This window comes from Melanaphis sacchari, unplaced genomic scaffold, assembly GCF_002803265.2.
Source record: "Melanaphis sacchari strain LSU unplaced genomic scaffold, SCAv2.0 Contig12_pilon_pilon, whole genome shotgun sequence".
NCBI classification, from domain to species: domain Eukaryota; kingdom Metazoa; phylum Arthropoda; class Insecta; order Hemiptera; family Aphididae; genus Melanaphis; species Melanaphis sacchari.
In genome coordinates, this window is record NW_020270527.1 from 639611 (window position 1) to 783789 (window position 144179).

Here is a 144179-nt window from a genome sequence, read left to right on the forward strand (position 1 = left end):
AAATTTTTAAAGTTTTAATGAAACAAAGCAGTATTATAATAATTTAAAAAGATTAATATTTTTAAATTTAAATATAATTTGTAGTAATAATAATGTAAGTCTTAAGTAAAAACAAGTTAAAATGAAATATAATACTCGTACATTTATTATATATTATAAACTATCAATAATAACAACTACAGTGTCCTCAAGAGTATTTGTTTTCTTAACTCGTTATTACAATATACATTTTTATTAATTTTACAACATATATTGTATTTATATTTTACAACTCATAAATATAAAGTTTATACTGTTTTGGATTTAAACTGTAAATTTAATTAATTTAAAATATGTATTTTTTAAATGTAAAAATTATTATAATCCAGTTAATTTTATAAAATATTTTATAATACCCGTAATCTTGTATAAACTATTGTAATATTATTTTATCAATTCATAATTTTTTGCATATTATTAAAACATAATTTGGCAACTTAAATTAATGTCAAATTATGGGCAAATTGAAAGTGTAATTTTTATAAAGTATAAAAATATTATCATTCCTAGTCTCGTGTGATAGATATAAAAAAAATGTACATATTATATAATAAATATTTATTCACAAACTAATTGATAATTTTAGTCGTTTTAGATATAACTTTCTTGCAACCATTCTCCGAAATGTTGTTAATTATCTATTAATTTCAATATATATGTTTTTTTTTTTTGTACCGTCAATGGCTGTGTTCCTATATACAATATACCTATTTCAATTCCAAATTAAATATTGGATTATGTAATATAATAATGCATGTGATCAAAATATATAGCAAATAAAGAAATTAAAATTTTGTACAAAAATTATTTATTTTTTTTATATTTAAGGACTAAACTATTATTTTTTTAAGTTATAATGACTTAATGATGTTTTCTTTTCAACATTATTTTTTGTACGTACTTGTTTAAAAATATTCAATCAAAACTAAATAGCTCTAAAATTATACTAGCACAAAAAACTTGTGGATCCGAAAATAAATTCTTTATATAACTATAAAGTAATTAAATTAAAAAGAAAAATTTGAATCAAAACAATATCCCTTTTATCCATATAGAAAAAATTTGAAACTGTAGGTACGTAAGGTTGTGATATTGTACGCGATTTACTCGAAAATAGTATTGGATTGCCGTATTTATTTATATTATATTTATATTTATTTTTATAATCACTAATAAAATTGATAAATTCTCATATTTTTATTTCCTTAAGCTAAAAATATCGTATTCATATCTATAAGGAATTTATCAAATATTGTAGTCATGGATAAATGAAGTAGTCGCCACCACTCTTTTTTCAAGTAAAATCGAAGTTCCGCTTACTTTAATATTGTATCTTTTTTTACAACACACTAAAGAAGATCGATGAATTGAATATGTGCTTCTGCACTTGAATCAATGCAATTTTGGCTATGATTCACTGTAATATGTGTAAACCCGTGTTCATTTAATATGACGTCTACTTCGCTATATATACCCAGTTGTCTATATAATTATTTTTATCTAATCGTATTAATTGAGTTATAAAAATAAAAATAAAATAATCAAAAATGATTTGTATATATTTATCGATTGACTATGAAAGTATATGAATAGATCTAACTAAATGTTTTCGATTTTATGATTATCGATAAAGTTAGATCGCCTATTTTGAAATATCGTGTTCATCACAATAGTACATATCTAGCATTTAAGGTCAGCTAATAATTTATTTATAAGAAGACACAAGATTGGAATAACTTTATTGATTTGTAGTAAGATAATGGTTTTTTATATTAATTCTAATCGGATTGAGAAATAAACACAACTCAATTTAAGAAGTTGCGTGTAAGGAATTTGTTTATGATTTTGTAATGTAACATTGACTCTTTATGTATAATAAATATATAATAACCATAAAAGTCTATCATCTATCATTTAACCGAAAAAAATGTTAGAATACATTTTAGACTTCTACTAATACCACGTACAAAATTAAATAAAAATAGCAAAATAATATCAACTTAGAGCAAATGTAGCTATGAGCCTATGACAATAAAAATAATATGATTGATTGTTTACTATTTTAATGCTATCTATAATAGGTTTCTACAGTTTCTTAATTAAAAAAAGCTTAAAAAATACAAGGTTCGGTAATCAATTAAAAAATATTAATAATAAATAGTCACATCATTTTTTTTTATTAGCATTTAAAGTAACTAAATAAAATGTTAAAAATTGCTATAAAATTTTTACGAAATTCGTCAAGATTGACAAAATATTAACTATTTTATAATGTTAAAATTTATAAAATTTTCAAAATTCACATCTGAACTTTCAATAGGTATGTAATACAAAATTCTATTATAGTTTTTCTTAGAAAAACTATAGAAAAAAAGTTGAGAGCATAATTCTACAAATATTTTTTATAAGAGTAACCTAGCGCTATCCAATTTACTTATTTACACCATTCTACGATAAACTGAAATTGACTGAAAAATTATAACAATAATGTATGGTGTAAATACATACTATTTTAATTAATATTAATTATGATATAATAAATGCAATGTTTCGATAAAAATTAATTTAAAAATAAACTTAGTAATTTCAGCTAATAGACTACATCTTCGTCATAATTAAAGTTAAAAATTTGGTTTAAGAAAAGGTTAAACGCATAAAATAGTAAACTCTTAACACTGCACAACGACAATAATTGTATTTGCTTACATACCAACTCACAAGAAATTATCAAATTTTAAACATAATCATATCATAATTTTACCTTTAAACATTTTAGATATCACAGGTAATTTAGACCCAATTCAGACGTGCTTAAAAAAAACTCTGGTATTGGTAATTAGAATTATACTTGTATACCTTTTTACGGAACGCAATTCGTAAGCAGGGCGACTTAATTGATACCTATCGTACAGCAGAGTATTTTACCTATACTTACCTACTTATTCACTTATTTTAATATTTACATATAAAAATGAATTAATCAAGTCTCAAAGAAGAAAACACTCAAATCTGTCACATTAATCATCAACACCACCATTGTATATAATATTTTAAAGTAGTTAAGAGAATTTTATGTATATAATATCTACGTTATTAAATGCTAAATGCATTTATAATAATGAATACATTTTACATTAGATTAGTAACAATATTAATTTTTAAAAATTGTTTAATAAATTATTTTTTATATTCTTATATTTCTGTATAAAATTCTCTTCTTAACTTGCACTTTATATAGTTTAATATTTTACTGATTAATATTTTTTTCCAAATACACTTCCCGATTAAAAAATATTTTGCCGGTACATTTATTATTTCAAAGTCTAAACTTTATATTGTCCAGTGTTATACCTTATGTACATCCATGCAAATCAAACCATAAGAGATATTAATATAAAAAAACGTTTTAACTCAATTACAGAATTTGATTCATTTTAATAAATAAAACGTGATTAATCGGTTAAAAATTAACATTTTTAATATAGCTTTACCATTATTATTTATTTACGACGTATCTAATTTATTGAGTTATTTATTTTAATGTGTTTATAATACTGTATATTATATATTATTATTCGGAAGAATAGTCAATATTAGTTTCTACATTTGGTAAAATTAAAGAATTAGTATAGTTAAAAATAGGTGAGAACGTTTAAGTTTAATAGTGTTTATGATGTCATCAAAAATGTATTGTTTGAAAAAATAACACATTGACAAACAAAATTAAACATTTTAGTTGTAACCTAATACTCACAACTGGCACCTTCAGTTGTAGGCATAATAAACTAAAACTAAACATATAAATTATGGACCATTAATACTTAGTAGGTAATAAATTAACTCGTAGTATCCATCTAAATGTAAATAATACTAAACCTTGACGTTTTTCGAATTAAATAATCGTATATTCCTATGAACTTAAATCAGATTAAATGTTTTTAATAATTTACAAAAAAATAAAAACATAGGTACTTGATTTACATTTACTTATATGATAATTTTAAAAATTAAAATTTAATATTATTTAAACATATTTTAGTCCGCATTGATACTAACGCTGACGGGACTCCTCCCCTTCCACCAATTATTTTGTTTTGCAACCCACGTAAACTACAGAAAAAAAATTGTCAAAAAGATAGATACATCATTATTAAATTTTGCAAAAGATATCTTTTATGTTATTTTCACTACGATTTTAATCACAAATCGGCCATTGATTTTACTATCCTAAATCTAAAAATGATAGAACAAAATTTGTTTAACCATATGTAATAAAACATTAAATTTCAGCACAAAAACTGTCTTTTGGTTTATCTCTGGTAATCAAAAAATCGATTATATTTTAAAAATTGTAGGAGGAAGCTAATACATATACATATAACACATTTTTATCATACTAGCATTACCGTATGTTTACAATATTTATAATATGTGCTACTTATTTTAAATATTAGTATATTATTTTTTTATTTATTTCAACAGTTAAAATTATTTTTGTTTTTCTAATTTTTATAATAAACATGATTCCTTATAACAAATTTGATATAATCTTATCTATGTATATAGGAAATAGGTATGTCGGTAAGCGTATGACTTAGTGTTGTTTTATTTTACTACACATAATATATACAATTTTACTTCATAGTTAATTAATTATCTAGCTATATTTCTTAACAAATACTTACTACAAAGATCACTTATAGATATAAAAGGTTCTTAATGTAGATATATGTCTGGTATAAAACGTACCTTACCTTTTTGGCGAGTAGCAATTTATCGATTAAGTTGCAATGTTGTGAGTAGTGCTATGTGACACATTGTATACTGAGTACCAGTTTATTACACTAAAAGTTACAAAATTACATTCTATTTACATAGAATACATTGTTATAATAATTACTTCAATATAATTAGTAAACACGTTCTCGTAACGATAAAAAAAAACTTGGCCCAATAATGACATTTACCTTAGAAGAAAAAAACGATATGTATAAAAATACATAATATGCAAATAAACAAATCGTATATTATTAATAATTGTCATGGAACAAAATATACGACACAATTATTTTCTTCGTGAAATCACATATATTTTGTAAAATCAACTTTAATTATTTTATTTAAAAAGTAATAATAAATATGTACACAAACAAGTTAGATAAGCACATTCCACGAGTGTGCTAAATTTCCAATTTTTAAATGCAATTTAGTACAACGCAATAAACTATACATATTTTCATGTATTTACAGTTTAAAATGAATTTAATGAACTTATTTTTTAATACCAGTTAAAATAAATTTAATTTGAATAAAATCGTTATTAAATTATTATTTACTCAAGTTAAACAAACTTTTTACTAAAGTTTTTAAAAATCGGAACATTTTTAACTTTAAGTACTAGCTAATACTCGTAAATTACGAACGGACAGACTGATACATCGATTCAGTGGCGTACATAGGTTTTTATTTCGGAGGGGGCCGATTATATGTTTGGATTTCTTTAGGGAAAGGAGGGAGGAGACACACTATTTAGACAAAAATTGCTTGAATACTACAAGATCTTTTAACTCTCTTTAGACCATCAGAGTAATAAGAAAGTCAATCATTTTTTTAATGAATTGTAACATAAAAAAAAAGTAATAACTACATTTTTATAAACAATTTTTTATTAGAGACACTCAAAATTAAACTAGAATACAATCAATACTAATATAATGCATATAATTAATAGTTAATACCTAACCTACGCCACTGTCTACCTATATTATTACTATCTCACCACTACAGTTATTAATTTAATTCTAGAAGTCGTGAGCTAAAATTACATATACTAATAGTTTCCGCCAAAATCGTAAACAACTAACATCCAATATTTGTTTTATTTATATAACTAAAATAATAAATTGTGTTACATAATCATTAATAATCGTCAAAATACTAACCGCATTCAACACGCTATACTTTTATTCTAAATTATCGCTTAAGCGACAGTTTCATTCATGACGTCATGATATCGGTGTCGTGTCAATTTTTTGGAATTGTCCCCATTCCCCAACCATAAGACATATTCCATGTCAAAAATAACAATTTTTAATAATTGCGTTTTTCATTTCGGGAGGGGCCTGAGCCCCCTCGCCCCCTCCACCATAAATACGCCACTGCATCGATTTAAGGTGTTTTAAACTTATATTTTAAAAACCTAAAAGCAGGAAATAGGTACCGCTCTAGCTCTACTGTGCAGTATATGTCAAGTATGACATAAAATACCTAAAAACCAATAATTTTGGATGATCATTTCAGTATTTAATCTAGTCTCAAGTCGTGAGAGTGCTTATAGGTTCGTTTTAATAAAGTCAATTTATCCACATTTTTACGAATTCTAGGTTTACATCTACTTATTATTTTTTTACATCACAAACAATTTTTTCCAGTTCCTAATAGACGTATTGACTATGTATATAAAACCATTATCTACTAAATTACTAAAACATTACGCCAACTCTGTTCTTCTGTTCTTGCTATTTTAGTATTTTGGTACTAGCGTACATAAAAAATAGATAGCATAAATGCATGATATACAGCAAACTTTAGATTAAAAAACTCAGTTATTATAATATCAACTATCTAAAGTAGGTACCAGTGTGCGTTTATTATCAACTACGGTATAAGTCATAATAAACCTTACAAACACACAAACCCACACACTCATTATTGTATAACAGATGTCAGAACATTTTTTAAAACAATACTGAACGTACATTTATAAAAAAAAAAAACGCTTTCAGTAGTACCTACCTAATTAAACTTATTAGTATATAAATAAAATAAAATTTATTTCTATAGCTCTATTTAATCTATAAACACGTTACTCATCATAAATCGAATAATTTTTAATAGCAAAAAAAGTGTAGGTATTTAAATCGAAATGCCGCAGGTGAAATTATTTAACGGCACCACATCAATAGCATTTTATCAAAAATCGAAACTTAGAACTGTAATGTCTGTCGGTTGTCACTTTCATGAAAAAAAAAATAAATATTTTTATAATTTTTTTTTTGGATTTTAATGTATTTTATGTTGGGCATGATGATTTAAATGTATTACCAGTAGTTATTTAAATTTAACTGATATAAGTTGGGGTGTTGTTGTGAAAAAAAAGTTGAGAACCACTGCAAGTTAAGTATATATAAAACTCAATAATGACTCATAGTCATTAATTACCTAAAATATTCCGATCAGCACTTGGCATCCTGGCGACCTGTCTATGTTAAGATAAATAATAATTATTTAAATATAAACATAATTATAATTAAAAGTAACAACTTCAGTCAGTCTTCAGGGCAAATTTATAATATTCTATACCTATAACTATTAAACTATTTACAATTCATTCACTACAAATGAATGACACGCTGTCATAATAGCATATGCCTTAGAATATTTATCTGAAATGTGAATATTTTAATTAACTAAATGTAATTTGATAGTATTATGAGCAGTTATCATGTCACGCATTTTTGTTATGGATAAAGATAATATAGAGAAGGAACTTTTAAAAGAATTTTAATTCAATTGAACTAGTTGCGCTGTTGCGCAGCTTTATACGTGCAGCTTAATGAATTTAGGATTTTAGATTCTGAGTGAAGCGATAAATGTATTGATTTTACCATGATGCGTTTTTTTTTTTTTTTTTGATAAGTGCACAACAATTGTTAATAAAATATTTCAATTTTCAACTTTTAAGGTGCTTTAAATAATAAATTGGATCTATAGTTTGTACTTTAGAGAGGTTAAATTTAAAAATTCCCAATATTTTTTTTTTATAATCGGGGAAAAAAACAAAGAATTAAAAAAAACGAGATTTTTTATGCTATAACAAATTTAGACTAATTTGATTTCTTTATTTCATTATAATTTAAGAATAAGTAACCACAGTACCTTGAAATTTTCGATTTTTCTATTATTTTTTTTTTTCTATTAATGTTAATAAAAAAATTATAAATAGGTTAAAATTCTTGAAAATGTAATTCAATATCTTACATCAGTCATTATATTTGTTTGAAAATATTAAAAATACATTGACACAATATTTTTTTTTATGAAATAAGTAATTGATCAGCTTTCCCCAAAAAATTTCTAAATACTCCACTGCCTGTATAAGTATAATGTATAAATACATACATAAACTGAAGAATGAAGAAAACTCAGAGCTGTAATTTTACACATTTAGCTTTATAGCTAATATAATTACTATGTATTGTATAACATTGTATTCTATAACAATAAACGAGAGTTATAGTAGGTACATAAATAATACACAAGATCACGCTAGAAGTTTTGAATCAGATTGAAGTCAGTTTTTTAGTTACCTGCAGTTACCCTATCACAAGTTTATTACTAAGACTCGGATTTTGTAGGAAATGCTTCTTTTGAGGGGCATGTAATAGAAAGATAATTATTGTATAAATACGTTTTAGATCATTCTGATTTTAATGAAGTAAACTTTTTTTTTGCTTTTTTCGACAAAACTTGATTTTTATTGCTTTTTCCCTATTTGCTTCTTTTTTCTTAATTTTTACTTATTTTTCTTGAAAATTTAACTTATTTTTAACTTATAGACTAAAAATACTATATTATTATTAGCAAAAAATTATAAAACCGGTGAAAAAAACAGTAATAAATGAATAACTGATAAAATAACTATCATTCTTGTGCCGAAATTTTATAGTTTTGAAATTATCCAAATTATATCTGCGTATTTTTATAGCACATTCTAATACTTAAGTTGACTGGTATATATAAATTAGTGAGATATAGTGTTCTAAATAATTTTTTTATAATCGTTATTACCACTCAATATAGGACGAGTTTTAATGAAAGTAGCTTGACCAAATATCTGGTTGTAAATTCCTTTTTTAATATTTAATTTTATGCGTAATTTAAATTTGTTTTTTAGAATTAAATTTAATAAATGCTTTATTTTGCTTTTTTTAGCTACTTAAAATGCTTTTTTAAAGATTTATTTTGCTATAAAATCCGAGCCCTATTTATTTCATATACATGGCCAAAGCTAATAAATTTAATTTTTATAATTTATTTTATACGTTTTATTATCTATATCTGTGGCGATCCCTAGTTTTATTACTTTAAGTACGTACACAAATACTTTAAACTAAGAATACCGGATGGCGGGCATGTAACCCATTTGGTGGACAAATAATTTGATATTTTCCTCTTATAACAGTGCTGCCAGAAGTCAAATAAATTTACAACTAATAATTTTATGATTTTTGTTATTAGAAAAATTGTTAAGGAATTAGGAATATTTAAAAACGATGGCTTTTAATTTATAAAACTTTAAAGCATCATAATTTTCATCAATTACTTTAAAAGTTAATCAAGCCTAGTTTCAAGTGTCAATATTGCGCTATAGGTACCTACTAATTGTGAAACTTTTGAAAAACACTGATTTTGGAAGGACTAACTTTTTGCACTAAATAATACATTAACCCTTCAATGCGCGATAAAAAAAAAATAAAAAAATAAATATTTTTAAACTAATTTATAGGTCAGGAATTCAGGAAAAATATTAAAAAAATTCTCAAATCATTTTTTAATATTCAAATTGAGCAATTTGTATTTGTTGCTACTAAGCAACATTGCGCATAAGGACTTACGAAAAAATAAAATAAATAATTTAAAAAAAAAACATTTATTTTAGTAAAAACACGTTGTAACTAACTTTCTCTTAAATTGATCCTTTTCAAAATAATTATTCACAAATTAAATTATAAAACATAATGTAATAAAAACAAGTGTATTAAAAATCAATTTAAAAATATAATAATATTCGATTTATTTAAATTGTATTATTATATATTTAACCAGTGGCGGCTCGTGGTATGGTGCACAGGAGCACGTGAACCACCCAAAAAAATTATATAAAAAATTATTATATGCCATAATAACATAATATAATTGATGATTATACAAATGGACTGTAATTAAAAAAAATATTAATAAAAACAAGTTTTTGCAGCTTTTATGTTAAGAAATATATTTATAAACGATTAAATAATATCGCGGAGCACAAGTTGTTTGTGCTCCGGGCGGCCGTATAAAAATTAGCTACATGCCTCAACACGCCGGTTAGTAATACATGGCAATTTGGAGCACATTTAATGTGTGCACCGATCCTATTTTATTGTCGCGCTATCGCGATATCGTGTCATTCGTCGAAACGATAACGCATCAATGTATCATTGTACAGTATCCATCAACTGCTGCCAGTGTGCAGCTGTCAAATCAACTAATAACTACTATAATATCCATTGACTTATTATTATTATTATAATACGTCTATGATAACATCAACGTTCATAATATAAAAACAGATTAAAATCATATTGTTATGATTAGCTATTATTTGCCATTAGTTTCGTCAAACAGCGTGTCGTGTACGGTTTGCGTTTAATAGTTTCTTTGTACGAATATTAATATTATTAATTTTATACTTTTATTAATTATTTTTCGTGGGTACCTGTAGTTTTAATTTTGTGTTTGTAACTACCAATCAAACAATCAAACATGGTTACTATTGAATATTTATTAAATAACAGTTTTTCTCGAAAATCTGGTGATAATAATTGGGTACAAAAAGGTATAAACGATTTGGCTCATTTAAATTTGAAAATCAAAATGCATGAAAAATAAACTTCTCACATTAGTTCACATTTTAATGGGGTAAAATGCTTAAAAAAATTTAATTTAGATAAGATAAGTAAGTACGTTATTTTGGTATTATTCGTGGTATGTACCTATACCAAAATAAATTTTTTTACCATCTAACATAGATATCTCATAAATTTTTTGTGCACCACTTAACGTGAACCTCACGAGTCGCCACTGTATTTAACTAAAATATAACATTCAAAGAATTAAAATTATCAATTTTTAAAAACTTAACATGTATTAACCTTTTTATTTATTTATCATTTAAAATATATAAATATAAAATAACTTTAATAACATAAGATGAATGAAGTTATAAGGTATTTATTTATGCTACATGGCACACTGAAGCATATAAACATATACCTACATACCTTTTTAGTTCAATAAGTTCAATAATAGATACATTATATGGTTTATTTGGATTTTTTTGCGTTGAGAATAATTCTGTTTCGTTTTTTATTTTTTCAAATAATTCATCAGTGAAAAAATGTGAAAAAAACTGCAGTGGTGAATTAAAATTCAAAATATTAGTTGGTAAAGTCACTGGATTGTGTACTAAACTGACATCATTAGTTATTAGGTTACCTTTCTTCCATTTTAAGTTTACTGGTTTCTGAGGTTGTTGAACTTTAGATATACATAATATGTTAGCAGGAATAGGAGGATTAATATTAGGAGATGGCGCTTGTCCCTGGGAACTGGTTTGAGATTGCGAAATAGTAGGAATAAAATGACTAGTAACATTGTTATGAGATCTCAAAGCCCTACTATTAGATGACAAAATATTTTTATTGATAGCAATATTAGCAATATTATTTATATTTTCATCAGATGTAGCAATAGATAAACAAGGTTCAGCAATATCATTACTAAAAGGAATACTAACAAACTCGCCGTTTATATTAGCTATTTCAATAGGCAAATTATTGATATCAATAAATTCTACATTACTAACGTTTTCAAATGTATTTTGTACCTTATTACTATCTAAATCATTTTCATCTTCACTTTTTTCCCATTCAGTTAATAATGCAGTTATTTCAAAATCATTTAAAGCCATTAAAAAAAACTAACTCAACACTTATATAAAAACAAAAAGTAAGTTTGTATAAAAATAAAATGAATGACAATATTGAAGATAAAACTAATATATTATTAGCGCACAGTTGCTTTCAAGCAACAAATATTATTAGTCTTATAAAAATAAAACTGGCCATTATAATGTTATACAAATTACATTTAATAATTATTGATAACATAAACAAATAAATAATAATTTTTATTTAGTTTATTTTAACATTTAGATCGGCTAAATGATAGTAGGGAAAAGTGCACATGGAGCATGGCAATATCTTACAGGCACCTCACTTTAAAATAGCTGTACGCAATATTATTAATTATTATTAATAAAATAAATATTAAAATGTGATAACTGGCTATTATAGTATATTAATATTCCCATAGATGAGGTTGGTATCACTGTATACGAAATTATTAACAGTTGTTTAAATTGTTGCCTAGAAGCAACACGGCGCATTGAAGGGTTAACACTGGCCTTCTGATATTATCATTTTAAAGTACCTACTATTTTATAGATATCTGCTGAGAAAATTGATAATGTCAAAACTCTAAAGCTAAATATTTGTTATTTGTTGCACTTATTTCTTTGGAATTTTATTCAATATGCTTGCAAATTAAAACCACCAATATCTCAAAAATAATTCATTTCGAAAATTAAAAACCACAGTACTGAAATTAAATCTGTGACAATCATTGCTTAAAGGGCATATATTCAGATCTAAACACGCCTCATCAAAACCAAAGGTAAGCAATGTCCTTCAATACTTATTACTTTTAGCGTTACAGTACCTAGATAGTATAACAATTTAAGCTGTAACAATCAATAATATTAATGTATATAATGTTTAGTCAAATCATGAGGAATAAAAAAGATCTTTACATTGCAAAGGATATCAACGAATTAAATATGAAGACAGAAATACCAGAAGCATTAAAGAGTTTGAATGTACTATCGTAAGTATAAGCTAATAATTGAAAACAAATATTTAAATGCAACTTACTATAATTAATATTTTTTACAGACTAAAAGCAAAAGCTGAATTATTATTTGAAAAAGCCATGAATGCAAATAATGAAAATGATGAAGAAGTTGTATATATTTATTTAATGAAATATTGTCAAATTCTACAATTTATGAAAAAAACTTTTATTGATGATGAAATATATATTGATTGTATGTACAAAAAAAATTTAAAAAAAGCTGTAAACATGTTGACCTACATTAAAGAAAGTTTAGTAAAAAGGTAAGATTTTTCTATTGTTAATCTTAATTATAACATTGTAAAAATGCAGTTTTAAAACCAAACAAACAACTTTCTCTAAGCATAAAAAAAATATTTTATGAATCATTTATAATGTATGTATGTTTATATTTTATAACAAAATATTAGTATATATACCATACATTAGATTGTTCACAATTTTTCTGTCTTTGTATAACATAATGTACTCCAATTGAATTTTCTGGTATATTTATTTTTATTTTTTTATTGTTAAAAATTTTGAATTCTAAAATCTAATGAATATTGAATCAATAACAATGACACCTAATTAATATTAATTATTTATAAATTAAAATTATTATTTAGTGTTATTAAAAAAATTGTAATACTTTGATAGTTTGATCATGTTTTATGTCAATACATAAAAATATCATTAATATAAAGTGTATTAACCATTATGGATGCATTTATAGTAGGGCAGCACACATTTGGTATTAAATTGTTATTCAAACTATATGGAAAAATATCCTAGTCCTTTATAAACAATATTTTATAAATATCTACTATTGGATATCTTAGTATAATTATAGAGTCTAAATAGTTATGTTGATAATTATTCATTAGGTAACTAATATATAAAAATATATTTTAAATCTTATACTATTTATTAACTAATTATTGTATGATTTTAGATATAATGAAAAAACAAATGAAGAAAATAATAACAAATTGCTTAAACATTCTAACCAAAAAGGGATACATTCTGAAGAAAAATTACATTTTGAATTTGAAAGTACAATAACTAATGAAAATTTATTATATCTGTTAGAAAATACAGATAGAAAAAAAATTTGTTTGCTTGATACAAGACCATCAGATATCTTTTATAAAAATAAAATCATTTCTTGTGATGTAATTAACATACCAAAAGAGAACTTAGTTCTAGGGTAATTTTTACATCATATTTTAATATAAACTTATTATATTAATTAAAAACAATTATAATTTTTAGTTTAACACCTGCCATATTAATAACCAAATTAGAAGAACCATTTAAAAAGATATGGATAAATAGACACAATTATAATTATATTGTAATATTAGATCAAGGGACAGAAGATATAGATGATGATCAAAGATTACTTAATCTCAGAAGTGCTTTACTTAAATGGGATCCATCTTGTGATAATAGCAAAAAATTAAAGTTTCTCAAAGGCGGTTATGAAGATTTTAATCATTTATGTCCTTGGGAAACTTCTCAAAATAATATAATACAATCAAATAAAGATATTAAACCTTTTTCGGATATAGAATTAGATCCAGAACCTAAATATGAAGAACCTGAAAGTAATAAATAAGTAATATTTATTTTAACTAAACTTAATTTTTTTTTTCGTCTCATTAGATAAGCAAATTCAATATCCATCTTTGGGTACTGTACAAAATGATTTGGCTAAATTTAAATTTAAATCAACTGTTTATAATGGTTTAACAACAGATATTCAATCAAAGTTAGATCATAAAGACAATCATTCCAGTGAAGAAGATATAAATTCTCAAGAATTAACTCATATCTCAAATGACAGACCTCAATTGCCTGTTTTTGATAGATCTACAAAGGTATTAACTATTAAGATGATTAAATAACATCAAAATAGTTATATTAAATAAGAAATATAAATGTGTATTTTATACTTTGCAGCCACCTACTAGAATTAATCAATTTAAGAACCCAGAGATCATTAAACCATTATATAAAAATAATGATGAATTGGATGATGAAAATAATGAAGTATTGTGATCTTTAAAATATATTTAAGAAACAGATTAATAAATTATTATAACTACTATTTGTTTCTATAGTTACCAAACAATATTGAACAACTAGAAAATAGAAGATTATCACTGGAAAATAGTTTTTTGGAAGATGTTGATTCTGATGTACACGAATACAAAAATCAAGTATTATATTTAATATTGTATTTTTAGCATAAATGTTTAACAATAAATAATTTATTTCTAGGACATAGATTTAAATTCAACTCCTCGTGTAGACCGTTCCACCAAGCCATCCGATGATTTACTAGTAGTTTCTAGAACAAAAATCATTGTAAGACATTTTTTATATTTTTAAACTAACATATTTAAAATAATTTAGTCTCTTGAATATTATGTAAGGTAATTCTGTTAATATATAACACTCATTATTGTAATCCAAATGTTCTCAAACTATGGTTGAACTAGAGAAGTAAATACAATTTATATTATCATTATTAAATACATTTTTTTGAAACATAATTACTGAGAGGTATTCATTACTAACCAATGGAATAATGATAATATGTCTTGGGACAGCTATAAAACAGATATATTAAATTTGTTTTTGTTTAGTACCTAACTTAGATATTTTGTTTTTCTAAGTATTAAAAATATAAATTAAAGTTTTTGATTTTTAATTACACAGATTTAAAGTTACAATAAGATATATTCTAATTCAAAATATTTTTTAAAAAAATTCTAGGTTCACAAAAAAAGGTTTAAAAAAATCTAATTTTTATAATGAATAATTTGTTTAAAAAAAACCACCCATCATAACAATATTTATATTATGATGTTCAAGATTTTTAATTAATTTAGTTATACTATAACGTTGACAGCACAGCAATAACTTTATGAAGTATTATGTATTTAATTAAAATTTTGGGTTGGTGGTAAACTAAACTTTCTTACTCCTACTTAGAAATCAGAAAAGAAATTTAACTACTAGATTTTAAAAATCAGTTTGAAGTAAATGTGTAAGTGGGTCAATCTAAGTTTGTTATCTCACAAATAAAACAAGTTTTTGCTACTACTAGTTCATACCATTAAAGTTTATATTTCCAATAATTATAATTGTATCATATTAATTTTTAATTTTTTGTTTTTTGACATCTTAGGGAGGTGACGGGTTACGAGGATTACAAAATTTAGGAAACACATGTTATATGAATTCAATACTGCAATGTTTAAGTAGCACTGAAGATCTTGTAAAATATTTCATGAACATTTATAGTCAATTCGTGAATTATAAAAGTAGAACAAAAGGTTTAGTAGCCAAAGAATTTAGTAATGTTATTAAAAACTTATGGTCACTATCTGGCAGGACTTTTCAGTGTCAACAATTTAAGGTTAAAAAAATTATTTGATTTCACAACATATAATTTAATTATATTAATTTAAAATTATATTTGTATTATATAAATTGTTTTATTAATAATATAAATGTAATATTAAGTTGACATAAATTAAAATACAAAATGTAATTTAACTAATTTATTTATATAAATATCAAAATAATTATTTCAAAAATAAATATAGGATACTATTGGAGAATATAAAGATATGTTCAAACACTATGATCAACAAGACTCTCATGAGTTTTTAACTATTCTCTTAGATTGGCTTCATGATGATTTAAATCAAGTAAAATATTATTATATAAACTATTATTATTGATTTTTTATTTATATTATTTATATTTTAGCCAGAGGACAATAGGATTATTTTAGGTGCTTCAAAAGAAACAGGTGAAGAAGATTGGGGTCATTGGACGAAAGCAAACAATTCTATTATTCAACAACTTTTTTATGGTCAACAAAAATCAACAGTATCTTGTGACACATGTTTTGAAAAGTCCATTACTTTCGAACCATTTTCAAGTCTTAGTTTACCATTGCCATCAGAGGGTAACAAATGCACTCTTTCAGTAAGTGACTTGATTTTTTTTAAATTAATATTTACTATTTATACAGTGTTGCAAAAATATTTATTTATTTTATTGGTATAATAAGATATCTGAATAAAATTAATATATCTATCTATCTATTTGATTTTAGTATCATATAAAAATTATTTAACCTTACTCTGCACTAGCGTGTAGCATTTCTTCGTAGCAGGCATACTAATAATTGATTTTTTGGGAGTCAAATGGCAGTTGCTTAACTACTGCCTAACAAATACTTGATACCATTGAGCACAGCTCTTAACTTAAAATATAGTTTATAAATTAAAATTATTAATAAAACTTATTTTATGAACATTGAATAAATAGTTATTATTTTTACTTTTATTACATCAGAAGAACACTACTAATAATTTAGATAGTGTAAGTAATAACTAAAACATGTACAAAAAATGTAAATTTTAGCTAAAAATAATTCAGTGGTAAAATATCATAGAAGACAATGAAACAATGTCCTCCCACTAGTACTTATTAATACAAACAATTTATTTGGTTTTATTTATTTGAATAAAATATTTTTTGTGAATTTTAAATGTTATACTATATTATATGTCAAAATCTTTTTTTTTTTATTATTATAATATTCTTAGGATGTCTGTATACTTTGTTTTCTTTCAATTACCCAATATAAATTAAATACCTTTACATCAAATCATAATTTTTGGGATTTCAAAACATTTTTTTCATATAAATGTGTATATCTATGTTGTAAATTAATCTTAAAGAGAAAACAAATATTTCGCTGACATTCTCCTAAGTAATTATAATTTAATTTAATTATCAAATACTGCAAACTCATTATCGTGGTTGATTTTTAATTTATAGTTTATTTATTTATAATGTGAAGTTGTCTAAAAAAGTGTACCAATGATATGACCAAAGACTCACGTCTCTTCACTGTAACTTATGGTCATTGTTTAATAAAAAAAAAAAATTATATATCTTTTATTTAACCAAATTGATTTATGTGATTTTTACATAATTATTTTTAATATTTATAATTGTATTTTTTATTTTATCTACTATAAGTTATAAAATATCTGAACAATGTGCAGTATTTTGTAACATAACATATTTATTTTGATAAAAATGCAACTGTAAATTAATCGTTACAATGTAATTTTAGTGAAATATTTAAAAAATTCAATTTATTTTTCAAATAATGTTTTAAAATTAAAATTATTTTCTTTGTATTAATTTTAATTAAAAAATTTAATATTTTAAAATATGTGCTTTAATATGAGTTTTAGTTATGAACAATTTTTTTAACTATTTAAAATGTTATTATGATGCTATTATGTTTTTATAAAAACATTGAACTGCAATTGTAATACAAACATTATTGTAGAAACTCTGAACATAATTATTTGATTTAACTGAAAACAAATTACAAATCTTCAAAGAAAAAAAATTATTTTTTTTTTAAATAACTAACTTCCATATAAATAAGAAAAATATGAAATGCCACTTTAAAACTAAAGCAAAAAACTGAGCAATTATTTATCTTGACTATTTTGTACAGTTTTTTTTTTTTTTTTACTAAAATTTTTCCAAAAAATTTCAAAAATATGCAAATGGTCCTAATCTCTGTATTGGTGTATATAAATAATTAATTTAAATCTGTATTTAAAATAAATTATAATACTTATAAACGCTATTAAGATAAGATATAAAAATGTACAACCATTTAAATATTTAAAGTAATATTATATTTATTATTAATGAAATTAATACATATTTAATGTTTTTAGGATTGCCTACAGTTATACTTGAATGGTGAATCAATATGTGGTTGGCATTGTCCAAGATGTAAGCGCAGCAGAGATGCTACAAAAAAATTAGACATAATGAGGCTTCCTCCATATTTAATAATACATTTAAAAAGGTATTACATTGATTTTTCATTTTTTTATACAAATAAAATTATACTGATTATTTAATTGTTTAGATTTTCAAGCAATGGGTACAAAAAGAATTCAAATGTTGAATTCTCTAAAACAGATTTAGATATGTCAAATTTTATTAATGGATTAGAACACCGTAATTGGAAATACTGTTTATATGGTGTATCTAATCATTCTGGATCACTTGATGGTGGACATTATACAGCTAGTTGTCTTAAAAAGTCAATAAACAAGTAATGATATAATTATATAAATTTTAAATATTTTGTATATACTTAAGTACACAATCTGTATTTTTTTTACAGGTGGTATAAATTTGATGATGTCCGAGTGTATGAAATTGATTCTTCAACAATTTGTTCTTCAGAAGCTTATATTTTATTTTATTGTCGGAAAAATTAATTTTTTTAAGTTACTAAAACTAATATGTATCATGTATGTATAGTTTTATTTGTGTTTTGTACACAAATAAGTGTTTTAATACAACTTATATTTATTTTTGTTATTAGACGTTGATTTGTTGATATTTCACACTACCTATGCTAAATTATTTGTTTATAAATAACTTATTTTTTTACAATTTGTATACAATTTTAGTGAAATAACCTATGTCCTATGCTTTTTTGACAATTATTTATTAAAAAATAATTGAATTCTAAATAATAAATTAGTCTAGTAGCAGTTATAACAAATATTATCTTTGCTCCTTAGTCCTTCCTAAAATCCTGAAATAACCAAATTCAAAGTTTTTTTTATATTTAATAATATATGTGGTATTCACTATTTATTTTTCTATAAAATTATATTAATTCTAATTATATACAACACGCTCCACTATTATTAACAGTAATACCTATCTACTAAAATTCAAATTGAGTTTATTAATTTATTATACTTCGTTACATAAATAAGCAATGTCTCCATTAGAAATGTAAACAAAATCAAATAGTTAGCCAAAAATTGTACGTCCTTGATATAAAAATAATTTATTTTTAATAATAGTTGTAACTTGTAGTGGTAATAGTGATAACAATAGCAATACACCAATACAAGTTGTAGAAAACGAATATAGATTATGACGTATCTACTGGTAGTAGTCAAATGAAAACAAAAGAAAGCATCATACTTATAATATAAATTACACAATTAGTAATTGTTTTCGATATCAAAAATGCCAAGTCAATTTAAATATTTGAAAGTATGCTGAAAAGTACAATATCAAACAGTATATTGTATTGTTTTCACTAGGCAGTAGGTAGTACTGTTGACACAGTTAAAGGAACGAAATGGCTGAATAGACAATAGATATACATTATACAATATGTCGTAATGTCAAATGTGACTACAGTGTTGATGGTAATGTAAAGTGTACTATTGTATTCTTTACTGCGTCTTTAGATAATTATTATGTATGTCATAAAATATATATTATTAATGAATGTTGTATAAATCAATAAATCTATCTTAACAGCAAAAAATTTCAATCATTTTTTATTGTATTCATTTTTTTTTTTTTTTTTTGTTATCGTGATAGCCATAGTAGTAGGAAATTTAATAAATAAATAAATTGCGTAATACTTAATGGCTTATGCACATTTTACCGATGAAGTGTATTGTTTATTAGTTATTACTAATATTATTTTTATTTTATTCCATTATAATTATATTGTTGTGTGATAGTAATTGGATTAAATGATTAATTAATCATCTCTACCACCTTCAACCTGTATTTTTAATTGAAGCAAACATTTTTTTTTTAGTTGATCATTTAAAACATGAAACAGCTAAAGACTAAAGTAGACTATTACCTATCGTGCAATATGACGTATATTGACGAGTATTAATTAGTATCTTCTACAGCTCTACCCTATTTTGATGGAAAAAATAGATGATTTCACGAATTTATGTATTGGCCAAACTATTACAGAATTACCTTGGAAAATGTAAACTACAATAGCTTTATGCCTTATTCAATACTTGTTTTAATTAAATATAGTATATATATTTATTAAACACAATTTTTAATTTTTTTTTATTGTTTTTCTATATTGATATAATTTTTAAACTACACAAATAATACTAAATTAAAATACTAACTACAAATTAATAATAATATTACTTCTATCTAGGTATCTATCATAGCCCAAAAGCACAAGTTGAAGGGGGCTTAGGACTTAGCTCTACTCTTAACTCAGCAGTAGATTTATTCCAACCTCCCCCACGGCCAATACCTACCAATAAAAAAAATTAAGAACATATGATTTTAAAATAAATTATAAGAAAATTGTTATTTATTATATGTAATATTAACATATATTATGCAGGGCTAGATTTAGGGAGCTTCACAAAATGAGGGCCTTCACTTAATGGGACTTGTTTGCATCCAAGTGTAATACGTAATAATATAATATTTGAAAAATAGATAACTATATTATAAAAATATATTTAATTGAAAATTAATATCTATTTCTAAGGGCGGGCCCATGACTCCACATTTCTAAATCTGGCCCCGAATGGCCTGTATATAAGTATAGTTAATGACTAAATTACTTACTTAGGTAATTTGAGACATCAGGTGTGGGATGCTATAGTCAGTACTCACTATAGCATGAGGCATAGAAAAGATTAAAAAAATCAATTTAAAGAATGTATAAAGATATAATAGGTAGTTTAATAATAATATTAAAGATAATGAAACAATTATTTATTTTATGTTCCCATTCCCGTAATGTTGTGTAACTATTAACATAATTTACCTACTTATAGTTTTACTTCTAAATATTTATTTAAAAAAACTCATAATTATCATTAGCATTTGTTGTTTTAAAATCATTACTAATATAACGCAATTAGGTAAGTACTCAAATTAACTGTATATTTTTTAATTTTTCTATTCGTAAAATTATATTCTGGATTATTATAGCCCTCCGCCAAACCTACATATAATGTAGATATTAGTTTTTTTTATAAGTAGGTAGGTACATAATAGTCTATAATATTCTTTTATTGTATACTAAACAGTATACAATATATAGATTATAGGTAATAATATATCGTACATTTTGTAACTATGAGATTTAAGTCTAGTAAGTTAGTGTTTACATCTAAATTATAACCTTGACGTTGAGGCCTTACAATGATACTTAAATAAAAGTAGCATATTATTCATGTGATTAATTTAAACTGCTAACATACGAGACATCAGTGTGTATATTTTTTTTCTGTCTTACACATGAAAATATGTACTATAGACAGATATTTAATTTAAAAATTCACTCTTTGACTATGATTTTTATTAAATTGTTAAAACTGTATTATAACTACAGAATATTCTGTGTTTCGTCAATATTTTTATTTTTCGAAAATCATCTATAAATAATAATTATAAGTTAAACTAAAAATTAATAACTACTTAAAAATCAAAATTTTATTAAAAACTACAAAATCAATACATAGAAAAAACGATTTTGAGCAAGGACGATCTATCAGCATCTAACCAATTATTAATACAACTTATATTATTAAGACCTAACTTTAGAACAGCTTCACAGTTTTATGTTTTAATCATTTTATAATTACCAATAAGTAATAACTATATAATATACTGTATTACTGTATAGGGTATTTAAATAAAGTCTATACGTGAGTTTCGGAGTCATTAATTCAAATAAGTTCTTCATTAACATTGACACCCTTGTTCTAAAATATATTCTTATTTATCACGCACGGCCCAAATGGCCTAAATCATGAGATGTTTGATAAAATCATTAACATATTATGTATGTATATAAAGAGCACGGTTAAGATATTTTTGGACTTGATATTCTGTAACTAATTTTTTTTATATCTAAAATCTGGATATCAATTATAGATCGACTATAGTTTACTGTGAGCTGCAATATCGGCTTAAGCTACAAATCGTTGTCATAGAATTACTAGAACTTCGAGAAGTGCTTATCTGACCTTTATACCGGCGTATTTAAACGTTATAGCATTTTATCCTCTTACACATTACTACATTAGTGAATTGGAATGGAACACGTATATTAATTATTATATCGTCGGTAAGCAACGTATAACGTGTACGTGTTCATGTAAAGGTGGAAGAAGGGAAAAATAAATAATAATAACATATAAAACAAAATTAAAAACAAGTGAGTTGCAAGCTGACAAGTGACGAAGCATAATACGTGATTCCCATCGAATGACCGTCAGGCGTCAACCATCAACCGACGACGAGGCCACGACGTCAGGAATCACGATATTTTCACCAATTCTGGCAATAGGCGAGATACGAGTGGTGGTACACTGGTACGACATTATGACGGTACAATAAATACCGCGAGCACTACCCTGGGTTTCCGAGCGTGTTCCGAACACAGTCAGGCAGGTGCGGCAACCATCACAATACGTGGACACACTGTGCGTGAAAATTTTTTTTTAAAAAATTTTCGGACACACGGCCGAAAAAGCCATGGTCCACAGCACGGGATTGCTGACTGACGATGATTTCTCAAAGAAAAGGGATTTACAATTAATTAGTTCGGCGGTTTTCGGACTGGAAGCACCGTTTCCCGCGCGGCCTAGACACCGTCCACCCTTAAACGGCTGCACGGGGACTTCCGCCACCCCGCCCCGCGGTACCGTGACCACTGAGATGTGTAGCCAACCAACGACGACCAGGAACGAACGAAAAACAGTACGACGCATAGGATATTACGCACGATCATTACTAGTCCGGTCGTTGTCCTGTTGTCTGTTTAGCGTCCGTTTTCGATCGTTTCACGCCGTTTCAACTACATCCGTGCGTCGACAACAGGTTAATCTGTAAGTACTATGTAGAGATTGTTTTGTAAACATTGAAACGGTTTGATCGACACGGCCGGCCGACCGACCGACCAATTCAGCATCGTCATGGGTTCGTCGCGTCGACCGAACGAACGGCCATTTCGATGTTGCGGTGGTCCCCCCCCTGATGCGGCGGTTGTCACGTTGTCGGTAGCGTCTGTTTTTGTGGTCGCACGACACCAATGGCGGCTATCAAACGCACTTCGTGTTTTTTCAGCACTCGTCGTTCGTGTTTACATGTTGAGTGAATATGCTAATACACGTACTTACTTTTGCGCGTGCGTGCATGATGAACCGTTGAGCAATGACTACGGAAATTCGTCGTTTCTTGCCATCGAGTTGGTTCACTAAATTAGTTCTACTACGGCCTTGACATCGTTTTCAGTTTCTTTTAACTTCTTTCTTTATTCCACATCTGCAGGAATGGTGTCTGTGGCGGTTAAAATGTATCAGTCACATGGCCATGTGCATGTAACGTTACCCTTCGACAACCCCGTTTAAGCTTAATTTTACCCTCGTTGGTTATAACGTGTAACCTACTTCGTTGTACTCTCCATTTTTCGGCGGATTAAATTAGAGGGATTCACTGTTCAGTGTTCTTACTGTATCTTGAGAGCCAATTGCTCGATGGCAACATAATTTTGATCTCCAGACATAACGTGTGTTTACTAATAATGGGTACCACTTGTCCACTTCGGTTCGCTGGTACGTGGCATGTGCCTACAATAACTTAATTACATTCCGTTGCTTTGTTTGCTTACTTGACGTGTAGGTGTTTTTTATCCTTAATTATATCATCCTACCTGTTGACTGTCTAATCCTATTCGTTCTCTTTAGTTTTTTCATTATTTGATCTTAAAAGACTATTCTAATACCTAGATTCAATTTGTAATTACAATCATGTATGAACAATAAACCAACATTTTCGTATTATTGAGTTCAAAATTGGGTTAGTTTTTAGTCGTTTACTTAGCATAACATAAATTGTTTCATCCTTAAGTTTTAAGTATTTTTACAAAATTACGTGCCTACCTACTTTTAATTAGAGCATGTTAGTGAATGACAATATATATTTTTGTATTCAAATGCTGCTATGAATAATGATTTTGTTAGAAGTATCTTAAACTAATCTCTCAATTAAGTGAAGTATATGTTGGCTTGTAAAAATAAGTTTTTTCAGTGTACATTGATACATTTCTATGAATTATAAACAAATAAATTATACCTAGCTTATTACAATTTCAAAGATAAATGTTATAAAATATATTTTTACTTATTATAATTTATTTACAAAACTGAAAGTATTGTAGGTATTCCATTTCTTATATTTGTACTTAATTTAATCAAGTATATAATTTTAGTACTTTTGAGTTCTTTATTAATAATATGAACTAGAATTGATAAATGTATTATCTAGGTTGTAGATTTGTATTCATACAGAAAAATTAAGTATTTTTTGATAGTATTATTTTATTTATATCAGAGGTATGTGTTTCCCAATTTATCTAGATAGGAATATCTTAAACATGAATCATTAGATTTTTTTAAATTTTAGCTATTAAAATTAAGTACAAATAATTCAAAATTTAATTTAACCTTATACATTTGATGCATATTATATTTGCTTATAATTATTAATGTGTTGAAAAATTGTAGATTTTAAAAAATTAATTATAAATATTGATGTTCCTTTAACTAACATAATATACATGAAGAATATTTATATTTTAAAAGTACTGAACAAATTTTTATGCATTTATATGCCTTTGATTTGTATTTAAAAAAATTTAAATTATTGAGTACTTATGTAATACAAATTCATTTTTCAATGAAATTGCTTTACGCGATAATAAAAAAAAACAATATTTATGTTGTCAAATTTATACATTCAATTTTTCTATTAGACAAAATATTTTACATCTATATTGGATTTTTATAATAGATGTAAACGAGGTATATTAACATGCTCTATATCTTAATTAAAACGTGATTAATCAGAATTGAATCTTATTTTTTTTTCTGATAACCAACCATCAACACATTTTTCTAATGTCCTTGTAAATTAATACTTGTATTAACTAATTTTTAATACCTAGGTAATAAAACATAAATAAACTATCATAAAGTATTCTAAACATTGAATTCAATACTTTTTTAACGTATATATATTTTTTATTAATCTTTTAAATGTTCAGTTATTTTTATTTGTGTTTATACTTTTATACTCTATAGTTGAAATACATATCTCCTTTTCAAGTGAAATTTCTTTGTTATCTTCCTCTATAGTAGCTATTATAGGTATACAACATAATTGACAAGCAAAACAATAATACACTATTTACAAAATTATAAGTTAAAGATTTCATTAGCAGTTTGTTTCATAATAACAAATATTTTTCAGCGAGTTGTTGTATGAGTCAAAAAACAGAAAAACCGGTACTGTCAGGTCAACGCATCAAGACCAGAAAAAGAGGTAATTATATTTTTCTAGAGTAATTTTTAGTTATAACTTCACTTTTAATTAATTAGCATATAGTTTTTGATTAAATTAATTTAATAATTATTGAGATTATTGGTTACAAGAAATGAACATTTCTGTTAGGTACTAAATTTAAGTAATAATTTAATTTATTTTTAAGATGAAAAAGAAAAATACGATCCTTTCGGCTTCCGGGACTACATCCTTGGGGGCCTCAACGGTGCCGGCACTGACCTAGAAGCAATTTGGAAGTTCCTTGATCAAGCTGGTTCTAAAGTTGATTATCGCCGTTACGGTGAAGTCCTCTTTGATATACTGATTGCCGGAGGTCTTTTAGGTGAGATTTTTTTTAATATTTTCTGTTTCAAGTTTTCATTGACTTTTAATATTTCTATCAATGTCTATTTAGTTCCGGGAGGATCCATATCACAAGATGGATCAATATCTCAGGATGGAGACAAACTGTGGAAGACAAATGCATGTGTTTTTGAAGCGCCCGAAGACATGGTATCTATGCGAAACTATGAACAGGTGTTTATCAAACTCATGCGTCGATATAAATATTTGGAGAAAATGTTTGAGGAGGAGATGAAAAAAATTTTGCTGTTCATTAAAGGTTTTAGTGACATTGAACGTATTAAACTTGCGCGTATGACAACATTGTGGATTTCTAATGGTTCAATTCCACCTACTGTTCTTCAAGTACTTACTAATGTATGTTTCCAATATAATATGTCAAGTTATTTATTTTATTTACTGTTTTAAATATTTATACTAAGAACATATTTTTTAGGAGCATTTGATTAAAGATGGGTTGGCATTAGAGTTTCTCATTGAACTATTTGTGACATATAAACAAGAAGTAGGTAATGCCCATCTACTGACTGTGTTGAAAAAAGGAGGTCTTGAAGGTCGGTTGATGGATTTCTTGCCTCCCAACAAGCGTACTGAAGAAAATCTTCGTGCACAGTTTGAAGAAAAGGGATTGAGTGATGTGGTCAAGTTACATTTAGCTCAGGCCAGTCAGGAAGCTAAACGCAACTTGGAAATTCAGTTAAATGATGACTTTAATGACAACAAAAATATGAAAGAAATAATTTCAAATATCAAAGAATTGTCTTCTAAGCATGACATTCCTGAACATGAAATTATTGTTTTGGTAATTATTAATTTACTTAATAATCTATATATATGTATAAATACAATTTATAATTTGTCATTATTTTAATCAAAAAAAAATCTTAAGTGTAATTATTTGTTTTATAGGTATGGACAGTTGTAATGACACAAGTTGAGTGGAACAAAAAAGAAGAACTTCTAGCAGATCAGGCACTTAAACATTTAAAGCAATATTCACCATTGTTTTCTGCTTTTTCAACTACTGCGCGTTCTGAATTGGCACTAATGCTCAAGGTTCAAGAATATTGCTACGAAAATATGAATTTCATGAGAGTCTTCCAAAAAATTATTTTACTCTTCTATAAAAGTGATAATTGTTTTTGAAATGTATAAATCTATAAATTAATTACTTTATTTTTAAATAATATTTACAGCTGATGTGTTGACTGAAGAAGTAATTTTGAAATGGTACAAGGAAGGACACTCTAAGGGTAAAACAACATTTTTGGAGCAAATGAAAAAATTTATTGAATGGCTACAAAATGCCGAAGAAGGTAAATATCAAATATAACTAATTTCATATTATATATTACAGTTACTTTTCCCCGCCCTTATCATTAGTGATGCCTACCTATCTGTTCAATTAAAATAAATGATATAAAGGCAAATTGTGTTATTAAGCCATAGTTAACTCTCATCTCTTGCTAGATTCAATCATTTAAATGTTATTATAAAACTACATATTTTATTAACCTCTGTCTTGGTGATGCCAATGTTTAATATTGCAATGGATCAAATGCTTAACAGAGGAATATTATAAAATAGATGAACAGTTGCCTTCGGTGCTCACACATTTTCGTCTGAGTTCCACCCTCTAGTGTTCATACAATCTCTATTACCTAACTATATTTGTCTGTTTAATTACTGTCCATTTACCATTAAATTTAGTTAGTTATTAATTATCCTTTGTCTTGGTGATGCCTATGTTAATATTGTGAAATGGATCAAATACTTAATGGAAGAATATTACATTTAAAATGTACTGTTGCCTTTGAAGCTTGTATATTTTCACCTTAACTTCCACCTTATAGTATTTGTATAGTTTCATTATTTCACTTATAATTTATATTTATATGAGTAATAAATTATTCTTCAATGTAGAAAAATTACGTTTTAATTATTATAGAATGCACATGAACTAACATACATAATTATTATCAAAATCTAGGTTAATAACTTTCAACGACACAATAATCTTTTTCTTCTAGAAAAATGGTGGATATTGTTTAAAGTACTTAGTAATTACAAGTTAATAATTTCTGTTTTAGAATCTGAGTCTGGTGAAGATGAAGATTAATTTAAGATCCAAAACAACCTGAAAATAAATAAGGAAAAAAACAATTAAAATAAGAAGCATAACACACAAGATGTCAGCCAACGACCAAAATCATAACTTACCAAGGAATCTACTATTAACTTGTTTCATTACTTTTTTTAATAAATAAAAACACCAAGGTATATAATTATATTAAATTTTTTATAGGTGAAAAACAAAGGTTTGTTATAATTATTTTATTTTAATTTTTTTTTTGAGCATAATATAGTAATGAACAAACAAAAAAATAGTTTTAATCAGTTTAGTCATTCAAAGATTATATTATAATAATTGTCGTGCCTACACAAGATGGCCACATAGAAAACAAAAAATGTATCCAGTTTATGTCTCTATATATATTTATGTAATAATTGCAGTGGTGTATGGCTGTATAAGTGTTGTTTTTTTTTTAATAAACAAAATTATTTTTTAATAATCTTTTTTTTTTTCTGTCATATTGTATGTATTTGACATTATACACTAGACAAGGTGTATAAATTAATTTCATTGTGCATATGTCAAATTAAGTTTTGATCATTAAAAAAAAAAACTGTCACACATGAGTAGGCGACTTTAAAACTAATTGATCTTCCATTTTCTTAAATAAATATAACAATATAGTTATACAAAATAAATGCATACAAATATCTAATAAAAAAAAAATATGTATAATAATAATAAAGCAACATAATTTACATGGAAACTGGAAGAGGTAATAATTATAATAATGTTACATAATAATAAGAAAAAAAAAACATACAAATTTCTTTAAAAAGTTTTCAATTATTATCACAATACACTTGGCAAAAAAAAACAATATTAGTAAATTCTGGGGAGGGAGAAAAATTTGGTTTTATTGACAATTATTGTGATTTTGCACTGCAAGTTTTTTTATTTTTAAAAAATATATAATCCAAATGTGCTTAAAAACTAAAGAGATCAATTAAAAAAAAGATGAGAAATAGCAGTAGTATAGTTGACGACAATTAAGTTACTCTGGATAGAAAATAGTATTTCTTAATGCAAAATGGCTAAACATTTAGCTGTAATTTATTACGCAAACAGATATTCTCTAAACATAGCGTTATAAATTAAATATTAACGAGCACATATGGTAGTGGTAGGAATATTTAATTAACATGAATATTTCAATAATTTTATAGGTAAGTTAATTAAAAGAAAATGCACTATACATATTAATATTATGCACATTATAAATATTTTTTGATAAAAATCTATGATTAAGAAATTATTCACGATAATCTGTTATTAATGACAAAAAATATATGTATATATTAAATATATTCAAAGATTATTTATAATAAGCGACCGATTCTAAATAGTTAAACTTGATATTCAATATTTATTTATTTTAAATAATTTGTATTGCAGGTACTTAGGGTATAGGTAAATTCGATAAGTGTGACACAATTAATTAAAAATACAAAATAATAAAATAATAATAGTAAAAATAATATCTAAACTATAATATTATGTAATAATAATTATTATATATATATATATATGTCACTACGTATAACATAATAACTACTCACGACCACAACATATTTATTCTGATAACAATAATTATCAAGTTAAAACAATGAATTTAAAAAAACTCGGGATATGTTTTTTGCACATTATTTCCATACTCGATACGTGCAGTTGCTTCAGAAAATAAGGGGGCCCGTGGATAAAAAATAAATTTTAAATGCTTATTATCATTATATGTAATATGTATATAATGATACCTAAGACTACAAGATACAGTAATAATAATGAGCGATTAAGTTAAAAATAGTTAAAAGTTTAACACTGCCAACAAGTCACAAAATTAAAATGATTTCTTGATTCAAATGTAAAAAATAAATGATAAATATTGTCAAAGTTGAAAAGAAAAGCAAACTTAGATAACATTAAGAGATTAAATTTAAAAAAAAGAAATTTTATAACCATCAATTTTCTCATAGTAAAGTCAACAAAAAATGTTAGATATTTGTTGTATGTAAATGTTTAAAAAATAAAAAATTTATTTTGTGGATAATCTATAATACAAGGTATAAGACACATATTTTTAAAATCTTCAACATTTAAAAAAATACCCATACTATTAAAGGTAGGGCAAGGACAACTAATTGCACAACGGATAAAACACAAAAGTTAAAGTTCTACTAAAACGAAAACATGCAAAATTGCTAAAAAAAAAGTTATCACATATGAATGGAAAAGCTCGCGCACACTAGTGTGACTGGTTTTTTTCTTTTAAATTTTATCACACGCAAGACCCTATAGTATATGGTGAGGGTAACAAATTTTATTAAATGGTTACAATAAAACCTTTAGAAGTATAATATTTAGCAGTGGAATACTATTACAGCAAAACAATGATGCATTCTCCTCAAACTTCTCTTACACATAATTCAACGGGAAGAGGTTGAACACGAATTAGCTGGTGGTAAAACCACCAGTTCTCCGTGTCATGTTGGAACAATAAATGGAGTTTCAGATGGCAAAGGTGAGCCAGAAGCAGCGTCCTTAGTTTCTTTGGTCTCGATGTCCACACGACATATAGGACATCGTTTGTTAGATGATAACCATTGGTCAATGCACTCAATGTGAAATAAATGCATGCATGGTAAACGCCTAGATAATGATGATCACATATTTTTATTATTAAAAATTATGTTTCTTATTATATGTATTTTAAATTCATACCTAACATCCTCAGTATCCTCAAAGTCTGAAAGACAAATGGTACACTTTTCTGTGTTATCTTCCATTTCATCTGATGATCTCTTAATCTATCATACCAACACATAATTTATGAATATTTAATTATATTTAGTAATATCATATTATATAACAATAATAATAATTAAAATACTTACACGTTTGTATTTATGGGGGAAAGTATTCTTTTCTATTGTGTCTTTTGAAGCCCCACGATTCATCATGTGAATACGACGTTGTTCCATTAATCGCAAGTAATCTTCTAGTCGATATGACAAATGACGTGTTAACATGGGTAATGTACCTAGTTGAGGAAACTGAGGTATATCAGTACCTGGCTGTGATGGAATTGTTGAGCCTGGAGTTGTCTGTAATAAAAATATTTTTATTTAAATAATTATAAATGATATAGTTCAAAAGTACTATCATTCCAAATTACATTAACAATAGTTCCTGATGGTGCACCAATACTAATCCGTACATGATGCATTCGACCTGGTGGTCCAGGGGGATGATAATTATAATAATGATGAATATGAGGATGACCACTATCACTGGAAAAAATAAATTAAGTATGTTATATTATGCATTTAAATGTAAGAAAAAGTTAAATAAATACCTCGTAGACCCACTTTGAACCACAATCTCTGTTTGTAATGAAGATGAAGGTACTTGCTCTATTCCATCAGTAGGAGGAGATAAGGTCTATAAATGTAAATAAAATATTATTATAAACCAGTAACTGAAATTAGTGATACATTAATAATGTTAACAAGTAACTTTAAACAATAATTTAAATCTAATACAAAATGTTAAATGCAGATAAAATTTATTTTAGATAAATAACAAAATTCCTCCAATAAGTCTTAACATAAATAAAAAAAATGTTTTATTGCATTTTTAATATTAATTTATTTGAAAATTGTAATATAAATATTATGTTGTGTTCAAAATAAAAAATTATACATACCAAATAATCATAAAATAAACCATAGGCAGATTTGGTTATAATATAGCATACTTTTTTTTGGATATTGTAAGCTTTTACAATAAACATTATTTGACATAAAGAGATACAGATAATCAATAGTGAGCATGGTAACCAGTTTAATGTTGTATAAGTACTTGCATTTTTGAAAATTTTATTTTGAATAAAAATATTTATTAATAATTTGGTACTTTTCTGTTATCCATATTACCTTGCCGATGCCGCGACTATCGGACTATAATTCGCTCGATTACCTGTTGCTGTCGTTGCCAACAGTTGTATTATTTTAAAATAATCCGTTGTTGTATTTATTAATTTAAAAATAATTATGAATCTGTGGAATTTACTAATAATTTTTATGACTTTGTTTTATATTATAATAACTTTTAGACTTTTGCAACTGTAACTGTGATAATTTATTTATATTTATTTAATATCGTAATTTGATGTTTTGTGATAATTTTGATGATTTTATATTTTATACTATAACTCTCCACTACTGTGATAATTAATGTGATTACTGATAATAAACATTAAAATATAAATAGCAATTCATGACGTGTATTATGTATTAAAATACGGAATATCTGGATAGTACTATAGTAGTCGAGATAACAAAATTGAGAGTCGGGATAGTAGGGATAACAGAAAAGTACCAATAATTTTAATTCTTTTGATTGTGATACTGTTGGAAAAATTTTATCAAGTAATCACTTTCTTTATTTACTTAATACTTTTCTATTCTGGAATATCCTTAAATATTTATCTAACTAACTAACCAGAATTGATACAAAAGCTTTACAAACCAGAACCTTAACTTAATTCCAATATATTTAGAGCACTATATATATATATAAAAAGGATGTAGTAACTTTTACTTACAATGACAGCAGTAGGACCAATTCTACGTGAAGTGATTACTTCTGGCCGGCTGAACACATTTGGTTGCTGAGGTGGAGGTAACACCGTATGAATTGCTTGAATAGATGGATGGACTGGTGTTGGTTGAGGTGGTTGTTGATATCCCTGCATGCATGAAACTGGCGGTATACTTCTTAATGATCGTACAGAACTGCTAAAAAATGAAAAATGTAATTATACCTTATCTATATAAAATAATCTGCTTAAGTCAATAAAAAATATTAAGCCAATTTTTGTACATGATAGTTTAATAAAAATAAACAATTGATATTTTATTTTTATGCATAATTTTTTATTTTTATAATCTAAACAAGACTAATGTTGAAATAGATTTAGTAACTAATTCTAATAAAATGTTAACTAATAACAAATATACATTTTACTTTAAAGAAAAATTAAACTTTCTCACCCATTCATCATATCCATTCTTCTTCTTTGCATTTCTTGTATTCTATGTTGATTATACCACAATCTTTGATGGTATAAAGGTACATTTGAAGGTACACATGGAGTCATTGGATGTGTAGCCATCATACCATGATGATGGTGATGTGCCGGATGTATGTGACTACCCATTCCAAATACAACCCTAGATGTATTATGACACTGACTACATGGAGGAGCCCAACCAGGAGTACCAGGAGGTGGATGAGCTGTATGTATACAAGGAGCTTGAGGAGGTTGATCCATGAAAATTACATCATTTCGATACAGAGGGGACGGATTAGGAGGAAATTGTTGAGTGTATCCAGGCATAGAACGCATAGCAGAATGACTGACATACTGTCGTTGTGGTTGTATAATTGGAAAACGACTACTAAACATTGTATGTCCCATAGATATGTCAGCTTGTGGAGTTCTTCCTGAATGATTCAATAAAGGATCATTGACTTCTTCAGACTCTAGAGTTAAATCTACTACGGGTGGTCCAGTTGGCTGTTGAAATATTAATACTTTTAGGTTCTCATAATATTTGAAAAGTATAATATTATTCTCAATAGTTAAACTATAATCCATATTAATTTAAAAATTTAAAAATTTACTGTTAAAATAAAGTGAAAGTACAATTTTTTTTTTAAGAACATTATATAATTTAACTATCTAAAAAAAAAAATGATATAAATTGAGATAAAGATAACTTACTAGTTGATTTATATTTCGTTGTTGAAAATTGTTGACTGTGACTAACTCTATTCCACTATCTTCATCATCATCAGCATCCATCACATTTGTCCATTCTGCTCTACGAGGATCATTATTAAAACGGCCTCCTGGTTGTGGGGCTCCCATATTATTCATACCGTAGACTGTATATTCTTCAGCTAAAACAAAAAAAACTAATAAGAACAGCAAAACATCTTCATTATGCTGATATTTGTGTAAGTTAGGAATATATTAAAAAAAATTATTACTCATTATTTAATTTTGTTAAAATCAAGAATACTAAAATTACATGAATAATAATAAATAAATTTTAGGAACACTAATATTTTTTATAAACTTCTTCATAACAGGTATAATTAAATACTTCTTCATAAGAATACTTCTATCATCTTAACTTTCGAGGTATTACTATGTGCACTATAAGCTATTTATCAAATTATAAGGTATGAGCTATAGATAATCTTATTATAATAAGCAAATAATAAAGCTATTCTATTATTAGTGCAATTAATTAAAATGTATATTTTACTTGATGATGATTGAGGGTTAATCATTCTATTTTGATTTGAAGAGCTAGGTATTGAATGATCACTTGGAGCTGTAGTAGTGTGAACCTGAGGATTTGGTCGCTGGGTATATTTATAATTTCCTCCATGATTACTCATGGATGTATATGCTGATGAAGACATTTGTTCTTGACCATAACGATGTGGTCTATACATTCGACTAGACATTTGATGTCGGGGATAAGTCAAAGGACGATTTGTATCAGGTTTACCAGTTTTCATCCGCAAGTTGTTATCACCAGACAGCAATGATCTAACAAAATTATAGAAAAAAAAAAATAACATAACAAATTAAACAAATAGGTTTATTTATTTTGTTATGAAGTACCTCTTTCTTCCCATCTCAGATGATGTAGGAGTAGACGGAACTGGATGGTTAACAGTTCGACTGGATGATTCATCAGTGCGTGGTACAGACCAAGGTGTTTCTATAAGCGTATTTCCATACCGCCATATATCAGAGTTTAATGGAGAGAATTCTTGTGGCGTATCTTCAGTCTCTAAATCACTTCCATCTGCAAATAATGGATCATAATCCATTTCATTTCCTAATAAACATAGTTAAACAATTTTTAATAAATTTTAATAACTTTATAACAATTTTATTATTTTAAAATAATAACTGAGAATTTTTATCAAAGTATACTTAACAAATTTGTCATTTATTTATAATGTATATAGTAAGTGTTGGCACAGTTTTAGGCAGAGTTTATATAACAATATGTCAAAACATCAACTAATATTATCAGTAATATACTATTATGAGTAATAAGTAATAACTAATATACAAAAATATTATATAGAATGCTTATTTAATATTTTGAATAATAAACATGGGACAAAATACAAAGACATTTTTCTCTGCCCACCCACCACTGATTTTAGAAATAATACTTTGTTTATACATTTTGTAGCTAAATTGTCTAAATGACAATATTTATTAAGAATGTAGTAATTTAATATCTGTAAAAACTTAATAAATAATTCAAAGAACTATAAATATTTAATTTGATTTTAAAATGAACACTAAGGATTGTATAAACCATAGTTTAGAATTTCATTAACAAAAAAAAAAAAAACTATAATATTAAAATATTATTAAATATAAATTTAATTTAAACAAGCTATGGATATTTGATAAATTAAGATAGTTAACAAAAAATAATTAATACTAATTATTGTGAAAATGTATAACTATGCAAGTATCCATAATTTTAGTTTTTTTTTTTATTATCATAAATTAAACATATTCATACATTTTATACTTCAGTATTACTTTTTATGAAACAAAAAACCATTGAATATCTGTACTGACTTAGGTTAAGATATTTTTCTTAAACTATATTTAAGTAGATTTTGATTATAATTTAAACAATAGAATATATAACTGCAAGATAATAAAAAAATTTATGAACAATTATTAATATTATAAATATTTTTGATAAACTTGGGTAGTCCACAAATAACCATAATCACATAAAACATATACAATAAGAAATTATCTAGTAAGTTGAAAATTCTAAAGGAGGATACTATGTCCTTTGACCATATTGAGTTAATGATAATTTGGAACTTTTTTTTCTAAAACATGTTTTTGTATGCTTAATATAATAGTGTTTATAAAGTCTCTCATACTTACTTTTTAAGTTGTAGTCAAAAACCTTCAAAATGCTTAATTTTTCCAAAAATTGTGCTAATTTAAAATATCAAAAATTAACATTTTAGGATATTTTATTTTTTGTAAATAATTGTTTTTTATGTTTATCATTTTGGTGAAATCAAAAATTGTTTATAGACCTATTTTTTTATTTTTTTTTTTTGTCATTGTTAATAAATCATGTAAAAATGAATTATGAAACATAAATATTAACATAAAATAATAACAAATATTAACATATAGTAGCTTAATATAGACTTTTATTTTATTCTATGCGTAACATAAGACATTTTTGATAAAATGTTTAAATTAATGGAGTAAATTTTTTTTTTTCAAAGCTATTATTTAAAAAATTAATATTGTTTCAAATTTGCAGTTGTGTAGTAGTAATTTTACATTAAATGTATATAACTTTTCTGTGAACTACATTAAAGATAGTGTAATTGAAATTTCGATTTAATGACCTAACCTAAAAGAGGAACATTAAAATATTATTAGTAGTCACTCCCTATATCTGCCTGCTCTGGTCACAAAATTTGAGTTTGAAAAAGCAGAAAGTAAAAATAATCTAACTAGGGAGGAAGAAATATCTTCAGGATCGGCAGAAGGAAAATCGGATGAGGTTAAACCAAAACTTATTTAACATAGAACCTAACTTACAGAAAATAAATTGAAATATAACAAATATAGTCACTTCCTTTGTATCCTAGCATAATTTCCGACTTCACTAAAATGTTAAAATGTGATAATTTCCAAAAATATCAATTCTTAAGTATTTAAAATTTAAAAAACAATTTTTGAAAAAATCAAGCATTTTAAATGTTTTTGATCATAACTTCTTCAGTTTAAGCAACTTTTTTTAAAAATATGATCAAATAAATTTTTCAACCATAAAAAAAAATTTAAAAAAATTGCTTAGGAATTTAATTGCATTTATGCCGATGTTTTTACATAGAACAATTAAATTAACATTGTACTTACCTAATTGCATATTTGACTCGGTATCTGCTGGTGGGCTTGGCACAGGTCCAGTGGCCGTGAATGCAGTGCTTAATATATCAGCAAAACTATGAGTTTCTTGGCCGTTAGAAACATCATCAGGAACATCACCATCTGCTGGTAGTTTTGTGTTTGGCCAATTATTCCTGTGATCAGTGGTTGTAGTGCTTGTTTCATTCAACTGATCCGCCATTGATAAAAATTAATTGAGCAGACTGGATAAGGATAACTTAATTGATTAAATGAAAATTAAAAACAAACAGGACTTTTAGGATTTAAAATTGAGTCTTAATGACAAAAAAAAAATAAAGAACTTCAGAAATTATCACCAAATTTAAAAACCAGTTTAGGAAATCCGTTAACAACTCATTTTATCCTAAAAACAAAACAACAATAATTAAAATTAAGCTCAGTGAAAATGACAGAAATCAGTGTTATAAAGGATTAAAAAAATATTCTTAATAGTTCAATAAAATTTTATAGACCAATCGAAGGTCTCAAAATGATGTTTAGGAGACTATTAGTTTAATATTGGTTTATTAGATGTTTACTGATTGTTCATGTAACTTAGCAAATGTATAGTAAACATTTAATAATTATTATTAACTTTTATATCTAAAACAAATATAATTTCATTGACAAAATTCTTAAGTTTTATATATGCTTAACTCTAAATCTTTGTTAAAACCTATGGGAGAATATATTTTTAGGTATAATAGAGATTATTTTGTATATTAAATAAGACATTTTTAAGAGAACAATTAGTACTAATTTAATGAAAAGAACCTTGATAATAATACCTAAATATTTTTAAATACATTACCTCATGGACAACTGTCGTATCACCTGTTGATAGCTAATTAATTACTATAAAATAAATAAACAATATAGTATTCTATATGTTGATAGGATATTATATAGGTACATATCTTAATTTTAACTAAAACAATTGATAAACTATAGATTTAAAGAACAAATGAATAACTGTACCTATTATCCTAAAAGAATTAAACATACCTTGATATTAATTTTAAGTATTTTAATATAGCTTATAATAACAGTACCTATATTTTCATTAAATAATCAATATCATGAATAATTTTAAATTTGTTCTATAAAAGCTAATTGAAAATGTATTCATATTAGCACCTATATATTTGATTAATATTTAGTAGTTACCTATTTTGTTTATTATTATAAATATGATTCAAAAATAAGAAATTTTAGTGCATATCACATGATTTTTTTTTTTAATAATGGGCTGTATTTTTGATTATGTTTTAGGAAAAATATATTTTACAAATTAAGTTATTTACTAAAAAATAACAAATTTCAGACACAATACAATTTTAGAAATTTGACCAATAGGTAAGCACTATTAATTACAAACATGATCAAAACAGAAAATATAAAGATAAAATAGAATTTATCTCACAATATTAATCTTGGTAAGCTATTATTGAAATTCCAGACACATAAAAACACGCCTAAATAAAACAATGTAGACACTGTGTTCTGTGTGGTTAATACACTAATATGCAAAAATTCCATTTGATAAGAATATTTTATATATGTTTGGTAGTATGCTTTAAGTACCACTAACATCATACTACAAATAGGTCTTAGTTATAAATATTTACCAAAAAAAAAACTTGTAGACAAGTGGATAAAATGTGAGTAGGCATATAAACTGTAGTTACCTATATTTATAAGACATTAACATACTTTGACTTTAAGTTGTCGTAATTAAGCAATTCATATGGAACACAGGATGAGTGTATAAAAAATAACAAAATCAAGACTTCCGATTAACAAACAAGTGATAGTTATTATGAAGAGAAAATGTGATAAATAATAGCAAAGCGTTGATCGAGAAATAACGAGTAGAACAATCAAAAACAATAAACATGTCAAAAATTTAAAATTGCAAGTGGCCCATCAGTCAGAACGAAGACGGATCGCGATTATTGTCATTGTTGTTACGCTTCCGTATCGGGAAACGATAAATTACTTTCAGTTTGGTTGATTACGAAATTTTAGAAGAAATATGTAGCGTAACTGGAACATAAAGGGGAACGCGCGTATTCGTATGTTTTTTCGATTCGGTATAGTTTGACTGACAAGTCAACGTTAAGGTATTATCAATTTTACCTTTTCGATACGTCGGCGTCCATCCTGTAGAGTACGGCAGCCCGATCGCTTCCGTGTGTGTACTATGTGTTGTTGATGGTGAAAAACAAAAGAAAGATAATGACAGTGAGTGAGATAGAGGAAGAGAGAGGGTGAAAGAGCGGCGCAGATAGGACGACCGAATTCAAGAAGAGATAAATTTAAACTTATTGGTACGACTCATTTTTTTTTTTTTTTTTGTTTTTGTCAAGAAAAACAAAATGACATTTCACGCACGTAGAAAAAAACACCAAAAGCCAGAAACACGACTGATGATGTGTGGCCGTGGTAGCGATCAAGCGTAAGGTTACCACTTGCCACCGAAGTACCGAACGCGAACGTAGTACATTCGGTGTAAAGAGTGTACTATGCAGTATGCGTATGGCCTATAGCAGTATGGCGTATCGTGGAAACGCCATTTTGCGTAATACCATATGGATGTATGAACCCAGTGCTGCCAACAACTACTGGGGCAACCATGTTGATAACGACAATCTCTACCCGTTATCAATATATCAACCGTTTACCGCCAAACTTTCTTTTATCAAATATCTTTATAGTTCCTTTTTTACTTCACAATTCACATTCACTCACTATTTTTTATAGTCGCTCTTGCTCTTTTGATTAAGATTTTTTATTCGTTGTTAGTTGTTCGTCGATTTTTGTTGAGTAGCATAACAAATAAACAATAAACATTTATCTTTTATGATGTTGAATTAAAAATACAATACAATGTATATTTTATAATTTACTAAATCTCTCATAAGAATCATACTTTTCAGTACATTCGTATTCTTTTGTTCTTTATAAAAATAGAAAACTAAGGTTCAGACAAAAAATCAATTGTAAGTCTATAATATTATTATGTGGTTGCAGGTTGCATTCATGGTTATTTTTGTTATTTAAAAGATTTATTCAAAACTTTGTTCAGAATATTTTTTTATTATTTTCTATTTGTAATTTTGGTTCAATGTTTAACATGGAAATTTATTTTTAAGCATCTACTAAAGTAATTAATTTTTATATTTGCAATACCTCGTGTAGATACTCAAATCCAATTCAATAAATTATTTCTGAAATTATCAATATTCTTAGGAAGATATTTTGTTTATATTAATTATTTGTTAATTTTCTATATTATGCTAAATTGTAATAATTGTGTTCACACAAACTTTAAATTATTTATTTATTTAGATCATGGGATTTGATTTTGGTATTTGTATTCAAAATATAAAAAAAAAACTTATTTTGAATGACCAACTTTATGGATTTGACAAAGAACAAAATGAACTTTTAAATATTATTAAAAAAACTACCGATTTTGGAGAAAGTGACTCAGTCATTATACTTGGAACCCGTGGATGTGGAAAGTCAATGGTGTGTATTTTATATAAAATTTAGATATTATTATTAAATTACAATTTTATAACATGTTCATGTACATTTATGTGTTCAAACCTTAACTTGCAGCTAATGGAATCAGTAATAAAGTCTCTTTCACCTGAATCTCATACACTAGTATTATTAAATGGTCTCATTCATACTGATGATAATTTAGCTCTTAAAAGTATAATACAACAACTCCAGATGGAAAATTTGGATGGATCTTTTGCTCGGGGATCTTATGCTGGTTTGTATATTTTGTTAAAAATATTCTTTAGTACTTCCTTCACAGAATCCAATATTTGTTATCTTTCTTGCACCTTTTAGTACTGAATAAAATAGTAAAATCAAAACTTATCAGTCAGACATTGTTTTCAAGTTATGAGTTTATTAACCCTTCTCACCGTACAAACTGCAACTCCAACCATCCTATTCATAGAATGCTTCGACTCCTTAATACGACCCAGAACTACATTTCTTTATACAATTTCTATAAGCATTATATGTTTTATCTTGGTTTTATTGCTATATTTACTATATGTTATATAATTATTACTATTTTATTATTATTATCTATGTTACCAATAATTTTTACATTTATGTTAAAATTTCTAATAACTTGTATGTCATCTGTGTAATTACCAAATGGCATTAAAAAAATTAATATTTAATTTAACATCTGTATAAATAATAAAAAGATCAATATTTAAACAGTCAATATCTTTCATTATCTTAAAAGAATTCTGTCTTACATTAAGAAATCCTAAGAAAACAACAGCCACTATGTAAACAAAATTGAAAGTTAAAAGAAAATAATATGTTTAAAAACTTATTGATTTTGTTATATATAATATAATAATACTTAAATATTTTTTTGTTAACTACTTTAAAATTATTTAAATCATGTTTGTTATATTGGTGTTAATGGCCAAAAAATCTTAAAGAAAAAAAAATAAGAAAAAATTATTTAAATCATAGAATTAAATAAAACTTAAGTAATGTCATTATATTAATATTAATGAATAATTATTTTTGTAGATAATATAAGTTTTTTATTGGAGAGCTTTCAAACAGGAAACAAAAATGCTTCAAAATCAATTATTATGGTATTAGATAAATTTGATATGTTTTGTTCTCATCCTAATCAAACATTGTTGTATAATTTGTTTGATTCTGTTCAATCTCAACAAGTAAAATAATAAATTATATTGTGATAACTATATAGTATTTAATATATTATTTTGTATTTTAGAACCCATTGTGTATTATTGGTTTAACATCGCGAATTGATGTTATCGAATTACTTGAAAAACGAGTTAAATCTAGATTTTCACATAATTTAATGATGTTGAAACCTCCATCAGAAGCTAGTCAACTATTAGAAAGGTTTAAACATTTTCTTAAAATTAGTAAACACTGCAAACTAAAGGCTGATGTTTTGAAAACTTGGAATAATAATATTGATTTATTAATATCAGATATAAGAATAGAAAATTTAATCAAGGATCTATTTAAATCAGACAACAATAATACAAAATTAAATTTGCTCATTGTAAGTATTCAAATTATTTTATGTTTATTTTTTATTTATTAAAAATGTTTTCCTTGAAATATACATAAAATTAATAAAGAAGAATATTTAATTTGTTTCAGTTTATGGCAATTTCAAATTTATCAAAAGACGAAATGTTAACTGTTGAAAATTTCACAAATAGCTACTCTACATTATTTAAAAAAGATATAACTCTTGTAAATTTGTTAGGTAAAAATGTCCATGCCATTAATATTTTAAATTTTAAAAAATGGGTTATACATTTTTAGAATCTTTTTTTTTTTTTTACAGGACTATCAAATCTTGAATTTTGTTTAATGATTTCAATTTGCCATCACTCAAAAATCTATGATCAAGAACCATTTAATTTTGAAATGATTTATGATCGATACAATAAATTTGCATTACGAAATTCAACATTACTTGTTACAAAAAGACAAGTTGTTATAAAAGCTTTTGAAAGAATATCAGTTAGTTTTATAAATAGTTTATATTTTTTATAATTACATTTTTAACTATGTTTATAAATTTAGGTAATGCAATTAATACTACCTGTAGCAGCTACAGAGAATAAAAATGTTTTAAAAGAATATCGTCTATACAAGTGTTCTGTCAACCTGGATAAAGTGAAGACAGCTTCTAATATGTTTTACAGACTACCTCCAGTCATATTACAATGGATAGATAGTAATATAATTTAAATTGCTGTATAATTTTCATTTTATTTATAATATTTAATCACTAATATGTGTACTATGCTGCTCAGTATGTGTGTTTTTACAATAAAATATGATATTTTATTTATTATAATTTTGTATATTCTTACTACTTTTAGACTTTAATGGCTAAAATATTAGGTATTGTTAGAAAACAAATATATGATAAATTTTTAAATACACACTTTTTTTTTCATTATAAAATATATAAAAGGGTTCTATCATTGGATGGCCTCCCTTATTCTGCCATTCTGTTATTATATTATATTGTTTTGTTGTACATATTATCACATTTACTTATTGTGTTTTATTAATACAGATAGTACATTTTTCTAAATAAAAAAAAGACTATATAAATTTAATCTAGAAATTAATGAAATAAATGATATTTCAGGTATTTGTAATACAGATGGAACAATTAAAGATATGATAAACTTTTTTCGAAAAAGTCTGTTGAGAAAACAATATATTCTGATTATACCTCTATTTTATATAAAACACGATAATACTTATCTGTGCTTACCTTTATCATAACATTCAATGACAGAACATGGGATAGATGTGTACAAAGCTATTCAATGTTTGTTATCGCTGTGAAATATTGAGACCTGCTGTAATAGTAACCGCCCAAAGCATGCTCATTTTGCTACACTTCTTTAATATTATTAATTATATAATTTACGTCTATGAGTACTTGAAATTTTTCTTTGTTTTATTTTATCGTGCTATTTTTTTATGTTGTTTAGTGTAATAGCGGTTAGTATTTAAGTACTATACAAAGAATATTATTTTAAATAATATGGCTATCGTATAAACTGAATGTGTTATAAGTGACTTGATTTCTAAACCTTTTTCAAAGAGAACTTTTTCTAAAAAAAAAAAGAAATTATTTAAATAGGTACCTTATTCTTACAAGGTGTTCATAAAGATAAAAAAAAAAGAGTATATATTTGACCATTTTAAAAAGTATTAGAAGATTTAACAATGATCCCTGAATTTTGCAATAAAGTAATAAATAAGTTCATTGAAAAAAAAAGTAAAATTTATTTATTTATAAATAAAAAAAATGTGAAGGTAACTTGTTTTAATTAAAAGAGTATTATTTAAGTAAGTGCTATTACTACTATTGTATAAAGTTATAAATTTAAGTCTTATTTATAAATGAATACAAATTTGTGTATTATTTATTAATTATAAATTAGATAGAACATAGAACTATAATACCTTATGACAAATGAGCATGCCCATACATCAGAGTCAACATTCTCTACTGACTTTATGCCTTTAAAATATGATCACTGAAGAACGAAAAAGAAACAATATTAAATGTACCAATTTGAAAGGAGAATTCTATGGAAAATTTATGAACTCGAACTTTCTTAAATACCAAATATTGTAAATGAAATTTAAAAAGGATGTTTAGGTAGTTAGGACATATGATGTGACAGACAATAAAGTCTATAATCAGAACAATATTGAAGATAACATGAGTAGTAAGAAACCATTGAAAAGATTATGATTATGTTAAGAAGACAGTGTGAAAACGGACACGGTGAGAATACAGCCTGCAAGGTACCATGAGCAATGGAGAATAGCAGAAGATAGAGATGGATAGAGATTTGTTTGATGGTACACTCTCAATGACCAAGAGAAACCAAGAGAAAAAAAATTAAAAATATGTTGATAGTAGATAACTTATTTTTAATCATCATAAAAATTATACTGAATACCTAAAGTTTTTGTAAATTATATCAAATATTTTGTGCCATTTAATATACTTATTACTTCATGATACATTTAGCCTTATTTGATGACACACTGTTTGAGAATATTCCATAAAACATAACACTAATAACCCAGTGGTGTTGTAGTTAGAGATCATATAGAGTTTAAACAGTTTTGAGGATTTATTCAATAATCACTGTTGGTCATAGTATAATGAGACTACATGAGCTAGTAGTTGGGTATTAAATTTAAAAAAAAATCGTGTTGTAATTATGAAAACATCTGAATATATTTTAATATTTGACAAACTTGAAACTAGTGAAATGTAACTACTAACTTATATAAGAGTTTAAAATATCAACTTGGGCTTCACCAGATAAGCACCAAGCGGAGTTCGTTATCTACTATGATATAGAAATTTGTGTCCCCTCCACGGATCACAGCTTTAGATAATATTATCTAATGCTGTGCCACGGAATAAGATACCTTAATCTGTAATTATTATCCATTTCAGTGGTTTGTAATGATTAGAAGTCTGATAAGTGATAAATTTTTATTAGACTAAAAAATATTAAATATTTACAAAATGTTAAGTACATAGTTGAAATTTGAATTAAAAATTCGAAAATGCTTTAATAAATCGTGTATTAAATTTTTCAAGTATGAATGAAGAAATGGAAAAATGTGTACTTCAAAATATTCCTTGGGCAAATTTACCTCCAGCCATAAAACAAGTAAATTTTAAATATTATAACATACACATAATTTTAATTTACTAAAATATATTGCTTAAAACCAGACTCTTAAAATCAATATTACATATAATTTACTTAACTACTTGTTATTATAAAATCATGAATAATAATGATTAATAAACTATCTAAATGTTATTACAATAATTTTGTAATATTATTATAGTAAGTGATATTTATGTATATATTTATTTTTTTTTTACAAATATTCTGTCAAAATTTTAAATGATCATAACTATATTTATATTTTTTAGGGAGTTGGAAATTCTCTAAAAGAGTACAAAAAATGTATTTCTGTGTATAGCATAAGGAATCAAGTTCGATACAAAACAAATTTAGGTAACATAAGTTTTACTTTTAAACTATCAGTAATGGTTTTTTTATGTCTTAACTATTATTTTATTGTAGTGAGAACAGTTGTTAAAAACGAACAAAATTACTATGAAGATTTGATGACATATAGTAGAGAAAATTTGATGCTCTATCCGTACCATCTGTCAGATGTAATTGTTAAAGGATTAAGAATAACACCATTTCAATTTTATATATCAACTATTATACATGTTATGGAGTCAGATAAAAGCTATGATTCAATTCCAAATTTCACAGCAGTTGATTGTATTTATACTTAATAAAATAGTTTTATTTACTAAAAAAAGTTTATTAATCAAATCAGTGGTATATTTATTTTTTTGTTTCATGATTGTTGGTTGCAGTAAAGAAGAGTGTAAAAAATAATTGTATAATCCCCTATAATCTAATATAAATAAAAAATAATTATAAATATAGTAGAGCCTTTATTATCCAGTCAAATTCAGACTGAGCATTGTCTAGATTACAGGAGGGTTTTCAAAATTACCTACTCAAATGACTTAAATTTTTATTTTTAATTCCACCACCTTTATATTTATTACACCTTAAATTACAAAAATAATAAATAACTAGCATAATGAATTTAAAAAAAAATGTGTATAATAGTAGAACTTAAATATAGTTATTACTAATTTTTTTCTGAATAATATTTTTAATTCTGAACAAACTACAACTGTGTTTACAAAAAAATGAACTTATGTCGTTCAGATTACTACATTCACTAAATTATTGAGAGTTCAGACTATCAAGGTTCAACTGTATACAGATAATCACGAAATTACTCATTTTTTTTTTTATATTAGTTCAAGGAAATATATGAAAATACTCAAGCTCATCTTTGCTATAAATATGCCACTAAACTTAACTATTTACATTTTGTCATTGATTTATTTATTTTTTTATTTAAACTTCTATTTTTAGGCCTTAGAATACTAGGAATTGGACGTAATGAATATATTGAATTAATGAATCAATGCCGAACAAAAAATAAACTTTTTAGAAGGAAAAATGAGATACGACCAATGTTACCATCTCAACCAATAGATCTAAATCCAGATCCTTGGTGGACTGTTGATGTTGGATGTTTGTTCGAAGATGATATTAAAGTATATTTTAATTTAAATCACTATTGGACTAAACATAATTTTATTTTAATTAAATATTATTGTAATTTATTGTAAAGACCATCAATGAAGACGAAAAAATATTTATTGACCACATAATTGATAATGGACAACAAATGGCTGGAAACTTAGATTACAATATACTCCACAGTCTTTACAAGTAACTAATTACTAATAATTTTACTGTATATTAAAACTAATACATTTTATATGATATGGTTTTAATTAATTTGTAGAAAAGGCTTAATTTACTATGATGTTCCAATATATGATGATGACCATATAATAGTATCAACACTTGGTGGTTTTGTTATGAACAGAGTGCTTGGTGATAATTTTGAAAATCTTCTTTACAAAATTTTTGTTTCTATTGATGAACACACTTCAGTTAGTGAGGTAATTATTTTTGTAATGTAAAACATTTTTTATATACTTAAAATATCTTTTTGTTTTTTTTTTAAGTTGGCTACAGTATTAGAAATTGACTTGGAATCTGTTAAAAATGCAGTTTCCTTATTTTGTCGATTGAAAATCGCCCAAAAGAAAAATCCTAAAACTTTTTCTACTCATTTATCCTGGTCTAGTTCTAAAAATATTCCAAAATTAGAAATAGCAAATGAAGAAAATGTATCTGATTTATCTTCTTCAATAGTATTATCTACTGAAATACCAGATAATCTTGATTCATCGCCAGATAAATGTAACACTGAAAAAAGAATGGCTTTTTTGTTTGATTCGACTCTTACAGCATTTTTGATGATGGGTAATCTCTCTCCTGTAAGTATACAGTTTTATTTTCAACATTTTTTATTCAATGATATTTTCATTAAAACAAATATTTAAATTTAGAGTCTAAAAGATCATGCAGTTACATTATTTGAAGCTGGTAAATTAACTGATGAAGCATTAAATGTGTTTTTGGATGAACTTGACAAAGTTGCTGATGGTTACAGTTCTGGTAGTTGTGTTTTTGGAAGTGAAACTCCTAGTGCAGGTGAGAGTGAAGGTGAAGCTAGAAGATATTTTGAACATGCATTAACACTCAGAAGCACTGTGAAAGCATTAAGGTCAGAAAATTACTCTGGTAAACTGGATCTTATTCGATGGGAAAGTCTTAAGTCTTTAACAGCAGATACATGCGTTAGATTTTTGAAAAAAAATTATAAGTGAGTTTTTTATAGTTTAGTAAATTTGTTTAGTAAATATACTTTAAATGTTTTTAGTTTATTAATGTCAATGGCTCCATTAAATAAGGAAACACCTCTTTTATCATCACCAAAATTACCACATATTGGTCCTCCTATACCTGAAGTGAATTCAGTTTGGTTTAAACTATATTTATATCATAAAACATGTTATGGACCTCCATCATTACTTTTGATTAGAGGTAAATAATAAATATACAAAATATATATTGTTATTTGATATTATTATTTAATAAATTGTTATGATAGGTGTACGCTTATGGAATGTTCCTAAAATGTTTAGACATTGTTCTAAAGTAATGATAACTACTTGGGGACATGATCCACATTTTATTTCAATTGAGAACTTATTAACCATTATTAATGACACATTAAAAGAATCACCAGTTCTTATACAAGTAATTGAAAAAAAATAAAATATTTATCCCAAGTCAGTACTAGTTTTATGTTTTTAGGCTTGTAATCCAAATACTTGTGTATTGCCATTCCCAAAAATGTACCATTCACAAAATGGTAAGTAATATTGACATGTAAGCATTAAATTAATTACATTTAATAATATAAATAATAATTGTTCAGAACATTCATTTTTATATGAAGAAAATTGTTTAAAAAGTTTATCAAATGTTTTAAACATAGAAAATACGTGTGGATACATAACTTGTGTCACAACACCAAATAAATATGAAAAGAAATTTATTTCAGAACAGCCTAGTGGTTAGCAAATTTTACAATTTATCATTTTATTAATAAATTAATCAATTTCTTGATAATTATTTTTTATTTTTAACAGATGTTTCACCTATTTTTCAAAAAAATGGAGTCTCTCTCTTAAAAGAAGAATTAGATAAATTAAATGATGCTACATGTTTAAAAAAATCATTGCTATTAGAACCTGTTTATGATATGTCAGAGTGGACTTTGTTAGACTGTTGTTTTGGTGTGCCACTTTTTAATTCAGATGTCAACCAAAACATTTGTAAACATATTGTAGAAAATCAAATGTGGAATGAAGAAAAGTAAATTTTTTATTTTACTCTTAAATTAATATAGTCTAAATTAACTAAATTAAATTATATAATTTATGTATAAATATACCATACATCAAAAATAACAACACATTTTTTTTACATTATCAATACATACAAATTTAAAAGAATATCATATTTGTTTATAAATCAGATAACAAGATAACATCATATTTGCGTTCAGCAGTTTTAATTCTATGTTTTCATACTTAATATTAGAATAAATTGACCTATTATCAAACTTATAGATAATCATATTTTACATGTTTTTCATTGAATTTATACTATATTTTAATTTTTTAATCTCAACATTATATTATATTCTTATAAGTTTCTAAAGTTGCTTATAAATTAAAATATTTAAAAAAAAAAACCAATGAAATAATATACACAGATTATATTTTTACTTTTATGTTTGATAATATTTATGCTAATAATATAAAATGGGAATATTTTAATATAAATTTTGGTATAATAGATAAAATCTTCAATAATCAATTTTGACATGATAAAAATCTTTTAAATTAGTTGACTATTTTATATATTTCTTGCTTATGTAAAAAAAAAAAAAAAATACCTATACAATTTGGCATAAATTATACTAATAAGTAATGTCATGAATAATTAATATAAATCAGTATATGTAAATTCAATTTTATACATTTGTTGTACTTATTAATAGTGTTATGAAACTTGTGGAATCAAATGAGTTATTATCAAAAGACTTATTGAATTTTATAGAGTTATATAAGGTAAGATATATTTTTATACTATTTTATAAATAATACATTGGTCCTTTTAAATTTAAACTGTTAATATCAAAGAGTAATCGCTTTTTATTCATATACTATCAGTATTTTGTGTATTTAATTTATATTTTTCTGTCTTACATTAAGTCATAAACTTTTCAACTTAAAATACCTTGTGATTTCATTTCATAGTAACTTTTCTTAGTGCACTCTTTACTAGTTTCCTCTGTTAATATCATGTATTATTACTTATTTTCCAATTCTTCTCTTTTCATAAGTAAAATATATTTACTATCTCTCTTGATTACAGTTGTCTCAATTTTCATCTCCCTTTAATTTATTTTATATCCATATAATTATCTTCTTTATAAAAAAATCTCTTTGCTTTGTATATTATTTAATTATTTTGACATATTTTAAAAATAATAGCAATAAAGAATAACATATATATTAACATAAGTTCTTTAAAATTTGTCTTACTATAATATTAATATAAATTATATTTTTTTAGGACTCTGATAAAGATTTTGAAAATTTATTACCATTTGATAAATCATCAATAGCATGGCCTGTTGATTGTTTGATATTTGAAAATGGAAAATTGACAGTATGGAAGTAAATTAAGTATATTAAAAATAATTATTTTAATCACATTTATTATTAATTTATTACTATAATTCCAATAATATGAGTTATATACTATTTTGTTAAATTCATTTCAAATTTAATTAAAATAACCTAAGTTAAAACACTAAAACAATATAAAATGTACAATGTAAACAATTCATTAAGATACAACAATTATATATATTATTTATATAATTACACCATAATTAATTTTAAGTATTCTATGTTTATCAATACTCAAAATAATAAATACATTAGAACACGTTTGAAATGACAATATGAATTATAAATACAACATTTTAGTACATACTATATAAAAAAAGTACTTAAGTCATAGGTTTAAATACTGTATTTTCAATAAGCTTCAGCAAATCGACTACATTAGGTCTGGCTTTCACATCTTTAATCAAACATAACTTCATTGTTTGCATTAGTACAGGTGGTATACCTTGAGTAAATGTTTTACTGTGACTCGAAAAACTAATATTTTGAGTAGATTCTGCAATGGCTTGTAACTTTTGCCAAGTGTTTGTCAAATGTGAATAAGGAGTCTTGCCATAAATTAAACTATACAATATGCATCCCAGTGACCATACATCTGATTTTTGGTTTATCTAGGTATAATGTAAAGAAATATTAGTATTTTTATTTAATATAAACATCCAATTCAACCAACTCACTTTATGTCCTTGAAAATTTGAACCACCACTTCTTATACATTCTGGACTCATATAATTCCAAGTTCCAGTAGTCACATCTTTCAATACACTTGTCATGTCTCCATGAATTTTTGAAGCTATACCAAAATCTATCAATTTCAAACGACCACTGACCAAGAGAAAATTTGCAGGTTTGAGATCTGAATGTATAACTCCTATTGGAAAAATGAATTTTTTAACTGTACGTTGAATATTTTTTTTTTTCATCAATAAATAAATAATACCTATGAAGTATATTACATTTAAATATATTAAAGTAAAATACCAAATTTAATTACTATTAATATTAACTATATATATTTAACGTTTTTATATATTATATGCCAATTAAAATTCAAAACACACAACTTTCAATCAAGTAATAATATAGCAACATAAGTGTCATAGCTCTTAATTGAAAACAAAATACATTAAGCTTCTAGAATTTTGTTTGTAAATAATAAAAACTATAGAAGTTGTCTAGAATATAATTTACTAATAATATATATTTTGTTATTAATTCAATAACTTAATTTGTGGCTTATGTATTTTTATTGATTATTTTATTCATTATATCAATAAAATTAGTAATACAGGAAAATACCAAAAAAATATATTAAATTTGTAATGAAATATGAAAATTAAGATTCATAAACTCATGTTTACAAATTTTTTTTTTTGTTTCATATTTAATGATAAAATATGTCGTATTATATTTTTAATCTACAGTAAACACATTAATTATAACTTATTCCAAAAGTCCTGAGAATATAATTTTGATAAAAAAATATAAGTTGTCAACCTTGGCTTGGATATCAAATTATATAGTAATATATTTGTTTTATAACAAATAATAAAATAAATTATTATTTACCTTTGTCATGTATTTCATTAACTATAATCAACATTTCTGACCAATAGTACATTATCATATGAACAGACATATGTTTCGTATTACGAATGAGTTTTGAAAGATCTGTATCCCCTTTTTCCATTACCATGTAAAGTATTTTTTCTTTAGTAGTATATTGACTGAAATAATTAAATATTTGTGTATACTTAGATTTTAACAATGAATAAACTATGAAATAACATTGTGAAAGAAAAAAGGGAATTTAAACGGATACATCAAATTTACCTGTCAAAAAGGTGTATCACACTGTCACACGATTGCAGGTTTTGTAACAAGTTAACTTCATTTAAGTATCCTTTTGCTATAATATCTTCTACTTCAGATAAATCTACCTTTTTTATTGCAACCACTTGGTTAGTATCCGGATGTAAGACCTTGTTAAATTTTAAAAATTTATTAGAAATATTAGCAAAAATATCTCATTACAAACATATTTACCTCATACACAACACTGGAACCACCATGACCCAGTGTATTAAGTATACTATAATTAATTCCTTTAACAGATATATAGTTTTCATTGGCGCATTTAACACACACACTACTTGATGAATTAATTGGTCGTTTAAATTCTCCATCTTGAATAAATCCAACTGGAATATGACGAATAGGTGATCTTGCTTTTATTACAAAATTATTACGATTTGCTGCAGGAGACAGTTCAAGTGTAGTATGTCTAGGTTCATTTTCTAGGAATTGACATTCTAATTGCTTAGTTGTTAAAGAATTATTGAAAAATGAATCAGAATTCTTGATTGATGAATGTGATGCTTCTGGTATAACAGTTGTTTCTCTGATACTATGATACAAACTGGTATCATAGTTGTATTTTGAAGTTTCAGGTGACACATAATATGTTTCATCTTTTACACTCTCTGATGATTTATTTGCAATTTCTTTTATAGTGAGTGATGGTGTACTAATATTACTTTTGTTTAATTTTTGAGATTCAGGTGTTCGCAATTCTTTTATTTGATCAGGTAAATTTTCCTTATTACTGTATAATGACCGTTTTGTGCTTAATTCAACATTAGGTCTTACATTTTTTATATTAGTTAGTGTGTCACTTGGAGTTTCCGAATTACTATCATTTTGAGTTTTAATAGCTGGTCGGACAAATGGAGTATCATGAACTAAGTCAAGTTTTTCAAAACCACCAGCTAAATTTTCAGGGGTGCGTATTTGAAAAGAACCTCCTAAATCAGCTTCTGCTGTTTTATTTTCAAATAATGGTCGATTCTCATTGATATGTTTTAAAGATCTGCCCTTTTGTCCTAAACGACTAAAAAAAAAATATATCATTAATCTAAAATATTTATAGTAAAATATATAACTATTCATTATAAGAGCCTTATATCAGAATAATGATTAAGTATATATTTATAAAAAACAGCTATCCATTTATTTTATTTTATTTTTATAAATATATATATAGTAATAACCTACCTAGTAATTGGTTTTCTTGATCTTGAATATTTTAGTTGCAATAATGGACATGTAACATAATTATCAGTTTCTCCATCATTTTCTTCGACATTGTAGAAATTGGATTCTATACTATGGTTCATCATAACCTATTTAAAATCAAATTAAGTTTAATAATGCTCAGAGACACAATATTTATATTAAATTTATAATATAATTAATATACGAGTTAAATTGTATATAAAACAGTCCACCATATACAGTATCATTATCTATTTTTAATCTTTATCTACACATTATTATTCTTTAAATGATATATAGAACTACTTATATAATAAGTAAACCTAATCTAATTACTATCCTAATAAAGTACTTAATATTAGATTAAGTCACAGCAAAAGCCCAAGCATTGGTAAGAATTAGGTTTTATGTTATAAATTCTGGCAGAAATAAAAAGCTCGTTTTGGTTTTATATTATAAGATTATAACGAGAAAAATTTGATGACTAAATAATAAAAAAACAAATTAAAATAAATAAATGATTTTTAAACAAAAAATTAGAGTATCAATACATGTGGTGTATAACTGCTGCAACGAAACAAATTTATATTGCATTCAGACTTAAATATTAGTCGATAAGTAATTATATTCCATATTGATAAGTATTGAATTCATCTCCTAGAAAATATTGATATTCTTACTTAAAACAGCTATTATATTATAACTATTAAATATATTTACTTCATATATTATCATGTATTAACTATTATAATTTCAACATAAAAACAATTTTAATAAACTACCTACTTATTAAAAAAAAAAATTAAAGCATTATTAAATTGTAAGTTAGTTTTTAATAAATAATTTTCAACTACTAACCATTAATAAACTTTGACAACTATCATAATTATAAAAAGTAAATTTTAATCAATGCAGAAGATACAGGTATGTTTTTAATATATTTGTTAATAACAAAACAAGAAACCTTGTTTCATATAAATTAATCAAAATGTTCATGATTTGTAATCAAAAAGGTTGTAACTTCTACACAATTATTATTTAGATATGTTCATACAATAGTTTTAAAGAATTATTGTAACTACAATTATATTATACAAGTACCAAAAATAAATAATAATAAGCTTACCTTAAAAAAATATAATTTTAATCCACAACAAAATAATTTGACAAATTTAATACTTAAATTATATTTAGCTTAAACACAATATCATGATTCATGATTTGTATAGTTGTACCAAAAAAAAAAAATTTATATTGGTACGGTTTTGAAAGTAAATAAAACATTTGACTTGGTTATTTTCTTAAACAGTAGAACACAAAGTAAATACTAAATAGTTGATTACACAGGTAAAATCACAGAGTATATTATTTTATACTTTATTAATTTATTCTATACAGAGAATTGTTTTTTTGGGAAATTTCTTTAATTTTTAGTGCTTAATTATTATTTATTATTTATTACTATTTGAAATTTACTATTCAGTATTCACTATTTAATATTTACTTTGGTTTTATTTTGCTTAGAAATTAGAATGTTGTTTTTTTTTTTCAGTTATCGTTATCAACTATTTCTCAATTCGTCCATTTTGAAAATTCAAAAATTAACGTTCGATGTACAGTGTAGCCAAGTTGCATAACACTCATTTAATTAAAAAATTAAATAATAATAGGTGCTGTTTTTAATTACGTGTATCAGTAACATTTATATTTTATAAATATAATGAGTAATGATATGATTATTAATTATTCATAGGTTGATAGATACAAAATATCATTGTTCTGTGATTATATATTTTTATTATTTTTATTACAATTAAATTATCGAATTTATTATTTTTATTTATTGAATGTACCCAGTTGTCCCAATGGTGGTAACTTGTGAAGCACTGTAATGGAGATAGGTCAGTAGAAACTAAAAACTAGAAATAGGTAATAGGTCAATACTTCAATACTTCAATAGTCAATACTCATTATATTAAATAGGCGCACGGTGCAACCATGATTTTTCACTGGGTATATGCTAATCTGCCAGTGGCGTAAGTAAAGTTTACGCTATACCAGTGATGGTTGTCATGGAATGAAATGTTCATAAATACAGTTCAAAAGAGGTGTTTAAACCACACAGACTTCTATATAATATATTATAATATAGAAGTCTGTGGTTTAGATGGTTTAGAGTTTAGACATCCTAAATATCCTTTGTTGCACCAGTGTGGCAGTGTATATAGAAGGAATTTACCACAGGCCTCAAAACCCAAATTGTTGATTGTTGAAAGTTCGAAACTAATAACTATCCTTTATTATTTTTTGCATAGCACTTTTACATACATAAAATGAGTTCATTCTGATTGACACGCCTTTTTTAAATTTTATTTTTCTTATATAAACTGATCATTTCAGTAGGTTAAAATTTAAAATGATGATACAAAAAAGATCTACGGAAATCACTAATTTTTAGTTATAGTTTTTCGAAGTTCGCGATTTTTCGTTTGTTATAAAACGCTTTGGTTGATAGTGTAATGAATTTTCATTTTTTTATTTTTATCAAATTATCTATTAATTACCTATATTTATACTACAGTAACTTCTATGTTTTTCCAATTATATCCGGGTATAAAACAGTCTGACAATTAACCAAACATGTGTATCAATATAAGTTATAACATATAATCTTGCAAGATTGGGTTAGTAAATATGTATCTATGTATTTGTATTAGGTACATTTCTTATTTTAATTATTTGGAACTTTCGTGTAATTATAGTCAAATATTTCTCAATCTTATTCACAGAGATTAATGCTTCTGTGTATATTCTAAGGAGTAAGGACAGTTGTTAAATTTCGATACCTAATGCTTTTGATAGTCCTACACTCCTACATTTTTTACCTACTTATCTAACTTACGTCATATAGATTGACCCAAATGAAACAAACAGTCTTTTATTTTAGATTGGTAGGTATCCAAATAATTGTGTGATATGTTTAACAATAAGATAACTAATAAATAAAATATAATAGTATTGTAGGTACCTGTAAATTTCTATGCCAGATGTAAGCATGTATCCAATATTATCATGGTTATAATTCAATTAAGCTTTTTTTTTTTTTAAACCATTTAAAACTGGTTTTTTAGTCAAAAAACTGAGTATTGGTAAATTAGGAGTCAGACGTCAGTGAACTGTGAATAAACCGTATATGATCACAAGTTAATTATAAATGTATAGGTAAGAATTAAATCAAATTTATTATTTAATTTTTGTCAAAAATTGATAGGTACACGATATCAAGAGAAAATACATATATTCATTACTTCATTAGTCGATTAGTCCATTCAGAATTTAAAATTGTATTAAACTATTATTAATATAATATAATTTAAAACACATAGTCGTTATTTATATTTTTTTAATCCCGAGTGGTAACACTTGAAAACATTATATCGTGGATAATACTTAAAAATTACACGCGACGTCAATCATCTGAAAAGTTCGATTTATATCGCACAAATTGTATTACGTCATCGTCATGTCTTCAGAATTATCTACAAAGAACTCGTAAAATCATAATCTTTTACAAAATAATAATATAATTACCATTATAATGATAACAATTATATTGTTAGTTTTTTTCCTGATCTTCTCGAATCGAGCACTGACAAACAAAAATTGATGTTTATTAAAATAAGAAATTATCTAAACATGATTTAATATTTTTTACTTTATATTATAATTTAAAGATTATTTATTAGCTTAATAGCTTACCAGGTTTGGTCAGATAATTTTTTTTTCAATGTTTTCGTTTCTATTTAATTTTTTTGCCTGTTTATAATTTTTTGGAAATATGAGAGTCTCTGTTCCACTATAGATATATCTTTCCACGTGTTGCGGGGTCCAACCAGTTCTTCCGGGTTTCCCCGGAGACACTCGACCCTTTTATTTAATTGCGTGGTTATCTCTTCCGGGCGGGTGGCCCGGTTGTTTATCCGGGGAATCCTCCGGGGGCATCACCTCACCTTAGGCATCATAATGAGTCGCCGCCGCGACCAGGGCCTGACGGATACCGCCTGCCACTATAGGTAATAGGTACAGTCGTATTTTATTTGCTCAATCTATTGAGATTCTTTGGTGTTTTGTGAAAAAAAATATTATGTTGTAACTTTTACACAATATTTATTTTTACTTTAAAGGCGGTTGAAAGAAGATTTGAGACAATTGGTGAAGATAAACTATATGAATTCAATACTTGACGATTTTCTCACAGATCTTAATAAGGAATTTTTATAGTTTATGAGATAAATATTAATAATATATCAAATCATAAATTATATTAGCGATTAAAAAAATAAATATAAATATTATATAGGTAGGTACATGCAATATATACATGTATAAATACAGCAATTCACTACTATTTCGGATAAATCACGTACAATATTACAACTAAAATTAGTATATTGTATCATTGGTATCCGCTACACGCTGATGAAACATGGTATTAAATGATATAGAATCATTAGAATCTATAACTTTATGTAGTTAGAAATTATCATTAACTTGTTCCATTTTGGTCATACCGAATAACAACATTATCTAATACAGCTATACTGTATAGTCGTATAGATACACATATGCAATATAAGTAGTCGTGTAAAAGAATAATGATTTAAAAAAAAATTCCAGTAGCTAATTAGTAATAATTACTTACAGGCCTTATAAAATAAGTAAGTCAATATCAATGGCTTTTTACTTGTACACTGATATCATTGGTTAAGTACACTTAGTCAGTTATCTTTTTATGTAAAATTAAATCAATTAAAATGTATTTATATTACGATTTATATAATTGTAACTTCTGCATACTGCATACAGGCTGCTGTTAACATTATTATATTATAGGTACATAATAAATTAGTGATATATTATTATATTAATAAATTACTGGAAATGGTCTTAATGATAAATTGATAGGTGTCAATCCTAAAGTATTTAAATTTAAATAATTTATAGTTACTTTATGTTTAATATGTAACATATTATATTAATAACTGGTACAACTCGTTTGTTTGTGCAACATTCAATTTTTTTATCAAAATATTGATGAATCGTTTACGCACAACGTAAACACTGCGCAAACATATATTTTGTATTTTTAAATTTGGACTTACCTAAGGTAATAGAATTATCGATACAAATAATCAGTACAAATTATCAGCAATATAATATTACTTAATAATACATATATATCATTAGTAGAGTACTATATAATATAGTAGTCTATATTCATATCAAAAATAATCGTTGGATATTAAACATATTATAGATAGCTAAGGTAAGTAGGTAGTTTCAAACTTTTAAGTGTTGTTCTCCAGCAAACGATACTATAATTACACTACTGACTATGATGGATATTAAAGTTTGTAATATTTTTGAAAGAATGGAGGTTAAAAGTGTATAAATGTGTATAGTTATAATTTAAAAATTTAGAGAATATTGAATTTTAAAATCTGGTGATATAAATTAAAGGTGTACAAATAAAAAATGTTCCCAAATGCTGTGGTCAGTATATTAATTCAAATTTAAAGAAATAATAAATAAACATAATCATTGAGAATAAGACAACTGTTCAATTTTATTAATCGAGCAGTAATCCTAGTAGAAGGAAGTAATTAAAAAAATAGAGCTAAAAATGATTTACACATAAAGCAAAATTAAACTTATAAGTCATTAATTTAGTCAGTATAAAAATACTGATAGTTGATACTATGAAAATTTTCAATCTAACGATATGAAATTAATTCAAAAATCCATACACGAAACCCGAAAAAAAATCCTTTCCAAACTTACCTTAATCTCTAGAAAATCCTTAAAAACATTTAATTATTGATGTTCAGTATAATCTTACTTATAAGGCATTCATTTTTATTTTGTTATAAAATGGATTATGAAAATCTATTTATATTTACATATAAAAAAATTAGAATTGCTGCAAAGCGCATATCACGATTTTGAGGATATAGGATATATTGATATTCTCAGAAATGTTTTGTTTAACTTTTTGCTATTAACTTATATATAAACAATTTTTATGTTTCTGTGAAATTTTGTATTTTAAGAAACAATCATACTGACATTTACATCAGTATATGTGGAAAACGTTACAAAATATGTGTATTAATATTACTAGTAAAATAATAAATTTAAGCAATTTTTATGTTGATTTTGAAAAAACTGTGCATAATGCTGTATTGCAATTTTTCCCTAACTGCGAAATTACATGTTGTAATTTTCATCTAGGACAAAATTAGTTTGGATAGGTATATAAAACAACACAACATATTATTGAATGCGTAGACTTAAATAGTATTTCTGAAATAAGCATACAGATAAAATACTTCTTTGGATTAGATTATTAAATTTAATCCTTAAAAGAAGTTTTAGATGGATTTGGCGATTTATATTGATAACACGTCTAGTATAAAGTTCAGTATTATTTATATATTTTCTGATTATATTTAAAAAACTTACATTTTATCGGATAGAAATTTTCCTCCGACATTATGGGCTGTGAACCTATTAATAGTCTTAACTCTTAAGATAATCAAGGTATATATATAAAAAGTATCATAAAAATTGTAAAAGTTTGTTTTACATTCTTCATACATACATCAGTAATCGACATAATCGTTGAAATTATAAAATAAAAAAGACAATTAATAAAGAGATACAATAGAAAAATATCTTAAATGAATATAAAAATAAAACTTTTGATCGTTTAACATACATAAATATAAGAAAATAGGACTTTAATATTACCATTCAAAATTAGGATTGTAAAATTTATTAATTTAATTAGCAGTATATAATATTAGAACTAATGACTACTATTACTAATTATTAATAGTATAATTACATATTTATTTAAAACAAACACATACATAATATTATACATTTTTAATCACGCTTGTGTATAACAGATAGTCCTAGCGGTAAGCCTATTTAAGTGATAAGAGAAATGTGGAGTTGTGCTCAAACGAATTATAAAAAAGTAGATATGCGAAAATGAGTTGAATCTTTATTATTTAAACCTAAAATATATATTTATACAAACGTGTTAAAAGGTTAATGTGTGCAAACTAATACTAATTAATAACACAGGTCATTAAAATAAACCAAATAATATGTATTTATATAGGAAAAACTTTTACAAATCACAACTTAGAATAATTAGAATTTGATAAATTATTTTTTATTATTAATATGAAAAACACAAATTCCATCGGACTTTAATTTTAGAAACTTTATTATCAGAAGTCATAATAAACAATAATAAAAAATTATAAATTGTTGAACGTTTTGAAGTGCATTTTCATGACGTTTAAAAATTGACTCAATAGTCAATCTGATTAAATTTTTTTAGTTCTTTAAAAAAAAAAAAGATTAAAATTCTGGCTTACTAGACGAAAGCGTAATATTTTTTAATCGTTGAAATGATTTGATTTGATTTTTTGTTAGTTCTTGGTAACTACAGCCTATTTTAAGGCCACTTTGTAATATTATTAAAAAATTGTCTTAATTTTTTTAAAAAATAGTTAATTTTAACATCATTTAAACTTTAAAGAATTATAAGTAATTATTTTCTGTCTCTGTTGAATAAGTTCATAATAGGTATTTATAACTTAGAATTGTTCCATTTCCAACATACCAATTAAAATTAATGAAGGGATAAGAACTAAAAATAGATTTGAATTGATTAAAGTTTTTCAAAGATCGATTCTCCTATTTTTTTTTTTTTTAAACTTTTTCTAAAATAGAAATATGACAGATTTTCAATTTCCATCTTTTAAGAATTTAGGGAATTAAAATCTAAAATGAAGGGAAAAGTGATCAAGCAGACTTACAGTTAAACAGGTAAATTTAATTTCGTTTTCAAAAATTCTATTGCTCATCAGAATAACACTAAATAGATAAATTCGTAATATGTTTAAAATAGAACACGTTAAAATTACTTTATTGTGTGAATGATAATGATAGTTCGATAATGAAAGAAAATCACCGATATCAGTCCCCATGTACCTCTTGGCTCATTGACATTGTAGATATGGTTTATAGGCCACACCCGCATACAGTTGTCTCCGTCTGACATACAATCATTAATAATTATCTATAAATATAATTTATAAATACATTTATAAGTTGTCAACTTTAATATTAGAGAGAATTGACCTACCTATTATCTAATTAAAGGGTATGATCATAAATTATAATAATTAGATAAATCTATTATTGAAAATATTTCGTACTTGATAGAATTTTATAGATGTTTTAGTTTTAAAGTGAATTATAACTATCATTAAAGCATTACCTACTTAGTTTTTCTTTAATCATGGGCGATGTTAACAACTTATAATTATTATGTTATATAGTACATTTCAAAATGTAAATATAAATAATCTAATGAGATTCTTTGAATAATCTTACGTTTCAATTTAATAATTGGTTTAATTACTCAAATAGCTATTAGTGCTATTATAATACTCTAATACAACAATAAATTAGTCCAACTGAACGTTAATTTGCTGTATTAATCGTCATGGAATGACAGGTCACAATTTTTTAATCTATGTTTATAAGTCACGAGTCAATGTTCATAGGTTAATGTTTCACAATTCATATAATACTAAAAAAAAAAATTCCTCGCCGAAGTGCTGTTGCTGGACAGTTTCTTCAATTCAAGATTTCATGTAAAATTATAATAGGGTTACATATAAGTATTCGTTTGTATTGATTTGTATTAATTCTATTATTATTATAATTCAAATATCTTATAAGATTATTGTACCATGAGTACAGATTGTTAATAGTTCTAATTAAAAAAAAAAAAAAATATATATATATATAATACTAGTTATAGGCATGATTGTACGAACAGGACTACAGACCTGGGACTTGAAGTCTAAAAAATAACATGTATCAAAATCAATAAGGTTAAGTAATCAATAACTAATTAGTTAATACTGTGAATTTGTGAGCATTGAGCATGAAACGTTTCTAGACTTGGAAGTTGGAATAAACGCTTAAACATTGAATGATAAATTAATATTATTATTGCTCTACATTAATCAATTGGAATTGTCTTTTCGATGTCTGGATCTGGAGAATTCGTATAGTGATAGCTCAATTACAAATTTAATAATATTGTATGTTCATAGCCTGGTTAATGTAGTGGTATTTTTAATTTATTTAGTCACGGAAACATGGAACGAACAATGAAGTAAAAAACAATATAATGTTACCAGGGCTATAGATAAAATGGAAGATTCTTTTTAAAATCTTTATTTTAAAACAAGTTGTATATAGTTGAAAAATACACTTGAAAAATTTGAATCAATTAAGTCATTTCTTATTTCTTCTAATCTTCTTTTAAGTGATATAACTCATTTTAAAATTAAATCATTAAAAATTACTACTGGTAAGAATTCGGCAAGTAAATTTGTTATACTTAAGTGCACGTGTGTTTGAAGGAGATAACAAATACGGGTATGACGTTCCCTTTAAAAATATTTATCCCACTGAGTAAATTCAAAATGTCCCAAACATGAATAATTCAATAACGGCTATAATATAAATCAATATTTACAGAGCAGATTATAACATATTATCATGAATACTTATTTCAGTAACAAAAATTAACTAACCAAGCGACAAACAATTAACACATTTGAAATTTTGAAATTTGAATAGAATTGTCATGATATTTTGAATTTACTATTAAGTATTAATATTGTCATGCGTATTATATGTAGACGTGTAGTATCTGATTAATGATTGTGTCGACGAATCACGATTGTCAATGATAGGAAAAATACGTTAAATATCGGGGTCACGCTGTTGGCGGCACTGGTGGGTCAAAACAATGGGACCACTGTTGACATTTCGCGTTTACTCCATGAACGGGTTCCGTCGTTGAGCGGACGGACGGGGCAAAAACGAGCGTCGGTGCCCTCTCTCCCCTTTAATCGCTTCACCATTTCAATAGAACGGTTGTCGCCGCAAAATACAGACACTACCCGTACGCAGAAAAACGCTCTGGGCTTGGTACGCAAATGGTCAAAAGCGACGGCTGAGCATCTAAGCCTAAGAAAGATCGGTGGAATCGAAGAGATTTAGCTCTCGGAAAATCGATCGGAATCGTAATGATGCGCGTCACGTGACCCGACCCGGCCAATGGGGACGTTGCATCCTAATACACCACCCCGTCCCGCCCGCTAGTCGGTAGTTTTCGGGCATTAATGGTCGTATATGCGAGTTTCTCCGTTTTTGGTACGGAAATTAATTTATTGCCGATGAGCCGGGATCGCAGTGGGCATTCGAGAAATGACCGCGTAGTGCCGAATTAGTGGGAATAGGTGTTTTCACCCGTGCGCGCGTGCCGTCAACCACACGAGAAATACGTCGACGTGCAACCGACGAGTACGCGCCGTGTTACCGCCGCCGCCGCCACCGCAGCCGCAGCCGTAGCCGTCGCAGATCGCAGTTATAATAACAATAACAATAACAATAATAGTAATAGTAACGGTGACGACGTTGACGGCGTAAATATATTAAACGATAATAATGGTGGTCGCGCCGTCGGGTTACCACCTCGACGCCGCCGGGAAGTCGTTTGTCGCGCGATACGCCACCATCACGTCCTGTCGCCGCCGTCGTTCACGTTATTAGCCCCAGCGTACCGTTTATGTATGTTTCAGCCACAGTCGAAAGGTACGTTTATCTGTTAGGTGCTAGGCGCCAGTTAAAACGTGCGCGCTAGAGACCTGGAGTTCTCCTTAAAATACACGCCATAGTTACATAGGTCTAGTCGTAGAGGTAGGTAGGTGGATGTCTCGCGGTTTTTTACGTTCGCCAAAAAAATCGTGTCCGGTACCCCCCCGGGGAACCGCGTTGTCTTTTGTCGGGGGGCGGGCGCGGGGTACCCGCCATGTTGATGTCGGCGTAAGCGCCAAAACCGTAAAATAACGCTAACTGTATTGGCGGCTTACGCACACACACACACGCGCATACACGTAGTACCCGTAAAAGCGCGCGTACACGCACACACACACACATACATCTCACGCACACTACGCATTCACAAGCGCGGCAACGCGCGTACACACACAAGCGGCGCGCACCACGTACATGTCGCGGCCGCCGTCCAGTTACTGGTCGCGGCGGTTATTAATAAATAACAAAACAAATAATAGTAATAATTTTATAAAAAACTATATTATAACGTTATTGTTGTATTATATTAATATATTATAATATTATATTATTATTTCGTAACGGATACACATGGGTGTAAGTGTTTCTTACGCGCGTGTTTTGTTCGCGTTAAACGCCGCCATCGCGCCGTTCCAGTGTTTTCTGATCAATTTTCGCGCCCAAGTCCGGTGCGCGCCCGTCAACGTCACATCAATGCTTTGACTCGCCTCTACCATCGCCGCACCAGCAACGTCGCAGACGCACCGCTCAGTTTGCCCCATCAAACAGGTATCCCCCGTGTTGGTTTTTGTCCCCGTCGTGCGTTGTGTTAGGATAACCGTACTGACGACGATGTCTCGTTCCCCGGTGTATCCGACGTGATTCTGATGGCCTAATCACTCGTGTCGTAATTGATAGTTACCATAGTTTTGGTTTTGTATCCTATTTATTTTTTTTCATTCCCAAATTTCTATCCGTTTTGGGTTTACGTTGACCCTCACGTACCGTCCGTCTTCAGGATCCGTCATGAATCTAGGCAAGCACGGTGAATATTAACATGACTGGACACTGATCGTTTCGGTCGGTACGTGTGGTGTTATTCGGTAGTTTTGTTATTCATTATGTATAGTGTTAGTACCTAGTTTTTGTCATAGTTTATCGAGCATCTTTGTTCTTCCATTAAGATCATCAGTAAATTATTGTTTTTATTTGTCGTCAACAAATTTATATTATCCATTTTGTCGTAATTTATGTGTATAAGTTAATATATTAAGTATAGCTGTTAGTTTTTTAAATATAATTTTGAATGATTTATAAAAAAAATCCTAAGTTTGTATTTCTCTTGAAAGAAAAATAAATATTTGCAATTAAAACTTATAATATACAATTTTTAGTTGTATTTTTAATTATTTTTAGATAGCTGAACTCTATATTTGAAGGGTAACCTATATCAATATAATTTACTAGCGTGTTGTCTGTTTTAAAATTAGGTACTGATATTGAATCTAATGTTTATGATTGAATTTTTTTCTTTTTGAGATAATGTCTAGAATTACAGGAGGTATTCAGATGTATACTCTGTTAAAATTTTTGTACAGACATATTATTTTAAATGGAGGATTTTGTTCTTGGTTGTTTAGATGAATAAAGTATAGTAATTTTAAAATATAGAAAAATATTCTTATGAATTTGGAAGAAATGCTATTATACCTATTCTACAGTTGCTTAAGTTTTAGTAAGAATACTATTGTCTATTTGGTAAATAGCTTTTTATATTTATGTATTATGCTTGATTCGATTAGGTAGGTACCAAATTTATATGCATTTTAACATTGAAATAAATCTTGTTTTGATGCTGGTAGGAACAATTTGAAATATGCTACCTAGTTAGTATTAGGCTAATTGAACTAATAATAAATGAAAGTCTATGTTGTAATTATGTATTATTCAAATGTATTAGTCTAAATCGGAATAGTATTATCTTATTTAATTTATTAAAAAATTGATATGTATAATGTATATTTTCAAGCACTTCATATATGTAATATTAAATAATCCTTATTAATTTATTAAATTATAAATTATTTCAGTGGGTTCAATATGCAGCAGGTGCCAGTTTCAACTCAAAATAGTGGTGTGCCGACAGTAAGTATACTTACCTTAAAGACGCTGTATTTACATTTGTTGTTTCTGTCTTACAAGCGCATATCATGGAAAATCTATAATGAGTAGTTCATATTTAGTTTTGATAGCTAGTATTAAAGCAAATTAATTTGTTATGAAACTTGGTAAGAAATGTTTGTATGATCGTGTGTAAGTTTTTAGGATAATACTGTATATTAAGCTAGTCATAAACATTTATATAAGCTTACATTATATTAAGTTAATCCATTCTATCATTAAAAATAATGAAGCTAAACATAGATTTGCTATGTCATGCGCTTGTATTTGTAATTAATCTTATATCAAGTTGTTTAAATACAATTATTAGGTGATTTATTACATACATTTAATGAATAAAAATAATCAAAATTCAAAATGTTTGTTCATACTAAGTACTAATAAAACAAACAGTTATATTTATAACATTTTCTTCATTTAAAATGTTTCAATTATTGCTATTTTAATTGTTAAGATTTTTATTCAAAATAGTGAAGAAAAGTTTTAGAGATAGAAAAAAAATAATCTGTATATCTGTATTTAACTTATAGAAAATTGATAAAAACTTTAAAATTATAGATTTAAAAATATTAAGGGTTTGGTTTTTTATTGAGTTAAATTTATAAGTAGGTGAATTTAAAAAAATAATATTAAGTACATACATTTTACTGTTATACTTTTTATGTGCATAAAAATACTTTTGTTATAGAAGTAAATAATATTGTTTATTTGTTTTCTTAAAATTTCATTTTTTTAATTTAAATATAGGATACTGCAAATGCAAAACCTGACGGTGGAGAGGTTGCGCCACCACGAATTGAGCCATATATTGAGCCGGTGAATGGTATTGTTCAACCACCAGTTGTACCTCCACCAAATCGGCCTGGCCGACTCACTAACAAACTTAATTTCCTTCAAAAGACTGTAATGAAGGCTCTTTGGAAACATCAACATGCATGGCCATTCTATCAGCCAGTTGATACCACCAAACTCAATTTACCTGTATGTTTTATTTTTTATTATTATCTATAATGTAATACACTTAGTAGTATTTCTTAAGTTTGAAACTATTAAGAGGATACAGGCTTATGTGTTTTCTTAATTTTACAAACATACTATGTAGTTAATTTGTGTTCAGAAATATACATTTTCTGTTATTAACTTTATTATTAAATAACTTATTGAACTTAAAGGTAAGAATAATATTTAAAAATTAATTTTATTGATTTAAGTTAGTTGCTTTGTGAAATATTATAGCTTTATAATGCTCATAATTCGATTAAAATTTGACTATCAATAAAAACCTCGGAAGTTCATAGATAATATTATTAATTTTTAAATTTGATTGTTATACCTACTAAAGATAACAACACAATTTTGGGTGTACTTAATCTCATATTTTACTTACTAAGATGGAATTATTACAAGTGGATTCAGTGTTATTTTTAAATACTTTTGAATGCATATAATATAATTAGCATTGTTTACATCTTAGTTTTTAAACAAAATTAAAAATTTAATTTGTGTATTATATTTTAGGTGTACACAAACTTGTTACTAGAAATATACTTAGATAGATATTGTATGTATATATATTGAATTTGTAAAATAATGTTCTTCATTAATTTTAGTTATATTATGAACATCGGAAAGTTTATAAATTTTCAATTTTTGTTTTAAAAATAATCTTAGTTTAAAATGCTGATAATATCATGTTTCTATTTTCATTGCCTGTTAAAAAGCATGACTGGAAGGTATGATTTAGTATTTATCATATACATCCAGCTTCTAATTGTTTTTTTTTAAACTACTGTCTACTACATATTATGGGCAAGTAGCATGATAGAGGAAGTTTGTTTTTTCTATTCGACTAGTTGTGTTTTTAATATGCATCCATACTCAAATGTAATCAATTTATATTAAAAAATATCAGGTTAAGTGAAATTTAGGAATGTCATCAGAAAATAAATAGTTGATTTATATGTGATATAATATGGTTAGGTTAAAATTTAGTATCTTTATAAATTATGATGTAACTTAATAAACATAATAAGTATAGGTATTATGATTTCAGTTAAATTCCATTTAGGTGTACACCTTTATTTGTTTAAGCTTAAATATTTATATAGTTCTGTAATGAATCTTGTTTATGTTTTATGCAATTATTGTTACCTTTAATTGTATTGTTTATTTTTGTAGGACTACCATAAAGTAATCAAAACACCAATGGATTTGGGTACTATAAAAAAGCGTTTAGAAAATAATTACTATTGGTGTGCTGATGAATGCATACAAGATATTAATGCAATGTTTTCCAATTGTTATACATACAATAAACCTGGAGAAGATGTAGTTCTCATGGCTCAAACATTGGAAAAAATATTTCTTGCCAAAGTGAGGATAAATTTTATAATTGTTCATTTTAATAAATTATATAAATGCATTTTAATTTATTTGTATAGATGGGTCAGATGGTAAAAGAAGAAACTGTATTGCCCCAACATAAACCAGCTGTCAAAAATCATTCAATTACTCAGAAACCTCCTCCCAGTCACAATCAACCAATAGCTGTAGCTCCCGGTTCAACTGCTATGGGTACCACTCCTCATTCCCAACATAATTCTCTACCATCTCAAGTATGTTAAATATATAGTATTCAGCTATGAATTTTTAATTATATATTGTAAAGAAAACAAAATACATTTTTAATTAATTATTTGGATTTTAATTTATGTATGTTAACTTAGAAGTTTAATAAAAAATTATTGTAAATTTTGTATAATTATTAATTTTAATATTTAGCAACCATTATTATTATTATTATTATTACTCATAAAAATTTATCGCCAAACTATTAAAAAAATAAAAGACCTAATATATTTTTTTTAGGTATTTATAGAATTTTTTAAATATAAATGTATTCAAGTTTAATTAAATTAAAATGCTTATATCAATATTATATGTTAAATACTAAAAATATTAAGTACTAAGTTTATGTTCTAATTTACATCAAAATATTTTAAGTGTTTTTTTTTTTTTTTTAATTTTAAGGTTATAGCTCCTACGACGAGTGATTATGTAGCGCAACCAGCAAACATACCTTTAGGAGCAGCGAATTCACTAACTGGTGGCAAACTAAAAAAAGGAGTTAAAAGAAAAGCAGATCCTAGTCCCATCAATTCAATTGATTCTACCGTTTATCCTGGCCCAATGGCTACAGCAACAACTCCTGTTCAACCTTTACAATCATCTATTCGAAGGGAATCTGGTCGACAAATAAAAAAACCGAGAGTGCCCGATGAAGGAATTTTATATTCTCAAAATACGACTTTACCTACTGGATCCGGCTCAATATCAGTAATTTTTTTTGTTATTTAAAAGAACTTTTAAAGTTTTATAATTTAAAATGTAATACAATTATCAGGACGGAAAAACCAAAGAAAAATTGACTGAGGCATTGAAGGGTTGTACTGAAGTGCTTAAAGAATTGTTTACCAAAAAACATGCGGTAATACCCCTAAGGCTTGTTACAAATGGGATTTTAAAGAATACCTGATTGATGTCTAATCTGGTTTTATAGGCATATGCATGGCCGTTCTACAAGCCAGTTGATGCTGCTTGGTTGGGCTTGCATGATTATCATGACATTATTAAGAAGCCTATGGACCTGGGAACAGTAAAGGTAATTAAACTTTGAAACATTCAGGTAAATATTGAATTAAATATCATATAATATATGTTATGATTTCAGACCAAATTAGACAACAGAGAGTATAAAAATTCAAAAGAGTTTGCAGCTGACGTTAATTTAATATTTTCCAATTGCTATAAATACAATCCTAAAGATCATGATGTAGTAGCAATGGCAAAAAAACTACAAGCTGTATTTGAAGCTAAGTAAGTTCCTTCCTTATAAATACTTAAATATTATAATTGTATTAAATACATTATTTTATCATTTAAAGAATGTCAAAAGTACCACCAGACCCACCTTTAGTAGAAATGAAAATGGAACCTGAGGATGAAAGTAGTTCCGAAGGAAGTTCTGGTTCATTTAGTGATTCTGATGATTCTGAAGATCTAGAAAATTCAAGAAAAATTCAAGAATTCCAAGAAAAAGTGAGTTTAAATAATCGACATAGTTCTTAATATATCCTTTACAGTTAAGTGTTTATATGACAATATTTTGGATATTCAATTATGTATTTTTACAATAAATGCCATGTTACATGTAACTAAGTATTTATTAATAAAATAACATTTTTAGGGTATAGTATAACTAAATAATCATTTATATTAATAATAATAAAAAAAAATAATATGTTTTTAAAAGATCTGCAGTTGATTTAATATATTATATAGATTATGGGGCTTGTTTACCTTGATTTTAGAATATTTAAACGTAATTAATGACTATATTAATTTTTTTCTATTAATGATATTCAGTATAGTATATACATTTAATATCATTAGACGACAAAAAAAAAAAAGTATAGATTGGAAAAATAATTGATTACATCAAGAATTGTTCCCAAAATTTAAAAAAAAAACTTAATTTTGGATCCTAGAAAAAAAGAGCAATTAAGTTATAGGGAAAAAAATGGACTATTATAATTATTAAGTATTCCATAAAGGTTGGTATTTAGGTATTGACTACAGTTGTTCAGTTGTTCCAATAACATTTTTTTTATTTATGTTTTTATACAAAGATGTAAGCAATGTAGACATATATAAACAGAGTGATTCTTTTATCTGTCAAAGAATATTCATTTCAAATTTATTAACATTTAATAATATTTTTAATTTCATATTTTAAAGCAATATACTTTTTGGCATTTTTGATGTATTAAAATCAAAATTTGAACAATTAGTTTGTGTATTTTAAGTATTTAAATTTAAATGATCGAAGTTTTACGGAGTAGTATCCTATTACCACTCTACCCCACTTACCTAAACTAAATATTTATCACTCATCTAGTTCAATTACAATTTTTTTTATTCTGAAATACCCGGAAAAAAAGTATTCTGCTTCAGAGTATGAAATCTTAAATTTATGTTATTAAAAAAAAAAGTAAAAAATCTTTAAAAATGATAATACAAAAATATATTTTCTTTCAACTGGAAAATATTGTTGAAAATGTATATAGATTTTGAAATATCAAAAAATTCTATGATAAAAGAATCACCTTGGTTATAAATCAAACTGTACACTTAAATAAAAGTAGATATAATTAAAAAATTTGTTTTTATTTTTTTTATTTTAAGTTTGGACTCAATTCACATAAATTATTATTCAACTAGGATTCAATTCAGACATTTTCAAAATTTTCCTTTCTTTTTGAGGCTTAATTTTAATGCTTTTAAATATTTATATGTAAATAGTTAATGCTCTTTAGTGTGGGACATGAAAAGTGGGGTGAAATCTAGTGGTAAGTTCATCTGTGTTTTCAAACCTCTAAAATCAATTGGCTTACAATTTTAAAACACATATTTCATGCTACACGCACTATGCCACAAATTAAGAACCATTGTCTGCTGACAGGGTGAGGGTCAGTATATAACGGAGATCACATGCCAGTTTTAGTGTCCCCCGACTAGAGTTTTTTTTATAACAATATTGATGTACTATTATATTTATATATATTATGATGAAGTATACTCATGTGCGTCATTTGATCACCATTTATACTAAGTTCAATCATGCATGTTCTATGTTAGTTGATCTGGTTAATGGTTTTTATTATGATAGAATTTGTAGTTTCTGAATAATTATTATCAAATTAAAAAATATTTTAATTTGTGATATGTTACTACTGTGTATAAAATCTATTTAATTTATAAATAAAATATTGTAAATTACTTAATTTGAAGGGTCTATGGGAATAATGTACTGTATAACATTTTTTTCCAATTAAGTTTAATTTTTAAATTATTAAATTAATAGTTAAGTTTTAGAAAATATCAATGGATATGTTCTTAACTGTTAATAATGTGCTTCATTCATTCCAAATAATATTTAAGAAAAATTATAATATATTTTTGTTTTTAGTTTTAACTGTTCAGTTTACAAATCACGACTCTCAAATTATTCCCTTCATTTTATTTATTGTGAATAATTTAAAAACGAGAATATAATTTAACATAATAATATGCATTATCATTTCAGAATAAAAATGTAATAACCAATAAGTTTTCATGATGATATTCATGTGCGTCATTTGATTTACCATAAAAATATTTGACTAGCATGTTTTGTGTTAATTGAATATATTTTTGGCATTAGTAAATGATATGAATTATTTAATCTGATTTTTACATTTAATTTTTTTCAATTCTATTAAGTAAACTTAAAAGTGATGATTTTTATGTGCATCATTTGATTAGCTATTGAGTAGTTCAATACATGTTTTATGTTAATTAATCTTGTTCATAGATATTTGTTGTGATATAAATGATAAATTCTGAAGTATTGGTTTAGGCCTAGAATTATTTATTATTTTTATATTAGAACTATTAATAATTTCAAAGTTAGAAAAGAAATATATTTAGTTCAGAAATTGTATTTGGAACACATTTAATTTATTGGTTGGTCAATCATCACTATAAATTGTAATTAAATTGTCTTAATCTATATAGTTAAGGTATACAAACATTTAGTTTGGAAAAAATATGATGAGTTCTTTTATTCATGTGCGTCATTTGATATACCATTTGTTATGTTTATTATGCATGTTTTATGTGTTTTAAGCTAATTCTTGGTTATTTATAATGATAGAATATTAGATACTGAAGTTGAAAAATATTTATTTATAAATGAAAGATAAAAATAATACTTAAAAATTTGAGTAATTAATTTTACTATTAATTATTATTTTAGTTAAATGCTCTACAAGATCAAATGAAAAGGTTAGTTGAAGAAAGTGCAAGAAAGAAAAAACAAAAAAAGAATAGTATGAATAGTTCTAAAAAGAAGAAACATTCTACCAATGAAAAATTAACTTCATCTGTGTCTAAACCTCCATTAGCTGTTGCTCTCAATAGTACGCCTATGAATATTATGGCTAACTCTACCATTACCAACGATATTAAAATGTTACCAATTGAGCCATCGATGAATGCTAAATCAGCAGCTCAGCAGTTGCGTCATCCTATGACAAATGCTTCAGCTGGTCAAACAACCAAAGGGGCAAAAGGTAAAGGTGCCGGTACTAGAGGTCCTGCTAAAGCTCCAGCACAACCAAAACGTCCTAGAGTTAATTCCAGAGCAAATAATCCGAAGAAAAAGAATTCTGTAAGTGCCCCAGCTTTTGACTCTGAAGATGAAGACAATGCTAAGCCTATGTCTTATGATGAAAAACGTCAGTTGAGCTTAGATATCAATAAGTTACCAGGTATTATAAATTAAAAATTAAATTTACTTGTTTCATATTAATAATCTGATCTAAAAACTCATTTATAGGCGATAAACTTGGTAGAGTAGTACATATTATCCAGTCTCGTGAACCATCACTCAGAGACTCTAATCCAGATGAAATTGAGATTGATTTTGAGACCCTTAAACCATCAACATTACGGGAACTTGAGTCTTATGTGGCTTCATGTCTGAGAAAAAAACCACGTAAGATCACCAGTAAGTTTTGGTTTTGGCCTGGTTCTTCTTTTATCTTTACTTGTTTGCCTTTTTTAATTTTTTTAATGGGATTTATTTATTTTTTACTTGCTAATCTGTGTATATAATATATTAAAACCAAATGTATTCTATACTATTTTAAAACTGGTAGCAAAATAAAGAATAACTTAATTTTGTATAATCAATTGTTTTATCAATATTTTACATTTATAGATAAAAAAGTTTCTGGAAAACCTAAAGAAGAACTTGGAGAGAAAAAACACGAGATAGATAAACGACTAGACGTTAGCGGGCAACTGTCAACTAAAAAAGGCAAGAAAGGTAATTTAATAGATCTATTTTTATATTATATTTATAAGTTTTTTGTGTGCATATATCTTATTTCCTATATATATATTGGTCTTGATATATTATAATGCACAAACCGATTTTAGTGTAAAATGTTGTTGGAGATTTTTTAAGAATTATATGATAGAGACTATTTTTATAATTCAAAAATTTACCTTATAAACTATAATCATTTATATGTAATTATGTACATGTTTTATTTACTTGACAACTTTTTGTTAATTTTACAGATGCTAAAGCTACGGAAATTAGTGGTCCATCTCGATTATCTGCATCTAGTTCAAGTAGCTCTGACTCTGATTCTAGTTCTTCCAGTTATTCAACATCATCCAGTGATTCAAGTGATTCTGAACATGGTAAGTGATTTTAATGTGATTGATCAATTTTTTAAAATTTAAGTGTTAAAATATTTGTGACTTAAAAAATTCATCATAATTTTTCAATAAATGTTTGAATTATTAAAATCAAGAATTTGGTTATTAAAATAGTGTTGCTATACTCTTTTGCTTAAATTTACTTCAGTATTTGATAGCTTTATGTCGAGCACACTTGTTTGGTTTGTCCTTATTACAATTTGTATTATATGTTATTATCTGGTTTTAGTATTTATTTTAAATTGAATTATTATTGTGAATGATCATGTTATGTGTTACTTTATATTAATCATTCATGTGTAATAATATGCTCACAAATCTATTTTACTATTTATGGTGTTTTTGGTGAACAAACCAGCACTCAAAATATTTCAAAGTAATAGATAGTCTTATAAACATAGTGTATTAGTGTGTAATCTGTGGACTGTGGACAAATTGTGTATTCCATTTTCAGGGGATAAAAAGAATAATTTAAGGAAAAAATATTTAATCATTTAATATTATAATTTGTTAATGTTTTGCACCTATTGATTATAACTTCTAAGACAAGATGTCCAATTAAAATTTAATTGTTTAGAATGATGGCATAATGCAATTAAAGATTATTTATTCTTCATGTTACATTCTAGTATAAATGATTAAATTTACTTATGATAGTCACATTTTAAGTATCAATATATGTATATACTTGATGCATACAATTTACTGGTGTTTAATGTAATATACACCATACATATTAGATTAAATAATATTAAATTTAAATTTTACGTTTTGTATTGGAATTATTAATTTTAAGTTTCTAAAAAAAAATTGCTAGTACAGTGTGTACTTTCTCATTCAAAGTGGTAAAATATTTTTATTTAATACGTTGTAATGTATTTCAAAATTATATTAAACAGTAGCTAACATTGTAAGTTTTCATCATAGTATCTATTATTACATAAGTATTTTGGATTCTGAGTGAAGTATTAATTTTTTTTCTTCAGTCAAGTCAAGGATAGGTATAAGACTATAAAAATTCTTATTTTGATATTCAAATTTATTCTCATGTATATTAATAACTAAATTGTTAGAATGGTAAAATTAATTTTAGGTCTTTTTGGTCAACGGTTGTGTGCTGCCTGTATTTATATTTTATTGCATATTGCAAATGGCATAAAATAATGAATGTAGATAAATAACTGACACGTTCATATTATTCTATCTATTCTGAATAGTTGTTTGATGCAGTTCACTACATGTGACAGAATTACTTCATTACAAAAAACAACAGATTTTTTATTCAAAATAATGCCGTTATTTAATTTTTAACCTTTAACCTTATAAAAGTTTAGTTTGATTTAGATAAAAATATTTAAAATCGTTGGTTTGAGTTTGGATAAAAATATGTGTGTTTGGTTCCATCTGATCTATAAATTCAAAAAAAAATATTAGTTAGCATTAAATTCAATATTAAAAAATCAATGTTTATAACATCACTAGTTAATATTTTAAAAGATACATATTTCAAGGATTAATTATAATAAAAATATTTACATTTATTTACTGTGAAAAGTTCTTTTGTTAAAATAAAATTATTTTTTAAAAACTAAGATAATACTTTCATTAGTATACCTATTTACAACCAGGAGTAACCTATCATGTTAAGAAAATATATATTATTAAAAATAGTATATAATATGTTTTAAGTATTTTAAATTTTAGTTGTTTCTTTTTATAAATTAACTCAATATCTTATAATTCAAAATAGTGACCACTGTATTTTTATATATTTTATAGTTTAAATAATTTTAAAAATTACATTAAAATTTGAATCTTATTGTTATTTTAGTGTTATAAATAAGTATATGTTTTAAATATTTAAAGGTTTTGGTAAAGTAAATTTAATGTGCTGTGTCTATCAATTAAGTAATCAAAATAATTTATTTTCAAGTTAAAAAAAAATATTTTAATATAATATTGTTTTATAAATAAACTTTATCACACATTTTTTCTGTATTTTTATTAATAGAACTTTGATTTAACTTGAATTTTTTCTTAAATTTTGAATATAATTTTAAATTATTTAATTGTTGTTTATGTAGTTTTAATAATAAAAGTTTTTTATTCAAGTAATACTGAAATCAGTTTAATTACATATTTTACTTCTATTATTGACATATTTCAATAAAGTAAACCAAAGTATTTAAAAAAAAAAATATTTATTTTATTTAAAATTATAAATATAATTTATATTTTTTGATTATTCAATTCCTGTATTTATCACATAATTAAAGAATACATTAATTTAATGACTTATACAAAATTGTTGGTATTGAAATAATAAATTAAGAAGAATAGTGAACGGCTATATAGCTTTTAGTATTTGTAATTATAATAAGTTTTATGTTTATAATTTATAATTGTTTCATGAATTTTAAATATTATTACTGTGTCATGATAGTTTTAGTTTTTATCAGCGGTTAATAACTTTCTTAATTTTTAGTAATTTAGTTTTTATGTTGGTGAATTTTATTATTATATTAATTTTGGGAATGTTATATCTAATACGGTATATTCCTCATTTAAAATTATGAGCTTATAATACTTTGAACATTTTATGTAATTATTTCTTTTAATTTAGTTGTTTTTGTAATAATTAATACAATAATATTTAATTTTTGTATAAGATTTCAAACTATTATTTATTAAATTTTTTATAGATGTGAAATCTAGATTCTTCATAATCAGTAAAAGTTTAACGTTTATATCTCAATCTTTTTGAAAAGAGAATTGAGAATTAGTTTAGTTCTATTTAAGAGGACGTTACACTGACATTTGCTATCTCCGTCTTACAAATACGTAACAGCAAATTTACATACAGCAGATGATATTTAACTTTGATAGTTTAAAAATTAGAGTGAATCGACCCATAATGAAACTTCATGTTAAGAACATTATCTATATTTGTATATGGGTTTTTATGATAGTTAAATTTTTTAGTAAGTTTGGCATGTATGTAAAATATAGTAAATTATAAATGCTCATAACTCACTTAAAAAATTAAATTATTGTAAAAACCCATTTACAAACTCAAAAAATGTTCTTACTAACAAGTTTTATGGTAGACTGATTCACTCTTAATTTTTAAACTAACAAAACTAAATAAACCTGATCTGAGTGTAATTTGCTATTATGTTAGACACTTGTAAGATGAAGAAAACAAATTCGAAACATCCTCTGAAGTTTAATAGATTTTATGTCTTGAGCTAAATTTTCATATTGTTTTACTTATGGAAAATTTTTTTCTGGAAATTTATAAGCTCTATATGCATTTGTATTATTCTCTGTTTTTAAATTGTGTATTAAGATTTGTTCTTAAAAAATGTTTCTATTTATTTTGAGAAAATTCCATATAGAACTAGAAAATAATTAAATAAAATATCTGTTTAACTAAATAAGGTTTTCAATGGGACAATGACTTTTAGATTTTATTTAAATGTCACAATTTATATACTACAACCTTTACTCCTGTAACTCACTATTAAAATCCTGCTTTTTGTATAATCAACAATTTTATTGTAGCAAGAATGAAAAAGTGTTGTCTTTTATATTTTTATTTTAGTATTTTAACTTGTTTAAATTATTGTTCAATGCTCGCATAAGTTGTCAAGTATTAATGGCCATTAAGTAAATAATTGTCCTTTAATTTATACTGAGTAGTGTATGTATGTGATATTTGGTGATTGTACTGAATGAAAATGAACCTTAGTGATTTGTTTTTAAAACTTAAGTAGATTAAATTTTCAAAATCAACAATTTTTGTTTGTCTCTTGTAGGTGATGCAATAACCGATAAAGGGTTGAAAAAACCAGAAGGCTAGATTTTTGGAGATCTATTTTAAATTAAAATATTTCAGGGATTAGGCTAGAGTGCAGAACATGTGAGCATTTGTTTTTAAGTTAATAATGGTGAATTTTTTTTATCATTTAAGTAACATGTCAGTTTTTTTAGTAGTTCCCCTTATTGATTGCAAACAATGCACATTCTCAATGGTTTGAATATACTTATGACAATTGTAATTTTTTTTTATTGTTTGCACTCTTAGCCTTCGTCCCGAACTCATAAAGACAATTATCTATCAACTTTTATATATTTTTTCAAGACAATTATTTTGTAAGTTGAATTAAATGAAAACCCGTCCATATGTTATTCTTTTGTACTTTTTTTTAAAATTATTTTTTTATTGTATTTATGATGCCATATTAGATTTATAATTTTAAGTAACACATTACTTAACTTTCTACGCTTAACTACCTAAATGTGTTCAAAACTGACTAAATTTTTATCTTTTTTATTTTGTATAAAAAAATTGACATGAAAAATCATTGTGTACACTTGTAAAATATTAATTTTGTATACTTGGCTAATATACAAAACAAACATAATAAAATGTATATATTTTTTAATTTATTTGTTAATTTATAATTTTTGCTCACATTTGCACTCTGGTTTATTATCTTATAATGATAAACAAATAATTGGGCAATAAATATATTTTAAGTTTTTATTAGGGTATTAATATTTATTGTTTTAAAATTTGATTGTTTTATCCAGTCGAATATTATTACAATCTTTATTACCTTAACAATGGTTCATAGTATAAATAAATATATACAGGTGTGTATATATACATATGTATATTCTATGTTGTTACTTGTTTATTTTGATGTTTGTATGTCTTACAAGAATTTTAATAAAAAAAAACATTAGTAGATTATAATTTTTTAAATTATTTTCTACTGTTAAAAGTTTTCAAATAGAAAGAAAAAAAACAGTTTGCAAGTTTATACTAATGAAAAGTGTTAAGAACAATTTAAGTTATTTCTCAGTTGACCATAAAATGTCGTCAAGTAGTCAGTATTAGTAGTACAATATATTACGAATTTTGATAAATTAAAACTTTTTATTAACAAAATTTTATACTTAACACAGTTTGATGGTTTTATATAAAAATTATTTTAATAAAAGCAATGTTATTTATTTAATGAATGACTACATTTTTTTTTTTTTTTTGATAAATGTTACCTTTAAATATTTTTAATTATTGATGATTATTTTTTACATTCAAGTATATAATATGATATATTATTTTTACTTGTACTGCAGATATGTATAATTAAATGTTCAGTCATTAAAATATTATGTTACAACAGCTTGAATGGCCTTTATATATATAAATTTAAAAGCTTTTTGAATTTAATTTAAAACATTTTTAAGTCGTTGTATATTATGAAGTAAAATTTACTTGGTTCATATTTTTTCTTTTCATTTTATATTTTTTATTCACTATTTTGATGATTATGTTATCAATTTATTTTAAATAATTTAAATTTTCATTTTTTTTAAGTTAGTTACTTTTAAGACATAAAGGTCCTTCAAGTTATTAGTATCTAATTTGTTGTCAATCATATTTTAATTTCTAATAACACAATTATAATAGATCATAATATTTATAACAAAACAAAAAAAAAAAAAAATACCAAGTATTTTAATTTTTTAAGGTGGCAACAAGCAAAAAAAGAAGAAACGTTTGTCCGACGACGTGTCGATAAACGTGAGTATTATTCTTTTCTCTTTTGTTTGTGCCATTTATTTTGTTTCTTCAACTGTCGATTTTTGGTCTGTTATAGAAATCAGCTGAAGGCCAAAAATCGACAAATACTATGAAACAAACAGGTTCAAACTCAACATCTGTCAATTCGATCAACAAACCAGTTGTTAACACTCAACAGAGTCAGTATTTCTTTTATTATGGAATAGTTAATTCTTTTTTTTTTTTTTAATTATGTTTTATTTTTGGATGTTGGTTGCACTATTGAGTTTTCTTTTTATTTTCATATACTTTTTAAATGTTGATATTTAATATTGCACATGTATGTGTCACACTTGGGTTATGACTTCAGTTTTTATTTATTTTGTAATAACCACATTTCATCTTCAAACATGTTTTGGCAACATTTTTTATTTTTATCATTGTTTAATATTGCCAAACAATATACTTAATTGTGTTCCTATCTAATATTATAATTAAACTTAATCATTTTATAATATATATGTTCTGACATCTAATGTAGATACTTTATTTTTGCAAAATATATTTCCTTGATAGTTTATTCTATAGATTATCTATTTAAATAATTAAATATTTTCGGTTTTTGGTTTTAAATTATTTTTTTTTATACATGTTTTATACTTTATTAGCATATATTTAATTATAATTTTTATACAAATTTATAAATCAAAATAAACACTATCGTGTGAAATAAATAAAATTATTAATGAATTACTTAATTAAAAATAATTAATTTAATACATTTTATATTATTTTGTTTTTACTAAGAATGTGTGGTTTTGCTTAAATTTGTATTTAAATTTTTATACCTAAACATTTAATACATTATTAAAATTATTGATTTATATTTTGTGGACACTATATAAATTGTATATAAATAATACTCTATGCTTTATATCTCGCATGAACTATTTTTATATTGAATGTTGCTTTTAATATTAAGATTGTAATTTATACTAGTATTAAGCTTTAATACTATCAACTGTTGCCTCTTATTTAACAGATATTTGAATATCATATTATAAATATTTAAATTTTAGATGTTCCACCTAAAAAACCTCCAGTAGTAACAAATTCAATGGTTATAAATAATTCTAAGACAAATCCAATGGCTATGAATACTTCAAAAGTGAATCCTGTTATTCACTCTAAACCAACACCAGTTGTATCTACAGTTCCAAGTCTTCCTACAACAAATGGAAATATATCTAGTAATTAATTTTTTAATATTTGTTTTTTTATTAATTTAAATTTTGATTCTCATTGCTTTTTCAATGAATTATTTATGTTAGTTTGTTATTTATTTAGTTATTTAATATTAACAACATAACTGATCATTTTAGATGGAGATTCAAATACTTCATCTATAACTCAAGATATAACATCTAATGGAGTTTTATTACAATCAGCTAAAGTTGAAGTTAAAACAGAGCCTGGACTTCCAATTAGCAGCACCACCTCGCAGCCTACTGTATCTCTGGGAACAATGCCTAATGAGAATACAGTACTGTCATCAATGACATCAGTGTTTGATCCTCTTACACCTCCTAGTAGTCAGCCTACCAATAATAATTCATTACGTGTTCCTGACAAACAGGCTGCACATACAGTTGTACCCACATCTAACATGCATAATTCTCTTGTTAATGACGGTAATATTAATTTTTTAATTTTCAAGTTTATAGGTGACATTATAAATCAATTTTAATCATTAATTTTTTTGTGAAATATATGATTCAACATTTTATAATATTTCATGAGTTTTACAAATGGATAATCTTATTTATATTTGTTTTTGACAATAAGAACATTTAATATTAGATAAATTCTTTCATGGAGGATAATTTTTTTTTTAAATATATATTTTTAGGACTTTCAGTTCAGCATGTCGATATAGCACCAGTCATGAATTCTGTAGCTGCTGTTCATCATTCAGCTACACCACCATTGATGGTGCAACCTCCAGTTGATAGTAAACCTCGTCCAACACCGATCACTCCAATTATTCAAAATACAAATCAGGTAATTTTTGAAAATATGCTATTTAAATAAAAGTATAACTTTTACTCTTGGATAAGATAAAACAAACAAAAATATGAGTTTGCTAAATAAATAATAAAATTTATTTTAAGGAAAATTCATGTATATTTATATATTTATACATTTATTTATGCTTAAATGATAAATTTTAACTTGAAACTAATAACATAAGTTTTTGTTTTTAAACATTTAATATTGTTCATGAGTATGAGTATTTTTGTTTATATTACTATACTGTCAATTTGTTTTTTTTATATACATATATATATTTGGAATATGGCATGTATGTATTTAGGATATTTTGATTTACTGTTGTAAAAAAAATATTATCATTTACGATACATTTATATTAATATTAGTTGGTTATCAATTTGTTTTATTTATTAAAATTAAACAACTTTATTACTCAATTTATTTTTGTGTTACTTAAAATAACATGAAGGTGATGGCTAAATAGTATAGATGTAAATGATTGATTAGTGACAGTAAATTGGCAGAAATATTCTGAATACATAACATATGAATAACACATTATTAACCTTAACACTATTTTGGGGTTCAGGTATTTCCACAGTTCAATTTAGATTCCTCCCCTCAGGTTCCAGCGTCATTTATGGGACCATTACGTCACCACCACCATCTACATTCTTTCCCTGTCCCATGGGATCCTAATATTGGGCCTTCTTATGACACAGCAGATGTAATTATCACATTTTTTGCTTGCTGAACTATTTTTGCAAACCTAACCTTTAGTAAATTTGGTGATAGAAATAATTTTGTTTTGTAATAAAGTAGGCATGCACATATTTTTATTAAATGTATTGTAATATATTTTTATACATTAGTTTTTGCTCTTTTTATGCTTTGAATTTTTTATTTTAGTTCAATTTGCTTATGAAAGTATTTATTATTATTTTTTATCATGCACGTATGCACACTTATTATTTTATTATTTTAAGTTTATTATTTTTAATGAATAATGTATTTACCTCACAAGATAATTAGTGTGATTCATATTAGTTAATTTATTGTTACATGCTTACTAAGCTTTTTTAATTTTAAATATTTATCTAGTAAGTTAATTAAATTAATGTTTGAGAGATATTTTTTTTATTTTCTTAGTAAATGTATATACATTTTTAATTTCTTTTAGTTAATTAAATAGTAAAATAACTAGTAATTTAAAATAATATATTTAAATTTTAATATTTTGCTTGTATTCTAAATTTACTTAAAATGTATTCATTATAGGACATTTTATAATAATCTCAGTTGCCTAATTTAAAATTTTTTATGCTTCTAAAAATATGAGTAGAAAATTATAATTTTTTAGTTACTTGAAATTCTTTAAATCTTATGATTAATGTAAAATGTATTAATTAATCAATATTTAGACAACTGTATTAAATATTTACTAGCTAGTATGAAAAACCCTTTCTTTTATCTTTATATTTTTATACGATTTAATATTATTTATATAATAGTTAACCTTTTTTTTAATAGCTATCTGATCAAAGAGTTGTAAATGCTGCTACAAATGTTTGGAGTTCATTAGCTCAACAAGCTGCTACAGATGCTAATAATCAAGTAGCCGGAGCTTCAATAAAACCATCTACAGCTGATTCTTTTCAGCAATTTAAAAAGCAAGCAAAAGAAAATGCAAAAAAGGTATTAAAACTATTAATTGAAAAAATAAAATATTATTTTAAATGTTAATACTATTTTTATTTATTTTATAGCAACGTGCATTGATTGAACAACAAGAGATGAGGCGTCATCAAAAAGAACAAGCAGAAAAAGAACGCATTCGTATTGAAAATGAAAAAAGGAGAGAAAAAGAAGAAGAAGAAGCTCTTGAAAAAGCTAGGTAAATTGTATTATTTATTAAGTATTTAAAAATTATTTCATTCTTTAATTATATTATTTAGAAAAATTGTTGCTGAACAACAATCATCTCGATTGGATGAAGTGAAAGCTTCTAGCAATACTGATGATAGTTCAAGTCCCAGTCAAGACCGTGCTGCTGAGGGACGTGAAAGGCAGAGATTACGGGAACAAGAGAGAAGACGTCGAGAAGCTGTAAGTGTTTTTTTTTTACTATTTTCATTGGTTTGAATACTTAATTTTTTATAATTATTGCGGTTTAATATTTATTTAATGAATTAAATTTGTGCACTAACTAATTTTATTATATTACTTTTTTTTACTTAATGAATTTCATAACCCCCTCCCCAGTCATTTTAAAACTAAAAAATACTATTTCGCTTGATGTGCTTTATTAAAATTTAAAGGACTAAATTATGGTTTTCTATTAACTTAGAGTAGGAATATATTAAATTGTGACATGACATTTAGGTTTCTCTGTAAAAAATAAATCATTAAAACAGTTTCAAAATAAGTATGCCTTTTGCTGATAAAAAATAGATGATTACTTACTTTTTTGTATATAAATATTTTATTTATAACCTATTTTTGATAAATAAAATTAATTTTGTGATTAATGGAAATAACATTGTTTTTGAATTTAATACCTAAATTGTATTCCAAAATTTAAATACCTAGTAAACTAAGTTATTATTTATTACTCTATAAGTTAAAGTATAATGGATAAAATAATATTAATGCTATTTATTTGTTATTGTATTGTATATGTATAAATAAAATAAATTTTTTCTAATTTAGATGGTGAACCAGATTGACATGAATCGCCAAAGTGATTTGATGGCAGCATTCGAACAAACATTGGCACCTTAATTACTGCGATGACTAATGACTTATTATACTGAGAGAAATTATCTTAAAAACTTCTATTTGTCTGTTCATCCTATGTATTTAGAGTATGTATATGAGTGTAAATAAGAGTAAATGTGTGCCTTCCATGTAAATAATTCATTTCATGAATGAATTTTAAATTTGGAATAATGTTATAGTTTTTTTTTTTTTTTTTTTGTTAAGACAAATTTTATTATTTTACTTTTATCAATATTTGTTTTCTAGACTTGACATATTGGTAGTTTTTTCTCTATAATTAATCCAAAACGTAGTAAAGACAAATTGGACTTGACACATATTATTTATTTGTTTTGTGTAAACTATATTTAACAAACAACTTGTTCTAAGCGCTCAAATGTCTTATTAGTGTTGAGAATCATATTTAAGGTAAAAAGTATAGGGATTACATTTTTGCATATTTTATTATTATTATTTTTGTTTTGATATAAGTATTTTGAATGCAGTGCCTGTTGGCTGATAATTTTGCTACCTAATACCATATTTATATTTTTCGTTCATGTACATATAATTACATTTAAAGTATCTAATCAAATTGTACATAAATCAACAACAATTTTGTACAGAATCTTGTATAATACTAATAATAGTTGTATGTCAAAGAAAATAATAAAAAGTAATAATAATAATAAAAATAAAATATTACAATTTAAAAAATATTTTAATATCAATTAATTTTTATTATTTCATTCATTTTTCTTTCTCCCTTAGCAACTTAGAATTCAGTATTATCTTAAATTTAGTTCACTAAATATAACTTTTGCATAATTTATAATAAAAAAAAAAAAATTTATATTTGTATTATATATGTAAACATATAATATATAAACTTATTTAAAATAATTTAGTTTTAATATATAATTATGCAAAGTTTTGTGTGTAAAGATTGTTAAACATAGTTAAAATAACCGAATAATCTATAACACAGGTTGTTTTTATTTTTTTTTTTTTATTTTTTTTTTTTTATTATTATTGTAATCATTTATTTATTATTTTCAAGATATATCAAGTGGTCATAAGTGGACTTTTGTTAGTGTATACAAAACGGCCAATTTTTATTTTTATTTTTTAGTATATTAATAATAACTTGAAACTTAATTATAATTTGTTATGATAAATGAGAATAATTATATAATACAGGTGTTTTACATTCTGCATAATTGTGTGGTTGATATTTTCCACATTTTAGTGTCACTTTTTTAGCATTAAACATGTCACTGAACAGATATAATTTTTTTATTATTTTATACATTATTTTGGAAATTATATCTGGTGTTGTATGTATTTGATTATACGTATACAGTATAAGACACACCTTATTTACATACAAATGAACATGTAAACAATTATTGAGTTACTGTATGTAATATATTAAATTTGTAAAAAAAAATAACAGACTTTTGGATTATTTATATTTTAATGTAATAATTATATTTACATATTTATTTATTTAATGATTAAAGAGACTGTTACATTTCATGAAATATGAATTGACAAATCTAATTAAAAAAAAAAAAATAGTAGGTGCCATAGCTTAATCATTTGTAGAATATAACATTAGCACTCATTGTTTTTAAATTTCATACTTATTACATAATATTTAGTTTCTTGATTTGAATTTAAATGATACTTGTGTTATAATTATACTTTCTATGCAGACTTTATTAAATAATTAGAGAAAATTATTATTTATAATAATAACAATTTTATTTTAAATTGAGTTATTAGTATTATTTAACGAACATTTTGTTTGAAGTTATTTAAAAGGAATGTTTGAGCGGATGTAGGTAGTAAGAATTTATTTTCTTTTACAAATCATATAATCAGTTTATAAAGCCTAATTCATAAAATATAATATTAAATAATGACATATATCAAGATATTTTAAATAATAAGTAAGAATTTTATAAATATTAATATGATGCTATTAATGAAATACTGAAATAGTAGACTTATGCAAAAGTATGTTTACTTTATTCATTGTAATATTTATAAATATTTTATTGAATCATAATATGTTAGTCTGTTACAGAAGTATATTAAATAATATTAAAATGTCAAAAATGTATAGGTACAAATTTCATATATCAGTGTTTATTATCATTCCAAGGAAAATAGCAATATACTGGGGAAAAAGAGCATCAACTTATAAAAAAATCATAAAAATGGAAACATAGGCATGATAAAAATAATTTTATTTTTGAGTAAAGCCCTGTTGATTTAATGAATGTGTTTATGGAGTATGAAATGATGACAGTTGTTCACTAATTATAACATCTATATATATACATTGTATGTATTCCGTTATCTGGTATTAAATATGGAACTTTATTTTTTTTACTGATATTACGGTATATCAGTGATGGATCAATTCAAAGCAGAAGAATACAATAGGAATTTACAAGTTCCAACAGATGAATTAATTTTACTCAGTGTATTAATATAAATTATTTGACCTATATTAAAATACAAATGAGTAAATAAAATATATTTATTTTACTGATGACATATAGCCATGAAACGAGACTACTTCGGCAATTGGCACACTTATTTGTTGTGGGAGAAATATTACTTAACATTATGAATTTAGTTAGGTAATTTTAAGTAGTTGACTATTAGGTGTAATGAAATTGCGTGATAAATGCAGAACAAATGATGCACACGTTTTAATGAGTTAATATAAATATATAATATACACATAATTTATTAAAAATAAATTATAAATATCGTAATGGTGGTACAAATTATTTATGTACCGCTGTTATATGTTTAAAGTGGTAATAATTAGTGTTTCTCGCTTCTTTTAACACTGTAAAAAAAAAAAATTGTAGCCCTTCTTTTTTTGTTCTTGAAACTAAAAAAATATGAGTGTAATAATGGGACCATTGCACGATATTGGTGTACTTGTATTGCCTATTCATATCGCCGCGTATACAATAACACATAATATGCGAGATATATAAAAAAATGTCCTTGAATATTATGATTTAATATAACCAAATAATATATTGTAATAGCTTTTATATAAAAGAGCTAAATATTCTTAAAAAAAAGCATCTATTACAGGCGTTACATTAAAAAAAAGTAACACGCGATCATCTGACAATACTAGAAAAAAGCCAATATAATTTTATTTAATAATAATCACATAAAAATACCAAGAATTAATTTTGCAAGACAGTGGTAATCGTAAAAGGTACCTAAAAAACGATGTTGATCATAAATAATAAGGCCACATAAATTGAAAGTTAATGTAACACCTTTATAAAAAAAAAAAATTGCTAATAACTTATTTTTGTTTCAGAACTTACTTTAATATGAAATTAATTTATACTTTACTCTTCTATAATCTTGATTTTAAGAAAAAAAATGTATGAAAACGCTACAAGTCTCAAACTTTGACTATAATTATGGATTCTTAATATACTACTTGCTAAAGACAATTTAGCTGCTTAATTCTTATTCATAGAACAAATTCACACTCATAATTAGTTTGAGCACTATAAACTTATAAGTATTATAACCATTGATAATAGTTGGTATCTATATACACACAACTATTGTATATTATAATTTATAACTAATGTTTTTAAATATTTTTGTTTTTAGTTTAATTTTTGATTTTATTATGTTAATATTAAATTGTAACCATTAACTATACTTTGTCACTCATCACTGTTACAACACGTATTACGTACCATTGTAATTGTCAATACGTTAGTAATGATTGTAATATTGAAATAAACGACATACCTATGCAGTTTAAAGTTTGTTATGATCATGGCGTAAACTCCGATGGGCTGATCGTTTAAACGTGGTATATATTTTACAACCCCAGTTCGAATTGTTTATTGTAGGTTATTTCAATATGAGTATACTCGTAAGTGGTTAACAGTAATATTTTCTGTATTCTGTTCTCAGTAAGTTAGTCTTGGGAAATTACGACCTTTGTCAGACTTTTTGTCCGTTGGGTCGTCCGATCATGATATCGTTCAAACTGTTTTCGTATTTTAATTTGTGAGTGTAAATCAAACGTTAATTATCAGACACAAACATAAATTATTATGGTTGAGGTGTAACACTATGGTACAAACATGCAAGTATTCAACATGCTACTATGACGCGCAATCCATTATCGAAAATCATCCATTTGTTCATATATAGGGGAGTATTAATCATAAAAGTAACTGAGAGTACTATTTTATCATAGTCAGTAATTTTGTGATACGATAGTATATCTATTATCCGATAAACAAGAATTCTGTTAACTGTAATTTAATAATATTTTACTTTATTATTAATAGGTAGGTAGTATTTTTTATCAATATACATACTTATTAGTTATTATGCATAGAAATTATACAAAATAAAGATAAACGTTTGAATATATTTAAAATTACACGTCGGTAGACTAATGAAATTATCTAATATAAAAATCTTGGTCTGTGTGGTGCGATCTCACTGTGTACGTTTATTGACGTTCAACCATATACCGCCTTTTGGGCATGACAGGAATGACGCAGGTTCAAACTCGATTCGTGTACAGGATTTGTCGCTCAGCGTCACGACGAAGCTATGCAAGAACTGGGCCAACGCCAGTTTCATTTCTAACATGGCAAAACGCATACCTGTCGAATTAAATTGGATATAATTGGCATTTTAATTTTGGCGGAGTGAATTTGGGCCTGTTGTTAAATACAAGTTATTTTATAAATGTATAAAATATTTATTTATTTTGATCGGTAATCCGGTGGTTCTACTGACATACTACAGTGTAGTAATTACATATGAAATAAGAATCTAAAAATATGAGTAGGTGCCTATTTATTGTAAAGTTTTTTAGTATAATTCATACATTGCATGTCGATTGGTTTTTAGTTAAGCTGTCAATAATTACATTTTCTCAGTTTTTCTTAAAATGATGTGGAAAAGCTAAAAGAAAAAATGCGGAAGAACAGTCGTGTTAAGTACGCAATATCCGTTTTTGACAAATCGATTTTGTTATTTTATCGTAATTTAAAAATTAATAACTTATTGGTACTTCATATTTTCAAAAGAATATTTTTTAGACATGACATAATTTAAAAAATATTTTGACTCATTTTAAGCTATTAATAGACGTTTTAGTTTTTGTTATTTCTTGTTTAAAAAAAATCATAATATTTTTAAATTTAATATTTCTTTTTAAGAGCTTTTTTTCTTAAAATTAATTTAGGGAAATATTAATAAATACTATTAATTAAAATAGTGTAGTATTTAAATCAAAGTTTTGTTTGAATTAAAATCTTCTAATTTGTTTTGATTGTAGAACTGTCATTATACTTAAAATTAAATTAAACGTGTACCTATGCATATGCGCGGGCCATCGCCGAACGGCAGATAAACTCCAGCGGGTCTCTCGTTGTCGCTACCGCCACCGTTGCAGTCTTTGACGAACCGATCAGGGTTGAACGTGTCTGGTTCCGGATAGTATTGTGGGTCGTGATGTATCGCGTACACTGGTATCAACACAGCTGTGCCCACGTCCAGGTCTAGTTCTGTATTGGGAATCCGGAACTGTTTGGTGCACACGCGGACTAACGTTTGTACTGGTGGATATTTTCTCATCGTTTCTACAGTAGGTATGTTTATGGAGTATTCAATGATGTTAAGTGGTTAGTCGTTAGGTTCCAAGGTTGCATGTCGCATCAAAGAGGTACGTGCATCAGATATGAGGTGTTGATATAGTGTTTATGGCGGAGTGACCGAAAAAACGAACAAAAAATGCAAACAAATTATACAAAAATCGAAAATTTATGGTCATTATTAAATATTATTATAGACCCTTATGCATAATTTGATAATACCTATATGGGTTTTTTTTGTTGGGGGTGCAGGGCCAGACCTGTTTATTATTTTATAAATTTTAATATTATGAATATAGTTTAGAGAATATATTTGGGTAACTAAAATATAAATAACTTTAATAACTAGAACTTGTTGAAATGCAGTATAGCCCACATTTTAACACAAATAGATTTTGAATTTGTAAAAGAAACCAATTCAAACTAGTTATTCAAAATAAATTGTGTAATTAATGGATGGTAGTTATTTCTATTAAATGATTCATGTAAATTAAAATTATTTATAAAATGTGATTATTTTTTTCTAGAAACATATTGTAAATATCTCTTGGAAAAAATATGTATGTGTGTGCAAAAGTACATTGTATATTCATCACATATTGATGTAAAAGTTATACAGAACGATTCTTTTAACAAAAAACATTCATGATTTAAAAATCTATTAATGTTTTTGAAAATATTTTTTTTTTATATTCTTTTTAGTTTAAATAAAACATTAATTAAAAAAAAAAAATAATTTTATTTAAACTGGAAATTATTTAAAAAATATATTGAAAATAATTTTCATTATACATTTTTTAAATTTTATGGTTTCAGTATGAATTGTTCATGAAGAATCTTGTATTAAATTTTCAAAACTTAAATACAAAAAGAAAAATTTTTATGAATTTTTAATTACAAAGTAGCTTATAATTTTGATGAATTTCGTTAAAATTCTAATTTCAAATGCATAAAAAAAATTTCTTACATATTTTTATATTTTTTTATAAATTTATATCTGTATGAATAACTTGTATAGGATTTTGTATTACTTTTTCAAAAATTTTGTTCTAACGAATAATTTTTTATCGATATTCATAGAAAAAAACCTAATAAAAATTAAAAATTTTTCAAAGTTTTATCGTACAATGAGAATAATAAAAATATTTGGTGAAAATTTCAAGTATACCTGTATATTGTTATTTTTTTTTTTTGAAATACGATAAAATATCGAAAATAGTTTTGGGAAAATAATTATTTTACGGGTAAATACCGAATGTCGTTAACATTTATACTTGAACTGTTTATAAAAAATGAATATGACTTTCAGGTAGAATTTTTTCTTATATATACATATGCTAAAAACTAATAAAAACTTTTTATTAAGTTTTAGGTATAAAACCAAATATTTTTAAGATTTTTCAATTACAAAATAATTTACTAATTTTCGTGATTTTTATGAATTTTTTCAAAGTTCTAATTTTCTATATTTTTTAATTAGTAAATTAATAATTTATGAGAAGTTTTGTATTAAATTTTCAAATATTTTTATACAGTAAATAATTTTCTATCGAATTAATAAAAAAAAAAATAAATAAATAAAAATAAAAAAATTAATAATATCTTATTTTATAAATATCTCAAAAATAGCCGAAATATTTTCAAAATTGTATTGTAAATAAAAAACGATAACATAAACACTTAGTGGAAATTTAAAGTGTCTATGATTATTTTTTATTCAAGTTTTATCAAAAAACTTAATTAATTTTGTCAAAAATTAGAGTTACGTGAAAATTCCTATTTTTCATTTATTTTGGTTTTTTTTTTGTTTATAAAAATAAGTAGGTACTATACATTTTTAAGTTTGATCTTTTTAAGGTATAAACTAGATCTAATTGATATTTAAAACCTCACCCACAAAAATAAAATAAAAATAAAACTCACTATAAAATCAATACATTGAATCTAAAATTTATATTGAAAAATAATAAAAAATGTTGTTTTATTAAACTGGTAATTATGTAAAAAAAAAATATTTTCGAAAACATTAATAATTTTTAAAATAATGGGTGTAGTTCGATACAAAATTCGCCTCATACTAAGAGGGGCTTTGTGTTAGTTTTCAAAATGTATACAACATCAAAAAATATTTTGGGTAATATGTATTTTCCACTCTCACAATCAAAACCAAATTATGCCACTAATAATATATTGCCACTAGAATTATATTTAAATTATAATTTAATTATTTTTATAAATTTTAACGTAGATATATCAGTATGCATGCCCGTGGTTTGTAAAAACGATGGTCGGACGCAACGCAATTATACTTGCCTTTTAAACACTGTTCTAAGTAGTTCATCGACGAGATTGCTTCATAAGAGAATGGCAGTCCATACTTATCGGCTGTCTTGATTATTTCTTCGTATACCTTATTTTGTATATCTTGGTTAACGGCCATCTCGTGCAAGCAAAAACTCAATGTCGTGGAAGACGTTTCGAAACCAGCCAAGAAGAACACGAATACCTTAGAAATACAAGTTTACGTATGTTTTTCTATAATATATAACTGTGTCATCATACAAGTAGGTGGAGATTTAGTTGAATTTTAGGAGAGGCTGAAAATGTTTTTGATAAAATTTATGTTTAAATAGATAATCAAATTCGTATAATTACTCTTTCCCCTGATTAATGTTTTAAATATGTTAGTTCTAAATATTATCAATTGGCAATTGTGTAATAATCAATAAAACATAAATGCCAGTTGATAATTTAATTAATAAGTTAGCTATTAACCAAAAATAGGTTCAATTAAAGAATATATATAAATATAGCTATAAAATTATAAAATGTGAAGTAAATAATATTTTATAAATGATGATATGTTATGTATACATATATGCATATGAAGATAATATAATAATATATGTTATTATTCATATATGTTTTAAATAGTGTGTTATTAAACAATTATATGTGTTTACAAAAAGGAAAGAAAATTTTTTTTTTTTTGTTACTCAAAATTGTAATAAAAGTACAAAATATTTTCTAACAGAGATGTTATTATGTTATATAATTTCATCGAAACGTTTTTATGCTTTAAGTTTTAGATGGAACGTGTTTTAGCTATAAAATAGAATCAAACGAGAAGTATAGTAGTTGGCAGTATTATGGTATTATGGTAAATAGTTCCCACTCATTTCTTATTTTTTTTTTTTTTTAATGGAGAGAGGGGAGATAAAAGTCGATTTGTGTCAATATGCTTAATACTTTTTTTTTTATCTTATTCTGTAACACGTGTAATCAATAATATCAATATAGAATTATCTAAAATGCTTTAAATTAATATTTAAATAATAAATAATATGTTTTAATTTTTGTTTTCTTAAAATTGTATTGGTAATCTTAAACCCTTTAAGTCATCAGTGAAATGGTCTCTTATATTTTAATAGTTATGTAAGTATTTATGTTTAATAAGAGTTAAAGACATAAGAGGAATTTTATTTAACTGAACGGTTTTGTGTACGAGGAACAATAATTATAAGCTTTGTTATTGTTTATAAAATTATGTAGATAATTACTTGAGCGGCGATCAATTCTTCAGTCAGTTTAATTGAATTAATCGTGTTTTGTTGATGGTGATTTTGGTTTTTAATTTCAAGCAATAACTGTATAAAGTCGTTCCGACGCACTTGGTTAGTGTTCCGGAAGTCGATTGTCTGCTTTACGATGCTCATGAAGAATTGTTGCACTTCGGCTGGGAACGTGCGGAGTTTTAACGCCTTGAAAATTTTTGGAAAGAATATTCGTACTATTTTAGCCAACGCTAAAGACGCCGAAGAATTGAGCACTGCACACCCCATTCTTCTGAATTCGGATTGCGAGTCTTTCAGTGAATTGCATTCTAATCCAAATGCGCATGTGCCAATCACGTCTGTAGTGAACTTGGCTGTTAAGTCACGAATTTCAAATTCCGTCTTCCCAGAATTTGTGGTAGTCTGCAGATGAACCATGAAAGGTAATACAGAGCATTTTTGATATAATTTATTATGTATTATGGGTTTGTTTATTATAAAATATAAGTGTAAGCAGGTGGTGTTATTGTTATTATGTATTTCATTTTTTTATAAAATAATTAAATTACTTGTTAGTGAATTCTAAAAAAAAAAAAATAAATTCAGAAGACAACATTATTGTTGCTAAAAAAAAAGTTGTATAAGAACTACACTATAATCACAATTATTACTTACTTCCATGTATTCAATAAGTTGCACACCGCAGCCCTGTAACAGCCCTAACATACTTTTGATTTTACCAGAGCTGAATGTAGGGGTGAGCTTTTGTCGGAGATTCTTCCATGTTTCACCTTCTAAATTGACTAAATGTTTGGTCAACGGTTCCCTATGACTATCGTACAAGAATCCTCTGTCCGTGAAGTGTGTGAAGTTTTTAACCAGAAATAATCGAATGATTTCTGGGTCGCGGAGCAACAATGTTGGAGTTTGTAATTGATACATGCCCACAAACTTTTCATGTGGAAAATCACTGTATAACACATAACAAAATATTGTAAACAAAGTTGTACCTATTGTTTTAGCCTTTAAGTACACATCGTATAGATATTAATATAGCGAATGTAGTATTAGCATATAACTGTTAAATATCAAATAAAATGGTATATTTATAAGTAATCTAACGATTTATCGTGATTGGGACAATCAATAACATTTTTTTTTCTACATATGTTACTAAAATTTTATTTTTTGAAACTATTATAAAGAATAGAAGAAAGAATACATTATAATATATTCACTAAGTTTATGACGGTATATTATTATGTCATTAATGGTTTTTTGGCATATAATTAAGATAAAAACTAAATTTCTGTTATTTAAAAATTTATAAAATAAATACAGAAAGTCAAATGTTAAATTATTAATTTCTTGTAAAGTATATTTGTTTTATACATGTTTTTTTTTTTTTTTTAATATGATACTATTCCATTAGATAATAGGTATAATACTAAAATTTAATTCAAGAAAATTTTATAGGATTTTCCGAATAGAAGTTATTGTCTACCAATCAGAGATAAACTCCAAAAGAACTCTGTTACACGGATTTCATTATTATTATATAGGTAACATAGAATTTGTAGTTTATTAAATCATCAGCCTTCAATAGAAATTTCTTCGAGTGTAGGAAATTGAGTGATAGAGCCAAGCATATGTCTCGTCTAATACATTATACATTATACATACTTATAAATATTTTTCAAGCACTCGCCCTGAGTCATTCTAAGCATCACTTGGTCTTTGATATTACCGAATAGTGGTACGGGTGTGGCAAACGTTACCGATTTCATCTTCCAATATTTGTACGTAGATGTCGTATAGTTGTAAAGGAGTAGTACTACTGTCATACAGCAGGCTACGATTATGACGGCCGCTGGAAACATAGTATAACTAACAGGACTTTGTACGTTGGAATCTAAAAACAGAGAGTATAATTATGTTGTGTATTGTGTTTTTCTCGTTATTGTAGATCGAAGAAGTTTACAATTTAAATTTACCTACCTACAGTGTTTCGTAATGAAAAATAAATTCAAATATTGTATATTGACGCGTTGAAACGTATGACATCCTAAATCGTATTGCCTATCATTGTTTTACGTAAGTTATTTACGTTGGATTTTATATTTTGTTGTGTGTTACTATAATAACTATACCTACTTATGACTTATATTCACAAATATGTAAATCATTTTTTTTATGATTACTGTGATTCTGTAAAATTATGTTTTTTATTAAAATAAACATTTATTAATTTAATGTTTACGCATTTATGAAATATTGGAATGCACGCTTATAACTTTTTCTATTTATATACATTTTAGAGATGACGTATTGTGTTTTATCGTGTGAAATAATTTCTAATTAATAAGAATATGAGGTTGTTTATCATATATTAATATTATATAATTATATAAATATGTTATAAAAAATAAACTTTTATGATTAAGTACGTAATATAAATACTATACATATTTATTAGGGTTAACTTTTAAAGTATAAAATATTTTGTCTTTTAAATATAAACAGTTATATGAAATTTAGTAATAATATTTTATTAAAATAATAAAATGTAGAAAATAAATAGAATTTATGAAGTTAAGAAATATTTTTAAGTACAAAATAAATAAAAATCAGGAAGAATTTAAATTTATAATTAATAAAAACAAACAATAATTTGTTTTACAGTTAAAAAAAATTTGCATTATATTTTCACATGTACTGACACTTTTCTATTCGATTTGATCAGGTCATTGGAAAGGTATAACAAAATAAATTCCCATATAAATCATTTGAATATCTTAATCTTAAAATAGAAACTTTGTCTCTTGATAAGCTAGATAAATAAAAAGTTGTATAAATAAATAAGTAAAACATTTTTCTGTCAGCTAAGTATGGTTAATTTATATTGACATTTTTTTTGGTATATACTTCAGATGATGTTATATATACATAAATCGCACAGTTCTAAATTTTTAACGGTTTAATGTATATAATTTTTGATTTTCTGTTATTGTAGGTTAGATAGTTTAGATACCTAATATAATTATAATTAAAGAAAATACATTGATCGCTATCCCATATCAACTTATCAATGAAAATCATGCGTGTTTTTATTTTATGTACAAAATAAGAAAGTTTTAAAATTGATTATATTTAATAGGCTTGATTTACAGTTAAACGTGTGCTATCGTATCCAGTATGATACACACGTATACGTATAATAATATGCGAAGTGTGCGAAGAATTTCGTATTCCTACATAAATTTATAAAATAATGTATTTAATAATATACCTATAATATTATTATAAATGAACACGCACAACTGTAAAAGGGGTCAAAACGAAAACATAACATCAGGTTTGTAATGTTTTCTTGTTTTATTTTATGTTTTTTTTTTTTTATAGTTTTATAGAGCTACAACTGATAATGATATTAAATTATTAATATTTATAGATAAAGTAATTATTACAAGGGTTTCATAATGATCACTTATTAAAGATAAAAATTAAAGAAAATATGGTATGCTATAAGGTATTAAATTTAGGAATTTCAAATTATAGTTTTCTTGAAAATAGTGAAAAATGAAGAAATTCGAGTTAAAATCTGATTCAATAATTATTTTTTATTTAAAGAAGTAAAGTTTAAAAAAAAAAAAAAATAAGTAATTGTAACTTTTAGTAATCCAATATAGAAATTCAAAATTAATGATAGTTTATAGTTCAGACGTTATAGTCAAATATTGTTTTTTTTTATATAGTAGTTTAATTCTTAAATGATAAATAGCGTAATAATTATATTAATTGTATAACTAAAAATAATATTTTTATATTATTTTAATTAAAATAAGTGATTTTAGGTTTGAATAATTGATGTTTTTGGATAAAATTAATTTTATAACACGCCCTTATACTAAAAACATTATTATTATTATTATTATTTTTTTTCGATACAAGATTTAAAAAATCTTAACTCATCATTTAAAATTTGATAACATGTAATGCATGCAACTCTGATTAGTGCTCAAATACTTAGAGAGTATTCCTAAATTATTTTTAGTACAATTTCTTATGGTTAATTAAAAACTGTGAATATTTATAAATGCGTAATAACTATAATTTTTGTTAATTGGTAGAGTGACCTATGAGTATTTATTGGAATGTGCTCTTAAAAAATGTTAAGGCTCAAACAGCTTATACCGTGCGCACGCCTAAACGAGTACATATATCAGACGAATAGAAGTTTATTTGAACAAAAATGTGAATATTTTGAATAAAGCTAAGTAGATATTTTATTAATATTTATTATATGCACACAATTTTAAACTATTTACAATCTTGCTGAATTTATAATATGTTATTGTTCAATTTTATTATTTCTAAAAAAAAAATGTTATTTTTTCTAAAGTTATTTTACTGTGAAGTGCATATTTATTCACCAAGCTTTGTTTAGAATATATTTAACATTATTTTATAATAATAAAATTTAAATACTAGCACAAAAATAGCTCATACCTAGGTGGGTGAAATGGGTTATTATCGTCCCGAAATAATATAAGCATCAAATATAGTTTAGTGACTATATGATATACTAGAGTTTACCAATAAATTGCGCTTAAAATGACCTTTTAATATACCAATTGCGCTCTGTCTTTTTTGGATAGATAGACTAATTGCGCTCAGTTGTTTTCAGGGTTTATAATATTATTCTACATTACACCTAGTATATAAAAATACTTTTATAAAAGTATGTATTAAAAATACATTTTTTTAGTCAATACAAAAAATTATAAAATGAACGTCAATATTAATAATATTTGTACAATATAAATCTATTAAAAAATCATACACATAGATACACGTCAATAACGTCATAGTCGTCATCGTTATAGTCTATCACTCAAATTCATACTTTATAATATGTTCATTAATAATAATAAATAAGATATTTTATATTTCGCCTTACGTCGAGTTGGGATAGGTTCTATTATCAGCTTGTAGCTTGTTGTATTTTCCTTAATTTCGTATACGTTTTGCTTTAAATTAAGTATATTTGAATGTATATTAGTTAGCTAATAGCTATATTTAATTGTTTATATACATATGTATGTAACTTTTTCCGCCGTGTAGGAACTTACATATGTCCATGTAAAATAAGAAACCTAAAATATAAGTAGCGCAATTGGTGTACTGACATAAAATTTAAGCGGTGCAATTGGTATTTTGACCTAAAGTACAAATATTTTTTTAGGCGCAACTGGTCTATGCCCTAATATACTACTATATATCTATTTATTATTTTTTATAATATTGAAAACGAATGGAGTAATTACACAAAACAATTTTCTTTTTAGTTGTGTTTCAACGGACGGCCCTGAATTGGATAGAAACTTGACAATAGTTTAAAAATTACAAAATTCCCGCATTAAAATTTATTGTAGTAGGTTTAATATGAGTATTTGTTAGAAAAATATCACGTGAAATTATTATTTTTTATTTTAATAAATTATGTTTATTTTAGACTACTATGACGATTGCGACAATTTTACATTTGGGAAATTAAATACGAATCCAATTTGTAAATCCTTGGCCTAAAAACACCAAAAGAAGGTAAGATGAAAATAAAAAAGTAATTATGTATAATTATTTCAACCTGATGTCTTAGAAGTTACATGATAAAAAAATTACGTTAAAATCTGTGGCGCACAAACTAAGATTTTTGAAATTTCTATATAATAACGTTTAGGCTCTACTAAGTGGAAGTTTGGACATCTTAATTATTTATGACAGCTATTGGAGTTAATGTGTTAAATATTGTTCCAATTAATAAGTTATTGTCTATGAACCATCTATATTAGTTTGGAGATCTCATACTAATATTATTGTTATAAATTATAATATATGAGATCGACAACTATATATTCACACTAGTTTTCAGAGAGACCCATTAATTAGATATTTAAGATAATTTTTTTAAGTTTTAAGATATAATATTATGTTAAAATTTAAGTAGTTGTGGTTTATTTAAATGTCTACAATAATTGTCTAACTTTCTTTTTTAATTTGTAAGGAATATTAATTTTTTTATTTAAGTGATTTTTCAGTGATCTTATAATATTTTTTAATAATAACTAATATTTTTATTAAATTTCAAATGTGAAATAAAATATCTTTCTAAAAACTGACGATGTTTAAGTATTAATTGAATGTTTTCTAAATTTTGTTTAATGAATAAAGTCATTTAATTAGTAGTGGTTATTATTAATTGTTTAGAAAATAAATATATAGATACCTCCTAGTACCTACTAACTGCAATTTGTGTTCATTTAAATCATAAAATAAGTTTTAAGACTTGTGTAAAATCTAACAATTAGGTTTACTGTATACAGTACATACAATGAAAATATATTTAAACTGGGAGGGGGTCAGGGTTTTGATCATAGTAAATAAATTATTTACCCCCTCCCCCTAGATTTTTTCCAGTTAACACCACTGTAGCTATTAAACCAAGAAGTAATCAATGTATGCATTTAAAAGCTCAACAATTTCAAATATGCAAAACATGTTTTAATATCTATTTTGTAATTTAGATTTCATGAATCGACATTATATTATACTCTGGTATAATTCTGGTTGCGTGAAAAAAACATGTAAAATCATAAAAATCCGAGCTCTAGTAATAACTTCTACCACCTAACCTGAGGTAAGTAAACATATTTTTATCAAAAACAAATTTTATATAATATACAATATTATATTACTTACTATAATATTAATAGCTGTTATTAATTTATTACTCAACAAATTTTTCTACCACAAATTTGAAAAGTATTGAATTATTATATATTATGTATAAAGTACACACTTATCATTTATCAATAAATTGTTATCATTTTTATAAAAAAGGATATCAAAAAGTTCTTCGATAACAAAAAATAAATAAATAAAATTTACATACTTAATATAATTTAAATGAATTTTTTTATTTATGATATTAATATTTTTGATTTTTTAAATTTAGTGATATTATACATACATATTAAATATTAATATTTGTATAAATTTCGTACACTAAAAATTAGTATTTTAAGTGAAAAAAATTCCATTTTTTTTTTTTAAATAAAATTTCTATTTAACTAATTTGTTTAAATGAATAAAATTATCAAGTTCATTAAATAGAACTTACACTGTATATAAATTTAGGTAAATATATTTAAAATTATAAGATTTTGCAATACATACTAATAGGATAATATTTCGTAAACGCGTACGTTTACCTGCTTTAACTGCATTACAATATTATTATCGTGTATCTAATATTATGTATCTTATTATGCTGTGATATACAATTATTGAAAAGTTTAGATTACATTGATCAATAAAACAGGTTTTTATTTTTTTTTCAATAGCAAATATTGTGTCGAACACGTGTTTTTGTAATATTAATATTATTGTTATACCGTGCAAATTTCTGACACGGCATTATGTGAGATGTCGAAAACGAATATTTTACGTATAATGATAGACCCACCTGTTAGAAGTATTCAATGCTATAATATTGGTTTATAATAATTATCTGAAGTATAATTTGTTTGTACATATTGTGTATAGATCATATTATATTGAATCGGGTCAATAATCAGTTGTAGGTTAGTTAGTAGATACATACTGTAGTTAATGACTATGGCAGTACGGTACAATGTTGTACTAGCGTTATTAAAATTGTTAACATATTATATCGTGTAAAATCTTCGAACTTTTACCAACTCATCAAATTAAATTCATTTTACTACTTCGATATGTATACTAATAATCGAAAAAGATTTATTCAAGTTTTTATTTTCACTGCGTAATCAACTTTTATTTAATCCGCATAAAGAATATTAAGGCGGAATATAGAATGACAACCATTAACATAATATTTTATATCGTTTCCGATAATTGGATCTGTTGAAGGAATGAGTAGTATTTTTTTTCAATATTAAATCTTGATGGTCAATTTGTAAATGTACTAAATTCCTAGTTATAGACTTATCGGAATAAAATGGATATCTTTTAAGTAAATGATTTTAAATCTTAGAATATTGCATATATGTCATATAATATGAGATAAGTACACTCTACACAATCATAATTTTTAATCTTTCACTAATGAGCATTTTCTACTCACAGTATATAAAATAAATAAGATACGAAAATTATATTTAATCATAGATATTAAAGAAAAAATTATTATTTAAAATCTAAGCATTTAATATTTTGCTTTCATGGTGTATCGTCAATTCATCGTAAGCAATTGACCGCAAACAATTGATCGCAATTACAATTTACCGCACGACAATTGATCGAAAAATAATATTTTCAGTAATAATTTTTATTTTGAATAAATTTGGCACAACTCTAGTTACATGTATGGTTAAAAATATATTTTTTCATTTTAGATTAAAAATGTTTAAAAAATGTTGTATAATATATAAAAATGAAACAAATTAAACTTACAATTTAAAATTATAGTTGATCGCAAACATAGTTATATACTTGTAGGTAATTTCAGGGTTATTTTAAGGCAAATAGTATTTTTTCGTAACATTATTCGATCGTTAACGATCAAGTTTTATAAACATTATACTCGTACCCTATTTATCAGCCCCCCCCCCCAAAAAAAAAAAAAAAATTAATGAGATAGAGCAGTTGCAATAAAAATAATTTGTACCAATTATATATTAATACAAATATTGAAGAATTTCTTCGTGGCATTGCATATAATTTTCAATTGCAAGTTTAATATATTTTAGTGTTTTTAATTATTATATACCTACTTTTATGATTTATTATTATTTTTTTTATATTCATTTAAATGTACAAATTTTATCTATTTATATAAAAAAATATTGAATATTATAACTTTAAATTGTAAGTTTAATTTGCTTCATTTTTATATACCTAACAACATTTTTTTAAACATTTTCAATCTAAGATGAAAAAAATATATTTTTAACTATACATGTAACTAGAGTAAAGTTGTGCCAAATTTATTCAAATTAAAAATTATTACTGAAAATGTTTTTTTTCGATCAATTGCCGTGTGGAAATTGTAATCGCGATCAATTGGCTTGCGGTTAATTGTTTACGATAAATTGACGTGTATCCTGCTTTCATATACGTCTAAATAACTTAGGAGTTTTTTTGAGTATTTTTTTATATTTAGGCCAAGAAAACTAAATTTATTTTAATTATTTTTATTAAAGTTATTAATAAATTTACTTTAAAAGACTGTAGTTAACATATACGCGAATAAAAATTGATAATTTGATCAACATTTTTATAAAATAAGTTTTACTTGTAATAAAATTGTCAGTAAAAAAAATAAAAAAATAAAGTTTTTTTTATGTTTTTTTGAAATTTCATGAAATCGATTCATAATCATCAAAAATTTTAACGCACAATGACATATTCAAGATACCTACATTGTATATAGAATTACTAGTTTTATTTAATACTTATTTATAATACCATAATTTTAATCAAATAAGTATAAATTAAATTTTTTTTTAGTACAATTTTTAAATTTGTTTTTATTTAATTTAAATATCGTACACATTTCTACAGAACATTACATATAAATATATCATATATGATTGCACAGGACAAAATTACTAGTAACTTACACACGTATAATATTGTAATAATGTAATAGTAATATATCTTAAAAGTTTAATCTATACAACGATCATTATTATATTTACGAGTACCTATTAAAATTATTTTGAGAATCCGATTAGCTATATTAATAATTGTGTATATTAAATAATCTTGATATAACGAGAATTTACGAGTTAATAGCTTGTATGGGTATATTTTTGAAATTTTGAAATATAAGCAGAAAGGGAAAAATAGTTTTATATTACTTATTCAATAGTTTATTTAGGAATTATTACTTTATAAAAATACATAAACAATGTAAGTTATTATATTGATTGGAGATATTTTATTTTTTGAAAGTTGGAAATATAATAAGTGATAATTTGTTTTAATTTTTTTTTGATTAAAATTCAAGTTACAATGACTAACGTATTATTTATTATCAACAAATATAACGTATATTTTAGTTACTAAGAAATAATTTTATATTAAGTACTCTTTTATTTTGTGACATAATTTTCTTACAATTAATTTAAAGTCTCTTTTAGAACAGAATTTACAATAACTATAATATTTTTTTAGTTTAATATGATTAAACTTAGTTGATCAGATGTATATTACCTATATCTTATTTACGTTGGATTTTGAACAGTAATTATACGGTAGCGGTGGTCTTTGGATTTTGCCGTTTGTCGCTGTAGGAATGTGTTTAAAACATGTAAGTTAGAAACTCGACGATTAAAATTGGAGAAAACAATTATTATCATAAAATTAGTTATGTGTTTTTAAAACGTTGGTGAAACCCACGAGCTTGCATTTCATACACTAAATGGTGCAAGACAAGAACGGTCACTGTGCGGCCGAACAAAATTCGACTAAGTATATTTTAAACAATTATATTGGCTGCTGATGTGCGCGACACGTAGCGTCGATTGTCGAACTGTGTGCCGTATAGAATATCCAAACGTGACAGTCGAAGAAAAAATATTAATATAGTAATTTGTGAGTGCTGCGGTGGAACCGGCTGGTGACGAAATGCAGGTCGAGGTGAATATACTTAATACGTATAACATAATTATGTATGATAAAAAAAAAAAGTAGTATTTATAATTTGGTCTTTTAGACGACCTTCATCCCAGTGGTGTTGCACTATATAATACAGTATTCTATAATATACGTACCAGCATTATAGCCTGACGCAGTTACTGCAGATATCCGAGGTATGTCAATTTACACCATTTCATCGGTCTGATGCGAAGAAAAAATTTATTTTGTTCGACAGTAGGTAGTACGTAGGTGGTACCTATACTATACCAGTAATATTATTACTATAGATTACATAATTTTTTTTAAAATTTTGTTGTTGTTAATGTAAATTTTAGTGTAGAAACGTCGGTAAGAAGAAAAAATATTCCTAAACTAGATTGGAGCACGATCAAAATTATCATTATATTTATACACGAAGAGAGACGTAGAAACATTATAGAAACGTCGAGCTGTTCATTCAAATATAAATGTAATATGCATGCCTTACAAAGTAACAAATTCGTCAAAATACTTATCATATTAACACATTTCAGTAAGATACCGAGGCTTTGAGTAAGTTTGAACATAATATTTACAATTTATTTACAATAAAATTAATGTATATCCATAGTATATTATGTACAACGACAACAAATAAGTAAATTAAAAAGGTTTGAAATATTTTATTAGATATGTCTCAATAATTGTTTATTACCGAAATTGCAATTTAATCAAGTCAAAAACATTTTATACGTATTGATATATTATAAACAATAGTTAATTTTTACTAATAATTTAGTTGTTATATTTGTATACGAATTATAAAGCATTTTAAGGATTTTACTTTAGTAGTTTAATATTAGTATACTTATGATATAAATTGTATAATATCAAATATGTCTTTAAACTAGATGTTTTTTGGACATTAATAATTTGTTTACATCCTTCTATTTTTATAGTTTTACAGAAATAAGATTTAGATTTTATTATGATAGGTTGATAGGTAATAATACTAAAGATATATGACTTAAAATATATCTAAATAAGGATAACATTTTAATACAGTTGGTAAAAATAACATTTTTTGATTTTGAGATTTCTTTTTTTGTTAAAAAAACGAGTTAATCAAATATTCATACTCACGTAATAGTTTTATAATTGTGACCTACTATTTATTTTTTATTTATACATGCCAATAATTATTACAAGTAATAATAGTCTAAAGTCTAAAGAATTATGCTAATGTAATTCAATTCGCCATCTTTGAAGCAGTATGTTTAAAAAAAAAATGTTTTTGAGAAAAAGTTTATAATTATAAAATCCAGTTATTACTATACTATTTACTTCATACCCATATTACTTACTGATTGTGCATCATGAAAAATGCGTTAATATGTTATAGTATTAGAGATATTACGTGCTTGTATAACTTCACATATATTTTAATAAAAAATAAATATTTTATTTTAAAATTTTGATATTTAAAATAAAAATTAATAATAGTTACTAATATATTTTATTTTCAGTAGTTTCAGTAGTAGCCTAAAACTTTATATGCTTATTCGTATAAGTTATAAGCATATATGTATACTATAAATTAGTAATCTTATACTTTCTTATTCATCTCAAACTTTGATAGATTAACTAATTATATTTTTAAGATAATGGGTAAATTTATAGACGACAGTGGCGTATTGAAATAGCCTATCCACAATGCTGTATTATTATTATAATACCTGCTATGTCTTGTTTGTTAGTGAATTTATATTTATTTGTTTAAGATATTACTGGTAATAATTTATGCTTTTGATAGTGAAAAACTGGAAAAACAATTAAAATTAATACATAAACATAAACGACCTATGTATAAAAGTGAATCTAGTAAATCACTAGATGTATTTTTCATGGCGTAGTTAGATTTTAAGTATCGACTATATCATTGTTATGTACCTATAATTATTTATGTATAAATTAAAAAGAATACAATTTAGTCATCCTAAATATTTTTGACCATATTTATAATTTGACATGTAAAAAGTTTTAAGTAAAGCATTTAGATTGTGATATTTTATTGAATGATCGTAGTGAGGTGCGTTAAAAACAGCATGTGCAAAAACATTTTAAGATTTGAAATAAACAAATAGAATGAAAATAACTAATAAACATTTTCATTAAAAAGATCAGAACAAAAAAAAAATTCAAACAAAATTTAGTTTAAAAAATATCTCATAATTATAAATTAAAAATATTTTATCACTTTAATCACTAAAAATTACTTTATATATATATATATATATATATATATATATATATAATTTGTTTTCATATTGCAGTTTCTTTAAATTATTGATTGGCTAAAGTTAATAATACATTAAATACCGTATATGCACTTTTTAAAATCTGAAATAAATACAAATGTATACTTATTATAACTTATGATAATTTATGTTTTTTCAAAAAAAAAAAAAAAAAAAAACAACAACTGAAAAATTTTAAGTAATTCAAACAAATTTTGGAATCACTTACATTAATTAAACCTTGATAATAACATTTAAAATAGATAAATAATTACACTGCTTACTTTGACAAGTAGATTTAAGTTTATGGTGAAAACGGAACCAGCTTTAAATTCTAATGGTATTTTGGCTCTTGTCATCATTATTAAAATAAGACGGTTAAATGAGTTGTTTCGAGAATAACATGAACTGGGTTCATAAAGTGCGTTCAATAAACCATCGTGCTAAGAAGTTAAAACAATTATGTATGTAATATAATGGTGTATAAGTACAAAGAAAACAATCGTTTTTAAGAAAAATGTATAAACGTATAACGAGTTTATAAAGGTTTATGGAAATATTAGTTTGATACACAATTTTAAGTCATCATATAACAATACTTTTTATTATACGTATTTTATCGCCTTTCTTTTAATAAGTAAAAAATAGTTATTTTTTATTATTATTTTTTAAAGTTGATATTTATTTATTGACTTAAAATTTTTCAAAAAAAATATTTTCAAAAACATTAGTATTTTTCGAGGAAATGAGTGTTTACCATATGCAATATTATACTGTAAATTAAACAATTATACATATAAGTATAATACGTATATAAATACTTACTAAATAATACATATTACTTGTATAAACGCAATAAATTATAATTGCTATGACAAATGCCAAACTACTAATTATACATAATCCCAATATTATTTGGTGAATATAACCCTAAAAATAATTTAAGCATAATAAATAATTTTAACTTTATATATTTTATTGTAATTATATAGCTATGTTAATAATAACTATATTATAATATATAACATTATATTCTTACAAAAGATTTAATCATTTTTTCAATCTAGAATATTATTTTTATTTTTGGTACAAGAATTGAATAAAAAATTAATATGTGCATAGAAAATTCATAGGATACCAATTTTTATAAAATTCTATAAAATGTGAAATGATTAAAAATTTTTGAATGCTAATCACATTGTTATAGAATATTTTTGAACTATTAATAAAATTAATTAAATATATTACTACTACACACCTGTATGACTAAAATACTGAAGTAAGTAGTCAGACCAATATACACTCCACAAATTTCTATCGTCAACAATATTGATTTTTCATGTACCGTCTTTATATCAACGAAATATCTAAAAATACAATAAATAGATAGCATTAGTTTTAAATACTAAACGCTTGTTTTGTTTTAGTCACTATTTTACTCTTTAGTGTTTGTGAGAAATATTATTTGTATGATTATTATAGATTATAGTTATTATAGGTATTAATAGGGATAAATTCACAAGTCATTACTAAAAACGAGTATGTTTAAATATTTATGATAATGTGAAGATCGCCTGATACTCGTATGTTATTACGAAACCGTAATTATTAGATGGCTAATTTGGATAAACAAGATAGTTAAATCCATTTTAAATATTTTTCTTTGTCCTGCAGAAACTTTAAGTTATACTTATATGTTATTAAATATATCTAAAAAACTAATCGTGCATTGAACACAACTCACTTCAACACCTCTTGATGGCGTTTGATCGCGATCTTTAATTTCTGTTCATCCTTGTTTATTACTGATCCTTCGACTTCTTCGACGAGTATTTGAAAATATCTATTCACAACGCCCGTCGAATACATAAACGTCACATTCAAGAAACAAATTTCAAAGTGTGCAATGTATACGAGCAAAGCGTATAGTATATATTTGCATAGATAAATAGTCAAGTTTGTCGTTTTTATCGGCAACACGTCTATGAAAGGGAACGTGAATGGATCGCCTATCTGCACCCTATCAGTTGAAATTGTGTACAACATGGATACTGCTACGAAAATGTTTGATGTGATAATGTGATGTTTGATTATCATTACGATTTTCTGTTTTAAATTTTCTGGAATTCTCACTTTTAGCGTAAACAAATCGCAAAATTGTGACTGATGGTATAACCGAATGGCTATAAAAACAAAAATGTGACATTCGATAAAGAAGCATAGTAGTCCATAGAAGCGAACTGATAGATCTTCCTTTGAGTGGACGATCGATATGTAAGTCGACACGACAAAGAACAGAGTGATGGCTAACTCACAATAGGTAAAACATACTAGACATTTTGTGACATAACTGCGGTCATTGTTGCATCCCGTCTTTTTCAAAAATTTGTCAACTATATGCTCCATATCGTGTCAGTGGTGTCACCATTGGCATACTGAGTGTAATAATTTTTTCAGTTTATAATTTAACGTGGTACGTAACAACGTGGTATGTATAAATTAATGTTGACAAGTAAAAATATATAAAATACTTTATAATTATAGACCTTAACTAGTCTAAAGGTTCGAATTTAATAATATAGTAATTATGTAAAATTAACTACTATCTACTGTATTAGTATTATTATTATTACTTATAACATGCACAACCTCACAAATTTATATATTATTTACCTACTGTTTTTTTTTTTGTTTTATACTGACCTCTAAGGGAGGTATTATAATATTGTTTATTTATTTTTAAATTTTTATTAACGTACTAAAATTTTATTGGCATAGAATTATAAACTGACCTGGAGGCTTTGGTCAATACTTAGACTTGTAATGTTTGTATCCTGAACATTTAAGCCTTTGAAAAAATGATAATTAATACGTTAGGTTAACCAGCGGTGTCAATTTAAGAAAAAAAATGTAGTTAAGTTATTATGGATGAGTTCTGCAGGTTACAAAAAATATTGAAAATGGACAAAAAAATAATAAAAATAATAATAACTTAATTTGTATTGCTTGTTCAGTATAAAATATTATAGAAAGAAATTATATATTATCATTAATAAAAATATACTTCGGTCTAGAAGTGATTTCAAAATCGTAAAATAATACCTTTGGTTATACTTCACTCTTACTATAATTTCTACTTTTTTGTAGCGATTAGTGACCTAATTAATTATTAATTATTTCATCCAGGTGAACACCGTTCAAAAACCCTTTCTTCAATACTCATCATCAAGAATACGAACTGTGCGGTCCGGGGGAGAGGTTTATCAACCGTATATACATTCAATCATAAGTGATTATTAATGTATGCATAACATTGTAATGTGTCATTGTAATGTATTGGATTTGAATCCAATGATAAATCGTTTATATATTATAATTATAATAGACACGATTAACAATTTTGATCTATGTGATGTTGGCATCCTATATTTATTAAAATATTTTATAATTATAATAAAGTATTTATATAACCATCAGTGAGCCATTATAGGTATAATCAAGAAAAAAAATATAGCCAGAAATGGTATTAATGAAACATTACATTATAAATACTATAATGATATAAAATCGATTATCATAATTCATTTTCATCGGGATTGTATACAAGTGCCAGTTGCGTTGTTTAAAAATAAAAGTCTGAAGAAAACATTTGAAATTCGGTTGGATATAGGTATATTGTTTTATAAATACAAGCAGTGAGTGGCAACGTGTAGATAGTGCTCGAATTGGTAAATTAATAAAATTAAATAGAACTCAAATAAAAATTTAAAAAACAGCGTTCCAACTGAACATTTATGCAACACTAACTCGTGGGGGGCTTCACCCCCTCCACACTGACATAATTATTATCATCATATTTTAAATTAAATAAATTCTAATGCATATTATTTTTGACTAAGTGTTATTATGTTTACACTTTTAATCACTTCAAACTTCAAATTTTTTTCTAGTTGTATCAAATAAAAAAAAATCATTATAGGTAGGAAATTCAATTAAAAAACGTATTGATACAACATACAAAACAAAAAAAAAAAATATGTTGTTAATTACATTTTATACTTCCCCATTGCGTACCCGTGCGTTCTTTTAGAAAAATGTAGTATGTGAACGCTAATTAATATCAAAAGTTGGGGTTTTATCGATTCCGCCGTTTTAATATCAATTCCGCCGGCTATCGATTCCGCCTGATATTTGTATATATTGATTCCGCCGACTATCGACTCCGCCAAACTTTTTTACATATCAATTCCGCCGACTATCGACTCCACCGAACTTTTTTACATTTATTATCGTCAACATCAAAAAATATAATACAAGTATACACACACATATATATATATAGATATAATATTATGGAAAAAACTAATAATTACAATACGAGTATAAGTTATATTTTTTCAGGCAAAGTTGGACAGTTTAAAATTAATGTAATGTTCTACCTACTTCAGTATTATAGTTTTATTACAATTGAACTGCAAATTACTTGTATTTCTTATAGTATCAATTTACTTATAAATTACAATATACATGTAATAAAATATTAAAATAAATGTAAATGTAAGTATTTTAAATTTACAAATTTACAAATATTCAGCGGATTGGTAGCCGATAGTCAGCGGAATCGATATAAAAAAGTTTGGCAGAGTCGTAGTCGGCGGAATTAATATGTGAAAAAGTTCGGCGGAATCAATAGATTTCTTACAGGTAAAAAGGTCGTTTCGGCGCAATCGATATACACCCCAAAAGCTTAGGAGCTGAGGTCCCATGCGTTCCTTCCCAATTTGAGCACGGCGTGTAGATATACATACATAATTTAAAGTTACACATAGCTTCATAATAATTAGTAAAATATTAAAATCATATTGTGCTGATTTTATAATAATTTAATACATAAATATTTTATAATAATATTATTATTATTTTATTTATAATATTATACGCTGCATAATATTTAAATCAAATATTGCTTCTGTTATTTTACAAATTTGTGGATACTATGTTTAATTTGACTTAACAATAAACCAATGAATTTTATATTAGAGTTCCAATTATATTAGTGCATTTTTTAACATCATATTTTAGTTGAGCTCTTAGTGAAAGACCAAAAATCATGATTTCAATAAATCCTTGGATTGTGCAGTTACATAGTGAACTTTAGATTTTTCAGAGGTTGTTATTGTATAATATTCCACAAGCCTAGGCCCTAGGCACCCACTTATAACTTAATACAGACACTATTTTTAACTTCTTATTGTAATAAGTACTAGTTGATATTAAATTATTTTCCGTTGGCCATTATAATTCTCATAAAAACTCAAAGGCGGCCGGGTTAATCCTTTTAACATGCCACTGAATCCTTGTATACATTATTAAAATAAAAATGGAAAATGGAATATAATTAATTATTACAAACGTCAAATGTATAAATTTATACTTATGTATTAATATATATAAAAAATATCGAACTTTGTAAATATTATTTATGCTTATAAAGCATATAGTATAATAAATCGAAATAAAAATGTTCATACCAATGATAGCTGATGTCGATGATGTTTAAAAAAAAAAATAACCCATTATTTAATAAAAACTTTTAGTTAAGAATACATTCATCAGCTATCCAGTACCCAGATTAATTGTAGTTTTACCAGCTCTCGGTTAATTAAGGATATTTCATAGCCTCGAATAGATCAGAACTCTATTTCATCATTACCGTTTATCCCAAAATTAAAGAAAATGTATTAATAAATATTTTTATATCAGTAAATTAATATTTATTGTTAAGATGTAGCATCAATGGCTTAGAAAAGTATAATAATTGAGTTATAAAACTCAGTGGTGTATTTATGGGAGAGGGGAGTTTCCAACCCCCCTAAAAAAAAAAGTTTGTAAATATGCCATTAGTTTAATTTAAACTAATATGTAACATTGAGTAAAATATTAAAATTAAAATTAACACATATTTATTAAATATAATATAAATAAAATATTGAAGTAAAAATGAATATGGTAATTTTTGATTTAATAGCAATAAATTCTTGTATTGAAATATAAATAAACACATTTTATAGGTACAATATTTATGAAGATAAGTATAAAATTTAAATCTCATTAGTGTTTACTGTGAAAAAATCGTTAGTACTATACATACATTTCAAATTCTCAACATATATACGAGTACTGCACTCGGCAGATTATCTTTTCATTTTAAATTATCGGTATATCATTCATCTACATTATATAAATCAGCTACTAGCTAAGGAAGGAATGTCAAATTCAGAGTAAAACTTAAGTCAAAACATGTGTACAAACAATTTTTTAGGTTGCGAAAAAAAATTATAATAATTATTTATTTATTATTACGAACAATTAAATATACGTTCGAACGAACGGAAATATTAAATATTGATGAAATATTAAAAATTAGATAAATATTGAAAAAGTTATTTAAAAAAAAAACACTGCTACTGAGGTACAGGTACATACTACATACATATTAAATAATATATACATTTAATAAAAGAATTATAATCATTATAAAGTACATATTTTGTATTAGTATTATTTTTTGAAATTATTCAAATACATTTTTGTTTAAATAATTATGAAAAAAAGAAATTATTTAAATTATAAAATAATCGAAAATTATTCGAATTACCATAGATTAAAGTTATTAAAATAATTATCTAGATAAAATTCTGGGTCATAAGTATATATTTGAAAATATTACTGGCTACGTGTTATTTTAGAGATGGTATTCGCCAGTGTAAATGTGCTCAACTAAAAATGTAGCAACGTATCAATCGATGTAGATTGGAAACGAAATTTTAAGGCAAATTTTAATTCAGACATACCATCCTGGAGCGTTTAGTAAGTACATACGAAAACAATATTTATTAATCATTATTATTTACCTATTATATTATGTACACTATATAAGCGTAACAGTTGTTAGTTAAGGTTATGTATTTTTTTATATTATTATAAGTTGTACTTTACTCCTTTAAGTCTTTAATAAATTGGATATGATATGCTATCGGTTAATTATAAATTTTCAATTATTTTTATCATAAAGTCTAATGGCCTCTGATGAATTTTCTCTCTTATTGGATAGCGCTTCTATATTGTTATAGGTAATGTCTAACATTTTTTACAATTCCTTTGATGAAAACCAGAAAAAGTTTAATAATACTTATACATAGACATATAGTTATTTTGTTAATTCAGTTTAAAAGCAATAAGTTTTTTTTATAAATTCTTTGAATAAGATCAACACAATATCCATTATATAGTTTGAATATTTATAAATTATTTTAAACAAAAATAAAATTGATGCCATAGTTATAATAAAACTTTTATAAATTAATAAAATAAAAAAATTAATAGGTGCATTATCAATTGGTATAAAATATAACTATATAGATCATTACGATAATTTTGCAACCCTTACTCAAAAGTAAGGTTAACCTATATCCCGATAATACGTGACACATCGAACATTGTCGAGTGACGAGATATATTGCAACTCTTTGTTAGAAATGGTAAAGTTTGATTGTTGTTGGTACCGGCGTTAAAATCGTAAGTTCGTGTTATTTTTAAACAAAGTGTCAGAGTGGACATTCTAGACGCCAAATGGTGTATTGTTAAACTGTTACTTTGGTTGTTTCTTTTTGGATGGGTGAAAACTTGAAAATCAAGGTGAATAGCACAACATTTATTTTATAACTTATAATTATTGAGTCTTAAAACAATAATCGTCAAGATAAAATACTAGAAAATATTATTTTAATATATTACAGAGATTTTTATGATTATATATTTACATAACATTATTACATTTATCTGTATAATTATTGTAACTGCATTGAACCGTTGCATTATCTTAATATTTTTAAGCATTTCATTAAAATAACACATAAAATAAAATAGGTATATCATTGGTACCAACCATTTTATTGTTAGCATACCAAATATATTTATCATATTCGAGTAAATTGACTTGGATTACATTAAATTAATTACATGATAATAACACATATTCAATATTATTCACAAATCAAAAAAAAGAAAAAAAAATGTTTAATATTAAATATAACAACAAACAATATTAATATTTCATATTTATATACTTTGTTTTTTTTTTTTTTAATAAATATTAAACTTGTAAATAACACGACGAAATGGTTATTTTTGAAAAAATCACGAAATAGAAAGAATTTAAATTTAAGTGAAATAGTTTATTGGCACATTTAATGTTTAAAGCTTAATTTATTACAACAAGGGCAAAATAAAATATAGTATAATAGTCACATTACAGCTTATTACACATCCATTATAGTTGCATGTGCGTGTTTATCCGACAGGAATAAGTCGAAATAAAAGGTAACTTCCATTAATACTCATATAATAGTTGTCCATACGCTTTTTAAATATCATCCTAGTCGAACAAAATTATCTGGTGTCCTGGAGTAACTGTAAAAACATAAACAATTTAAATGTATACTAATTCACATTATCGTAATCATAAGATATTATCGATAGGTAGTCATTGTTATAAGTGTTATAATTATGGTAACCACGTGGTCTACAAAATTATAACATGTTCTTATATAACGTCAAAGTAGGTATAATAATAAAATGTATATATTTTTTTTTTACTAATTAGAATATCTGAATATTTATACATAATATATTTATCGGAAATAGATTTTTCAACGAAATCGTTATACAGGGATAATTATAATACATTAGGTATACAAAAATTAAACGGTAGGTAAACCTATAATTTTTCTAGAAAATTAATAAAATACTTTTAAAAATAATTTATGTTACATTTAATTCCAATTTTATTTTAATGCGTTTTTTTTTATTAATAGTAACATTTTATTATCACTTTCTGCTGTTATAAATTTAATTGACTTTTTGTATAAAAACATAAGTTTATAGTAAATTCATATTGCATAATATGTCAATCTTCATTTACTTTAAATTTAAAATTTAAAATGTTGTGTTTTTTATTTTTTATTTTAGTAAAGGTGCTTTTTATGATTTTTTAATGTGAATTACCAAAGAAGGTTGTATGCATTTTTTCTATAGATATTTATAATTTTGCAACACTTGTTCAATCAGCTAAATTCGTTTTTTGATTTTTCGCATTTTCTCAACCTTTCTAACACAAAAATCATACATTCAAATTTTTTTCTTTTATTCAATATTAAATTTCTATATTTATGTCGATTTTCGAACTTAACGCTAAAATTTGTGTACCATTCGCTCCAGTAATTAAAAAAGTTTTTTTTATGTTTTCATACATTTCCTTAGCTTTATAATATGATTTAATTATTAAACAATCATATTTAAAATATTGAAAGTGTGCAATTTATATTTTTCATATTTAAATAAAAATTAATTTTAGAAGCAAAAATCCAAAAATGTTACTTTTATCAATAAGATAATCCATAAGAGTGATTTTATACTAATGTAGGATGACTAAATTATTTTTAAAACATTCAATTTTAACTTCATTTCATCTAATTATTTAAATTTTGAAACAGGTATCAGAATAATTTATTGCGTTGAAATTTAGTACACGTGATTCCTTATAAATTACTTTAAGATGCACAAATATTTCAAATTTAATTTAACATATAAATATGATAAAACAAATTAATAGATTTGTATTTACCATGAAGTTACATTTTCCCTGATATCGCAAGCACCAATAAGTTCATTGAATCCTAGTCCTGTTCCACAATTGTATAGCCTAGGTCTACCGCTAACGCAAAGATAAAATTTTTGACAATCCATGGAGTTAGGATGGAGCTTGTGACCTTCCAGCGGGTTATCTTCTGGTGGGCATCTGAATCCAAGGAATGCTGTAAATTATCGTAGAGATTTTAATAAATTGATTCTTACATATTTTTGGTTATATGTACATTATTATATTAAATATTATGTAGTTGTTGTGCAAACAAATATAATTTAAATTTTAAAGATATATATATTTATTTATATTCACGATGATTATATAGATTTGACTGTGCACGAAATAGTTTCATAACATATCGTGATTTTTGTTATGTAATTCCAATTTCAAATATGATATAAAATAAGATTTTTAATGGTTTTTTATAATTTTTTTATTCGTGTATAATTGCTACGTGATATGTATGTACTATAATTAGAAAAAGTCATTGCTACTGCATTGTCGGGGTTGAGTATTCGTTATCAACATTGTTGTAGTTAATAGTAAATACGGTTTATTAAACTTAAAAGTATTCAAAAATAAACCATATAGCTTAATAACTATGCAAATCAATCAATATTTGTCTCACTGCATATATTATATTGACGTATTACCATAAAACTGTTAATGTAGATTAATTATATTATAAATTAGTCCTATATTTGATATTTAAAAAACAGATCTAGATCATGGATCGTCAATTTGAATTTTTAATGTTTGTTCACTTCATGCTTGGTGTGTGCATTCAATTCAAATATTCAATACTTAATTAGATTTATGAAAACTAATAACACTTGTCGTGTGTGAATGCACGGGGAATAGGATTTATAAACGTGATTCTCATTGACACGCATTGCACATAAATAAATATTGCTAATATTTATATTGCACAATATAAATTAATTTGTACATTGCTCATTATAATATCAACATGTATAAATATATCATATTATGTGTGTAAGACGTAGATGTCTGCAGACTATTTACTATTCGTATAAGCTTAGCTTTTGACTTTAGTCTTTGTTTTTGACTTATTGTATTATTAATGTAGTAGCTAATTTAACGTTTTTATTTTACATTAATGTTTACCTTCTGCGTCACACGTGTCTACCTGATCCGGCCAGTCGCATCTAAACGTCAACTCATTGAATGCCAATCCTTCGGGACAATCAAATTTGTATCCTATGCCGTTTACGCAATTAAGAAATTGACCACATTTTGTCTCGTCACCCAGCCGAAAGTAACCGAATTGTCTTGGACAGTCGCTGGTAGATTGCGGGGGTTCTATAAATACATTAAGTAAAGATTTTAGTCTTAAGACATTAATTATCACTGAATTTCACTATATAAAATTATGTATAACCTCGCCGCTTATTTATATCAAATTTGATACTTTGAAATAGCCAATTTACTTAGAATCATGATTCATTATTCTTATACTGTAAATGGAAATTATAAACAAGTTATTAATTTAAATAAAACTTACGCAATTGGGTTCTTCCTTCACAATCTACTTCTGGTGGATATTGGCACGGGTAAGAGAATATTGATGACTTAGAGTTAAAGAACAGTCCATCAGGACATAATTTTTCTGCGGGTACGCCATTCTCGCATTGTAAATATCTAATATAACACACATTTTTTACAACAAAAATCTTAAAAAATAATATTGTAAAAGTTATTACAGCTAGTAAAAATTAAGACGTCAAAATAAAATAAACAAAGTTATGAAAAAATAATAACAATGATAATAAAAAACAATTACATTTTGTAAAATTAAATTATAATTTCAGTAAACTTTTAAATTGTGATATTATATACAATAAATTAAATAATTTTAAACTTCGATATACACACACACACACACACACACACATATATATATATATATATATATATATTATACATTTCTACATAATATAATATTTACTTTAATGAGATTTTTTACTATTTATTTCGTATACCTAATTTATTCATGTCTAAATTTACTATTATTATCATTTGCATCCATTTACCTATATTCAAATATATACAGAATGATTATTTTAAAGGTAATCACTAATTTTCTCGAGAGGTTTTCATTTTTTTGGAAATATATTTTTAGATAATTTAAATTCGTTATAAAACTATATTTTTACTATTTTTTATTGCTATAATTTTCATAGTTTTTTTCATTTTATCGAATTTAAGAATATTTTTTTTGTTGATATTTTCAATATCTATTTATCTGTCAACGCATGTATATATAATAAAAAGAATATATCTATGTTTGAGTTGGAATTATAGACTTGGACACTATTGAACCAATTATCATTAGATTTTAATGCCTTGGCACTTGTGAAATGTTTATAGTTTTTATTATCAATCCATGAAAATGGCTCACGAAAATCGAAATTGTTTTGTTCATTTATATGATTATTGATGTCCATTGGTTGTAGAAAAAAAGTTGCTTTAATAGAATTTATATATATATATAAAATAATGTATGTAAAAAGAGAAATTAATTAGTGAAAAAAATATAGATGAATGAAATAGAGTAGTACAGAAAAACATTAATCTACTTAATCCTTAAGTTATAACTAACTAATTAATTACTATAGTTTGAAATTCTTAGAAAAATATTTTGCTAAATAAAATGAAATAAATAATGTATGATATAGTTACAATTATAACAGTGAAAATAGAAAAATATACAACAAATAAAAAAAAAATAAATTAATATTCTTTTGTAATTATTTCAAATTATTAGGTACTTATTTAAAAAAACCTATTAGGTTCTTAAATACAATAAATCACAAACCAAATAAAAATTAGTACCTATATGATGAGAAATCAACACTGTACCATCAATTATTTTATTATAACGATATATGGAACATATGGAGTATAAATCCTAAAAAAAAAAGAAAAGAAAACAATTCATTAAAATTGATTTTGAGTTTTAATGTTTATGCTTTATTGCGTTATCTGTTTTATTGTTTTATATATATATTTATATATAGATCGAGCTATATTCTGAATTATCGTTGAACTATATTATATGATCAAATAATAATAAACTTAAATTAATGATCATACATGGTTACGCTGCATCGCGCGAGTTGGCGTTATCTATGAACAGTAGTACGCACACGTACCTATGTTATCTATTATACATTTTTTTCCCAATACGATAATGTTATTGGTTACTCATAAGTTATAATGACATACGTCAAAACTCACTTGTCGCACTGGTTGCCCAACGGGTATCGTCCGTTTCTTTCTGGACAAACGCTATTACCTGTACACGTCAAAAATTAGACAAAAATTTGTCCGACTATTAATTTCATGCAGTGTGTCGCCTACATACTTGTGGCCGCGTCGCGATCGTATCTGTCGTTGTCTAAATACTGTCGCTGCCTCCTGACTGTCCTTCGCGTTACACCACCTGAAAATGATAATATAATTAATTATCCAATCTGACGATAATATCTATCCGTAATATTTTAATAAACGATAAATATGCAGTATAGATTATTGATGGATTGATCAGAAACATTTTCATATTCTTTTCAAATTCTCTGTCTGTGATTTTTTTGTTCATGTGTTTGTGACAACTCCCCTCACAAACATGCTAGATCTATAACTACATTCCCTCATCTTATTTAAATCCCCCCTCCATAACACCTGACTGATTGCATTTGTCTTAAGTTTACTATATAATAATGTTCTCAAATTAAGCACGTAATGTTTATGACATCGGTGAACGCGCGTATTAAATACTTAATTAATTATATACATTGTATTTTTAATTTAGGTACAACACAAAAATAATAAGTTTCATTTATTCAAAAAAAAATTGTGAGTAAATTAAATATAAATTTAATAGGCAAAAAATGCTATCAAACAATTTAATCATTTTAATAACTGTGCAATAAAAGTTGTGTTGTACTGTGTGACGTCTTAAAGTCATAAAATTTGATGAAAAGTAAAAACACTGATTTCATTCAGGTCTAAAATTTACCGCGATTAATATTTATAGAATACGATAAAATAGTTACTTATAGAAAAATACTATTAGTCTAATTAATATGTAAAAAATAAATTGCATTAAATGCGACTTATTTTTCTAAATATTTTCCGCATTAACTTTTGAAGCATTCATAATATATTTTAAGCAATTTTAAAGATAGTTAAATAAAATATAAAATTGCATATTGATTGTAACGTTGTGTTAATACTAATTAAAAAGTTATAAATTATATTTCATAATTTTGTTCTGTTTCATACACGATTTAAATTAGTTATTCTATGTGATCTTACTATTTTAATACCAAGAAAACACTTACAAAAATCACTGTATTTCTAAGTAACTTAGAATACTTGCAATAATAATAATAATAATAATAATAATAATAAAAAAAAAAGTAGTTACTAAAAATACATTTCTTATATATAAAACGATAGGATAGTCAATTTAATGTTTTGTATCTTAAATTAAAAAAAAAAAAACTAATATTAAAACGTTACCATGTCCATTTCACATAGTCCAAAGACACAAGACAGAAATCATATAGATTACAAACGGTAAAACTAGGTCTGCATCGTACCGACGAAATAGTAACACCTATAAGTACTATAACGTCTGTCCAAATACTTGAGCAGGCGGGGAAAATTTTGTATCCGGTAATATACGTTATTCAACATACTTGTAGTCGGAGTATTGTAATAATATTATTATTACAATATCAGTTTAAACTTTAAATACATGTCGTTATTATTAATTATTACACAACGGGTGATCTATGGTTCTTCTCTCGTGAATGCGGCAATACGCGTCGCCCGAAGACCATGTGCCGACCACCCGGAGACTTGGGCGTTTTGAATTATGAATTATGATCGTTGTACGTTGTTTATAGACTGTTTAGAAGTATTATTATAGGCGTAAAGTACGCGCGCATCATTTTATAACATACGAACACATTATTTGCGGACTACAGTCTACAGTTGTGTTTGTATACTACAATAAAATTCGATATTGGTATTGGGTATAATATTAAATTTATTATAATATTCAAAACGGCACGTTGTAATGTCAAAGTTTTTATAGCTCTTGACGATAACCTTTAACGTTGAATTAATAATTACTGTGTCACTTCTTTCGTCGTGATGACATTTGAAACTAAAACGTTAAATTATTATTTACTTATTTTAATATTATTATGTTTGGTTTTTAAAAAGTATACTATTTGAACTTTTGACCTTGGCTTTATGATAGACTTATACAGTGCAAATATAAAAATTTTGTATTTTTTCTTTAAATGATATTTTTTTACATATTTTTGTGGTCTTGGTGTTAGTATGAGAAATCTTAAGAACGCCTGAACGCGTATAATTTTAATATTATTATTTTTTAAGAGTTTTAATAATTATTATCGTTGTATATTTATATATAATTAAGTTTTAGTAGTGCCTACGTGTTTTGTAAAGTTTTGATTAATTATACAGTATTTTACTGATTAATTAGGTAGTATTATCTCGGATGTGTCAGAAACGCGTACAATAAACGTGCTGTACGATTTATTCATAACTACAAAATAGCTTACATGGTGTAAACTAAAAGATGTAATGTAAAATTTTTACTTAAAACAATATACCATACGTAAAAATGAAACGTTGTTTTATGCTTATTTGCACACGATCAAAAAGGTTAAACGGTTTATTTGAAGTGGCAGGCAATTGACAGGTTACATGTATGAACATGTATTATATTGTATGTACATAATGTTTTCCAACAGAACTATTGACAGTAAACTGTAATTCGAATTTAATGACTATCAACATTTTGCAGTAATATCATGTGTTCGTTACAAGTGCGAGATATCATACAATCTGTAATCTATCGTAATATATTATCAATGTCAATTGCAGGCCAATTGTGAGTAATGAGTAGCCTATAATATTATGATTAATATTGTGTACTATGTGATGTTGATTCGTTGAGTCGAGTTTTCTAAGAATATTAGTGTAGTATTTTCGATTCATTACAGTGATGAACCGCAAAGTGGATTAAAAGAAATCGCGGTGGATATTAAATTTATTAGTTTCATACAAAATATATAATATATTCCTTTTAAATAAATAAAAACGCATATTTTTATTTAAAATATGGCTAAATAGGTGAATTTAATTTTTATAAAATTACCAATTGTATAGCCCCAATGACATCTTAGAAAAAAACGAATAAAAATAAAATAAGACACCATATCGGTATATGTATTTCGGTTTTAATGTATATCAGTTTACGGGCAAATCGACATTGTTGCACCTTGCTCTGTGAACTAATTCGACTGTGATGGAAATCTGCCTGTGAGGATATCATATAATATACCGCTTGGTATATTTTAAAATGTGGTTCAAATTACTTTTTTGATATTTCTGAGAACAATCTTTAAAATTTCCATGAAAATCTGACGAGCAGTTTTTTAAGTATATAAACTATACAGTATACAGACATTGCCTTTTGTTGTACATTTAATAACAGACAATAAATTTCATTTTATTTTATTCAAAATATTCCATTTTGGTCGAATAGTCTATATTTTATTTTTGTTTTTTGTAAGCCAAAACGAAATTTAAATGTGAGTCATTTCATGGTAACCTATAGGGGTTGAAAAATTAAGTAAATAACATTCCCCGAGTCTTAGAATATATGTGCCAAATTTAGAGTCAATTGTTTCAATAATCAATAGGTCCCATAATTATTTTCATATTATAATAATTTAAAATTTCAATTTTTCCATAAACGATGCATTCATCATGGAAAATACTACGGCAGTAGTAGTGACTTATCCCTTTAATTCTTGAGATATCTGTGTTATACATATAAAGTCGTTTGTCTGGTGTATAAATACACAGCTCACAACTATTAACAACTATGTATTAGAAATTAGAATATATTTTAATAATTTATTAAATTATACCCACGGATCAAAGCGCAAAACCAGTGTTTTGGGACTCGAAATAACAAAATTCGATGACGATGTTTGACTAGTTGTTAATTAATCATTTTAGGAAATTTAGAACGGCTTTCGTCTCTAGGGTATTATCCGACTGACCTGCAGGTGATGAGTAATACACACAACAACAGCGGCGTGGGATGTAAATAATATAGATGCTCCTCGGTGTAATGAATACTATTATTATTTATTATCTATCTCAAATTGGACCAAGCTAACAATAGACACATTTGCGCTGGCGGAAACGGGTCGTAGATTGCGCCCGCTACATGAAGATTCACGAAAGGTGCGCGGTGGAACGTTGCACAACGGCGTCCAGACGATTCCGTGTCGTGTTTCAATTTGGGGAGGGAGTGGTGAGGGAACCTAGCTACAGTGATGACTAAAAGGGGAGACTGTTGATGCTACGTCGAGGCACACGAGTGTCGGAGGTTAAAGTCGGGTCGGGATTTCAGCCCGAGGTAATCACGCTGCAACTGCGGCGGCTCCGGCGAGGATGAGCTCGCGGTTTTTTCATATTTAATAATACAGTCACTTATATAACGACCGGGCCGCATGTACATATAGCAATCATGTGCAAACAATACGTGTGCGTGTGCTTTATGCGATTTAAAAAGGGCGTCTGTGTGCGGCCGATTATCGTCGTTAGGTTAGGTTAGTCATCATTGTCGGAGTAGAAGAAAGCGTTGGGATTCGAATAATTGTTTTCGCTGTGCAGTTTGCGTGGACGATTCGATCGCGGATTTTACTAGGTGCGAAATGACGTTTTTTTGTCATTACAGTGGTTTTCTTTCTTTAAAGACTTCATACCTATATACCGGATATAATTAATTTATATTTTTGGAGTAATTCACGATGAGGAATTTGGGAAATTTTTGAAGGATATCGAGATCCCATGTTTGTATAATATTTAACAGGTCAGCAAAAAAAAAAAAAAAAAAAATGAATTAATAGAAAACCTCATTTAATTAATCGTAAAAAATAATTATTTAAAGAATAAAATATACTTATCTTGTCTGTGGGTTGGATAAGATTTGTCACAGGCCGTTATCTAATGACTTCTATATAGAAATAGCTAAACATAGACAGAGTGGTACACAAGGCATGCTCACCTCTAGTTTATCATTTAATGAATTTATTAAAATTTTGGTTTTTGAAATTTTTAAATATACTAAAAAAATTATGTTAACAAATTTTTAAGATTTTTTTGTAGCATTTAAGGAAAGTGTTGTGGTGATCTATATTTCTATTTTTAATCCCCTTTTTACTGTAAATTATTTTTACTTTTAATATTTAATGGATCATTATTTTAAAAATTTTTATGTACCTAATTTAAAATTCAAACGAATAGTTTTTCAGTTTTTAAAACGATTATATTTAGGGTTATATTACTATTGAAAATGATTTTATGAAAATTTAAAATAGATTTAAAGCCTATAGGATCTAGTATTTATTATATATAGATAATGTGTGTATATTATAATTAATATTGATATATAAACATAAATTACTAATATTTTCAAATATCCAAGCCTCATAACTTTTAAATTTTACTATCCTTATGGTACAAAAAATTAAATAGCTCAAATATTACTTGTTTCAATTTTGATTTTTTTTCGTCAAAATTTTCAGAAAAATTATCTACTAAATAATTTAAAAAACATAAGCTTTTATCTCTATAAAGTCACTCTTAAAGTAATAGAAAAAAAATTCAAAAATTTCAATATATGAGCTTTAATCATGCCTGAAAATTTCAATTATTAGATTTTAATAATTGTGTTATTGAAAAATCAAAAAGGGATAAAGATAATTGATGAATCCCCGGTATACTACTGTCTACTGTTTTTTGATTTTAATTCACACACTCGTACCACCTGCTAATCATAATAGAGCCGTTAATAATTATTTTATAACTATGAATTTAATTGTTTTTTTTTTAAATAGTATTTATATTATTTCTACGGCTTTTAATTCTTTCGATCCCAAAAATTACTGTGAATATCGTCATCAAACCAATATTAGTTCTACATAATTATAAAGTTAAAAAAAAATCTTTCACGAAGAGGAAAAGAATATTATACTTATATAATACCAAATAAGTATATCGGATAAAGTGTTTTATTTTTTATCTTGATAAAGTCAAACAATTGTTGTCCTGATATAGCAACTCACATTACACACATATTATACAATACCTATTAAGTTAAAATATATCGTCGAAAACCGTGAGCAAAAACTACGTTTATTGAATGTAAATGGCCGAAAATACAGATACGTCGAATCGTCAATGGTAATAACGCTTAATAATACATATACTGATACTCATTGAACATGTCTGAATGAAAAATGTATATTTTTCTAACGAGAGATTCTACTGGAATGGGTTTAATATCATGATCGCCGCTCAATCCGACTAATGATAATATAATGCTATATAATTAAGTTTATTATGAATACGGAAGGAGATCATGCCGCGCACGGCGGTTCATAAATATCAAGACGGAATAATATAGTGCAATAATTAACGCTAAAAATTTTGTTATTGTTAAATATGTTATGGGGAAATTTAATAATAATGTATTCATACATAATAAGCGTTCACAATAATTTAATTCTAATGTTCGAAGATAGCAGTCAGAATAAAATCAAACGTTTTAACTCCGTGTAACGTGTTGCGTGATACAGACGAGTGAAAAATTATGCCATATTTGAAAAATTATAACTGATTTTAAAAGTTAAAGGTTAAGGTTTTGTTTTATAATGTTGTGATCTGAATGTCTTGTATTCGTGGTTTTGGGCAAACGGCCAGTGATGCCTTTTAATGATTATCTCGAAGGACCTCGTCCTTGGGTGATATCGATTATCTGATAAAATATTGTCCTTGCGAGTTTAAAGAATCACGTTTGACTAGTAAATTCATAATACATTAAATTCCACGCCTAGAAGCTTTGAAAAGCTCGAACGATAAAATAAAGATAAAATAAAATTTCATTATTCATTCAATTTCTCTAAAAAATCTTTGAATCAATTTTTTAACCTTGAATCAGATTGATCATATTGTTCTCATATTTTTTAACTCCATGTAAAGACTTATGATTTAGCTATTGATTTAATGTTTATTTTCATGACAAAAAAACTTTTATTCTACCTACTATTCTTATTATTCGTCAGTAACAATGTAAATCATTTGATAAATTGACATATATTGAAACAGTTATACCTATAAACGTAATTTTTCTATGTTGCTTAATAATTTCAATACCTATTGAAAGTGCAATATCTATGAGATTTTCAATATTTATGTAGATACTAAAAAACAACATTCAATTTTCAATAAATTTAAAAAGTGCGATTTATTATTGACATTATTACTATTATTGATTACTTTATTCTCAAAATTGACTTTTGAAATAAGTTCTTAAAGATTGAGTGATTAAATAAATAATACATTTTTTTAAATTTTTTTTTATTTTGAATTAGTATTGTTATTATTTACTTTTACTCTGCATTGATTTTAAACAGATATTTTGAAAGTAGTTAAAATAGTAGCTAAAGAATAATTAAATCATTTATATATTATTTATTATATTCATTTTAAGATTTTATTTTGAAATCAATAGAATTTTCTCGAAAAATACAGTTTTTACGAATGATTTATTTCAAACTATGTATGCAATTTATTTTCTTATTGTTCAGAAAAAGAAATTGTTTACTCAAACAATATCATCTTATATTTTAATATAGCGTATTTAATCATACTGAATTCTCATGAATGCAAATGTTGGCCATCATACAGTCTACAAGAAAGCAAATTACGACAAGCTATAATGGATTATAATATTTTATATTGTCTACGACTCCCACGAAACAACCGGAGTGCACCACCTAATAGCGATTTATAATGTTTCAGAAGTCCAATTTCAATCTTAATGTCCTATTATACGCTTCCTACGCAATATTAAGAAATTACGTATAATTATATTTTATAGTTATTGCTAGAGAATACTCGTATGCGCATCTTTTTGAAATGTTATAATAACGATGAACATCAACTAAACGCGGCAAATACGATGCAATTATTATTACTTAACGTTTATCAACCGTGTTCTATGTATTGTGTCGTTATCAAAATGTTGCATTGTGCTTACAAAATTACGTATTAACCTGCACTCGACCTATAATAATGCAATAGAACGGACTTTTTTTTTTTTGATGAAAAGGTCGTCAATAATATGGGTCGTCCGTGGAAATTATATTATTATGCGGTAATATTGAAACAAAAAATAAATACAACGTACAATGCCGCATGGGTGCACGCAAACCGATCGCGAATTGATAGATGAACAGATGATGTATAATGTGAAAGTTTTAATAATCGAAAAACTCGCGCATTCGAGAACACATATATAATATATTATAATATTATACAGTAATTTAATACACGTTTGCGTGTGAACATCGTCGCAAAAATCGTTTAATCGGATTGATAAATACTTTGAGAGTGTTGTACCATGCAAACAGAAAAAAATAAGTAGTTTTAAGAGGACGGTGCCGCGCCGCGTTGTTATGCACAACAATACCGCGCGCATGATTTGTGTTGTGCTCGTCCGTTCGTCAACCGAATATCCGAATACGTAATCCGGCAAAATTACAGTTCTGTTGCAGTCGAAACGAAATTAATATGAAATATTACAGAACACGCGATACGACCTATTGCGAAACGCATACGCATCTGTTGTAGACAATAAAATATTATGAGCCGTCATTGCGTTATTGTTGTTATTTTTAAATGTATTTTAAAATGTTATAGGTATGAAAATGTGAGCGATTACCACTCGGAGGGATTGACGCCGTGCAGTCGTTTCGTCAAACTGGCAACGCGCGTCGCTGTATCCGCCACTTATTAAAAGTTAAAAATCATCAAAAGTAACGTCAAAATCGATTTTTTTTCTAATGATATTAAAATTTTATATTGAAATTGAAAAAAGTTTGAATCGATAATTCATACCAATCGTTTATTAATTGTTATATGTACATTAATTTGAACATTAAAAGAAAATAATTAAAATTTAAGACTCAATAATAGCAAATATAGATTACAATAAGGTTCACCGGTAGGTAATCAACTAATAAGTAATGATTAGTATTTGGTTTTCTTTAACCTGTTTTATAGTCACGCGCAAACGACTACAAGTTTTTCGTAGGTGTGTAGAAATCAAAATTAAAACCTAAAAAATTTAAGCGATTGGTATTGTATATAAATCGAAAAAAAAGAAATTTTTGTTGAGATTTTGATCATGAGTCATTTAACAGTTAAATCAGTATTGCATGACAACATACAAATTGTAAAATCAATAAATTATTTTAAATTTAAATCAAAAATCACGGTTTTTGTCTAAAAATAAAATCGAAATTATATTCGAAAATTTTTATTTCGACTTAAAGCTCGGTTTTCTATACAGAGTAATTTCGTCGGCGAAGAAAATGGAATGCAATCGATCAGTCGCCCCGTCGCGTGCAGTGCAACGGCAGTAGTCAAATCGGTCCGTCGTAACTCGTAGGTAAAACAATATAACGATATCGTAGTGTTTACTATACGCCCTTACTGGCCGTGTCGTGAGATGAAACATAATAATTAATAACAATATTACTATCATAAAAATATATTCAATAATAATGTGATACGTCAATACGTGCACTGACCTGCATAAATGACCGACGTGGTTGCGATCACCGCGACGACGACGAGTACGCGAAACATAACACCGACGTAATGATTTATAATAATATAACGTGCGTAACGACGTATTCGGACGGATCGGTTCGAGCGACAAAAACGCACTGCAACGATCGCGCGTGCTCGTCGCCGCCGCGACGGTCTGGGCCGGTGTTGCCGCTGCAGCGGTGGGACGAGGAAGGATCGCGTACGATATAATACGCACACGACTGTAATATAATATAAATATATATATATATATATTATATTTTAATGCCCGCCATACCATTATCAAAAGTTGCATAACGTGTGCAAGATGATCTGAACAACATTCTTCCATCTCGCCCGAGCATGTATGCGTGCACACCGATACAACGCTGTATTAAAAATATCTATAATGTATACAGAGTGATTTTCCAAGCACACGCTCACCTACCCCCTCGCGTTTTCTTTGTTAACGCGTTATACTTAAATTGGATTTTTTTTCAAAATTTATGTTCTAACTTATTTACTTATTTATTTATTTATTTTTTTTTTTTTTTGAGGACCAAAAGACTTTATCACTTCCTAAGACGATTCTGAAAATTATAATTATAATTACTATATCTAATAAAATAGTAATAGATTACCATTAATAATTACTCTGAATATCAAGATATGATTATAGGTCTCATTATCTTAATACACAAAGTTAAAGATCTCAAAAACATCTTGTCCAAATTCTAATTTAGGTAGGTATACCATTAATTTTAAAAGAGTCATCTGCTACACAGTTTATAGGAAAAAATCGGTACCGTTTCAGGATATTTCTTAAAAGGTAAAAAAATAAATGTTTATTTGTAAAAATATAGTCATGGACTGTATACAGACTGGATTTTCTCAAAACAAGATTAAGTAGTGGCGAACGGGATTTGGAAGAGCTTATTTGATCCGTCAGTTAATGTAGTTTAACAAATAGTATTTGTATTTAGTTATCATCGTGGTGCGGTGGAGATTTGTTTTCATCCTTATCCCGTCACTCATTACCCTGCACTGAAGAATTCAAAAAACCATTATTAAAGGATACGATCGATGAATCACTCTGTATATTATTTTATTAAATAAGTAGTTTTGCTGGTATATAACATAATAATATCGTATGTAGTAATCTTTAGGTATTTCAGATAATATTATGCATTCATATTACCTATTCTATATTTATGGCGAGTAGTCGTGGTGAGGATCGTGAAATTGCAACAGTAGCATCGCTTGTAGTAATATAATTATTATCATTAACGATTAAATGCAGTATAAACGTTACAAAAAAAATTTAAAAACCCATAGTTGATTAAAATTAAATATAATTATGTATGTTCGTATAGCTTAGTATTTATCGTATATAAAATACTTTTTTATGGCGTTTTTACGTAAAGTATTTATTTTTTTTATTAGCCTAATAATTATGTTGAAATTAACTCTAGACAGTTTGTCATTTATTACAATGATAATTTTAGGCCATAAATATAAAATCCTCAATTCTACAATAAGGTCTTATTTTCGATGTTGTCTTTTGTAGACTAGATTGTTTATCTACAACTATTATTTTTATAATTTGAATACGAAAAAATAGTGCAACTATATGAAAAAAAAAAAAAATCACTTAAAAAGAAAAAAATAACAAAGTAAAAGTTTCATTTTTCTTTGATGTATGAAACCAATTTTGTGCTTGAAAAACAATATAATAATTATGTCTTATGCATTCAGAGAAAAATGCAATTTTAGTTTAAATTCATGTCTTATAGTTATTGTACCTAAATGGCTATAAAGTCATGTAAGTCTCTTTCGATGACGGGTTTTTTTTTTTTGTCGGTTTATCTTAGAGTTATTATATGATAACCTCCTCTCTTACTGGCTTCGGGGCGACTACGACACCCGTCGTCGTCATAGTCGTCGCCATCAAGGCAAGGTCGACGACAATATGTTGGCAGACGCGCCGCCGCCGCGACAGAGTTTTAATACGTAATATTACTAATATTCATATCTATATTGAGTACAGGTATAAGTAAGTATTTAATATACAAGATAATTTTTTACTGTGGTAAATACAATATAGGTATAATTTAGGTACCTGTGAGTCGCGTATATGTTTTATTTTTCTTATAGTCGAATAAGACTCATAATTTAAAATGAATGCTATAGGTACATATTTTTTCTTCGTTATGTGTGTTATCGGATGGGCATATTATACATATTTTTAGCTGTTACTGCCGCACATTGAAAGATTCGACACGAGGTCGCCAAGCACTACTCATCATTGACTGATCTTTTCTCCTGGCACTAGTGTATGGTGTGTGCGTTTAATTTAATCGAAAACACACGGTCACGTCGTGTGTAAGCGATGTATATCCGTTTTCCTCGCGTTCCTGTAATGTTGATTGATAAACGTATTGATGTTGTATACAATTACTTGAATTCATTTTTCAGTTTTCTCGTAGTAATCACTATCGTTAATAGGTAGATCGTTTTTCATCATTCTTATTACACAATATTAATATATATATATATAAGTACAGAACTATTCTAATAAAATGTTCGAATTTCTCATCGATACATGTTGATCACCCATACTAACACTTTAAATAAATAATGAATTCAAAAACAAATAAATACATACAAATCCGTTATGTGTGTATTCGATAATTATTTAATGGATTTTTAACCAACAGTAATTTTATCATTTTATAGCTGTTTTCCTCGATATTGTATTTTGGCTACAGTAATATTTAAATTATCTGTGTATATTTATTAGCTGCACAAATATTGTACCTATTATACATTTATAAATATATATATACGAAAGACATAATATTTATTTTGTTTGACGTTTTAACATGATATAACCTATGCAATTTCCCGTACTTAGTAAATAATTAGATCATACTAGGTATATCTGGATTTATATATAAATACAAATAATTTAAAAATAATTTTTTTTTTAGATATTCTAACATTATATGTAATATAGTATTTTATAGTATTCTAAATAGTCAAGTACGTTAAATCCTACCATACAATGGAAATTAGAAACGTATATTATGATACTATTCCTATTATTAGGCTTTTAGGTATACATAATATTAACAGGTACATATTTAAATAAATGATTTATGTACTAAGAATATCAATAGGTCCATTATAATCGACTTGAAATGTATGGAGAATATGATGATTTGAATATTTTATTAACTTATCGGGATAATTAGTAAAAATAATCATTCAGTACCAATTTTATATTTAATCCTACAAACATAATGGCTATCAATTAAAATATAGTACCGACTAAATTCTCGTTAATCTCGTTTCGAGAGACTAGAAAAAAACACGTTTTATTATGAGTATTCAGCATTATTATATTATTGACGTTGCTCGTTTTTTCTTATTCGTTTCTTTGAATTTTTATTTTTTATAATCTCAATTTTTTCTAATCGTTTGCATGTCATTATATCCGAATTAATACATTAACAACATACGAATATATAAGATATGTTGTGGTTTCTAAAACCCTACTAAATTTAAAATTAATTATTAATTATGTGGACCTCGGAGTTTCAAATACTCAATGAAATACCTATGTAGATGACTTCCTAAAGAATTAAATTGTACCGTCTTCGTTTGCACTTTGGGCGTTTCACACATCTATTAAGTATTAATAATAAAATTGGTTTCTGAATTTCTGAATAATGCACGAAAATAAGTCTTATAAAAACTTTAAACGTTACATCAATTTAATACTAGTATTATGTATTTAAGGAATTTGTTCAATACTAGAGTTTTAAAGTAAAATTTTTATCTCGCATTAATGATTGAAAAGCTGCAGAAAGTGTATATATAAGTTTCATAGTTTGTTACAAAGTTAAATTATTAAAAAAAAACCCTCTAGAGGTTTTATACTACGTTTTTCCCTTTGTGTTTTTAATGGATCTGTTATATTACAGTATAACGCATGTTAACTTCGCGTTTTTAGAAGTATGCAGGTCCTCATGTTTGTATGCTACATATAAACCGTGCTAAATGGACAAAAACAATAAATTCTATCGTGACAGCTTCTTATGGTATATACATTTGCACAAATAAAAACTCAACGAATCGATACCAACTAACGAGGCTGCCAACCAGACTGATCTAGTCATTGTGTGATTCTTTAAGATGATCATATTATTATTTGAAACCAGTATATACAAGTATCAGGTCCGTATTATTTCACCTTGTCGTTAAGTTAATGATTCTGGTTTTTTTTTTTTTTACATTCATATATAAATTATTTCATTTCCTTTTGTATAAAACAAATTATGACAATATCGTTAGAAGAATTATTGTAAAATAATTTTGTAAGAAAATAATCAAAGGGATTGAAAATTTACAACTATAAATAAATTTACAATGTCAATTCTGCACTATACTTGTATGTTTTAATATATAAGTTACTTCTATAATCAGCGTGTTATACTTATATTGTTTTTTGTAGTACGCGTGTAAAAAATTTGAAACAAATCAAGGTAAACACGTAAAAATAAATATTATTCTACTTCTGAATGTCGTAAAAATATGTTTTTATAAAACATATTTTTTATTAAGGTAATAGACTCATGAATTTATTGACACTTTTTCCGCCATATTTTGTTGAAAATTATTTATCTTCTTATCAACATAAATTAATTAAAATGTTTTTGAAAAAAATCAAGAATAATTTTCACGATGATCTGATGCTGATGGTATCTTGTTTTATTTACAACTCAAATTTAATCATTTTATAATAGTTAATTTAATTCATTTGTTTTGAAATGACAAGTAAATCATATTTCATTTTACAAATCTAAAATAATACCTTGATCGTTGTGGCACCGTAGTGTGAAAATTCGTGTATAAAAATAAAAATAATTTATCTATATAAATATTTCTCTATATTTTATAATTTCTTGAAATTTCTTAGTCACGATAATTGGACTTATTATACGCAAAAAAAAAACTCAGCTGCTATAATAAAAATTAATGAAAATATAAATGTTAGTATTACTACTTTCTAAAAACTTATTCGATTTAAACTAACCTTCAAAGATGCCCCAGTACTTGTTTTTAGTATAAATTTTGATTAGGTAACTAAATAGTTCTTAAACAACAACATGCAAATTATTTTTGTTTTTTATAGTTATTAAAAATATTTACTGTACCAAAATACATAACAAGTAAATTTGAGAATAAATTAAAGAATACAAATAGAGAATTAAATAACACTTAAAAAGGGAAACCGTGACGAATAGCTTCTTAATTTTATTCTTAATTAATCTCTTTTACTAGTGTTAAATGAGTTTCTTTAATAATAACGTAATAGCAATGTTTTTTATCTCACATTAAATATTGTAGTTAAATTTTGTTTTTAGTAATACATTTAAGTCCCTTAATAATTTTTACTAGGAATAAAATATAATATTTTAGTTAGTTGACATTTTTAAAAATGAATTTATCAATGACAGTTGTCAGATGCGAGATGGATAAGTGGGTTGATAAGGGTTTTAAATTCGTTAATAAAAGAAGTTAATTAACCAGTTAAGTTTTTGTTTGTATTTATAATAAATATTTATTATCTGTATTAGTTAAGTGTTTTAGTGCTTATTTGATTTAGACGATTAAGTATCTTGTATTCAAGTTTGGTCGGAAATATTATTATCATTTAAGTTTGAGGTGTTGTCAGAATTTTGCTCGATTCTAACATTAGTATTGAAATTTAAATTGTCTTGATTAATAATTGTATTTTTACGTTGAGAATGTGATTAGTTAATCACTTTTTTGAAATAAACAGTTTTTGAAAGCAATGCATTCGTGATAATTTAATTATTATTTTAAAATGAAAATTTGTCATGAGTATGATAGATTTCGGCACAAGGTATAGAGCTATGGTTTTCACTTCATTGAACAAATCTGAGATAATTGTTACAGTAAGATCTATAGTATGACCGTAGTTTTAAAATTTAAATATTGTAGTATTTGTCTATTAGCTCTAAGCGATTCAAATTTTATTTAAATGTATAGATATATTAATAAAATTAAAAAATATATTAGTTGTTTGATGATGTTTTAAAGGTCTACAAGACATGGAAGTATTTTTGAAAGATTTTGTAGACTGTTTGTAATATTTCTCGCTGTAATCTTGTTTTGTCTGAAATCTACGTTTATGAAATTATTTTATGTGGTTCAGTGTTTGCTTCTAATAGTTCTAATAATTATTTGGATAAAAAGTTAATGCAGGGTGGTCCAATCCACGACCCTCAAAGCCTTTTTTATTAACCTCACTAGAAGACTTATACTAAAAAAAAAAATCACAATAATATGACGTTTAATTTTTACGTTTTATAGTGTTATACTATAAAACGTAGGTATAATGAGTAAAGTCCAAAACCATGATTCAATGCAGCCGCTATGTACAGATGTAGGTAGTGTTTGTATATAGAAGTCACAGTAAAGCCGTAATTTTTCTTTTGAAATTTTATCATTATTTGGAAGTATGTGCATTTATGAATCGACATTTTCTACAATGAATTTAATAAAATTTAAATCAAGAAACCGTATTGAAAATTCGTCTTTAGAATCATGTATCAGATTAACCACCATAGGGTGTTCAATTAATATTGAAAATTGGCTTTTGAGAAATAATGTTTCTCATAACATTAATTTTTTTTTAAACCTAAATTCTAAATTCTAAATATAAGTAACCTAATGATCATAATTATATGTTAATATTAATCTGTAGTATAATAATTTGTGCATTACATAATATTATGTTTGTATTAAAATAAAATACAAATAATAATATTATTATTATTTTTATTTTTATTTATTTTTATTTTTGGTGGATCTTGGTGTTTTTATGAAAGTGCAATTGGCCCGTCAACTACAAAAGGTTGGACCACCCTGAGTTAATATTTTTTCAAGTATTTAAATTTAAATTTTTAAGAAATATGATAATATATCTAAACTAGTTAGACTAACCATACTCTCAACCTTTATTTATTTGGGTCACATAAAATATTTTGAAATATTACACGGGCCACAAGTCAAAATGAACGGAAAAAAGATTTCGAAAAAAAAGAATTAAAATTACATAATACATTTGAATATTGTGTATAACATTTGATAATTTATTACAAAAAAATTAAGTATTTATTTAAAATTAGTGTGATTTTTAATAATAATATATTTTTTTTTCACAATTTTGGATATTTATCAACTTTTTAGTTGCTGCATGTTACTCTTGATAAATCGTCAAGATGTGAATCAGTAAGCCGATTTATGTACATATTTTTTGCATATTTAATCTTTGAATACGAAGCTTTACATATATATGTTGATATAAACATTGTTAGTAAAGAGTGGGCATATTTTGTATTGTTTTTTTAAGGCCCTAAATTTCAAAATTCGATATATTATTTTGTTCTTTATTTTCTTTAAAAATAACTTTCAAATTTAAATCATTTTTTAACTCAATAAATTCATCAAATAGTTTTGAATTACCAGATTTATTTAATCGTTTGTAAAATGCGCGCACACGAACAACAGCCAGTTAAGCGATAAAGCGATTAAATACATCTATAATGATATATATAGTGAAAATATCAAAAATAACATAATCATTCTTTCTGTAATCATGTACGATACACTTTGATTGTTTTGTTTATTTTATGTTTAGAATATTAGTTTTGAAATTTAAATTTTTGTATTAATTCAATGATTTTGGTTTGAACCACATAAAAACAATTGGCGGGCAGTAGATTTCTACCTACTGTATTTTTTTAGTTTGAATGTATTGATAGAATTTTAAGTTAACTTGGCACATATATTGTTTAACACTTTGAATGAAAAAATTGAGATGATCTTACTATTAATCTAAAAATAAAATAAAATAGAGCGATTGATATAGATCAAGTGCGGGAGATTAATTCCTTTTTATTCAAATTCGAATTCCAACTTTATTGTTGTGACTTATTAGTTATTATGTAAATATAAATTCATCATATTTTATAAATAATGTGAAGACTTCTGTTTTATTTTGATAGTTTAATTAATAATAGTCTCGTCTTTAATGCGTCAAATATGTTCTACAGAATAAAAAATGTCCAATCACTGGAGTACATCGAGAAAGTCAGATAAAAAACGATTAATAATATAATATATAGCAACAACTAGCAAGTAATAAAATGTATATTATTATTCTACTACCAAATATGATGACGAAAGCAGTGACCCAAAATTGTGATTTATATATTATTATAATGTTTGTTTATTATCATATATTCAAAAAAATATTTAATATAAAGTTATCAAGTAGTGTACGGAGACACACGAATTTATAAATATATTTAAACTTTGAACTGAAAACGTATTTGCTAAAAATGTATTTTAAATGCTTATTTTTTACAATTAAAAATACTAAGAATAGTCCAAGTATAGTTTTATGAGGTTTTATTTCTACTCAATTTTAAAAACATTCCATACTCATAAAAACATATCAACAAAGAAAGAAATTTACACATATACATATCGATATTGACGAGATCTCGTACAGGCAAGACGTAAGTAGGTATTTAAAATTTGTTTTAAATATATTTATATTCTTATTTATATAATTAATGGAAAATATAATACTTAAATACTTTTTTTATTTTTGTGTATAAAAATATTTCAAAAGCATTTTTAATAAGTATAATATGTATTATGTATACAATAATGCGTCTATCTATAGTAAAGATATTCCATCTATAGCAATGAAGCCTCGATGGTGCCCAACCTTTTTTTTTTTTTGACGAGCCACCAAATATAAAAATACGAATAGGTAATCATCACAATTATATTGAACTTGTTTTTTTTTTTTATCTATTATTGAATATTATAAGATTGACACAACTCACAGATTGGGTATAATTTGATAGAAATATATGAGTTATTGTTATTTGGTTTTATCTGTATGCTCTTGTAATGGTACGCGTTATAGTATAAGTTGATATTAAATTGTAAGATTTCCATATTTTACTTTAGAAATTCGTAACGAGCCACATAAAAGGCTAGGTAAATTGGGTCCACGATAATTTATCTATATTTTAAAAGTGGTAAGTTGAGTGATGGCTATAAACAGTATAAACGGACGCTCTGTAGTTCCACTTGAATAAAAATATTCTGTGAACCGTAGCTCCGCATATATCTCTTTTACAGCCTTTTCATCCTAATATTTTTAATTTTGTTGATGAATTATTAGAATTACAGTGAGAGACGCATGAAAAATTACGAAGCACATAACAAAAATAGAAAATTATGGTCGATAAAGATTAAATAACACTTGAATAACACTCAAGGAAACAAATGACAAAAATAAATATAGGTACTATTGATCATATGATAGCCCGATTCGAATTTGTTAAATCTGTATCATTAAAGCTTTTACCGAGAATACGATATGAACCATATAGATTTAATTCATACCATTTATATAATATTTATACCATAATTATAAAATTTGACGTATAACAATTTTTTTCCACGTCTCAATTTACCAATCATACCACATAGAGTACCTTTGCGCGGCACGTGAGGACCGCGGTCCGGGGGTTGGACACCACTGATCTACAGTGAAGGCAAATACACTCGCATTTCACAATATTATACGTGACGTGCAATGCGAGCACGAGTTAAAATACATGTATTCCTACATGAATTTATTTTTTTTTGCAATAACTATTATTATCACCACCATCATCGCCATTGTCATTATTATTATCATCCCAATGGGATTCGCAGCCGTCTCCTCCGCGCGAAATAATCGAAACATTGCACGGTCTTGCGCGTCCTCCCGCGGTCGTTGACGGTTGTACGTTCAACGTACGCGCGTAGGTACAGACGTTTCGTTCGACATGAATTCGTGAATTTTACCGCCCTCAGTGTTGTAGCAGTAACAGCTACAATACCGGAGATCCATTTCATAGAGTGGGTGTAATATACAAATATACCTATAGGTATACGGATAATGTGCACTGCAGCTATACACGTCGTATTAATAATGTAATAATATGGTTAATGAATTTCCATCGGGGCCGCACCGGTACAGCTGTGTGCGTAAGTTTCGTTATCGAGTCGGCTGTCACGACGACGGATTGCGCGGTGTCGGCGTCTATGTATAATATATTTATATATATATATACGATGTATACCTAATATGTGTCATTGTACTTACCTACATAACATGTAATATAATTATTTTAGGTGATCTACCTTTATATTATGTGTTTGCTTTCCGTCCGCGAAGCGCACTGATCGTTGCGCTGCCGGCATTATCGTCTGCACGTTAATACCATGATATTGTTATAGGTACAATTTAAACAATGTTCAAAAAGCATGCTCATTTAAGATGATTGTCTATTTGATTTAAATTTCTTTCAAATTTTTTGATTTTTCAGTATAATAAATAATTAACAATTTTAATATTGTAAAATCCACATATTGGTAGATTTTTATATCATCGAAAGAGTCTCCAATCATCGTTGGCAAAATAAACTTCCACTCGTATTTTTCAAATAAAAATAAATTTATCAAAATGTAGGTTTGCAAAATATTGTCGAGTATAATAATATCAATAAACACAATATTTTATACTTTTGAAAAATCATTTTTAAAGACTACTGTTCATAGTAAGTTCCAATATACATTTTAATAACTTGTAACTAATAGTTTGAATTATTATTTAGAAAGGGATAGATGTATCCAAGATCTTTGCCAAGCTTAAATATAATTTCTATTGTATTTATAGGATATGGATATTACCAATGGATAACTTTCCTTATATTGATGCTCAAATTATTATTTGTTAATTTTGTTATTACTATAACTTGTGTAATAGTGTGTATGTATATATTGTTTTTTATTTCTCTTTCAATAATAAAAAGAATAGATGTATTTTAGTGTTCAATAAAAAAAAAAAACATCTACTTAACAACTATTACAATAAAAAATGGTTGATTCTCGTTAAAAAAAAAAAAAAAATTATATTATAACTTATTACAGGATATGAAAAATTGAATTCGTTAGTAATATAGTTCTTCAGTATACTTTAAAGTTTCAAGTATAAGAATTTGAAGAAATTTGTTATTTAATAAAAAATATGGACGAGTATGCTTAAGGCACCGCACTGAACAAGGCGATTCTTTTATTAAGAACCATCTTTAAATCAACTGAGCATCTTGATACATAAAAATCGATTATTGAACCATTACTTAAATTTTTTATGACTTAACGACTAAAAAATAAACTCTAGTACCTATAGGTTAAATGCAATATAATTTCGCAAGTTTATTCTCGTGCAATGCTACTCCGTTCGGCCTCTACTAAAATTTAAATGTATTTAACTTATAACGTAATTGATGGCATAATACACTTGTTTGAAGTTTGATTGTGTTTATATTCTAAAAGTCTTATTGAGTAATATTCTGTTCAGGAACCGTGCTGATACTATGATTTAAAAAGCTAAAAAAAAACGTGATCAAAAATAATTATTTTTTTACGAAAATTTATTGGTTTCAATACTAGTTTCACCAAACACGTCCGTTTTCCAGGAAATTGGCTGGAGTCATGTAAAAATAATCACTTTGTAATATTCGAACTTCATCCGTACCGCGTATTTATTGGGGTTTTTATCGGTTATTTTATTTTTTTTCCTCTTTTTCTTCCGTCCACCCGCTCACATTTGTAGCAGTCCTGATTGACCGATTGAACACGCGTTTTATATTGCGACTTTCACCGTTGCACGACATAAAACTTACGTGCCTGCACCGTGTAAATCCAATAATTTATTATTATGATATTGTAGACTTCATGTAGTTTATAGGATCCACAATGTGATTGGTTATGTTCAGTCTTGTGTATATTGTATAATATATTATGATAAGTAATACTATTTCTTGGCAATAGATACATTGCATAGATGTCGGTTATTATAGAAACTTTGAGAGATGGATGTTGTGGCACACTCGAGGGGATCAAAAATATTGTTAATCAGAAATAATAAATCAAATATAATATTATTATCATTAGTTCGTATCTCAGTGGTATGGACATTGTTCAAGCAGTACATTATAATGTGTTAATTGATAATTTATTATTGTATAAATATGATATTTTATGTTTTTGTCGAAATAACCACTGCAGTACTGCACTAATACCGTGTTTAATAAGCCACCACGACGAATCATTCAGAAATAGGCCATTGGTGCAAATAAGGACAGATGAAGCAATTTTTTAGTGTAAATCAGACTCCGATTTTAGATTTTGAGCGAAGTGAAGAATATATTTATTAACACAACGATAAAATGTTTTTTATCTGTCATTACGTTTTGGATCAGTAAAAATGTGTTAATCTACAACTCTGTGGGTAGTTTAGGGGTTTCTTGTAGAAAATTAGATTTACTCTGATGGTTAGGAATCTTGATATTCTAAAAATTATTCGGGAAAAACAAAAATACAAAAAGATAACTAGGAGGTGCTATATAACATGCTCTTTGTTGAACATGTTGTAATGATAAATAATGTTTTTTGAACAAATTGTAATTATTATAGACATTATAGTAAACGTGCGTTGTATTCAATACCATGCACGAAATATATTACCGTTGCTTTTTTTTATTGCGTGTAATGTGTGATCATATAAGTTGCTACGATATTTCACCAATCTGCATAATATATTAATTCCAATTATTCGTTTTTTTTTATGAAAAATATACTTTCACGTCGGCACACGAATAATAAAATAGGAAATGTTATTAAAAATAACATAATAATATTGTTTATAATATGGTGGATTACTTTTTTTTTTCTTTAGGTCGAAACACTATAATATTATACACATAGAATGTGTGAATATTATTATTATTTATTACAATCTAATAAATAATCAGTATTTATAATTAATTATCGTTTAAAAATACATTACATGATTGTCATCATCACAATCGAATAGTATTAAAGATGACACTTCTGGAAATCCTGGAAACGTTCTTACTCTGGAATTCTCGGAATGTCATAGGACCGGGATAATTTCTAGAATACAAACAAATATCAAATTATATTTTTGTAACTATTTATTTTTTTTTTTAGTACAATAAAAATGAAAAAAATTCCTGTAAAATTCTAAAAAAAAACAACAACAAATATTAATTTTTCTTTAGCCAAATAAATAAATTATTATTATCGAATAGAAAAATAAAATTATAACTTATTTTGTATTTTGTTATAATAAATTAACTATGAATTAATATTTTTATAAAAATTTAAATATTTAATTTTTCTATGAAATTGAATCGAATTGGGATTTATAAAGAATAATTGAATACTGAATGTGAATTTTTCGATATTTTGGTGGTTTCTGAGTATTGCTTAAGAATTTTCAGGAATTACTATAAAGTAAGATAGTAAGTAGAAATGTTTTAATTCCAAATAGTATATTGTTTATACAATGAACTAATAGTTCGAGGAATTAATGATATATCATGTGTATATTAAGCGAATAATAAGACTATGGAAAGTATATTTTGTAGCATTTACGAATACATGTGAAATCACATAGCGAATGTAGCAGCAGTAGATTTTCTGTAAACTGCAGTAAAATTATGCTTAAAATCTTCTTAAACAGCATTACAGCTATTATTTGTACACAATATTGGTGTCGTGGGTCGCAGTTACAAAATAATGTAATGCGCTCGAGGTGGTATATTCCCGCGTAGGCGTCTCGTATAGATTCATCCTACAATT

The 144179-nt window shown here is 25.5% G+C and overlaps 11 protein-coding genes, 1 long non-coding RNA gene and 1 pseudogene across 20 annotated transcripts in view; 6 read left to right on the forward strand and 7 right to left on the reverse strand.

Annotated features, from left to right (window-relative positions):
- The window catches only part of LOC112591165 (tensin-3-like), a 140359-nt gene extending 140300 nt beyond the window's left edge, over positions 1 to 59 (forward strand). For both annotated transcript variants that reach the window (XM_025334881.1, XM_025334880.1), the window contains exon 9: positions 1 to 59. This exon is cut by the window's left edge and continues 208 nt beyond it. In XM_025334881.1, the coding sequence (XP_025190666.1) occupies positions 1 to 2 (2 nt within the window). In that variant the 3' untranslated portion in view covers positions 3 to 59.
- The window catches only part of LOC112591166, a 125066-nt gene extending 120209 nt beyond the window's left edge, over positions 1 to 4857 (reverse strand). Inside the window, exon 1 of the long non-coding RNA XR_003114490.1 lies at positions 4794 to 4857. This is a non-coding gene — a long non-coding RNA (uncharacterized LOC112591166). The remainder of the gene's footprint in view (positions 1 to 4793) is intronic.
- A 6391-nt stretch (positions 4858 to 11248) lies between these two features.
- LOC112591238 lies at positions 11249 to 11833 on the reverse strand (the record flags this gene model as incomplete). The annotated part of the gene is made up of 1 exon (XM_025334993.1): positions 11249 to 11833. A coding segment is annotated over exon 1 (585 nt), but the record flags the coding sequence as incomplete, so codon positions are not given.
- Positions 11834 to 12366: 533 nt separating this feature from the next.
- Positions 12367 to 19319, forward strand: LOC112591122 (ubiquitin carboxyl-terminal hydrolase 8-like). Its single transcript, XM_025334809.1, has 15 exons — positions 12367 to 12597; positions 12703 to 12807; positions 12876 to 13097; positions 13769 to 14023; positions 14089 to 14423; positions 14482 to 14696; positions 14779 to 14868; positions 14940 to 15038; positions 15100 to 15186; positions 16013 to 16243; positions 16434 to 16538; positions 16600 to 16821; positions 18609 to 18742; positions 18806 to 18994; positions 19067 to 19319. The coding sequence occupies exons 2-15, from the start codon at positions 12710 to 12712 to the stop codon at positions 19161 to 19163; spliced, it is 2379 nt and encodes a 792-aa protein (XP_025190594.1). The 5' UTR covers positions 12367 to 12597; positions 12703 to 12709; the 3' UTR covers positions 19164 to 19319.
- Positions 19320 to 23463: 4144 nt separating this feature from the next.
- On the forward strand, positions 23464 to 28597 carry LOC112591157 (protein krasavietz). Its single transcript, XM_025334871.1, has 8 exons — positions 23464 to 23588; positions 26011 to 26082; positions 26249 to 26425; positions 26498 to 26802; positions 26882 to 27247; positions 27355 to 27574; positions 27642 to 27761; positions 28536 to 28597. The coding sequence occupies exons 2-8, from the start codon at positions 26022 to 26024 to the stop codon at positions 28562 to 28564; spliced, it is 1278 nt and encodes a 425-aa protein (XP_025190656.1). The 5' UTR covers positions 23464 to 23588; positions 26011 to 26021; the 3' UTR covers positions 28565 to 28597.
- A 1898-nt stretch (positions 28598 to 30495) lies between these two features.
- LOC112591109 (E3 ubiquitin-protein ligase arkadia-like) lies at positions 30496 to 40123 on the reverse strand. 2 transcript variants are annotated; one of them, XM_025334780.1, is made up of 12 exons: positions 39759 to 40123; positions 37590 to 37983; positions 35280 to 35499; positions 34915 to 35204; positions 34365 to 34543; positions 33631 to 34157; positions 33183 to 33372; positions 31932 to 32017; positions 31752 to 31866; positions 31471 to 31680; positions 31298 to 31383; positions 30496 to 31225 (listed from the first exon to the last, which is right to left on the reverse strand). In XM_025334780.1, exons 2-12 carry the CDS (start codon positions 37798 to 37800, stop codon positions 31060 to 31062), a joined length of 2280 nt encoding a protein of 759 aa, XP_025190565.1. In that variant the 5' UTR covers positions 37801 to 37983; positions 39759 to 40123; the 3' UTR covers positions 30496 to 31059. The 2 variants fall into 2 exon arrangements, with proteins under 2 accessions (XP_025190565.1, XP_025190564.1); XM_025334779.1 differs by having other exon boundaries at positions 33183 to 33375.
- A 236-nt stretch (positions 40124 to 40359) lies between these two features.
- LOC112591110 (origin recognition complex subunit 4) lies at positions 40360 to 43537 on the forward strand. The gene is made up of 8 exons (XM_025334781.1): positions 40360 to 40621; positions 40971 to 41153; positions 41247 to 41406; positions 42198 to 42349; positions 42412 to 42711; positions 42813 to 42921; positions 43003 to 43181; positions 43245 to 43537. Exons 2-8 carry the CDS (start codon positions 40974 to 40976, stop codon positions 43410 to 43412), a joined length of 1248 nt encoding a protein of 415 aa, XP_025190566.1. The 5' UTR covers positions 40360 to 40621; positions 40971 to 40973; the 3' UTR covers positions 43413 to 43537.
- A 2202-nt stretch (positions 43538 to 45739) lies between these two features.
- LOC112591108 (protein FAM91A1) lies at positions 45740 to 51064 on the forward strand. The gene is made up of 15 exons (XM_025334778.1): positions 45740 to 45886; positions 46159 to 46243; positions 46313 to 46522; positions 47198 to 47382; positions 47460 to 47560; positions 47637 to 47796; positions 47863 to 48177; positions 48250 to 48566; positions 48624 to 48787; positions 48855 to 49003; positions 49061 to 49118; positions 49185 to 49322; positions 49399 to 49624; positions 50316 to 50385; positions 50894 to 51064. The coding sequence occupies exons 1-15, from the start codon at positions 45815 to 45817 to the stop codon at positions 50999 to 51001; spliced, it is 2358 nt and encodes a 785-aa protein (XP_025190563.1). The 5' UTR covers positions 45740 to 45814; the 3' UTR covers positions 51002 to 51064.
- Positions 51065 to 51287: 223 nt separating this feature from the next.
- On the reverse strand, positions 51288 to 55401 carry LOC112591144 (serine/threonine-protein kinase mph1-like). 2 transcript variants are annotated; one of them, XM_025334850.1, is made up of 7 exons: positions 55193 to 55401; positions 54067 to 54194; positions 53059 to 53902; positions 52846 to 52994; positions 52582 to 52739; positions 51690 to 51883; positions 51336 to 51623 (listed from the first exon to the last, which is right to left on the reverse strand). In XM_025334850.1, the coding sequence occupies exons 2-7, from the start codon at positions 54189 to 54191 to the stop codon at positions 51336 to 51338; spliced, it is 1758 nt and encodes a 585-aa protein (XP_025190635.1). In that variant the 5' UTR covers positions 54192 to 54194; positions 55193 to 55401. The 2 variants fall into 2 exon arrangements, with proteins under 2 accessions (XP_025190636.1, XP_025190635.1); XM_025334851.1 differs by lacking the exon at positions 55193 to 55401 and having other exon boundaries at positions 51288 to 51623; positions 54067 to 54191.
- Positions 55402 to 64222: 8821 nt separating this feature from the next.
- On the forward strand, positions 64223 to 86314 carry LOC112591263 (bromodomain-containing protein 3-like). Of its 6 annotated transcripts, none has more exons than XM_025335023.1 (24): positions 64233 to 64824; positions 66897 to 66951; positions 67735 to 67968; positions 69166 to 69360; positions 69429 to 69602; positions 70018 to 70323; positions 70391 to 70474; positions 70547 to 70648; positions 70718 to 70863; positions 70932 to 71085; positions 73844 to 74357; positions 74426 to 74584; positions 74810 to 74917; positions 75175 to 75300; positions 80862 to 80914; positions 80991 to 81093; positions 81973 to 82143; positions 82276 to 82584; positions 82803 to 82954; positions 83535 to 83672; positions 84476 to 84640; positions 84712 to 84839; positions 84901 to 85051; positions 85655 to 86314. In XM_025335023.1, exons 1-24 carry the CDS (start codon positions 64799 to 64801, stop codon positions 85724 to 85726), a joined length of 3825 nt encoding a protein of 1274 aa, XP_025190808.1. In that variant the 5' UTR covers positions 64233 to 64798; the 3' UTR covers positions 85727 to 86314. The 6 variants fall into 6 exon arrangements, with proteins under 6 accessions (XP_025190812.1, XP_025190808.1, XP_025190810.1 ...); XM_025335022.1 differs by having other exon boundaries at positions 64245 to 64824; positions 74426 to 74596; positions 85655 to 86313; XM_025335028.1 differs by lacking the exon at positions 64233 to 64824 and adding an exon at positions 65475 to 65595 and having other exon boundaries at positions 74426 to 74596.
- Positions 86315 to 90129: 3815 nt separating this feature from the next.
- Positions 90130 to 105533, reverse strand: LOC112591102 (probable cytochrome P450 6a14). The gene is made up of 7 exons (XM_025334771.1): positions 105198 to 105533; positions 96624 to 96852; positions 95616 to 95910; positions 94947 to 95363; positions 93700 to 93892; positions 91108 to 91374; positions 90130 to 90390 (listed from the first exon to the last, which is right to left on the reverse strand). The coding sequence occupies exons 2-7, from the start codon at positions 96818 to 96820 to the stop codon at positions 90221 to 90223; spliced, it is 1539 nt and encodes a 512-aa protein (XP_025190556.1). The 5' UTR covers positions 96821 to 96852; positions 105198 to 105533; the 3' UTR covers positions 90130 to 90220.
- A 2403-nt stretch (positions 105534 to 107936) lies between these two features.
- On the reverse strand, positions 107937 to 110382 carry LOC112591103 (annotated as a pseudogene).
- Positions 110383 to 116130: 5748 nt separating this feature from the next.
- LOC112591171 (protein obstructor-E-like) lies at positions 116131 to 130494 on the reverse strand. Its single transcript, XM_025334890.1, has 7 exons — positions 130346 to 130494; positions 120994 to 121071; positions 120867 to 120924; positions 119131 to 119267; positions 118734 to 118928; positions 117585 to 117774; positions 116131 to 116371 (listed from the first exon to the last, which is right to left on the reverse strand). The coding sequence occupies exons 1-7, from the start codon at positions 130401 to 130403 to the stop codon at positions 116332 to 116334; spliced, it is 756 nt and encodes a 251-aa protein (XP_025190675.1). The 5' UTR covers positions 130404 to 130494; the 3' UTR covers positions 116131 to 116331.
- Positions 130495 to 144179: the final 13685 nt, after the last annotated feature.

Coding starts and splice junctions, on each gene's coding strand:
- LOC112591157 (XM_025334871.1), top strand. CDS start 26,022: ATGAGTCAAAAAACAGAAAAACCGGTACTGTCAGGTCAACGCATCAAG. Junction 26,426..26,497: donor GATTGCCGGAGGTCTTTTAG/GTGAGATTTTTT, acceptor ATGTCTATTTAG/TTCCGGGAGGATCCATATCA. Junction 27,248..27,354: donor AACATGAAATTATTGTTTTG/GTAATTATTAAT, acceptor TTTGTTTTATAG/GTATGGACAGTTGTAATGAC.
- LOC112591102 (XM_025334771.1), bottom strand. CDS start 96,820: ATGTTTCCAGCGGCCGTCATAATCGTAGCCTGCTGTATGACAGTAGTA. Junction 91,375..93,699: donor CTTAGAACAGTGTTTAAAAG/GCAAGTATAATT, acceptor TACCTACTGTAG/AAACGATGAGAAAATATCCA. Junction 90,391..91,107: donor TGGCCCGCGCATATGCATAG/GTACACGTTTAA, acceptor TTAATTCGACAG/GTATGCGTTTTGCCATGTTA.
- LOC112591144 (XM_025334851.1), bottom strand. CDS start 54,191: ATGATGAACCATAGTATAGAATCCAATTTCTACAATGTCGAAGAAAAT. Junction 52,995..53,058: donor GTTCCAGTGTTGTGTATGAG/GTAAATATGTTT, acceptor AAATTTAACAAG/GTCTTACATCCGGATACTAA. Junction 51,884..52,581: donor TAATGAAATACATGACAAAG/GTAAATAATAAT, acceptor TTTTTCCAATAG/GAGTTATACATTCAGATCTC.
- LOC112591171 (XM_025334890.1), bottom strand. CDS start 130,403: ATGTTTCGCGTACTCGTCGTCGTCGCGGTGATCGCAACCACGTCGGTC. Junction 121,072..130,345: donor CACGTCGGTCATTTATGCAG/GTCAGTGCACGT, acceptor TATCATTTTCAG/GTGGTGTAACGCGAAGGACA. Junction 120,925..120,993: donor CGATCGCGACGCGGCCACAA/GTATGTAGGCGA, acceptor TGACGTGTACAG/GTAATAGCGTTTGTCCAGAA.
- LOC112591110 (XM_025334781.1), top strand. CDS start 40,974: ATGGGATTTGATTTTGGTATTTGTATTCAAAATATAAAAAAAAAACTT. Junction 41,154..41,246: donor GTGGATGTGGAAAGTCAATG/GTGTGTATTTTA, acceptor CTTAACTTGCAG/CTAATGGAATCAGTAATAAA. Junction 42,922..43,002: donor AACTCTTGTAAATTTGTTAG/GTAAAAATGTCC, acceptor TTTTTTTTACAG/GACTATCAAATCTTGAATTT.
- LOC112591122 (XM_025334809.1), top strand. CDS start 12,710: ATGAGGAATAAAAAAGATCTTTACATTGCAAAGGATATCAACGAATTA. Junction 13,098..13,768: donor AAAGAAAGTTTAGTAAAAAG/GTAAGATTTTTC, acceptor GTATGATTTTAG/ATATAATGAAAAAACAAATG. Junction 16,539..16,599: donor TTCATGATGATTTAAATCAA/GTAAAATATTAT, acceptor TTTATATTTTAG/CCAGAGGACAATAGGATTAT.
- LOC112591109 (XM_025334779.1), bottom strand. CDS start 37,800: ATGGCGGATCAGTTGAATGAAACAAGCACTACAACCACTGATCACAGG. Junction 35,500..37,589: donor CGAGTCAAATATGCAATTAG/GTAAGTACAATG, acceptor TATGTTTATTAG/GAAATGAAATGGATTATGAT. Junction 35,205..35,279: donor TCTGAGATGGGAAGAAAGAG/GTACTTCATAAC, acceptor TAATTTTGTTAG/ATCATTGCTGTCTGGTGATA.
- LOC112591108 (XM_025334778.1), top strand. CDS start 45,815: ATGAATGAAGAAATGGAAAAATGTGTACTTCAAAATATTCCTTGGGCA. Junction 46,523..47,197: donor AAATTTCACAGCAGTTGATT/GTATTTATACTT, acceptor TTCTATTTTTAG/GCCTTAGAATACTAGGAATT. Junction 49,625..50,315: donor CAAATGTGGAATGAAGAAAA/GTAAATTTTTTA, acceptor ACTTATTAATAG/TGTTATGAAACTTGTGGAAT.
- LOC112591263 (XM_025335022.1), top strand. CDS start 64,799: ATGTATGTTTCAGCCACAGTCGAAAG. Junction 70,475..70,546: donor TGTTTACCAAAAAACATGCG/GTAATACCCCTA, acceptor CTGGTTTTATAG/GCATATGCATGGCCGTTCTA. Junction 84,840..84,900: donor GAAGCTCTTGAAAAAGCTAG/GTAAATTGTATT, acceptor TATATTATTTAG/AAAAATTGTTGCTGAACAAC.